The sequence below is a fragment of the Emys orbicularis genome, chromosome 1 (assembly GCF_028017835.1).
Source record: "Emys orbicularis isolate rEmyOrb1 chromosome 1, rEmyOrb1.hap1, whole genome shotgun sequence".
In the NCBI taxonomy this organism is placed as follows: Eukaryota; Metazoa; Chordata; order Testudines; family Emydidae; genus Emys; species Emys orbicularis.
The window spans coordinates 25,091,103-25,235,281 of record NC_088683.1 but is presented as its reverse complement, the minus strand read 5'-3'; the positions used below and the strand labels follow the sequence as shown (position 1 = coordinate 25,235,281).

The 144,179-nt window shown below is 42.8% G+C and overlaps 1 protein-coding gene across 1 annotated transcript; it reads left to right on the top strand.

Annotated features, from left to right (window-relative positions):
- Positions 1 to 53,809: 53,809 nt before the first annotated feature.
- GNAI1 (G protein subunit alpha i1) lies at positions 53,810 to 121,346 on the top strand. Its single transcript, XM_065422845.1, has 9 exons — positions 53,810 to 53,931; positions 86,009 to 86,051; positions 86,134 to 86,275; positions 94,863 to 95,020; positions 101,956 to 102,084; positions 117,290 to 117,419; positions 118,705 to 118,858; positions 120,860 to 121,066; positions 121,188 to 121,346. The coding sequence occupies exons 1-8, from the start codon at positions 53,814 to 53,816 to the stop codon at positions 121,048 to 121,050; spliced, it is 1,065 nt and encodes a 354-aa protein (XP_065278917.1). The 5' UTR covers positions 53,810 to 53,813; the 3' UTR covers positions 121,051 to 121,066; positions 121,188 to 121,346.
- The last annotated feature ends 22,833 nt before the right edge of the window (positions 121,347 to 144,179 follow it).

The window sequence follows — 144,179 nt, the reverse complement described above, 5'->3', positions numbered from 1 at the left end:
CTTCCTGTTTCTTCTGATTGTTACTCTCACATGCCGTGTCTTGCGTCAGTGATCAAGCACAATTTGAACAAGTGAGTGACTTCCAGCCTAGATAACCCTGGAGCAGTGGACTGTGGACAGATGGCTAAGACAGAGCAGTTCTACAAGGGCTGATGCAGTGTGGGACAGACATGAGAGGAGTGTTTTCACCAGTGTAGTTCCAAAGGTAGTGGGATGTGTCCTCCCAGGCACTACACTGATTTAAGGCCCGCATACGAACAGTAATTTCAGTGGGAACTGGAGTAACTTCCATCAATGGGTATCCAGAAAACCATGAATGGGGGGAACAAAAAAACAACTTGTATATGGATGTATGGAAGTTCCCACCAATATAAGGACAGTTCCATTGGGGAAGACACTGTCTGATACTGTGTTCAAGACCTAGTGCAAGCGGGCCCTAATCTTCAGTGCAGCCTCCAAGTTGTACCATAGTACAAATATAAATAAATAAGCCATTTCATAAGCTATATATACAGTCTATAAAACATTGGATGAAAATTAACATTGTGTTATCCCATGTGTTTTATTATAGGAACCAGTGGGAAAATGAGTCTCATGCTTTTAAAAAATGTATATGACTATGTTGTGCCATTTCATAGATAATACTACTAACAGCTGGCAGCACACTACCAGTCATTATTTCAAATACCAATATATTTTTGGATAAACTATTCTAGCTAGATGTGACAGACACAATGCCATTTACAAAAGAGATTGTTATTGTAAATTATTGCACCTGTTGATGTGTCTGTTATGATCAGCAAGGACACAATGGAGCCATCAGTTACCCTGATTATGGTAGATTGCATGCTGAAAGCATCCAGTTTACTGTAAACACAATATACCTTGCAGTTCATGGGGATTCTCCAAATCGCTAACTAAGGTGAATGCACTAGACTAGAGAGAGCTGTTGAAGCATGTTTCAGTGCAACCCTTGTCTTCCTCATCCCATCCCACACAACTGCTGCAGGTCCCTTAGCAAGGGAATTAATGTAGTTCTGTTGTGGACAGGTGGGCAAGGATTTGGGGGCCTGTGCAGGGTGAGTACACTCCATACATGGTGGTGCACAGGGACAAGTCGGGAGAGAACGGGTCCAGGGGCAGGGGTGCTGCTGTACAACCTACAGTTGGAGTGTGTAAGGGATGCAAAAGGTTACTTCATACAATAGGCTCAAGTGACTTTTGTATATCAGGTCTGGTGCTCTCTTCTGTGTCTCTGCCTTGGATGCATCTGTCCAGTTTCCAGCCTAGATACTAGGGCTGGAAGCTACCAGGAGGATTTGGGATATATCATTATTTTTTTAAAATTAAACAGAACTGCTTTGGCTAAGAAAGATGTTCAGTAATAGAGCTGCCTAAACCCAAACTTTTCAAAATGATTGTTGGATAAATGCTATATTAATACATTATTGCACTGTCTGATCAATTCTATAGATGGTCCAACACTATTTCTCAAATAAATTATTTGTGAATATTTTTTCAGTAGTTGACAGTTTATTTACAGGTGTTTGTGTTTTTATTACCTGACCATCTCAACTTATTGAATTCACTTAAGAATATTTTCAGAATGTTAGCTGAAGTGTTCTTTTAATCGAACGTGTCTTTGTTTTTGTTGCATATAAAATCCTACGCAAAAAAACAAAAAGCGAGCAAACAAAAAACCCTCTTAAACTGGAGCTAAGGCTATAACTATCCAGCAATTTTATTGGGGGAAAGGAGGGAAATGAGTTTGCTTTGTAGTCTTATGGCATCCTTTCCCCCCCTTATGTAACCCACACACCTCCTGGGTGTGGTGTGCTGTCCCATTTCATAGAATCATAGAATCATAGAATATCAGGGTTGGAAGGGACCTCAGGAGGTCATCTAGTCCAACCCCTTGCTCAAAGCAGGACCAATTCCCAACTAAATCATCCCAGCCAGGGCTTTGTCAAGCCGGGCCTTAAAAACCTCCAAGGAAGGAGACTCCACCACCTCCCTAGGTAACGCATTCCAGTGCTTCACCACCCTCCAAGTGAAATAGTGTTTCCTAATATCCAACCTAGACCTCCCCCACTGCAACTTGAGACCATTGCTCCTTGTTCTGTCATCTGCCACCAGCCGAGAACAGCCGAGTTCCATCCTCTTTGGAACCCCCCTTCAGGTAGTTGCAGGCTGCTATCAAATCCCCCCTCATTCTTCTCTTCTGGAGACTAAACAATCCCAGTTCCCTCAGCCTCTCCTCATAAGTCATGCACTCCAGACCCCTAATCATTTTTGTTGCCCTCCGCTGGACTCTTTCCAATTTTTCCACATCCTTCTTGTAGTGTGGGGCCCAAAACTGGACACAGTATTCCAGATGAGGCCTCACCAATGTCAAATAAAGGGGAATGATCATGTCCCTCGATCTGCTGGCAATGCCCCTACTTATACAGCCCAAAATGCCGTTAGCCTTCTTGGCAACAAGAGCACACTGTTGACTCATATCCAGCTTCTCGTCCACTGTGACCCCTAGGTCTTTTTCTGCAGAACTGCTACCTAGCCATTCGGTCCCTAGTCTGTAGCTGTGCATGGGATTCTTCCGTCCTAAGTGCAGGACTCTGCACTTGTCCTTGTTGAACCTCATCAGGTTTCTTTTGGCCCAATCCTCTAATTTGTCTAGGTCCCTCTGTATCCGATCCCTACCCTCTAGCGTATCTACCACGCCTCCTAGTTTAGTGTCATCGGCAAACTTGCTGAGAGTGCAGTCCACTCCATCCTCCAGATCGTTAATAAAGATATTAAACAAAACCGGCCCCAGGACCGACCCTTGGGGCACTCCGCTTGAAACCGGCTGCCAACTAGACATGGAGCCATTGATCACTACCCGTTGAGCCCGATGATCTAGCCAGCTTTCTATCCACCTTACAGTCCATTCATCCAGCCCATACTTCTTTAACTTGGCAGCAAGAATACTGTGGGAGACCGTATCAAAAGCTTTGCTAAAGTCAAGGAATAACACATCCACTGCTTTCCCCTCATCCACAGAGCCAGTTATCTCATCATAGAAGGCAATTAGGTTAGTCAGGCACGACTTCCCCTTGGTGAATCCATGCTGACTGTTCCTGATCACTTTCCTCTCCTCTAAGTGTTTCATAATTGATTCCTTGAGGACCTGCTCCATGATTTTTCCAGGGACTGAGGTGAGGCTGACTGGCCTGTAGTTCCCCGGATTCTCCTTCTTCCCTTTTTTAAAGATGGGCACTACATTAGCCTTTTTCCAGTCATCCGGGACCTCCCCCGATCGCCATGAGTTTTCAAAAATAATGGCTAATGGCTCTGCAATCTCATCCGCCAACTCCTTTAGCACCCTCGGATGCAGCGCATCTGGCCCCATGGACTTGTGCACGTCCAGTTTTTCTAAATAGTCCCGAACCACTTCTTTCTCCACAGAGGGCTGGTCACCTTCTCCCCATATTGTGCTGCCCAGTGCAGCAGTCTGGGAGCTGACCTTGTTTGTGAAGACAGAGGCAAAAAAATCATTGAGTACATTAGCTTTTTCCACATCCTCAGTCACTAGGTTGCCTCCCTCATTCAGTAAGGGTCCCACACTTTCCTTGACTTTCTTCTTGTTGCTAACATACCTGAAGAAACCCTTCTTGTTACTCTTAACATCTCTTGCTAGCTGCAACTCCAAGTGTGATTTGGCCTTCCTGATTTCACTCCTGCATGCCTGAGCAATATTTTTATACTCCTCCCTGGTCATTTGTCCAATCTTCCACTTCTTGTAAGCTTCTTTTTTGCGTTTAAGATCAGCAAGGAATTCACTGTTTAGCCAAGCTGGTCGCCTGCCATATTTACTATTCTTTCTACACATCGGGATGGTTTGTTCCTGCAACCGCAATAAGGATTCTTTAAAATACAGCCAGCTCTCCTGGACCCCTTTGCCCTTCATGTTATTCTCCCAGGGGATCCTGCCCATCTGTTCCCTGAGGGAGTCAAAGTCTGCTTTTCTGAAGTCCAGGGTCCGTATTCTGCTGCTCTCCTTTCTTCCTTGTGTCAGGATCCTGAACTCGACCATCTCATGGTCACTGCCTCCCAGGTTCCCATCCACTTTTGCTTCCCCTACTAATTCTTCCCTGTTTGTGAGCAGCAGGTCAAGAAAAGCTCTGCCCCTAGTTGGTTCCTCCAGCACTTGCACCAGGAAATTGTCCCCTACACTTTCCAAAAACTTCCTGGATTGTCTGTGCACCGCTGTATTGCTCTCCCAGCAGATATCAGGGTGATTAAAGTCTCCCATGAGAACCAGGGCCTGCGATCTAGCAACTTCTGCTAGTTGCCAGAAGAAAGCCTCGTCCACCTCATCCCCCTGGTCTGGTGGTCTATAGCAGACTCCGACCACGACATCACCCTTGTTGCTCACACTTCTCAACTTTATCCAGAGACACTCAGGTTTTTCTGCAGTTTCATACCGGAGCTCTGAGCAGTCATACTTCTCTCTTACATACAACGCAACTCCCCCACCTTTTCTGCCCTGCCTGTCCTTCCTGAACAGTTTATATCCATCCACGATAGTACTCCAGTCATGTGAGTTATCCCACCAAGTCTCTGTTATTCCAATCGCATCATAGTTCCCTGACTGTGCCAGGACTTCCAGTTCTCCCTGCTTGTTTCCCAGGCTTCTTGCATTTGTGTATAGGCACTTAAGATAACTCATTGATCGTCCCTCTTTCTCAGTATGAGACAGGAGTCCTCCCCTCTTGCGCTCTCCTGCTTGTGCTTCCTCCCAGGATCCCATTTCCCCACTTACCTCAGGGCTTTGGTCTCCTTCCCCCAGTGAACCTAGTTTAAAGCCCTCCTCACTAGGTTAGCCAGCCTGCTGGCGAAGATGCTCTTCCCTCTCTTCGTTAGGTGGAGCCCGTCCCTGCACAGCACTCCTCCTTCTTGGAACACCATCCCATGGTCGAAGAATCCAAAGCCTTCTCTCCGACACCACCTGCGTAGCCATTCGTTGACTTCCACGATTCGACGGTCTCTACCCAGGCCTTTTCCTTGCACAGGGAGGATGGACGAGAACACCACTTGCGCCTCAAACTCCTTTATCCTTCTTCCCAGAGCCACGTAGTCTGCAGTGATCCGCTCAAGGTCATTCTTGGCAGTATCATTGGTGCCCACGTGGAGAAGCAGGAAGGGGTAGCGATCTGAGGGCTTGATGAGTCTCGGCAGTCTCTCCGTCACATCGTGTATCCTAGCTCCTGGCAAGCAGCAGACCTCTCGGTTTTCCCGGTCGGGGCGGCAGATAGATGACTCAGTCCCCCTGAGGAGGGAGTCCCCGACCACCACCACCCTCCTCCTCCTCTTGGGAGTGGTGGTCGTGGAACCCCCATCCCTAGGACAGTGCATCTTTTGCCTTCCAATCGGTGGAGTCTCCTTCTGCTCCCTTCCCTCAGATGGGTCATCTACTCCACTCTCTGCATTAGTAACTGTAGAGAGAACATGGAAACGATTGCTCACCTGTATCTCCATTGCTGGTACATGGACACTCCTCTTTCTCCTTCTGGAGGTCACATGCTGCCAAACTTCTTCATCATCCGTCTGTCCCTGCTGCGCCTGCTCTGAATCTTCAGAACATTGTGGCCGTAGAAGCATCTCCTGACGTCTGTCCAGGAAATCTTCATTTTCCCTTATGCAACGCAGAGTCGATACTCGTTTCTCCAGACCTCGAACCTTCTCTTCCAATATGGAGACCAGCTTGCACTTTGTACAGACAAAGTCGCTTCTGTCCTGTGGAAGAAAGACAAACATGGCACAACCTGTGCAGGTTACAACAGCTGATCGCTCACCTTCCATATCACCTTCCTCTTAAGAGCTTCCTCAGCTGTTGCAAGAACTACTCAGAGAAACCTGCAGATGAAAGCCTCAGTGAGCTCTCCCCAGGCAAACTCCCTCTGTTAGCCTCTGCTGTTCGCCGCTCAGCTGGTTCGCTGCTGACTGCCCTTATATACCAGTCAGGCCCACTCAAGGCCCACCTGGAACAAAGCACTCCCAATTCACACTTTTCAAACAAACAAGCAAGCAATCAAGCACACGGTCAAACTGACAAACTGTCCCAGCAACAGACACTCAGATACTCACCAACACAGCCCCCCAATGCAGCACTTAGCGTACCTCCTCTCGGACAGCTCCCAGGCAAACTCCCTCTGTTAGTCTCTGCAGTTCGCCGCTCAGCTGGTTCGCTGCTGACTGCCCTTATATACCAGTCAGGCCCACTCAAGGCCCACCTGGAACAAAGCACTCCCAATTCACACTTTTCAAACAAACAAGCAGTCAAGCACACGGTCAAACTGACAAACTGTCCCAGCAACAGACACTCAGATACTCACCAACACAGCCCCCCAATGCAGCACTTAGCGTACCTCCTCTCGGACAGCTCCCAGGCAAACTCCCTCTGTTAGCCTCTGCTGTTCGCCGCTCAGCTGGTTCGCTGATTTAGTGGCATCGAGACCTCGTAGAGAGAGAGACTATGAGTCTGCTCTACAGCCTTAGCTAAGAGGCAGTTGGCTTTTAGCTCATGTGGTAGAGGCTCATGCACTAAGCTCCCGAGGCCCCAGGTTTGGTCCTGCCCGCCAACGACTGGGGTCTATCAGTGTTAAACTTACACACACAAATGTTACAAAGCCTAGAAACTCAAAAAAGAAAATTTAGGAAACCAACAAAAAAGCAAAACCTAAACATTAAGAGTACCAAAATGCACAATTAATAAGCAACCTTAACTGCCCTTCTGCAATTGGCAACCTTCCATTGTGTGTCCCATGTTTGTTTGTATGATGGGGGCATTTTGCTGAAGGAGAATCTGATAAGGACTTTGAGACTTTCACAGGCGGAAACGAGTCATGCTGAATCTATTTTGTTTGCATAGGTTTCAGAGTAGCAGCCGTGTTAGTCTGTATCCGCAAAAATAACAGGAGTACTTGTGGCACCTTAGAGACTAACAAATTTTAACAACTAACAAGTACTCCTGTTATTTTTGCGGATACAGACTAACACGGCTGCTACTCTGAAACCTGTCATTATGCAAGGCACTGCATTTAGCCGTATGGAGTGGAAATCCATCAACTTCATGAAAAAACTCGTAAAATTTGTTAGTCTCTAAGGTGCCACAAGTACTCCTGTTATTTTTGTTTGCATAGTTCACGTGTGGAGTTAACACACTCTGAAATCCAAGACTTCAGTTTTGGGTATATGTGAATATAAAACATAAATGTGATCCATAGCCACCCTGCAACTGCAATGTGTAAGTTACCAAAGTTTTGGTCCACACTTTAAGAGGTTCACAGTTCAGGTATGATATCTATGAACTAGGATGTGCTTTTTGCAACTGGGCCCTGGGCAAGGGGCACTGAAAGGAATTGTGACTTTAAAGGGCAGTCAGTTTCTCCACCCCTTTTTATGGACAAGTTTACATCCCCTTGTGCATTCAGCCCACTGAGCTGGCTGGCAAGCAGTGGGGTGTAATCAAGGCTCCCGCTCCTATTCCTTACACAAATCAGCAGCAGCAGGCAATCAGTCTTTGTTCTCCCTACTGTGACTGGAGTCACAATCTGAGCAGGACCAAGCAGGAGAGCAAGGGCATTCCTACTCTCCTTTGCTCCACTGCATGGCTGAGTAAGGGCAAACACCGATTGTATGGAGTGGGCTTTGCTATAAGCTGCCTCTCTGAGGTACCAGTTGGCATCAATGAGTGGTTTATGACACTCAGGTTGAGGCTCACCAAAAATCTACAGGCAACTATTGTGAGCACCTATGCACCAACACTGAATGCCGATGAGAATGTAAAGGAAGATTTTTATTCTCAGTTGGAAACCATTTTATTGGAGACCCCTACAGAAAACAACATCATCCTTCCGGGGGATTTCAATGCACGTGTGGGATGAGACTCAGACCTGTGGAAGGGAACAACTGGGAAAGAAGGAGTTGGCAAAAGCAATTCAAATGGAATTCTGCTCCTGACCAAGTGTGCTGAACATGAACTTATTATTACGAACACTCTCTTCCAACAAAAGGAAAAGTTCAAAACATCTTGGAGACACCCATGGTCAAAGCACTGGCTTCTCCTTGACTACGTTATAGTTCGTGCCTGAGATCATAGTGACATACTTCTCACAAGAGCAATGACAAGTGCTGAAGACTGTTGGACTGATCATTGCCTTATTCGATCCACAATGAAAATTAAGATTGCTCCCAAATGGAGACTGCAAAAGAAGCAGGTCAGGCGCAAGTTGAAGATTCAAGATTTGAAGGACCCTATTAAGCATGACCACTTCCAAGAAATTGAGGAATACTGGAGCCAGTTGAAAGCAGTAATCATCAATGCCTGTGAGGAAACCATAGGCTACCAAACCAGAAAACATCAGGACTGGTTTAATGAGAATGATGCTGAAATTGAGCAACTCATTAATGAGAAGAGAATGGCATTTCGTGCTTGGCAGAATGACATAAATTGTAATATAAAGAGAGAAGCCCATGCCAAGGCGAGGGTGGAAGTCCAATGTAAAACCAGAGAACTCAAGAACAAATGGTGGACTGAGAAAGTGCAAGAACTCCAACATCTCGCAGACATCCACAATACATGTGATTTCTTTAGTGCCACCAAGGCTGTTTATGGCCCAATTTGCCATGGTATGAATCCTCTTCGCTCTAAGGATGGAACCACACTTCTGAAGGACACCGAAGCCATCAATTCTCACTGGAAAGAACATTTTGAAGATCTCCTTAACCGTAATTCTATGGTTGCAGATGAAGTCCTTGAGCAAATCCCTCAACGACCATTTAGGGATGAGCTCTGAGACCCTCCTAATTTGTATGAGGTACACAATGCCACCAAGCTGATGAAGAACAACAAGGCAGCAGGTCTAGATGGGATCCCCCCTGAAATCTTTAAAGATGGTGGACCAGAGCTAATTCAGTAGCTTTACCTGCTTATCCTTAAAATCTGGATAAAGGAGGAGATACCCAGTAAAATGAGGGATGCCCTGATTGTCACCCTCTTCAAGAAAGGGGATAAAATGGATTGTGGAAATTATCGTGGTATCTCCCTCCTAGCCATTGCAGGCAAAGTTCTGGTGCGGATCCTTGCAACTTGCCTTCTGCCCCTGTCAGAAGAAATTTTACCAGAGTCAGAGTGGTTTCCGACCATGTCGTGGAACTGTGGATATGATCTTCACAGCATGGCAGCTGCAAGAAAAGTGTTGGGAGCAAAACCAACCACTGTACATGGCTTTTATTGATCTAACTAAAGCCTTTGATTCAGTGAATCACCATGCCCTCTGGACTGTACTCTCTAAGATTGGATGTCCTGATAAATACCTCAATGTCCTAAAATTGCTTCATGATAACATGAAAGCAACTGTTCTGAGCAGCACTGGCTCTCAGAGTGAACCTTTCAAACAGGAGTAAAACAGGGCTGTATCATCGCTCCAACCATGTTTGTGGTTTTTATCGCCGTCATTCTTTACCTAGTTGCTGGGAAGTTTACAGCTGGCATTGAAATCATTTACAGAATGGACGGAAAGCTGTTCAGGCTTAGCAGGCTGAAAGCCAAGAGTAAGATCTCCACAACATCTATTGTGGAACTTCAGTATGCTGATGACAACGGAATCTTTGCCCACTCTGAGAAAGATCTTCAAACTATCTTGAATGTGTTTGCGAATGCTTACGCATGTCTTGGTCTCACTCTTAATATCAAGAAGACTAAAATGCTCTATCAGCCCTCTCCAAAAATCAATGGAGTGGTACTGAAGAATGTCGATCATTTCCTCTACCTTGGAAGTCATCTTTCATCCAAGGCAGATATTGATGCAGAAATTCAACATCGCCTGAGCTGTGCCAGTGTAGCTTTTTCTCGTTTACGGCACAGGGTTTTTGAAGATCACCACATTCAAACAGAAACCAAGCTTCTTGTTTATCAAGCCGTTATTCTCCCAACACTGTTGTATTGGTCCAAAACTTGGACAACCTACAGACACCACTTGAAAGTCCTTGAGAGGCACCATCATCGCTGCCTTCGTAAGATTCTGACGATCAAATGGGAAGACAGGTGCACCAATATTAATGTCCTGGAAGAGGCAAAGGCCACCAGTATCGAGGCAATGATCATCCGTCAGCAATTCCGCTGGACTGGTCACGTTGTCCAGATGCCAGACCATCGCCTCCCAAAACAGGTCCTGTTTTCTCAGCTGAAAGAAGGGTACCATAACGTGGGTGGGACAATAGAAGCATTATAAGGACTTACTGAAGAACAACCTAAAAATGTGTAATATTGACATTGACACTTGGGACATACTTGCCCAGGATCACTTAAACTGGAGTGAAGTCCTACATGATGGTCCCCTGCATTTTGAACTTGTTCGCCGACAAGCTGAAGAGGACAAGAGGCGCAGAAGGAAGGAGAGACTGGCTTCCCGTCATGGTCATCAGCCTCCTGCTGAACCTGAAAACATCTGCCCTCATTGCAATAGAACTTGTGGTTCAAGGATTGGCCTTATTAGCCACCTGACGACCCATAACTCCCATGGAAGATGATCATACTCGGTAACCAGTGATCGCCCATCAAGCTGTATTCTGATAGTTCAGAGATCAAAAGAACATCCTAGCATGTAAATGAATTGTAAACATGGGATATCTCGGTATTCATCTCTCTTTGAAATGTACTGTGAATGGTGGAGGAACAAGCAAATTGCCTTATGTTCATTTGTATTGCTAAGTACCGGTGATGGACCTCCTTCAAAGTCATGCTAATTACCTTTTGAACTCCAACTTGTCAAAAAGGACGTGAAATTGTATAAAAGATCCTTTGGTCCTGATCCTGTTCATCTCAGATCTGCTTGAGGCTTCATACAGGGGAAGCTTAGGCAAAAGGACTGAGATCCCAATCCTAAGCTGGAACACCTGCAATGACATTGGACTCTAACCTATGAACTATTTCCGAAAGAACTCTTTGCAACTACAAAGCTCACCATCTCTGCTATGAATCTGAACCTCAATGAATTGAACTTATGTCTGTATGTATATTGATCTTTTAACCATACTCTCTCTCTCTTTTGTTTTTTTAAAAAATGTTAGTTTAGTTAATAAGAATTGGCTGTAGCATGTATTTGGGTAAGATCTGAAACATTCATTAACCTGGGAGGTAATGTGTCCGATCCTTTGGGATTGATAGAACCTTTTCTTTATAAGATGAAATAAGATTTTCAGGAATCTTCATCATCTTTGGGGGGAGGGATAGCTCAGTGGTTTGAGCATTAGCCTGCTAAACCTAGGGTTATAAGTTCAATCCTTAAGGGGGCCACTTAGGGATCTGGGGCAAAATCAGTACTTGGTCCTGCTAGTGAAGGCAGGGGGCTGGACTCAATGACCTTTCAAGGTCCCTTCCAGTTCTAGGAGATAGGATATCTCCATTTATTTATTATTATTTAACTTAGGTACCTGGATGGAGGCCTGAGGCTGGATCATTTTAAGGGAACTGTGTGGTTTGGACTTCTGAGTAACCAGTGAGGTAATTAAGAAGCTGTTTTATGCTGGCTTGGTAAATCTAAGTATTGGAATGTCCACCAGCTTTTTGGGGATTGTCTGCCCCATTCTTTGCAGTTCACCCTAATTGAGTGACCACAGCTGGCCCCCACTGGGACCCGGTCACAACTGTGTTGAGAATTGTATCTAACGGCCTTCTATTTGAACTAGTGTCAGCCACTGCCAGAAGCTACATAGTACACTTCTTGTTTCCAGTAGCTGGTTTATTGTGTTCTCAAAAAAGAGAATGGACAAAAGAAAAAAGATTCAACTGTGTTTCATTTTGGACAGTTATTCCTATACAATTTAAGGATGATTTACTATCCAACTTGGTCAAGGAGATTTTTGTCAATATCTAATACATTCAAAAAATTTCTGCTTTTGGATTAGTCATGAATATCTGTCATACTTATATATTGCAGTGCCATTTATCTCAAAAAGTTCCAACAAAATATATGGGACCAAATTCACAGCTGATGTAAAGCAGTATAGACCCACTTACTTCAATGGAGTGGTGCTGATTTGTATCAGCTGATGATCTGGTCCAGAGAGTGGCTGCCAATAGAAATCAGCATTCATAGTGCAATGATACTTGTGTTTACTAGAAAGTTACCATTATTACTTAGTACTGTAGTTAATACTGCAAAATAGTGTGATAAAGCCAAATATTAGTGCAAGAAGTGCTGAGTTTTCAATGGTAATATAAGGATAATTTCAACCAGTACTTAAATCTAGCTTCCTCTGGGGTTGCAACATGGCATTTTTAACAATGCACTATAACACAACACTGCACAGTCATTTACAGTACTTTATCACAAAAACTTGTAAATCTATATTTTCATTACTGACTTGTCTCCATCGATCCAGTCCCACACTGCTCTCTCTGACATCTCCTCCTCCCAGGTGTCTGACCAGCAGCTCAAACTTAATATGTCCAAAACTGAATTCCTGATTTCACTCCCAAACTCCCACTCCTTCCTGGTTTTTCTGTTACTCTTGACACTACCATTCTTTCTGTCACTCAGGCCCATAGACTGGAAGGGGGTCACTGACTCCTCCTTCTCCCTTGGCACACACATCCCAGCCATGCCCAAATCGTGCCCCTTTCCCCCTCATAACATTTTTAAAAATCAGACTCTCTGTCTTATAGTTAAAACTCACAACACACTCCTTATTTCCTGCCTCGACTACTAGCCCTGTGGCCTCCTCTGACACACATATTGTTCTTACCATTCATTCAGAGTGCAGCTGCTAAGATCAGCCCTGACCATGTTTTCTTCTGTTTGAATCTCTCCATTGTCTCCTCCTTCCCTCCTGCATGAAAATGCAGTTTACTTGCCCTCACTTTCAAGGTCTTTCTCACTATTCTGCCTCCCATCTCTATTTATGGACCCTGGACACTTATCTTGTCAATCCCACCCACGCTGCTCCACCAGTTATGCCAGCCTTTGAATGCCCATTTATGTAAATCTCCCAAACATCTCAGCACTTTCATCCAAGATCCCATTTCGCAGAGTATGTCCTTCCTGAATTAATCAATAAGGACACTACACTTTCCTTCTTAAAATCCATCCTCATGACCCACTATTGCTATGACAGCTAGAGGAAATCAGCCATCAGTTAGCTAACTGAACTGGCAGTCAGGGATACACGTGTAGCCAATTATTTCATTTTATCATTCATTTATTGTGTGATGTTATGATTAACTAACATGTCATGTCATATATAATCATTGTATGCTAAATAGATTTAAGTTGTAGAAGTATAAGATTGATCAGTTGTCAGAACGGATATGTATGTATTAGGTATCTAAGTAAGTAAGGTTAAAACGCAAGGCTTACAGGTTGAGGCCTGTAAGATTTTAGCTTAGCCATACTAGGCCTCAGGCTTGATAAATGCTTGACCTAAGTAAGTGACCAAAGAATGACCCTATGCCATTAGATTGCAGGAAAAGATGTGCCAATGGGTGGTACTGATAAAAATTAACCATAATATACAGTGTATGATTGCAAGACACCCTGTGGTCACATTTTTCTAACACGTGCACTAACGGCAGGGTACATATTGTGTGTAAATGCTAGTGAGAATAAAAGGAACTACAAGCAACCTAAAAAAATATTCTTGAGAGACACAATACAAATAAGGAAAAGGAGGGTTGACATCTTCATGTACATGTGCAGAGTGTTAGGTGTACTCAGAATCATCCCTCTACTGATGATCAATTGGCAAGGCAGACATCAGACCTTAAGAATATCATTAAGGGTGGGAGTATGACTATATTTGTACCTTGTGCATAGGTCTTTATAGAATTTTTATATGCATGGGTAATCATAACCTTAAATGTAACTTTAATAAAACTTGTAAAACAGACTAGAACTTGTACTTGTGAATGTATGTGTGGTCACTATCCTTGGTCTTCTTGTGTTCCTGGAGGCTCTAAATTTGAAGCAGGTATCAGAGGTGACTTTCACTCTGTTGAACTTGAAACTGTAGCCAGAGCCAAAGGTCTTCAGCTCCAGACAGGGGGCCTGTAACCTGAGTCCTGTCACCCAGGGCTGAAGCCCTCGTGCTTTGGCTTTGGCCCTGGGTAGTGAGGCTCGGGCTTCAGCCATGGGCCCCAGCAAGCCTAAGCCAGTGCTGGCGACCCCATTCAAAGGGGGTCGAGACCCACTTTGGGGTCCTGACCCACAGTTTGAGAACTGCTGTTATATAGTTTCTTTTGTTCAAGGGCCTCAGAGCACTTTTCAAACATTAATAAGCGGATCCTTATGGCATTCACAAGCTATTGAAGTAGTTTTATTCTTGTTTTACAGATGAGCAACGTTGGTGCTCACATGAATTCAGAACAATCTTCTGTCCCAGGAAGAGCGACAGCAAAAGTTCATTTCTCCCAAGTTACAGTAGACAGTTCAGAAGGGATTTCCCAACCCCCCTGGGGGGGGGGATGTATACCCCCTTGAACTTCCCCATCACCCCCCCACCCCAGAGGTCAAGCCAACCAAGATGAACATACCAAGAACATACCAACATGTTAACTGAAGGTTCAAGTGGTGTATCTACATCCAAACTGCCCAAAGTACAAATACAGCTACCCACTGAAGAAACAGTGTCACCACAACCTAAAGGCAGTTTCTGATGTTTGTCAGTCAAACTTTTCCCATTTATTGAAGTTACTAAATATGGCTACTGGTGCATCTCTTGCAAAAAAGCTTACGAAGAAAGAAAGCTTTCCACTGGTAAAACTATTTCCCATTGGTAAAGCTGTGTACCAAGGAGCTTGGTTTGCTAGACCGATCAGCAAAGCCTATGCTGACAAACTAAGTGAAAAGGCTGCAAAACACCAAGCCTCTGGACTACATCGACATGCAGAAAGCCTTATAAGCCAGTCACTGTCAAAGCCAATTTTAGAAGCGCTTAATGAGACTGTTAAGAATGCTGGAGGCACAACACAGTTTACACAAACAAACATGGCTGTTGTATCATACTTTCTATTTAAGCAAGAGATACCACACACTACAAACTGGAGGCCAATATTCAGTGCATTGTCACTTGTTAATCCTGAACTTGGACATTGGTTCTGAACAAGACTGGCAAATGTTCGCTATCTTTCAGCAAGAAACTCAACTGACTGGTTAGAAGCATGTGGTGCAACAATGAAAGGCTCAGCAGTTGAAAAAGTGAAGAACTCTCTAACCACACTCAAAAAATGTGCATACATGGCTGATGAATGCACCGATGCAAATGGACATCAAGTATTAAGTCATTGCATACGTTATTTTATGTCAATCATAGGCCAGTAGATGCATTTCTAGATGTTCAGGTTATAGAAGACACATTGGCTGCATCTCTGACAACCCAGAGCTTAGAAGAGTTAAATGCTTGTAAACTGGATGCCAAATAGATGGCTGGTTGTGCATTTGATGGAGCTGCAAACTTCTCTGGAAAACATAGTGGAGTACAAATTTTGCTCAGAGAAAAGTGTAATCCTAATTAGCTCTTGGCCCTTCCAGACCGCCTTCAGCTAGTGGTGTCAGGCCTGCCATCATTGCTGTCTCCACTCTTTGGACTCGCATTGCTCCCCGGACCACAGCGTCCTCTTGTGGGCACGGCCCTCTGGCTGCGCCCCCACTCCGGTAGCTCCCCCCTTCTGGGGGACCGGCAGTCCTTAGTCCTGCCACTTGCCTCAGGGGCCAACTGCAGTCCAAGGTCCAGCCCCTCACCTCAGGGCAAACTGCAGTCTGGATACCGGCCACTCTCCTAATTGGCAAATGGTGTGCAAAGGGGGTGGGGGGCGGGCTTACACCTATACATACTGGAGAGGCCATCTTAACTTTAGTACCCAGAAAGATAATGGAGCAAATAATTAATCAATCAATTTGCAAACACCTAGAAAATAATAAGGTAATAAATAGCGGTCAGTTGATATGGCCTCAGCTGGAGTAATGTGTCCAGTCCTAGGTGCCACATTTCAGGAAAAATGTGGACAAATTGGAGAAAGTCCAGAGGAGAGCAACAAAAAGGATTAAAGATCTAGAAAACATGACCTATGAGGAAAGATTGAACGAATTGGGTTGGTTTAGTCTGGAGAAGAGAAGACGGAGAGGGGACATGATAACAGTTTTCAAGTACATGAAAGGCTGTTACAAGGAGGAGGGAGAAAAATTGTTCTCCTTAACCTCTGAGGATAGAACAGGAAGCAATGGGCCTAAACTGCAGCAAGGGAGGTTTAGATTAGGCATTAGAAAAAACTTCATATCTATCAGGGTAGTTAAGCACTGGAATAAATTGCCTATGGAAGTTGTGGAAACTTGGTCATTGGAGGTTTTTAAGAACAGGTTAGACAATCACCTCTTGGGAATGGTCTAGATAATATTTAGTTCTGCCCTGAGAGCAGGGGACTGGGTTAGAAGACCTCTCAAGGTCCCTTCCAGTCCTATGATTCTATGATTCCATTATCTCAACTAGCACTAGTACGAGCTGCAGACTCTTCAAAAAAACATTCGAAAGCCATACATTTAATGTCTTTGTTATACTCTTTTTTTCATCATGGAAAAAATAGAAGATGCGCTGGGACTGAAGTTCAAATTAGTCCAACCTGGGAAAACCCGCTGGCTTTCTCATGAACTATCCTTGGCTATTATCTTAAAATTACTGCAACCATTATTACTGGCTTCAGCAAATATCTACCAACATGGAACAGACCTAAGTAGTGAGGCTGGTGGACTACTTTTGCTACTACATTTAGAGAAGACAATTGCCATTCTCTCTCTTGTAAGCCTACTGTTGAAACCACTTGGGTCATTAAACAATGCCATCCAAGCATCTGCTACAACAGTAGTAGATCTTTATCCTGCAATAGAAACTACACTTGGATCAATTAGAGAAATATCCATTGAAAACGTACTAGAAGAAGCAAAGACTTCAGTACAGAAGTTGACTAATGAAGACACTTATGTGCCTTAAGTGAAGAGGACAAGAAGGGTTTAAGACAGCTGAAAAAATACACCGACTTGATTCTTACCAATCTACAACAGCAATTTTTGGATTCTACTCAACCTCTACGTAGCTTTTACGGATGCTTGTCTTATAAAACACTGACAGTTGAGTGGAGTGAGGCACTACCAGCAATGGGGTTGCCATGCGATTGGAACAGAATAGAGAATTTGAACACAGAGTGGAATATCATACAACGAATGAATGAAGCTTTGACTTCAACTTCTTTTTTATCATTACTAGTGACTTGACTTGATCTTTGTGCCATGTTTCCTGGGCTGAAAGAAGTAGGAATTCATCTCTTGCTACTCTCAGTCACAAAAGCTACTGTTGAGAGTTCTTTTTTGTCATTGAATAGAATTTTGTGTTCTTAAAGAAGTTGCCTTCTGCCTGATCACATGAATGAACTAATGAGCATATCAGTTGAAGGACTGGAGTACCAGATGCATGAGAAACCTCCAAAGATGAACACACTGCATTCAAGAAGTTCATTAACAGAATTGTGCAAAATTACAAGAAACCAAGAAAGATGTAGATGTAGTGCTTCATAGAAGACTTGAGTAGTCCACTTTAATTTGTGTGATGATTTTAAAACATGAGTTAAATCTAATAAAATGGTCGTGAAATATTTTTCAGTGTTTACTATAGTGCCGTACACGCCCTCACATTTCTGTCTGGGGATTGGTCCTGCTTTGAGCAGGGGGTTGGACTAGATGACCTCCTGAGGTCCCTTCCAACCCTGATATTCTATGATTCTATGATCACCCCTCAGCCCTCACCCCCCTGTAAATTCGAAATCGCCTCACACACCCCCAATTTCAATTCCTGGGGGAAATCCTAATTTAGGATGTTCCCATGCTGATTAGCTATAACGTGAATGATTGATAGATTCTGGAGTCTAGAAAGAGATTTAATCTCTCTCTCCTTCCAGTCTTCAAGGATTGAGACATGACTAATGACAGAAACAAAGCAAGAATCCTGGAAATGAAGAGGAAGAATGGCTAGACAAAGGGAACTATACACAGCCATCTGAGTGAAATGAGGGGAAATCAGGGAACAGAAGAGTTAGCAAACGAACAGTATTTGTAATCTGGTCCTGAAACAGAAGGAGTCAAGTTTGGACAAGTATTAAGTCTGAAGGTGAAGGTTGGAGCTGGAATTTCCCCATCCCATTATGATATTTGTAATGTTTCAATGTTATGTGATATTTTGTAAGCAGCACCTACACTTAAGGAAATTATTGTATCGCTAGGTTGCTTGTACTGGTAGGGGTCAGGGCTCAGCAGCTCTGGAGCTCACTTCTAGTTTATGACTTCTGTTCCTAACAGCTCATGCTTCAGGGTTTCAGCCAGCTACCTGCAGTGGTCAGGAAGGTATTCTCCCTCAGTGTATTCTGGGTATTTTTAACTCCTTCCTTGAAGCATCTGGGTTGGCCATGGCCTGCCATGGGACATTGGGTGGGGTGGGCCAGAGCTCTGAGGTGGCATCGAGCATTCTCTCTCTCTCTCTCTCTCTCTCTCTCTCAGGTGCTTGGCTCTCTCTTTCTCACGTGCTCAGGGTCTAACTGATTGCCATATGTAGGTTGGGAAGGAATTTTCCCCCAGGTCAGATTGACAGTGACGTTGGTGGGTTTTTGCCTTTCTCTGCAATGTGTGCATGCAGGTCACTTGTCAGGATAATCTGGGAATATCTCACTTAATCATTTCCCTGCCATTGGGGCTCGGGAACTGGTGTAACTTGGTCCCTCTTATTCTCTGCCTGTGAACACATGATAGTTTAGCCTCCCATGGGCTATAATGCTTTGGTCTAATTTCAGTTGTTGGGTTTAGTGTGGGGATGCTAGGTAGTGCAGGTGTCCTGTGATATACAGGAGGTGAGACGATGATCTAGTTGTCCCCTTCTGGCCTTAAACTGTATGACTTTATTCCTAATTATAGAGGTTCATGTAGAAAAGGACTTCACTTTTATTATTTTTCACCTTCTAAAAAGAACTGCACCACTGCTCACAATAGGCATTTGTCTAAGACCTCCCAACATTCTGAACAAATAGCACTAGCAAGACTATCTGTAATAGAACTATCTGGTGCCATCCAATAATGTTACGGCAATAGCCACTTTTTTGTATGGTTTCTCTACACTTCTGATGGTCACTATGTAGTGATTGTTTCAGTGAACATAAATCTGGTGCAACTCCCCTAGAGTACATTATTTAATGATCCTTCTCATGTGTATATATATATATATATCTCTTTTACAGACAAACAGGTGTTTCATAAAATAAAGGGATCACATCTATTGGTCTTGGCTTGTCATCCCTAGTCAGTTTCCTGGCCGCTGTCAGGAAAGAAATGAATTGGCTAATTAGGGGAAAGGTATCCACAGCACTCCTAGCAGTTAGTAATCCTTACAGAACTCCACAGTAAATTAGTGCAATGACTTGCCTAAGGCCATAGAATCAGTGGCAGAGTTAGGAATAGTAGAACCCAGAAATTACCTCTCTTAGTTCCCTGCTTTAAACATTAGACCATTCTCTGGAAGGAATTTTCTCCAACAATGCTTTAATGGCGTCATCAGTTTTTATTGACAGTATCTAAATTTACCCTCTACAAATTTCAACATAAAATCAGGAACTCTTTGTGTTAGGCATATTATTATCTATCATTTTTTTAATTGTATCTGTTTACTCCTCCTCCCCTTTTATTCCACCTACCACACTGCCTATTAGCTATCTATTGTCTCCATAGCAATCCATCTCTTTCCTCCATCACAACAGCTCTTGGAGCTGGTTGGCAATCATGTTTTTGGACTGCACGTCTTCATTAGGATTCTTTATAGCATTCAAACAGCAGGTGTTTTATGACATTGATGACACTTTCGGATTGCATCACTATGAACATTATATTTTCCATTAGGCTCAAATTCATCAGGCATTCTCCAACTGTCATTTTATTTGACTTGTTTTGATATCTCTTTTGCATACAAATCAACAACATAGCCTGTTTTATTTAAGTTGCTTTCCTCATGTAATTTACATCTACAGTACAAGTTTTAAGATTCCTTAGTGAATTATCCTCCCCACATTGCAGAGAGAACTTACAAGAGTAAACTCCTCTGCATATCAAGGGGTGAACAGGACTCTTCCTCCCACAAGTCTTGACAATATCCTTTTTGACAACTTGGCTCTTTTACAACCAATCTGTTATTGTTAATAGGAATTGAGAAGAGTTAGTACACACCTCTTCCTTGAATAATTCACAGATTATCCTGGAACTATGAAAAAGAATATATCTGAGATATGTATGATATGGATTTCATCTAGGGGGTAATTGTTTCTGAGTTCTTGTTGAGAAAGACTTTGTACAACAATAACAACTTACATGTATGTATTTGTAGTGCCTCTTACCCTAAAAACTCCCACTGCACTTCATAGGTATATAATGTATGCATTTATCCATGACTGCAATGCAGCTATATCTGAGGTAGAATGTGGCAGTCATTCTGTGCTAGCATATTGCACACAATCCATTTTATTATTATTATTTATTAATATTTATAGAGTGCATTAAGTGTGCATGTTACTTTACAAATACAGCGTGATGTGGACGGTGTCCTGAGTAGTTACAGTCTAATCTGTCTTGTTACAATACAATTACATGAAGAATCATGAGAGTGGGAGCAGACAGATTTGTAGGATAGCAGTGGTGGTAGGCTAAGCCAAAGAAGGATGGTTTAAAGATGTTTAAAGGTGGTTGCTTTGTGCACAGAAAAATAGAAATTCCTAAGCAAAAAATAAGTGGAATATAACTTTTTTTCAACTGGAACTACAGAGGGGATTTTAAATAGGCAAATGTAATTACCCAAATTGGAAATCTGGCCAGGACACTGAGACTGCCTCTTACAAAACACAGCCAATGATTCATTGACAATTAAACACTCAATTTCCTCCACAAATCCTATCTAGGTTAATCCACTCATAAAATAAGCGCTAAATATTCATTTACAATTTAATTTTTTTTCTATGCTTTGAGATACAAACCCTTCATCTGGCCACTTCAGGCACTATGGGCACGATCCAAATCCCATTGAAGTCAGTAGAAAGACTCACTTTAACTTCAATGGGCTATGGATCAGGCCCTTAATATCTGTTTTGTATTGTCTTCTTTCGATTATAAAGTCTTGGGAAGAGATCTTGCCTTCCTCTATGCTTTGTCCAAGCTTGCCTCTGCACAAGAAAAGCTCAGATTCAGACCCCCTGAATTTTGTAAGTGTGGGGGTCGGAAGGGAATCAGAATGAGACTCATGTCTTGGAACTATCTTGAATAATAATAATGAATATATTAAATAGAAAAATTAATTAATACTGATTAGTCTTCCTGAGGTTTTTCAGAGTATACAGGTTTTTATTTTTCCTTGACTTTTCTGAATGCATTTCTGACAATGAAGTGCATCAATACTATTTTCATAGGAGCACACATTTCTTATTATGAAGAAGTTGTCATTCTGAACCCTCCATTGAGAAGTAGAGCTAATCTGCTGATTCACCCTGGAGTCAGGCTCTAGGACCCTTCATAATGATGTAGAGCTATTTTGCTGACTCTCCCTAACTGCCAGACCAAATTTAGGGTCACTCAGAAAAGAGAATGAACTAAAGGAAGGAACAGAGAGAGAAACCTTAGGGAAACAACCATCCTAAAACAAGAAGATCAGATTGAGGCTTATGTTTGCTATTATTTAAATAAACAGTAAAAGGAAACCCCAGGCAGGGGGTAAAAGTTGAGTCCACGGCTAGTGTATTTGAACTGTATTATGAGACATATAGAATGGTTCTCACTTTATATAGTTGAGTTTAATCATGCCTCAAGCTGGATGAACTCATGCACATGTACATGTTAGTATGGACCACATCTATTGTCCAAATTTCTAAAATGTATTTCATTGAGTGCCTCAATGGATCAGATGATTAGTAATAGGATACAGAATAGAGACCTGATCAATAGTAATGGGTATGTTATTTTTTGTCTCTGAAAAGGTTTGCATGCTTTTGGAGGCTGTCAAGTTCTAAATGGATTGAATTTAATCAAATCTGGTTTCCATATGGTAGGTTCCAGTTCACACAGATTTTCCTGGTTCACTAGAAACAGAAGCAGGACTAATGGCCATATTGATTTGTCCCAGGTGATTGTTCCTAGCAAACATTTTTGAAATCCATTGATAAAAAGCAGCTTGAATAAGTTAGCCAATATCCAATTTGGGTGGAGAAAGTTGGTATATGTCTTTGATGGAGTTTGCAGACACAAAAAAACATTTCTAATTAAGCACCACTTGGTCTCAGATGTGGGTAACTTTGAATAGAGGCTAGTTTTTACTATACTCTAGAGTGAAGTTGAATCTTTTGCACAGCTTTAAAATATAAAATCTTTCAACACAAGATTGACAACTTAAATCCAGCACAAAGGTGATTAGCAGCCAAAAAGTGTTGCCATCTGCTGGAGTTTGATGGTGCATATCACACAAGATAGGGGTCTCTGTCCAAGTCTAGTGGAGAGACAGACATAGCAAGAAAAACATTACCAGAATTTAGCACTCAACGAAAATATATAATTTGTACATAATGAACAAAGAAAACTAAAAAGGAAACATATTTAAAAGTTATCAAAAGGAAATACTTTTTTAAAAAACAACTCATCATTAATCTGTGGAACCCCCTACTATAAAGTATTATTGAGGCAAAGAATTCAGAAGGCTCTAAAGAGATTAGACATATGAATTATAACAATAGCATCTTCAGTCACACTAACTAGATTAAAAAAATATTTTAGAGGCATCAACTTTCATGCATCAGGCCATGAGCCAATCGCTTCCTGCCTGGGACTAGAAAAAAGCTTCCCCCTGAGAATGCTGTTGCATGATTGTCCATTACAATACATTACGCACCTTCCTGTGGAATATTTCATGCTGGCTATTCTCAGCAAAAGGACACCATAAAAATGGGCCATCGGATTAAAATGGTGTTGTACTTCCTGTGTTCCATTGACTGGCACCCTTGTGGTCATCTTGGAAGTCAAGGAGAGAATGTACAGGGAGACTGAATTATCCTTTAATACTAGGAGACGTTCCTCCAGGTCATAGTGAAAATATAACAGCAAGCAGTGCAAGGAAGAATGTGCTGCTGCTCTTTAAATTATACCTCTTCTTTGGATAGAAAACTTCACTGGTCACTGTTGTTTATCTAGGGTGACCAGATGAGGGGAAGAAAAGGGGGAGGGTGCCCGCCAGCAGAGCAAAAAAAAAAAAGCCGAGTCCTGCCGTCTGAGGGGGGAAAAAACAAACCCACACACAGTGCTGCCAGCGGATATCGGGACAAAATGGTCACCCTATGTTTATCTATTACCTTTCATTGTACAAGAACTAAATTAATTTAGAAACTATATTTTTAAAGTATTGCAAAATATTCTAAATATAATTTTGTGTATTTTACATATATTAACAACACACGTTATCTCCAGTTATTCATTTCATAAAACATTCACAATGTGCTGCAACATTTCAGAGGTCTTTGCAAAACCAGTTCCATTCACAGGCTGAGTGGCTCCCAAATTTCCTGATACTGCAGTTTTTTCTAGACTTCTGATTTTTATCTGGCTTTCATGACCTAATACTGAATTCTAAGCTTTATTGTCATTAATAACATCAGAAAAGCTTTCACCTTCAATGGATGATGATCAATTTTCTTATCTGACATTACTATTTTTTTTCAACTTCTGCTAAATGTGATTCCATTTATTGCATGAATGAGGAAATATTTCTGTGTTGGCTGATTATGATCCATCTGTATTATGCAACTGTCAAAAGCCTGTTTTGGCCTTGGATCGTGTTGAAAGCAACTATTGTACAGCAGGTCACTTGCCATTTTTATGTAATTGTCCAGAGAATGTCCTAGCTGCTCATTTACATGACGGTATAATACAAAATTTCTCCTAGTTGTTCAATCGGGCTTTTGTCTAGCCCTGAATAGGCACTGCTAAGAAGCAGAGATGTATGAATAGTAAAATACCCACCGCCTGCTTCAGCCCACAAAATTCTTGTGAATAAACAAAATATATACATTTATTAAGAGCCATGTAAGTGGAAGTTAAAATGAACAACTTCAGTATTCAAAATAGAATAATTTTTTATTTTGGTGCAGTCTAGTCTGGCCTGGTTCAGTTACTGCTGCCATACGTACAATCACATTGTTCCTAGTTTGTGGGGTCCTACCACACCAGGAGTGGGTGGAAATGCTAGTGTGATACTTACTGCATTGGCTCCAGTACCCTTGAGAGTCAGGTTATTTGCCCTTTTAGTATGATTTTTGCTGGAGCAGATCATATATTCACTTCACAACTCCTGTTTAATCAGGAACTTCCACCAACTCTTTCCCTAATTCGCTCCACAAATACATGTATCAGTTCCGTACACCATCCCTTTTGAGTATCTTATGGGATGCCCAGGGTATCAGACATCTCATGAGATGCACATGAAAATAATTGTTCCAATTTTTAATTTTTTACTACTGCTCCAGCTTTGTATTTGTTACTGCCATTCAAATTTTCTGTAGTGAAAATAATCAAAATGTTCGTCAGTGTCAGTTACGTATTCCACAAGTGTCTGAGAGTGTCTTGACAAGACACTTTTAGTGTATACTCATATACCTATAATTGTTTTTGCCAGCTCATTGGTGGATTTTCAGCAGTGATATGAATCAGACTTTGAAATTTTAACTACAAAGACTAACTGCAGTCAAGCTTGGAGTCAGATAAGAATGGGTTCAAAGGAAAACAAACGTTTCAAGGTGCATTGATCATCTTTCATTATAAATAAATAAAATCTTTATTATCCAAGTTACAAAACCCTTTATCATGTCTTCTTGTAACAGAAATTACAACTATTATACAAAAAGCCCTGTCCATGCCACAAATTTGATCAGTAGTGATTTTATGTTTACTTCTAGATCAGACGAAAATGTTGAATAACATCAGGCCCAGTACCAATCCCTGTAGAATCCCACTAGAAACACACCTATTCCATGATGATTCCCCTTTGAGGAATATTTTTGGAGATCTGTCAGTTTTCCAGTTCTTAATCCATTTAACATGTGATTTGTTGATATTGTATAGTGCTAATTTGTTAATCAGAAGTCTAAGGCCATGTCGACACTACACAGTTTTGTCGACATAAGGCACCTTACGTTGACCTAACTATGGAGATGTACACACTGCAATGCTCCTCACAAAGCTTTAACTCACCTGCTATGCCAACATAATAAAACCACTTTGACAAGAGGCGTAGACCTTAGGGTGACGTAGTTAGAGCAATGCAGTGTCAGTGTAAACACTGCATTGCTTACGTTGCACTAAGTGGCCTTCAGGAGGTATCCCACAATGCCCACCATGACTGCTCTGGTCACCATTTTGAACTCTGCTGCCCTGAAGCCAGGTACACAGGTGAACGGCTCTCCCCTGTTAAGCCTCAGGGAAGTTTTGAACTTGCTCTTCCTGTTTACTACTCGGTGTGGAGTGCTCCCATAGCAACTGCCCAGCTAAGCATGCTGGCTCCACACAGCAAATGCGCTCCTGCCTGGAGTACATGAGAGATGGTGGATCTCCTGGGTCTCTGGGAAGAGGAGGCTGTGCAGGAACTTGCTCGGGTCATAGAAGGGATAGGGACATGCAACAGTGCTGTGTAAAACTCAAAGAGCTGTGGCAGACATAGGATAAGGCAAGGGATGCAAGTAGTTGCCTCTGGAATGGAGCCACAGACACGCTGCTTCTACAAAAAAGGGGCTGGGGTCAGTGTGGTGGTGAATACCCTCCCCCATTGAGTTCCTCTTATAGTCTTGTGTTCATAATTCACAACACAATACTGAAGAGCAGTGCAGGATCCTGCTTTCTGACACAGATGGCTGGCTCGCAGGTTACCAGGGCAGTTGAAAAGCAGCTGGAAACCTAGTAGGATGCCCATGGCATGATGGAATTGAGAAACCTGCATCATGTGGTACTGATCCTGCCCCCAGCCCCATGAGACATTGCAAATCCTTCCCAAAACACCCTGCAGCCAGTTGCACAGTGGGATAGCTACCCCACAGTGCACTGCTCTCTGTGTCAATACAAATGCTGCTACAGTGAATGTGTTCTGCCGACACGAAGCGTAGCGTGGACTTGCAACAGCAGTTTAATTACAGCAGTGGCTGTACTTTGACGTAACTTAAGTCGACTTAACTTTGTATTGCAGACATAGCCTAAGTATATTACATCTACGCAGTTACTTTCATCAACCAATCCTGTAATCTCAAAGAATAAAATCAGGTTTGTTTGAGATGACCTATTTTCCATAAAACCATGTTGACTGCCATTAATCATATTCCTACCCTTTAAGTCTTTCTTATTTGAATCCTATATCAACTTTTTTATTGTTTTGCCCAGGATGGATGTCAGGCTAACTGACCTATAGTTACCCAGGTCATCCTTTTTTGAATATTAGCAGTATATATATGTAATTTTGCCTTTTTTGAATATTAGCAGTATATATATGTAATTGCAGTATATTCATACTTGCTGTACAACTATTAGTATTGATTAGTAGATATAGCTAACAGATCTCTATCGGACCTCACAATACTGATATAACCATCAAAATACCACTGCTTTTGCCTGACACCAGGACTCCATGTTTCCGTTCAGAGGCCATCATGTAAGGCCAGCTGTTGTGGCATTTTTGGAAATGTAGCATGGCCGAGGGAGAAATGAAGAGTGGATTCAGGTGGTGACTGGATGAGGTGAGAGAAGAAGGAAATGAGGTTGAGAGGGAGTAGAATGAACAGAGAATGAGATTGCTGAGGAGTGGTAGAACTCACTGGGCGAGAGATTTTAAAAGGTAATTTTAGATTATTTTATAACTGTATCAACATGCAATCTGCTCTATTTTAGTTGTAAACTGTCAATTTTGAGTCCCTGCTGAATGTAGCTTTTTACTTCTGCAACACAAAACACAGAAATATCTCATTTATAAGTACCACAGTTTGAGACTGACTGGGCAGCATGTGAGAAGTCATCTGTGAGACAAATTCCAATTACGGAAAAATATTGTAACTTTCAAATTACAACTAAGAATACTGACCTATCTATCTATCTATCTATCTAACATGGTAAGCAGAGACAGCAAACAGCCTTAAAGGGATGGAAGTGGTAAACTTGCATGAAAAAAAGCTAACACTTTAGCCAAGGATAAAAATAGCTGTATGGTGCAACTGTTACTCACATTAGCACGCACTTACTGACGTTTGACTTTAGTGAGACTACTGATGCAAGTGCTTACCAACATGGGTAAAGGTTGTATAATTGAGTCCTAAAAGTTAAATGGTCTGTATCCAGGAAGGGAGAAACCGTTGTACGGGGAAGGCACAAATGGACGCTTAAATACAGCTTAATTAAATATTCAGCTTCTAATGTTAACTAGTTCTAGTAGCTTTTGAGCTAGGACTATGTTAACTTTAGCTCATTGTTCCTCAATGCTACTGACTCCACATGAGAATCTTTCAAGGGCAGATAAAGCCAGCAAGTTTCTGACAGCCTAATTGCAAGGAAGGTCAAGGAAGCAGGGACTCAGGTGAGCATTTTTACAACTTCTCAGCCTAAGCCTCCCTGATAACCTTCTAATTTATGTTTTAATACCTGTGCTGGGCAAGAGTTAACAGGGAAAGCAGATCTTACTAAAACATGATCCCTACTTTAAATAAACTAAGCAAGAATATAGATATAATTTTTTAAAAAGTTCAAATAGGAAAAATCCTGTTTTTTCCCAAATACTCAGTGTACTGACAACTTCTCTGTCGAGGACCTCTTTAATAACATTCAATACAGAACCTTTCCTGTTTAAGCTCCTTGACAATACAAAATGTTCCCTGCTTTTGTTCTTTCTTACAGCTTTCTCAATGCCAGCTTTCCTTATCTGGGGGGTTTTAAAATTGTTTGAGCAAGGGCTCATGACTCACTTTTATAATTGTGCTTCAGTAAGGGGAAACAGCTGGACCTCCCAAGTGCATCCAATAAGGGATGCAGCAAACAGTTTCTTTCCCCCCTAAGAACTTAACCTGGGCTATTATATGGTGATTCTGTCTCACACATGCAAATGGAAGAGTTCTTGAGAAGCTAAAAGGTTCAGTTTATCTTTCTTCTATATGGGTTCTTCCATGTAGGGGAGAAAAGGGCTTAAAGAAAAGGAAATAACCTGTTACAGACACCTGTACTCTACTATTTAACTGAGTACTTGTTTCAACCTCTGTAACTTGAAAATGTTTAACCTCTTTGGGATTACCCAGCTTTCAGACTAGGTAAGCTTTTATACCATTTACCCTTTAATTTGATTTGTCTTGGCATTTTATTAATTAATTAATTACTTACTCTGGCTATTGTTGGGACCATTTTCAGAGACTGGGAGAAACAAACTTCTGACCACTGGTGAAATGCAGAGATAGGGAAAGTATTTTAAAAAACAGGATTTATAAGACTCAGGGCTAATACCTAACTAAATAGCTTATACACATTGCTGTAAGTCTTAGCTGTTGCTGCTTACAGAGTTAGATACTGGTTGTGACATTCCCCTCTGATGTTATCTGGACCAGTGATCTGCTAGGTCACTCCAATCCTTGACTCTGGGAGCCAGCCTTACCCTGCTCTGCTGTGGGAACCCCCACTCCTGGGCTGTTCACGCACAGCCTCTGGCATATAAGCTGCTTCTTGGACTGTGCAACCAAATGATACTAGCCAATATCTCCGATCCCAGACACAACCCTAGGAACCTCCATTTTGTAGTGTCCAGTTATGCCCACTGGATGCTGCAAGCTTATATAAATTCATCAATTTAACAAAGAAATTGATATGTACCAGGCTTGTTATCCCAAGGGGAGTCTCTGACACGCTTCAAACCAAACACACTGCTTCAGGTAGAATAAACAAACAAATGTATTAATCATAAAGATTTTAAGTGATTATAAATCAAAGCATAACAAGTCATATTTGGTCAAATGAAATAAAAGCAAAATGAATTCTAAGCTGATCTTAACACTCTCATTGCCCTTACAAACTTAGATGCTTCTCAGCACAGGCTGGTTGTCCTTCAACCAGGCTCTCCCCTTTGATCAGCGCTTCAGTCACTTGGTGGTGGTATCTGTAGACGTAGGTGGAAGAGAGAGGAAGAGCATGGCAAATGTCTCTCCCTTTTATCATGTCCTTTCTTCCCTCTTGGTTTTGCCCCCATCCCCCCCCCCCCCCCCCGAGTCAGGTGAGCATTACCTCATCGCAGACCCAAATTGACCAAAGGAAGGGGGTGACTCACTCGAAAGTCCAAAAGATTCTTTGTTGTTGCCTAGGCCAGTATCCTTTGTTCCTGTAAGGCTGGGCTGGGTTTGTCCCATACATGCCCTGATGAGGTGTGAACTGCTGCTCTGCTCTTGGAGAGTTTTTTCCTGGGCTTGCTTTAAGCCATGAGGATACCTTTTTAGCTTCATAACTATATACATGAAATTATAACTATAACATTACTGTAACAACAATTACTATAACATCACTATAACAACAATGCTCAGTGCATGATGAGCCTTCCGAAGACACCCAACATGACAAACTTTGCATTGGATACTGCAAAATCATTTTATGAGGATGAACATGGGGGTGCAGGGTGTTTCCACGAGGTACAGAATGTCACACTGGTCCATTTTTAAATTAATGGCAAAATTTCCCTTGACTGCAATGGGATCAGGATGTAACCTATAAATAATCATTTTGAGTCTATTTTGTCTAATAAGCATTAATTCTGTTGCTAACCACCACATCTATAGATTATCAGTGAAAGCTTTTTTCTAAGTAGTTGCATTTTTATGAATACACTAAATTTTCATTGGTTGGAGTTTTAATATCTTAAAGGAGTGAACTTAATCCTGCAACCTTTACTCATATTACACTCATATGCAGTGGGTTTAATTGACTTCAACAGGGCTTCTGACAGTTAAGGTTGAAAGAGTAGACACAACTGTGTATTGGTAATAACAGAGAAGGTCTGCTGTCCAGCAGTACTGACAGGCTTGGTAGTAGTTTTACAACTGGATTGCATTAGTAAAAGAGCAAGACAAACTCCCTAGTTATGGGTTAATTTTTCTGTGAGGCCTAAACAAATCAATTGAGTGCACCAAGGTAGAACTTTCTAGCTTTGAAAGGAAAGATTATCCTTAGAAAGGTAATTTATAATTTCATGACCCCATTAAATATAAATTTATTATTTAGCTAAACACCCTAATGGTATTCCATTTACTGTGGAAACTAAAAATTATGAACTTTGCAAACCATTTTGACTTTCTGTAACAGTTATGGAGAACAATGTACTGTATAAGAAAAAATAAGTCTCTATATTGAAAATACAACCTAATACACACTTTATGTATATTTAACATATAAGCAATAAAATGGTACAGATAACATTATCCAATCAACCTGGACCAGTTTTATTTCAATATAGAAAGGACTGCCTGCTCAAACAAGGAACACTCAAGTTAAACCGACTGAAGGGCTAATTTACTCATTCCCATTTGTAAGTTGAAAATTAATGCATTAAAAGTAACCCATATTTCCTTTAATGAGTCTAATAATTCTTGTTTTCCTTAATACATTATTTACCAAATATAAAACAATATTTATCTACTACTATAGCTCTGATCAACAAGTATCTGAGCAAATTCCTCATATATATCCTCATCCCTCTGAGGCAGGGAAGTATTATACCCCCATCTTACAGAGGTGAAATGAGGAACAGAGAGACTAATAGATTAGTCAAAAGTTACACTGAGGATGAGAATCGAATCCATATCCTCAGATTCCAGCACCTTAACCAAAAGAATATCCTTCTTCCCAAGTAGTTTGGTGTCAGACTGTGGATATAGGATCATCATCATGACTTAAGAAGTCTCAGCTGAGCTATAACAATAACAACTGTACAATATAGCAAGTGTCAGCTTACTCAACAACTTGTTAGTGACACGGGGCTCGATAATGCAAGGTGCTGAGCACCCTGACCCCAGTCCAGAATAGCACCTAACCAACCACATGCTTAACAGCTCTCATTTGGTGAAATCTTGGCCTCATTAAATCAATACAAAATTTCCATTGACTTCAATGCAGACAGGATTTCACCCATTGACTTCAGTGGGATGATTCAAATGCTTAAAACTAAGCATGAGTTTAAGGGCTAGATTTGCAAAAGGACATATGTTCCTAATGGCCTCTTTAGATGCCTGAATCCAACATGTAGATGCCTCTGACATTCACACAGTTATTGCTCAACTGCTAGCTGAGTCTGTAGGCACCTTAGTTTCCACTGGCCAGCATGCACAAAACCACTTAAGTCCTGCTGCTGCTACAAAACTGCTTGGCACTCAGACCCTGGTGGGATTCTCAATCTTGCATTCCCTCACCTGTAGGGCCTGATCCAGTAGGCATGCTCAGAGCACACCTAGCCCTCAGAAAATGCAGGTGAGAGCAAGAATTTAGCTGGCCCTTCGTGTCTTGTTATACCCAGTAGCCCAGTGGTTAGGACACTCACCTGGCATAGAAGAGAGCTGTTTTCAAATCCCTGCTCTGCCAGATTTGGAGCAGAGGCTTGAATCCAGGTCTCTGACATCCCAGCTGCCCAAGCCACCTGCCAGTTGAGCATGGTGGGGTGGGACTATCTCAACTTCTCCTGCTGAAGATATTCTACTGTGTATAATATTCATTGGAGAAGGGACTTAAACTTCACTCCCCCACATCCCTAGTGGGTGTCCTAACCATGGGACTATAGTCTCTCTCTCTCTCTCTCTCTCTCTCTGGCCCAGTGAGTATTTAATTATACAAATTTCAACAGGAAAGACTGAGAGACCCCACCAGAATACCTCCATTGCCTAGTGGTCAGGGCATTCTCCTAGTAGGTGGGAGATCACATTTCTACTTCAAATCAGGCAGAGCAGGGATTGAAAACAGGTCTCCTGTATCCCAGGTGAGGCCCTAACTAATGGGCTATTGTGTATAATAGAGCAGGGGAGTCTCCCTTTTTTAATGAGAAAGGGCTGACCAGGCTGCCGACCTGACGCCAACCTCCAGGAGAGGGTTCACTGCTGAGAATCCCAAGTGGAGGGAAGAACCTTCCTCTGGCACTGGAGTAATGTGCCTAATTACCATTGAGGGGCAGTACTTAGGCCCCATCCCTCTGCTTGGCATTTCCTACTGACTAGTTTAGGCAACTCCCTGGACAGCTTGCTGGCTTCTGCAAATTCCTTTCTTAGGCGCCTCACTCTCCCTATGCACGATGTGGAGAATCTGGGCACCTAACTTGAGGCAGTGAATCCCACTGGGTGGCAGGGCAACTATTAGTTAATGTGTAAGTCTCCTTTGTAAATCTATCCCTAAGTGCTTTACTGGATTAGGGGCAGAGTGTTGAGCATCTTGCAGGATCAAGCCTATGATGAGGGAACATGTTAGCAATATGAGAATGTAAGTAAGCCTTCCCTAGGCTTACTCACTTGCCAGGATTTATTTACAAGAGACACCCAGAACTATGGGCTTGATCCTAGTTGGATTGAAGCCAATGACACAATGCCCATTGAATTCAGTGGCGCAGGATCAGGTTTCAAAACAGTATATGCATATTAGATCAGGGCACAAACCATTCTGCATTGTGCACCAAACAGTAGCAAACTGTTAAGCAATGAATAATTGCACCTAGAAGATGAGTGCTACCACCAGAATTTTGGTCATATTCAACCACATTTACATAAGAACATAAAGAACATAAGAACGGCCGTACCGGGTCAGACCAAAGGTCCATCTAGCTCAGTATCCTGTCTACCAACAGTGGCCAATGCCAGGTGCCCCAGAGGGAGTGGACCAACAGGCAATGATCAAGTGATCTCTCTCCTGCCATCCATCTCCATCCTCTGACAAACAGAGGCTAGGGACACCATTCCTTACCCATCCTGGCTAATAGCCATTAATGGACTTAACCACCATGAATTTATCCAGTTCTCTTTTAAACGCTGTTATATTCCTAGCCTTCACAACCTCCTCAGGTAAGGAGTTCCACAAGTTGATTGTGCGCTGCGTGAAGAAGAACTTCCTTGTATTTGTTTTAAACCTGCTGCCTATTAATTTCATTTGGTGACCCCTAGTTCTTGTATTATGGGAATAAGTAAATAACTTTCCCTTATCCACTTTCTCCACATCACTCATGATTTTATATACCTCTATCATAGCCCCCCTTAGTCTCCTCTTTTCCAAGCTGAAGAGTCCTAGCCTCTTTAATCTCTCCTCATATGGGACCCGTTCCAAACCCCTAATCATTTTAGTTGCCCTTTTCTGAACTTTTCTAGTGCCAGTATATCTTTTTTTAGATGAGGAGACCACATCTGTACACAGTATTCAAGATGTGGGTGTACCATCGATTTATATAAGGGCAATAATATATTCTCAGTCTTATTCTCTATCCCCTTTTTAATGATCCCTAACATCCTGTTTGCTTTTTTGACCGCCTCTGCACACTGCGCGGACATCTTCAGAGAACTATCCACGATGACTCCAAGATCTTTTTCCTGACTTGTTGTAGCTAAATTAGCCCCCATCATATTGTATGTATAGTTGGGGTTATTTTTTCCAATGTGCATTACTTTACATTTATCCACATTAAATTTCATTTGCCATTTTGTTGCCCAATCACTTAGTTTTGTGAGATCTTTTTGAAGTTCTTGAAGTGCTTTGGTCTTAACTATCTTGAGCAGTTTAGTATCATCTGCAAACTTTGCCACCTCACTGTTTACCCCTTTCTCCAGATCATTTATAAATAAGTTGAATAGGATTGGTCCGAGGACTGACCCTTGGGGAACACCACTAGTTACCCTTCTCCATTCTGAGAATTTACCATTAATTCCTACCCTTTGTTCCCGGTCTTGTAACCAGTTCTCAATCCACGAAAGGACCTTCCCTTTTATCCCTTGACAACTTAATTTACGTAAGAGCCTTTGGTGAGGGACCTTGTCAAAGGCTTTCTGGAAATCTAAGTACACTATGTCCACTGGATCCCCCTTGTCCACATGTTTGTTGACCCCTTCAAAGAACTCTAATAGATTAGTAAGACACGATTTCCCTTTACAGAAACCATGTTGACTATTGCTCAACAGTTTGTTTTTCTACGTGTCTGACAATTTTATTCTTAACTATTGTTTCGACTAATTTGCCCGGTATTGACGTTAGACTTACCGGTCTGTAATTGCCGGGATCACCTCTAGAGCCCTTTTTAAATATTGGCGTTACATTAGCTAACTTCCAGTCATTGGGTACCGAAGCCGATTTAAAGGACAGGTTACAAACCTTAGTTAATAGTTCCGCAACTTCACATTTGAGTTCTTTCAGAACTCTTGGGTGAATGCCATCTGGTCCCGGTGACTTGTTAATGTTAAGTTTATCAATTAATTCCAAAACCTCCTCTAGTGACACTTCAATCTGTGACAGTTCCTCAGATTTGTCACCTACAAAAGCCGGCTCAGGTTTGGGAATCTCCCTAACATCCTCAGCCGTGAAGACTGAAGCAAAGAATCCATTTAGTTTCTCTGCAATGACTTTATCGTCTTTAAGCGCTCCTTTTGTATCTCAATCATCAAGGGGCCCCACTGGTTGTTTAGCAGGCTTCCTGCTTCTAATATACTTAAAAAACATTTTGTTATTACCTTTGGAGTTTTTGGCTAGCCGTTTTTCAAACTCCTCTTTGGCTTTTCTTATTACATTCTTGCACTTAATCTGGCAGCGTTTATGCTCCTTTCTATTTGCCTCACTAGGATTTGACTTCCACTTTTTAAAGGAAGTCTTTTTATCGCTCACTGCTTCTTCTACATGGTTGTTAAGCCACGGTGGCTCTTTTTTAGTTCTTTTACTGTGTTTCTTAATACATTGAAGTTGGGCCTCTATTATGGTGTCTTTAAAAAGCACCCATGCAGCTTGCAGGGATTTCACTTTAGTCACTGTACTTCTTAACTTCTGTTTAACTAACCCCCTCATTTTTGCATAGTTCCCCCTTTTGAAATTAAATGCCACAGTGTTGGGCTGTTGAGATGTTCTTCCCACCACAGGGATGTTGAATGCTATTGTATTATGGTCACTATTTCCAAGCGGTCCTGTTATAGTTACCTCTTGGACCAGCTCCTGCGCTCCACTCAAGACTAAATCTAGAGTTGCCTCTCCCCTTGTGGGTTCCCGTACCAGCTGCTCCATGAAGCAGTCATTTAAAGTATCGAGAAATTTTATCTCTGCATTTTGTCCTGAAGTGAAATGTTCCCAGTCAATATGGGGATAATTGAAATCCCCCACTATTATTGGGTTCTTAATTTTGATAGCCTCTCTAATTTCCCTTAGCATTTCATCATCACTATCACTGTCCTGGTCAGGTGGTCTATAATAGATCCCTAATGTTATATTCTTATTAGAGCATGAAATTTCTATCCATAGAGATTCTATGGAACATGTGGATTCACTTAAGATTTTTACTTCATTTGATTCTACATTTTCTTTCACATATAGTGCCACTCCCCCCCCCCCCCCCCCGCACGACCTGTTCTGTCCTTCCTATATATTTTGTACCCCGGAATGATTGTGTCCCATTGATTGCTCTCAGTCCGCCAGGTTTCTGTGATGCCTATTATATCAATATCCTCCTTTATCACGAGGCACTCTAGTTCACCCATCTTATTATTTAGACTTCTAGCATTTGAGTACAAGCACTTTAAAAACTTGTCACTATTTATTTGTCTGCCCTTTTCTGATGTGTCCGATTCTTTATGTGAATGTTTATCATCTGATCTGGCCCTTACATTATCCTCCTCCATCCTCTGCTCCTGACTAGAACCTAGAGAATCTCTATCATTAGACTCTCCCCTAAGAGAAGTCTCTGTCCGATCCACATGCTCCTCTGCAGCAGTCGGCTTTCCCCCATCTCCTAGTTTAAAAACTGCTCTACAACCTTTTTAATGTTTAGTGCCAGCAGTCTGGTTCCACTTTGGTTTAGGTGGAGCCCATCTCTCCTGTATAGGCTCCCCACATCCCAAAAGTTTCCCCAGTTCCTAATGAATGTAAACCCCTCCTCTCTACACCATCGTCTCATCCACGCATTGAGACTCTGAAGCTCTGCCTGCCTACCTGGCCCTGCGCATGGAACTGGGAGCATTTCTGAGAATGCCACCATAGAGGTCCTGGATTTCAGTCTCTTCCCTTGCAGCCTAAATTTGGCCTCCAGGACATCTCTCCTACCCTTCCCTATGTCATTGGTACCTACATGTACCACGATCACCGGCTCCTCCCCAGCACTACACATAAGTCTGTCTAGATGCCTCGAGAGATCTGCAACCTTCGCACCAGGCAAGCAAGTCACCATGCGGTTCTCTCGGTCATCACAAACCCAGCTATCTACGTTTCTAATGATCAAATCTCCCATTACTAACACCTGCCTTTTCCTAGCAACTGGAGTTCCCTCCCCCGGAGAGGCAACCTCAGTGCGAGAGGTAACCCCAGCACCATCTGGAAGGAGGGTCCCAACTATGGGAAGGTTTCCCTCTGCTCCCGTTGACTGCTCTGCTTCCCTGGGCCTTTCATCCTCCTCAACAGCACAGGGGCTGTCTGAACGGAGGTGGGACAATTCTACAATGTCCCGGAAAGCCTCATCAACATACCTCTCTGCCTCCCTTAGCTCCTCCAGTTCCGCTACCCTGGCCTCCAAAGTCCGTACGTGGTCTCTGAGGGCCAGGAGCTCCTTGCACTGAATGCACACATATGCCACCCACCCACAGGGCAGGTAATCATACATGCTGCACTCAGTGCAATAAACTGGATAGCCCCCACTCTGCAGCTGGGCTTCTGCCTGCATTGTCTCCTAGTTAATGAAAGGGTTGTTTAAGCAAAAGGTTTTGAATGTAGTTTGGTTTATAGGTTTTAAGGGGAATAAAGCGACCCCCACTCCCTTCCCAACTCCCTTGCGAAACTCCCTGTTAGCAGCCCCTGGTCGCAAAAGCTCCCTGGTCGCTTGTGTGCTGCTTTATAAAGCCCTGGCCTATGTGAATGCCCCGCCCACTGATTAAGGCTCAGCCACTTACCAGAGGCTTCTAGCTTTCAGACCTTCCTTTGAAGCTCACAGCTTCCAACTGCCAGCCACAGCACACGGTCCTTCAAACAAACAAACAAACAAACAAACAAACAAACAAACACAAGCTCAGCACACAGCAAGTAACCCCCAAACACAAACAAAATCTTTGTAAAAATAAATAATATATATATTGGAAACTGTATTCTTTGCTAGCTTGCAGGTATACATGAAATCGATAGCCTTTTACTGGATATGCAATTCACAATCTAATCCATTAAATAAATAGCCCTTTATTGGTTAGATTATAAATTTATTAGGGCTGTCAAGCGATTAAAAATATTAACTGCAATTAAACATGCAATTAAAAAAATTAATCACACTGTTAATAATAGAATACCATTTATTTAAATATTTTTGTTTTCTACAATTTCAAATATAATGATTTCAATTGCAATGCAGAATACAAAGTGTACAGTGCTCACTTTATATTTATTTTTGATTACAAATATTTGCACTGTAAAAAAACAAAATAAATAGTATTTTTCAATTCACCTAATACACGTACTGTAGTGCAATCTCTTTATCATGAAAGTTGAACTTACAAATGTACAATTATGTACAAAAAATAACTGCATTCAAAAATAAAACAATGTAAAACTTTAAAGCCTACAAGTCCACTCAGTTCTATTTCTTGTTCAGCCAATCACTCAGAAAACAAGCTTGTTTACATTTGCAGAAGATAATGCTACCTGCTTCTTGCTCACAGTGTCACCTGAAAGTGAGAACAGGAGTTTGCATGGCACTGTTTCAGCCGGCGTCGCAAAATATTTACATGCCAGATGCGCTAAAGATTCATATGTCCCTTCATGCTTCATCCACCATTACGGAGGACATGCTGATGACGGGTTCTGTTCAATAACAATCCAAAGCAGTGTGGACTGATACATGTTCATTTTCATCATCTGAGTCAGATGCCACCAGCAGAAGGTTGTTTTTCTCTTTTGGTGGTTTGAGTCTTGTAGTTTCCACACTGGAGTGTTGCTCTTTTAAGACTTCGGAAAGCATGCTCCACACCTTGTCCCTCTCAGATTTTGGAAGGCACTTCAGATTCTTAAACCTTGGGTCGAGTGCTGTAGCTGTCTTTAGAAGTTTCAGATTGGTACCTTCTTTGCCTTTTGTCAAATCTGCAGCGAAAGTGTTCTTAAAATGAACAATATGTGCTGAGTCATCATCCGAGACTACTATAACATGAAATATATGGCAGAATGCAGGTAAAACAGAGCTGGAGACATACAATTCTCTCCCAAGGAGTTCAGTCACAAATTTAATTAACACATTATTCTTTTAACAAGCATCATCAACATGGAAGCATGTCCTCTGAAATTGTGGCCGAAGCATGAAGGGGCATAAGACTGTTAAGCGTATGTGGCCTGTAAATACCTTGCAATGCCAGCTACAAAAGTCCCATGCGAACGCCTGTTCTCACTTTCTGGTGATGCTGTAAATAAGAAGTGGGCAGCAATATCTCCCATAAATGTAAACAAACTTGTTTGTCTTAGCGACTGGTTGAACAAGAAGTAGGACTGAGTGGACTTGTAGGCTCTAAAGTTTTGCAGTGTTTTATTTTTGAATGCAGTTATGTAACAAAAGAAAATCTACATTTGTAAGTTGCACTTTCACGATAAAGAGATTGCAATACAGTACTTGTATGAGGTGAAATGAAAAATATTATTTCTTTTGTTTATCATTTTTACAGAGCTGTGTAATAAAAAATAATTTGATTCCTGAGGGCACTAAAGTGAGCACTGTACACATTGTATTCTGTGTTGTAATTGAAATAAATATATTTGAAAATATAGAAAAACATCCAAAAATATTTAACAACTTTCAATTGGTATTCTATTTTTAACAGTGCAATTAAAACTGCGATTAGTCGCGATTAATTTTTTTAATCACTATTATTTTTTTTTAGTTCACTGCGATTAATCAACACCCCTAAAATTTATAAGATTAATGAAATGGTCCTAAATTGGCTTAATTAATTTGTTTTCCTATCTGCCATTTAAATCACTCAAACCTCCATTTTTCTATACTGTTATTATACAGATGCAGTTTTTAGATACATTTAGCAGCATGCTCATCATGGTGGTTTATTGCAGACTTGCCATGATAGTATGTTAATTTTAATGTGTCTTTAAGGACCCAAAGCTTCATGTGCATTTCCTTTTATATCTGTAACTGGAGAGTTGATCCCCAAAATTATTTGTATTAACTAAAGGCAAGAAAAGATCACACGCTATTTAAAAGGGGACTTTGTCTGAAAATTGAATGTTTTTAAGTTAGTAAAAAAAGATTCAAGTTGGTGATGTACCTTTTATTATCTTACTATTTCAGAGTGTTTGTATATATGTATCAATATCAATAACATTGAGATTATCCCTTCTGACTTAAAAAATAACAAAAAAAATTCTGTAATGACTATTTCAGCTGATCTCCTGGAAGGATCAGGAGGGATTTTTTTCTCCCCAATGTATTCTGGGTTGTTTTTACTCCTTCCTCTGAAGCAGAGATGGAGCTGGCTGGAGATAAGACACTGGATGGTGGTAGCTGGTGCTCTGAAGCAGTATTGAGAATTCTTTCTCAGATGCTTGGCTGGTGGATCTTGCTCACAGGCTCAAGGTCAAACAGATTGCCATTTTCAGGATCTGGAAGGAATTTCCCCCCAGATCAGATTAGCAGGGACCTTAGAGTTTTTTGCCTTCCTCTGCAGCATGGGTTGCTTGATAGGGTCGTGGGCATTGGTACATCTCAGTCCCTCCTATTCTCTGCCTGTGGCATACAATAGTTTAGACTCCTCAGGGCACTAAGACTTTAGATTAATGCAGGTTATTGCCTTCAATGTGGGGGGTAACTGCGTGGAGTTTAGTGACCTGTGATGTGGAGGCCTAGATAAGATGATCTGGTGGTCCATTCTGGCCTTAAATTGTATGACATGATACAGTACAACAGCTAAGCTGTGTCCCTAAGAGCTCCTGGCTGAATTCTTTTAAGGTCTTCTTCCAAAGCACTTTTTTTTTAGCTTCCCAGCTGATCAGACCACAGAAATCACTTTCTAAACATCTGTGGAAACTACTCAAAGATTAACCTGCTCAACTTGATATCACAACTTGCATATTTAGAAGAAATGGGAATGGATCAGGAAGACATTTGAGATGGTGGATCCATTCACACTGAAAAATATAGCTTTTTGGCAACTACAAAAGAAACTACCTTAGAGGTGATCATAGTAATGGACTGTAAGTCTTCAGAAATCCAAATGACTCTGCAATCCACCTTAGACTGATCAACTAAAAGGACAGACAAATTTTAAAATCAACTAACAGCAGTGCAACAAAATGATAATGTTGTCTGAATGAACTCAAACAATAGACACCATTATGCAACACCTGGAAAAAAAAGAGTGAAGTCCTGGCCACACTGAAATCTGTACAAGTTAAGTGGGCCAGGATTTTACCTAAAGTCTCCAGGAGTACGAAGCATGGTTGTAAGAGACAGCCTTCACCCTTAACTATAGTTATCTGCCTTCATAACTTTAAAGACAGAATTTTACAGGTTGCTGTGGAAGAGAGATCTTTACTGATTCAAACAGGAAAATCTGTAATTTTCCATGACTTTTCTCTCCATTTATGGTGGCAGAAATCTGCATTCAATCCCACAAGAAAACTATTGAAAGATCAGCGTATAACATATACTTTACCATTCACCCGGCAACCATTAAGATCTTTAAAGGAACAGAAACTTTTGTTTAAAAAGCCTGAAGTTCTTAAATTTGCAGATTCAAGAGCAGAAAAATTTAACTCTAATAATCTTTCTGGTATTCTTGTGTTAATACTAGTATGTAATTTTTAATTTTACATTTTTAGGTATTTTAGATATATTTGAATGATTTTTCTTATGAATTATATGTGTGTAGTGTCAATGTTTGTTAACTAATAGGGGATATCAGTTGCAATAATTTTATGGCAATTTAACTTTTGATAACATCTTTGACAGCCTTGTGAACGGGGGAAGCAATAGATGTGGTATATCTTGATGTTAGTAAGGCTTTTGATACTGTCTCACATGACCTTCTCATAAACAAATTAGGGAAATGCTACCTAGAGGGAGCTACTATAAGGTGGGAGCATAACTGGTTGGAAAACCATTCCCAGAGAGTAGTTATCAATGGTTCAAAGTCAAGCTGGAAGGGCATATCAAGTGCGGTCCCACAGGGATCAATTCTGGGTCTGGTTCTATTCAATATCTTCATCAATGATTTAGATAATGGCATAGAGAGTACACTTATAAAGTTTGCAGATGAGATCAAGCTGGGAGGGGTTGCTAGTGCTTTGGAGGATAGGATTAAAATCCAAAATGATCTGGAAAAATTGGAGAAATGGTCTGAAGTAAATAGGATGAAATTCAATAAGGACAAATGCAAAGTAATTCAATTAGGAAGGAATAATCAGTTGCACACCTACACAATGGGAAATGACTGCCTAAGAAGGAGTACTGCAGAAAGAGATCTGAGGGTCATAGTGGATCACAAGCTAAATATGAGTCAACAGTGTAGGGTTGCCAATTTTGGATGGATGTATTCCTGGAGATTTCATCACATGACACAATCTTTAATTAAAGATTAATCTTTAATTCCTGGAGATTCCAGGCCAATCCTGGAGGGCTGGCAAGCGTACAACAGTGTAACTCTGTTGCAAAAAAAGCAAATATCATTGTGGAATGCATTAGCAGGAGTGTTGTAAGCAAAACACAAGATAATTCTTCTGCTTTACATCATGTTGATTAGGCCTCAACTCAAGTATTGTGTCCAATTCAGAGTGTCACATTTCAGGAAAGATATGGACAAATTGGAGAAAGTCCAAAGAAGAACAACAAAAATGATTAAAGGTCTAGAAAACATTATCCATAAGGAAAGATTGAAAAAATTGAGTTTGTTTAGTCTGGAGAAGAGACGACTGAGAGGGGACATAACAGTTTTCCAGTACATAAAAGGTTGTTAAAAGGAGGAGGGAGAAAAAATGTTCTCCTTAACCTGTGAGGACAGAACAAGAAGGAATGGGCTTAAATTGCAGCAAGGGCGGTTTTGGTTGAACATTAGGAAAAAGTTCCTAACTGTCAGGGTGGCTAAGCACTGGAATAAATTGCCTAGGGAGGTTGTGAAATCTATATCATTGGAGATTTTTAAGAGCAGGTTAGACAAACACCTGTGAGGGATGGTCTTGATCAGGGGTCGGCAACGTTCGGCACGTGGCTCGCCAGGGTAAGCACCCTAGCGGTCCGGGCCAGTTTATTTACCTGCTGACATGGCAGGTTCGGCCGATCGCGGCCCCCACTGGCCGCGGTTCGCCGTCCCAGGCCAATGGGGGCGGCGAGAAGCAGCGCGGGCGAGCGATGTGCTGGCCGCGGCTTCCCGCCGCCCCCATTGGCCCGGGACGGTGAACCGCGGCTAGTGGGGGCCGCGATCGGCCGAACCTGCCGCGTCAGCAGGTAAATAAACTGGCCCGGCTCGCCAGGGTGCTTACCCTGGCGAGCCGCGTGCCGAACGTTGCCGAACCCTGGTCTAGATAATACTAAGTCCTGCCATGAGTGCAGGGAACTGGACTAGATGACCTCGTGAACTCCCTTCCAGTCCTATGATTCTATAATTCTGATTCAGAGCAGTCTTTGTCTTCCATATATTCTGAAGACTATGTAGAAATAAAGACAAGGTCTGTATGAAATATGATTCTTATCCTTTTTGTTTATATAGACCTTTGATAATTCTTTTTCATTTTCTTTTCCTCTTCTGAACTTCTTTTCTTCCTCATCTTTTCAACACTTCACCTTTTTCCCCGACCAAGACGGCTAAACAAGGCTGAATTCAGGTTTTTACTCTCAAACATACCTTACCTTAAGGTCCAACTGCACAACTCTTATGTTGATGAACATTTACTTACACCAGTTAAATGAAACTGCTTGCATGAATAAGTGTTAACCAACATGAGTAAGGCTTGCACAATCTGGCCTTTACTGATTAATGACTAACATAATTGAATGAAAAGGTTCAAATGGCACAGTCTACATTTAATATTAATAAACATAATATGCAAATTTCAGTGTTTTTAAATTTCAGTAGAAAACCTGACGACTGAGTAAAGGTTATAAAAACTAGGCATTTTTAGTCTTGAGAAAAGAAGACTGAGGGGGGACCTAGTAACAGTCTTCTAATATGTTAAGGGCTGTTATAAAGAAGATGGTGATCAACTGTTCTCCATGTCCACTGAAGGCAGTACGAGAAGTAATAGACTTAATCTGCAGCACAGGAGACTTAGGAATCAGGACAAACTTTCTAACTATAAGGATACTTAGGGACTGGAAAAGGTTACCAAGGGAGGTTGTGGAATCCCCATCATTGGAGATTTTTAAGAACAGGTTAAACAAGCAACTACTAGGGATGGTCTAGGTATACTTTGTCCTGCCTCAGCATGGGGGGATTAGACCTCTCAAGGTCCCTTCCAGCCCTACATTTCGATGAGTTTAATATTAATAAACAGAATACGCAAATTTCAGTGCATCCTCCCTTGGACATTCTCCCATCCTTGTATTATCTTTGGTGAGGTTAACAGGTCACCACTGTTTCCCATCTGAGATGGGATTCAGTGCTGCACCTCTTATAGCTGCAGCACAGAACTTGCAGACAGCAGGGAGAGAGTCCAAACTACCTTTAAGATACCTTTTGCCCTCTTGCTCCTGGGCTGTGTTGGGGACTGAAGTGGCCCCAGGTGTAACTTGGACAGCCTCAGGGACCTGTCTGAGTTATGGTAACCTCCCTGGGTTGCCTTATGATCTGTAATATGCCTGGAATATCTGCAACATACTCCCAACTCACCCCTCCTACCCCAGCTACACCCGATATGCCAGGGCTTAAAAGGGGGTCTTCAAAGGGAAGTCTTTCGGCTGTCTTCCACAGTACCTATGTCGCAGGAATTCTCCCTCAGCTAGAACTGGCAAGTTTAGGGCCCCTTTATACAGCTCCGGCCCTTTTACCAGATGTAAAGAGGCCAGAGCAGGGTGTAAGCGGCTCACCCCTTGTGTCTTTTTGGATTTTAGGATTGCTCTGCCTTCTAGTGTCTTTTGGGAGGAATATCCCATTCACTCTACATATGCCTGGAGAAACAAGGCAAAATGGTTTCTGTGGACAATCTTGAATATATCAAGTAGACTCTGCCAATCAGGAAACCTGAAAAAATGTCATTGTAATTCAATATCTGAAACTGCACCACAAAAAAGTTGCACTGAAAATTTCAAGGGCTTTCAGACAGTGAAAAGAATGTTTTACTCAACTTTGGCAATATTTTTGCTGACAAGAAAAGTTGTTCATGAGTTGTCAAATTCACATCAGATGTGTGTGTCTACTAGGTATTTAAATCTAGTGATGAATGTGATGTTTACTGTGAAGGAAACTCCGTGCCTAAAGGAGAACTTCAAATATGACTAAAAGTGAAATAATCATGATTTGACTTAACACTTAACTAACTTTAAACTTTTTTTTAAAATGCCTAATTCTCCTAGTTGCGGCATCTCATTCCTATTCTGCTGTGATGATCCTGAACGCATAATTATGTGACATCAAGACTGCCATTATATCCCTGCAGAAGCCCAGGTTAGTATTTTTAGATACTTACAAGTTTTTGAGAAGCATTACTTATTAATTTAATTATTTGTTATTTTGTAGGGGCTAAGAAATATCCTATCCCTCTTGCTTACTTGGGGCATTCACGACACCAAATCATGATTATTTCATTATCAGTTCAGGTTGTATGGGAATGGTAGGGAATGGGGCCTTCTTTGGTATGATTTTTCATATTATATCTTAATAAAAAGCCTTTTGAAAACATATGCATTATACTACAAGAAATCCATTTACTAGAGCAGGTATGGCCTGATGCCATAACTTTCTCTAGTAGAGTCTTCATATCTATGACATCTCAGACCATTGCTCGCTGGAGTCGCGATAACTGAGAGCTGACCAGTGTGACTTGTGGGAAACCTGACTTTTTTTCTGAAAGGTTAATTTAAAATAAACTAAGCACCAAATGCCCCTCTATCACTGTTATTTCAGGCATTTAAAAACACTTTAACTGCAAATATTTTGCCAGAAATTATCTGTAAGGATTACTGGATTGCATAGCATGCTCACACAAAACTGATTCTCCTCTCCACTAGTGTAATTAGAACTAATTCCACTGAAGTAAACAGAAGCTGCACTATATATCTGAGGGCAGAATCAAGCCCTACATTATAAGGCATTCTCCCAGCTCCTCTTCTATCCAACATTGTTTCTCTTGTGCAACACATTACATTTTATTTTCACTGAAATCCCCCACGGCACTTATAGTAATTACTTGCATTCATTGCATTCTTATCAGTATATTCAAATTATTATACTGTCCAGTTGCCTGCTCAGCTGGATAATGTTAGGTAGACTATGATACTATAAAATTTACAAACCACATGTTGTTTAGTGCTTTTGGCTGCAACAAAATTCTGGTTTGCATTAAATGTAGACAGGCAAGTTGATGATCTAGATTTGATGAAGTCAGTAGTGGAAAAGACATCCCTACAGAGGTGTTACATTTAACATCTGGATGCTGTTCTTCACCAATGAAATTAATGAACTGGGAAGGACTCTAAACTGGTTTATTATCATCTGAGGCAACTCCTGACTATTTTAGGTTTTTATTAGCTACATTCCTGCACTGGTTATTTTACAAATGTTGGCATGAATTTTAATTTCCAACATGAGTGTAATTTTCTAAGGCATGCAATGCCTTATTGTATAATATTGTCTACTTAAATAGGAGAGTAAATTATTTACGAAGACCTTCAAGACCTACAATTTACCATCTCTTGGTGGGACTCCAACTACAAATATATTACTAGGTGGTGTGCTGAAGGGTATTAGTGGCTTCATGGGTCCAGATACACAAATGGGAGCTAGGTGTTGGACAAAGTGTCACAATACCTAAGTTTTAGGCACCTATAAAATAACAGAAAGAGCACTGCAATCCACAAAGACTGAGTAGGCACCCACGCTCCCTATACAATGAATGGGGAGAGATAGGCTCCTTAGAATGCAATCCACTAAGCCAGCACACTAGGCAGGGAGCTGCCCTAAGCTAGTCAATAGGCGATGCTGGTGAGAGGGGTATGATAAGCCCCACCCATCTCATGGAGTTTGGTGCCTAAGTCTGGGTTCCAGGGAGGCATCTATCTCTGTGTGTGATTCATGAACCAGGAAAAGATAGGCATTTGGCTGCCTAAATTGTGCCTGGGGCCCAATCAGAGGCTATCTAACTTCACATGCTGCTACTACTGACTACCCTATGGAATATGCTAATATTGGTTTCCCTCAGTCTCTCCTGTTGAAGTTTTTTCCAATTTAATTAAATAATTGAATAACTAAATATTAATTGGGTCAGAGAGAGTTAGAATGACACTCTAGCCCAGGGGTTAGGGCACTCACCTTAGAGGTGGCAAATTGTTGTTCAAATCCCTTCCCATCAGGCAGAGAGATTTGCATCAGGGGTCTCCCACTTCCCAGGTGATTAACCTAACCACTGGGCTAAAGATTAGAAAGGATGACTCTCCCCTGTTTTGGGTGGAGTTAGGTGGCCTCAGTGCATGCCTATTGGAGAGGGTCCCACACACAAGTTAAGCAGAGAACACTGATCTTTCCCCTGGTTCATGAATCACTCTGGGGCCTAGGTGGGCGATCGGGGTCTGGGCACCTAGAGGGAGATAGCAGTGCATGTGCTCAGAGGTAGAAACACCGGCACCAAGGAATTTTTACTGCAAAGGTGCAGAGCCACTTTAAGCACCTATGGGGTTAGGCGGCAGCTGCGCAGCAATTTTATGGATTGCAGTCATGCCTAAAAATGGGACTTAGTCCCCTACGTACCTTTGTACTTCCCACCCATATAAGCATATGCTATTGAGAACTGAGGACAACCCATTCTGTCAGGCCCAGAACATCTGTTATATATAACAAATGCCACAAGTCTACCTAAAAGTGAGTTAAAGTCAATATGGAAAATGCTGATTAAAGAAAAACAAAATCTATCATTTATATGTGCTAGTTTGGGGGTCTAGAATGAGGCCCAGTTATGCTCCCATTGGAGTCAATGGAAACTGAACTGGGTCCTCAGTTCTCAGGGCAGGGATTATCTTTTTGTCAGGTGTTTGTACAGGGCATAGCAGTGTGTGGTCCTGGCCTATGATTCGGATCTCTAGACACTATGGTAGTTCAAATAATAAATAATAATGGAGTGTTACAGCTACAAAAATGCCAGGCAATGGAGAACTGGGACCAAAAGTCTCCATCCAGTCAAACTAATTGCATACTCACTAGTAAAACTCAGTGGGGGTGGGGGTGGGGGTTGGTTGGCTAGCTCCCAGTACCAAAAGAAAGGGGACTGAGACTGACAATCCCCAGGAACAATGGGGAGAGGCCAATGCTCCAGGTCAGTCTGATTGACAGGGCGGGCAGGCTAATGAGGGAGTCAGGAGGCCAGGGGGGCTGGAATTGCCTGGGTCAGATAGAGTGGGACCGAGCTAAGGAGAGAGCAGGGGCGCAAGCTCAGCTGGAGAGAAGAGCTGTGCCAGCCAGAGGGGCCAGAAAAGCAGCCCAGGAAGCAGGTCACAGCTGGAAGCAGAGTCACAAACGCAGCCCACAGAGCAGACCTGTCCTGGGAGGAGAGCTGCAGCAACCAAAGCCAGAGGGGCCAGCCCGGCCAGAGAAACAGCCCAGGGAGCTGGAGGCAGAGCAGCAGCAGCAGTGTTAAGGCAGAGTGGAACTGGGGCTGGAGCAGTCCGGAGCCGAGTGCGGTGTGCAGCTGGAGAGAGCGAGGGGGACCCAGGGCAGCAGGCCCAGTGCAGGGAGATGCCTCCAGCCAAGAGGCCATGCAGGCCAAACGTGGAGGGGGTCATAACCCTGACGGGGCAGGGGCGACACTGGGAAGAAGGATCCTGCAACCTAGAGCTTGAGGGCTCTTATTTTCCTTATTTTTAAAAATTGGTTGCTGTTTAATAAATTGTATTTGCTTTGAACTGTATGTAATGATCAGTGGGTCAGGGAAGTGTCCAGTGCGGAGAGAGCACCCCGGAGTGGGGACACCCTAGCCCCTGCCCTAAGTGACAACAAAAAGGTTGGGGGGTCGAGCCCCCCCAGGAATCCTGGGTCCAGCCTTGTTTGTGTTATGAGGACTCTGCCACACAGGAGAGTGGAAGGGGAGCCCTTGAGGTCAGGCAGGCCTCTCGGTAAAGGAAGTGGGAGCGAGGACTCAGATCCTTATACTAGCCCACTTCACTGGGGTAGTGTATAAGCCAGGAAAGTTCCCCACAATAGCGGGACTATTCCCTTGCTTACATAAGGGCTAGATAATGCAACCATTACTCATGTTGGAAACACTTCCATGGGTTTTCCCATGAAATTCAGTGAGACTATTTGGCTGAGTGGTCACCAACAAGAGTATGGGTTGCACAATTTAGCCCTATATAGATATAAAATACGTAGATCATAATATGACCCTTCTCCTAGATGTCATCTGCAGCAACAATGTCTGGATTCAAATAGCTAGGGATGTCTCTTAAAACTAACCAAACACTACAACCTCAAGCCCTCAATCAGAATTTCTGGGATCACTACGTACTTTCCTCTGGTGTCCTTAATAGGCAATAATCCTCCGCTTGCAGGCAGTGAATCTGTGTATTAAATATTTAAAACCTTATTTGGGGAAAAGGAAACAGCATCAATTAGGGAAAACCCAACAACAATATATCAATAATAAAACACTTTCCCATGGCAGTAGTCCATTAATTCTGTTCCCCGCCTGCTGGTGTCAGCATCCAATAGGCAAATGTCCCTTTACCACATCACTTCTCCATCCACTAAACCCCACTTTCTGTTTGGTGTAAGTGGGTAGCGTGGCTCCAGAGTCCTGAGGTGCACTTGATCAGGTCTGTCCCTAGTCCCTCAGGTCTGCCTGGTTGTGTCCTGAGACTCAGTCATCTAACCCAGCTATAGTAGTTTCAGCTTTATTCAGTAGCTGGATAGGAGGGGCCATATTGGAGTTCATTCAGCTCCATCCTCCCTGGGCCTCAAGGAAGGGGGTTCAACCTCTGAAAGCCACAGAATTCCTTTACTACATCCTATGTACCTCATGGCCACTGGCTTCCATGATTCCATCTTATTCCCATGAACTACCCTATTGCCTGCTGCCCCAGTCCCTCCCTCAGGGAGAGGAGAAAGTGGTAAAATAGCTCCGATTTTTAGGGAGGGTATGATACCAAAGAGAGCAGCTGTCCGCTATCTGCTTCCTCTAATCCTTTGCTCCATCTCACTTGCAAAACCCAGGCTTTTGCATATGTGGGAAAGGGGCGGGGGAATGATACTGTGGAGATGAAATTCTTCATTTCTGTACACTTCCACCCCAAATTTTATAACAAATCCCTGTCTCAAGGGGAATGATCTGTCCTATTGTCAAAATTTGGGCCACTGTGATGAACAATACAAACATGCTGTGATTTTTAGCTCAAAAGGAGTAAGTTAAAAGTGATTGAATCAGAATAACTCTTCTTAAATTAGTAGATATGTACAAAGGAACTGGGTTATTTTACAAAAGCTCATCTGCAAGTTCGTACACATCACTTTTGCAAACCTTCAAATAGATAACCTAGTGACCCAAATCCCCCTGATTTTATTTCATGGCCATCATTCCTCCATCCATTTTAATCTACTTTAAGGATCACTGTTGTAGCATTAGTCACCCCCTTCATTCTTGGAAATGAGTAAATTGTGCAGCTGCTCCCAAAAGTCTCTGGTTTGAGAAATGAGACTGACACTAGGTCTCTCACATGGCAGTGCAAAAGCCACAGTAGACCATAGTTTATTTTGATATGTAATAACACTAATAAATAGCAGAGCTAGTAAAAAGTTGTTCATTTTTTTAATGGAAAATAGCTTGGGGAAGAGGGTGGTTGGGGGAAGGTGCCAGAAGTGAACCAAAACTGAGCATGGAAAGCACATGTGGCTGGAAGAGTTGGGAGCTGATTGGGGTGGGAAGAGCAGGGCAGGAAGCAGATTCTTGTGGTGAAGGAGGGAGAATGAGGAGAGATGCATCTTCCCTTTATTCTGCTAATTATACATTTGAGATTTAAGACTTCTGGCCCAGGCAGCTGTTTCCTGCTGCTGGTTAACCAAACCATTTTTCTTCAAATTTGGCTTCATTTTCTTTGCTGAGTGAGGACTTAAATCATACCAAGTTTGAAATGTTATGTTCAGACAGTTTGAGAGTTTAAGATATTTTAATGGAGAATAATTTCATTTACAAATGAAATTTTTTCAACCATAATTTGATACCAAATAAACTCAAACTTAAAAAAACAAACAAGCACACTTCAGTTGAAGTCAGTTGTGGACATTTTCACAGAGGGGATTTTTTTAGAGTGTGAAAATCAGAAGGAACTACAAGTTTCTCATCTTTAACTATACAATACTGCTCACTATTCCCAAGAGAGAACGTGACATCTTCTTCAGTAACAGTGGTTCTTTGAGCTGTGTTGTCCATATCGATTCTGCTTCTAGTGCGTGTGCACCCCATGTGCAGGAGCCCAGGTTCTTTTGGGCAAGCTCAGCTGGCTGGGCCCATGCCCTTGCACCCCATCTGTCCTCCCCTGCACCCAAGGGCCTAAAAGGCAGAGTGGGCCCAGTATGGCTGCAACGGGGTGAGGGCACTGTGATGGCAAGGAAACAGGGGGAGTGCAGTCCAGGGACCGTGAACCACAGTTACTGCTTAGGGTTGCCACCTTTCTAATGGCTAGTAACCGGATCCCAAGGCCCCAACCCTGCTCTGCCTCTTTCCCCCAAGGCCCATCCCTGTTGCTCATACCTCTTCCCCCTCCACTTTCTGAATCATCTAGATATCCCTTCACCCCTCTGCCCCCCAGGGGTCCCTCTGCTCCAGGGCTGGGGCTGGAGCTGTTTCTGCTTGACAAGGAGCCTACCTGCAGGTAGGAGGCAGCCCTGGCTGAGCAGGGACTGGAATGGGTTAATGACCCGGCATCTCCCCCAGCCATGTGGTAACCCAACTTTTGGTGTCCATTCAGTGCATGTGACCAGACACAGCCAGGTCCCCTTTTTGGGCACCGGGCAATCCTAAATGGCAGCTGGACCCAGAACCCCCAAAACGAACTGTCTGGGTAAAAAAGGGTTACAAAGTAGCAGGCGTGTTAGTCTGTATCCACAAAAAGAACAGGAGTACTTGTGGCATCTTAGAGACTAACAAATTTATTTCAGCATAAGCTTTCGTGGGCTGCAACTCACTTCTTCAGATGCATAGAGTGGAACACACAGACAGAAGATATTTATACATACAGAGAACATGAAAAGGTGGAAGTACACATACCAATTGTAAGAGGCCAATCAATTGAGATGAGCTATCAGTAGCAGCAGAAGAAAAAACTTTGAAGTGATAATCAAGATGACCCATAAAAGGTGTGAGGAGAACTTAACATGGGGGGAAAAAATTCAATTAGTGTAATGACCCAACCATTCCCAGTCTCTGTTTAGGCCTAAGTTAATTGTGTCTAATTTGCATATTAATTCGAGTTCAGCAGTCTCTCTTTGGAGTCTGTTTTTGAAGTTTTTTTGTTGCAAAACTGACACCTTTAAGTCTGTCACTGAGTGATCAGAGGCCAACGACAGTCTCTACGCAAAAGAATAAATGGACACAAATCTGACATCAGGAATCATAAGATTCAAAAACCAGTGGGAGAACACTTCAACCTCTCTAATCACTCAGTGACAGACTTGAAGGTGTCAGTTTTGCAACAAAAAACCCTCAAAAACAGACTGCAAAGAGAGACTGCTGAACTCGAATTAATATGCAAATTAGACACAATTAACTTAGGTCTAAACAGAGACTGGGAATGGTTGGGTCGTTACACTAATTGAATTTTTTTCCCCCCATGTCAAGTTCTCCTCACACCTTCTATGGGTCATCTTAATTATCACTTCAAAGTTTTTTCTTCTGCTGCTACTGATAGCTCATCTCAATTGATTGGCCTCTTACAGTTGGTATGTGTACTTCCACCTTTTCATGTTCTCTGTATGTATAAATATCTTCTGTCTGTGTGTTCCACTCTATTCATCTGAAGAAGTGAGCTGTAGCCCACGAAAGCTTAGGCTGAAATAAATTTGTTAGTCTCTAAGGTGACACAAGTACTCCTGTTCTGTCTGGGTAAAAAGCAACAAAGAGTTACAGATCCAGACTAACACGGCTACCCCTCTGATACTTGTCTGGGTGAAACCCAGACGGGTGGCGTGGCAGCCGCATGCAGGGTAAGTCAGTGCTGGGGCCAGCCACTCCTCTGGCCAACTCCTGCCATGGAGAGAAGTTGACTTCTCTCATCATGGCAAAAGTTCCACCCCCCTGGCGAATTTGAGCCCTGATTGGCTGCCTACCCCACTTGTTCCCCCCCCCCCTTCTAGGGCAGAATAACCAATTGGAGCTGCTGAAGCCAAAGCTCCCCATCCCCTCCTGTCAGGAGCCCACGCTCTTCTCACAGGAGAGAAGGGGAGCTACAGGCCCCTCCCTCCTCTCCTTCTGTTAGCAAGGGAGCGACAGGGCGGTTCCTCGCTCCCTTTTAAAAGAGTTTTGATCCCTGGGGGTTACTGGAGGGCTCTTCCACCCTTCCCCCACTGCAGGGAGCTCGGTCGGGGTTGAGTGATGCGCTCCCCTGGCCGGCATAGCCACAGTGAACGGGTGGACGGGGCTTACTTTCCCCAGTCAACTGGGGGACTCCCCCGCTCCTGTTGGTACAGTCTTGAATGGGTGACTCCTCCTTTCAGTAAGGCTGGTAGAGTCCAGTACTGCAACCGTTGAAATTCAAAAACCCCTCAACGGTTCTCTTCTGTTCTCTCCATTAACAGAATTTTTATTAAAAACTGTCGGCCCGGTGACGTCACGCAGACGCAGAGTGGATTGGGAGCGGTGGTGTGCCCCTTCCCCATTTTTCATCCGGGTTTCCTACCCCCCTTCTTTTCCATTCCCCCCGTTTCCCCGCGGGCTTTTTTTAACCCGAGCTGTCCGGCGCACGCGCACTGCCTTCCCCCCGACCTCGAGCGAGAAAGACTGTACGCGAGCGAGCGGCTCGCGCTCCCCCACGCGAGGTGTTGTTTGGAGTGCGCGCGCGCTGCTGAGGAGAGCGAGAGACAGGCGGCGCCTTGGGAGCTGGGGCTGGGCAGCATCACTGAGCTGAGGGAGCTCAGGAAGAGGAGGAGGAGGGCGGCAGCAGCGGCTCCCTGCTCTCGGGGACCGTTGGCTCCACTCACCCCCGGACAGAAACGGCTGAAAAGAAACGACCTTGTCTGTGTAGCGTGTCCCCCCGGTGCGCGTGTGTGGGGTGAGCTCTGTCACCCGGACGCCTAGACGGGGGGTTTTCTGGGGGGGGGGGATCCTTAACCACCTACCGCCCGCAAGATGGGCTGCACGCTGAGCGCGGAGGACAAGGCGGCGGTGGAGCGGAGTAAGATGATCGACAGGAACCTGCGGGAGGATGGCGAGAAGGCGGCCAGGGAGGTCAAGCTGCTTCTCCTAGGTAAGGGACGGGGCTGCTGCCTTTCCCGGCCCGTGGGCCCGGTGCCCCCCGGTCCGCTGCTCTGTGCCTGCCGGGCCTGGGCTCCTCGGGGCAGGGATCCTGCTTCGCCTGTGCGCTGGTGGCAGCCGGTAACTCCCTCCCCAGGGCCTGGCACGGTTCCGGGTAACACTCCTGCGCGCCCGCTGCCGAGGGCGAGACGTGGCGTGTGGCACCAGAGATGTTGTTGCCCTGTATGATGATCACTCGCGAACGGGACCGTGGATGCTCTTGTGGCCTCCATGCCTCTTACAAGTTCTCGGGGAGTGGGGATAGGGAAGGCAGTGTCCCCCCGTAGAGCGGCGCACTTGGCCTCTGCTGGCTTAGAAGAAGAATGTTTGGAAACTGTAATGATCAGTGTTGTAGACAGCACCTGTGGGTTGGGCGATTTTTACTTGAACATTTACGCCCTGTAGACATGCCCATTCATTTCACACGCGCCTTTTGAAACAGCAAACATTAAAGGGACACACAAAAAGGTACTGCTTTTACTCTCCAAATGCTCTGCTTCCACGAGGAACACTTATTTTGCCTACACTTTAAATATTTATTTTTAAATGACCTTTTGTGATTGGGGTTTTTTGCGATGTGTAATTCAATGAATCACTATATATTTGTCTCCTGCCACAAGTGTATGAATGCAGTAGTTTGTTAGTCCTTTCCATGATTATTTGGGGTGGGGTTTTTTGACATATTTTTAGCAGACTTATAAGTGTCTGGGGAATGAGGGGATGTGTAAACCAGAAAGTTTTTAAGAGGTTTCAGAAAATCGGAAGTGAGCATTTTAAACCCTTCACTAAAGTAGATGTGGCATAATCCTTTGTTATAAGCAGAAGATACTTTTAAAAGTAACCCACAAATGAGGGAAGTGAGATTTGCACTACACTATTATTGTGAGGTATTTTCTATTATATATTTTAAAAGTACAAACTGAACAGGAATGTATTAACTCAAATATACAAACTCAATGAACTGCATGGTTTTTCTGACTTTTAGGAGCTGCGCTAGTAGTTGATGGTAATTTCAAAAAGAAAAGTTTTCTGATTTTTTCCAGGAAATGTTGACTGCCAGAATACTACTCTGATATATTTTTTGCACAGGAAACAATTATTCTTCTTTTCTATTCTAACTTCTAAAATGGCACATTGGATATCTATTGCACAGGAAACTTAAGTTCTCTCCTGCATAGATGTAGAGGTGAAACAAACCTTGTATGGAGAAAAACAAATGTAGTCCTACATTGCATTCATGCACTTGACATTTTTCTTATGAAGGAAACAACTGATTTTTTTTTTTTTTCAGTGTCAGGCCTGTTTGGTTAGTGCAGAGCTTCCTCAGCCATTGATTGTTGCATGAAAGGTTAAAAGTATGTGGGGTCAGTGTTAAAAGTGTAGACATATTAGTGTTTCTGTTCTTGAAGGTGATAGAAACTGATCGTTTTATTATTATGGTAGTGCCTACAAGCTCCAACTGAAATTTTTTTTTAAGCATTTCACTATTTTCTGTGGAGTTTTTAACTTGTGCAGTTATAGTATGCACAAACATTTGCATGACATCCATAGAAGCACTTTGAACATACCCTTTAAAAAGCATGATTTTTAAATAATTGTATTTTCACTTTTATATTTCACAAATAATGTCCTCTCAGCAACTGTTTCTCCTTAATTAAAAGTTTCACAAATTCAGCGTTTGTAATATAGGAAAATACATATTCTTCTGTACAGTTTTCATGCAGTCCCAGTGTATATAGCTAATCTGCTCATACCAATACATTTTGAGAATAGCATAACCCAGGAGTTGAAAGCTTGCTTCAATTAAAATGGGCTGTGAAAACCAGAGGGTTAATTTTTATTGGGTCTGGATCCTAAAGTTCTTACGCAGGAAGAACCCATTGAAAATAATTGGACTAAGATTTTACATAATTAAGGACTACATGAACAGGCCCATAATTCAGGGAATACCTCTTGACCTATTTGTGTGGCTCGCCATCTGTCCTGCACCAAAGCTGGTTTATTTCTCCTGGTGTTTTTTCTTGCTAGATAAGAATGGCCATACTGGGTTAGACCAAAGGTCCATCTAGCCCAGTATCCTGTCTTCTGACAGTGGCCAATGATAGGTGCCCCAGAGGGAATTAACAGATCAGGTAATCATCAAGTGATCCATCTCCTGTCGCCCATACCCAGCTTCTGGCAAACAGAGGCTAGGGACAAAATTACTCTAGAGCAGTGGTTCCCAAACTTTTTGGCGTCATGCCCCCTTTTTAATTTTCGAGAACCCCTCACGCCCCCCACCTCTCCTTTACCATCATCCAACCCCCCCTGCTCCTTGTCCCCTAACCGACCCCTCCCGGGACCCCCCTCGATCCATCCCACCCCCCCGCTCCCTGTCTCATGACTGCCCCAACCCCTATCCACCTCCACCCCCTGACAGGCTCCCTGGGACTCCCATGCCTATCCAACCCTCCCCCCCCCCCCCGCTCCCTGTCTCCTGACCATCCCCCCAGAACCTCCACCCCATCCAACCGCTCCCTGTCCCCTGACTGCCCTCTGGGACCTCCTGCCCCTCTCCCCCACCCCCTTACCAGGCTGCTCATAGCAGCAGGACTGGTTTATTGGAAAGCCTGGGAGGTGGGCGGGCGCAAGCCGCGCTGCCCGCGCGGTGGCATAGCTACAGGAGAAGGGCTGGGGGCTAGCCTCCCCGGCCGGGAGCTCAAGGGCCAGGCAGCCTCATGCCCCTCTTGGAATTTCTTCACGCCCCCCAGTTTGGGAACCAATGCTCTAGAATCTACAAAAACTATTTTTATTTTAGTACCCTGACTTTAAGTGTTTCTTGTGGTTCTTGTGCTAACACATATTCAAATGCTAGGTGTTATACATATTGAAAATATTAGTATTTCTAGCTTTTTTTCATTGTATGTTTTATTAAGGGCTTGTATAAGAGCAGTAATTGTACCGGTGAAACTAAAGGTTTGATGTTAAACTGATTTAGGGTAACTTTTTGTGTGGACTGTCTCTCATTGGGTTTGATCCTGATTTATCTTCCCAATGTTAAATAACAATTGAGTTTAAATGTTGTCTAAACAAAAAGTTGCACTGGTTTAGCTAAATCAGTTTAACATCACACTTTTAGTCAAGCCAGTGCAACTAAGCTAGGCCTTAGAAAGTGGTCCCCAAACTTTTTATGTTGTGCCCCACCCCTTACCTGTAATGGAATCTGTCCACGCCCTGGGGAGCTGGGAGGGAAGCTGCTGCTAGGTCAGGGCTGGAGTTGAGGCTGGGAGCAGAGCTGGGACTTGGAGTAGGGCCGTGCTGTGGTTGGGGGCCGGTCTGGGAGCGGAGTGGGGTTGGGTGGTGCTCAGGGCCTTGCTGTGCCCTAAGGGGGCATGCCCCGCACTTTGGAGACCGCTGCCTGAGGCCAGGTCTACACTACCGCGGTAGTTCGACGGCTGGCAATCGAAGTTCCGGGTTCGATTTATCGCGTCTGGTCTGGACGCGATAAATCGATCCCGGAAGCGCTCGCCGTCGACTCCGGTACTCCAGCTCGGCGAGAGGAGTACCGCGGAGTCGACGGGGAGCCTGCCTGCCGCGTGTGGACCGCGTCTGAACCGCGGTAAGTTCGAACTAAGGTATGTCGACTTCAGCTACGTTATTCACGTAGCTGAAGTTGCGTACCTTAGTTCGAATTTGGGGGTTAGTGTAGACCAGGCCTTAGAGACTGTAGGTTGTGGTGATTTATTCTTGATTTTTTTTTTATCTTTTTGAGTCAAAATATCCCACATTCTTAGGGGTGATCTTCTAACAATCAGAGATCTTTAGGGTATACAATCTCTCTGGTGTATATTTTGTAAAATTTATTACTGAATTGTAGTAAATAAAGCTGGCAAATGCCCATTGTTTTCTTGAGGAAACTTCAAAATTAAAAATTACTATGAATTTTTTTGTTTTTCATACAAGAGGTAAAAAAGATTCAGTTTCTGACAATTGAAAACTTCTAACAGTTTTTGTTGTTGTCTACTTTTTGGTTGAAAAAACAGACGTTCACTTTGATCAAAAAACTTTTTTCAATAAAAAAAGCCTAGTGAATCAGCATAGAGCGGCTACATGGGATACTTTACAGCAGTGCAACTTAGGTCTCTAGTGTAGACATAACCTAAGTGTTCTTCCAAACTTTCTAATCTTCAGAACTTTATAGGATTTTTTTTTTAAAAAGTGTCTGACAGAAGCGTATGAAGTTGTTGTTTAGCAGGGTTGGATGTTAACTTTAGTACACTTTTAACTTTCTTTTAACCTTAATTTAAGTTACTTTATCTTACTGTTGGAGTGACAAGGTGTGTGAGATAATATATTTTATTGAACCAACTTCTGTTGGTGAGAGACAGACTTCAAGCTTACACAGAGCTCTTCTTCAGGTCTGGGTTTAATGTTAATGTTACCTCACCCACCTTGTCTCTCTAATCTCTTGGGACCAACACAGCTGGGGCAAAACTGTATACAGTCTTAATGTTTAGCACACAGTGGTGTAACGGCTTTCCATCAGAAGAGTGTAGAGAACTTAATTGATAGCCTGGAGACCCGATGTTGTCATCAAGAAAGTTTTGTCCCTGGACTTTTCAGTATTTACCGTAAGGCTTTGTTTAGACTAACCTTATTACAACAAGACCAAAGATATCAGTTGGCCCTGTGTTGAACTGTGACCAGGAATAAGCACTTGTGGTGGTGGGGAACAGTAAATGAGATCAAGTCAGAAATGTAGACAAGTGTTGAATAATGTAAGGTCTTGAAAGTGAGGACAAGAATTTTGAATTTATTACACAGGCAAATCGGAAGTCAGTGAAATGACTCAAAATAAGGGTGACATGGTTGAGCTGAAAAATAATTAGGGCATGGACAAGCAATTTGGCTAGTGGGACAGAGGAAAATAATTTTTTTTCATGCTGAGACAGTCTTGTGCCTCAGGAATCTGTGTTCTTGACACAAGAAGATTTGGACTCAGCTCTTTGTCTCTGAGGTGCAAAGAGACATCTTGTGCCTCTCACCCATTGATTGGGGTTGGGATGGTGTGTGAAGTTTCCTGGGGAGGAAAAGGAAGAAGCAGCTTATTTCCATGTCTTCTCCTTCCCAAGCTTGCTGTCTCTTGTCCCAAACCCAGTTGCTATGTAGCTCTGGGCATGGAAAGTGGGATGCCAGAGGTGGTGGGTTTATCTGCAAAATCTCTGGAGGCACTGCTTCCCTGAGGTTGAGTGCTGTGTAAGTGGTGGAGAGAAGCATCTCAATCAGCATGCTGTTTCCCAACACACAAAATGATATAAAAACCATCCTGTGATCCCGCTTCCACATCTCTACAATCACAAAGGATTATGGGTATGGTCAGTTGTGAGTCAATTTTGGCCATTTCTCTGGGTCATAGACCCAGTATGATTGAGAACCATTGACTCAACATAGCAGTGATATTTTTACCATACTTGTATAAAGTCAGATCTATTAATAGCCAATATTGATATTGCTTCTAATAGGAAAAGCACATCTTTACATGTCTGTTGCATTTATTTTAGTTTAGCTGTTATGGTTTAAAGTATTCGTCCTCTTAGAACTTAATACTGTTCCTTACAATTCTGCCATCTAATCAGTTGATTGGCTTATCAGGCTTAAAAATGAACAGAAGATGCTTCTCAGAACCATAGCACAGTGTTAACTGTGGTGGGAAAACAGATTGCTTTTCTCCCCTAGATTCAGGGGTAACTGACAGGACATTAGAAATTCCAGTTATTTGGAAGCTGCAATCTGTCGGTGCTGATGTTATACAAGTACAATCTTTTTCCTTAAAAAAGGGATATTGAAATAAGATAATAAGGTGTTAATGGGAAAAATGTGAGCTACCTGCCTTTTATAAAGATGATATTTTCAAGGAATTTTACTAGCAAATATTGCAGTTCACTGGAATAATAGATGGATTTTTGAAGTCAAATGGTAGTGTGTAATAATCCTGTTTTATATAATTTTTAAAGACACATGTATTGTACTTGACATCAATATACCTAGCAAAGGCACCTAATTAAATATTTAGTAGGAGCTTACAGGAACTAGGCAACAGAAAAACAGTGAAAAAAATCTCTGCAATCAGCTCTAAACGGGCTGCCTTTATAGAAGCATGCAGTACGCAGTAATGAAGATATTTCATGTTGGAACTGTTGAAATGTGCTTATCATTGGTGAAACAATGATTAAGAAAAGTGTCTATTTTTTTTGTTTTTGTTTTAAACCTCCATGGGGTTGTGTGTGATGTAGCTATTGGAAATCTAATGGCTAAATGTAGACTTAAAATGGAATATTCTTAGGCCCTTGTCCTACATACACTTAGCACATGATTAACTTTTTTCACATGGATAACTCCATTGGAGTCATTGGGGCTGCTCACATGAGTAAAGTTAAGTACTTACTTACATAAGAGCTTGCAGGAGCTTTCTGAACCGTTAACTAATTTTTCTTCCTTGTTAATAAACTATTGGTCCTTTAATGATAATGAGCTTTACAAACTCTTGTTTCAGATGAGATGCAGCTCTTAAATTTAACAGTTCTGAGATGTTTGTGTTTGAGAATCCAGTTTTGAAACTGAAATAACTTTTCTAGGATTCCTGCATTAGGCAAAATGGGACCCATAAACCACTTTGTTACTACTGGTGGAGCGGTACCCATGATAAATAACTGATCTTAACTTTTCTAGTGTCGACGAGGCCTTTGTTGTATGAGCCTGTTTGTGGTAACTGTCTTCCTATCACTATATGTTGCAATACTTTCACCAGAAGTGGTCTGAGTCGTAGGACGGAGGAGTTTTATGTAGAAGTGTTTTGCTGTCTTATAGAACAGGAAGTAAAATAGATATTAACACATGGATTGAAACATTTCTGATCTATGGTCAAAAAGCAGGACTTGTGTTGAGGAAGCGAGCCATTTTGAAAGCATTTGAATGATCCATGTTCCCCCCGTTTCCCTCCCCCCAGGATTTCTACATCTCAGTCTGCATCCACATTAGGAAAATTGGAACCCAGAAACATTTAGCATTAGAAAGTTGAGAAACTGGTCTTCTGAATATTGCTGATCATGCAAGTGACTATCTTAAATTTCCTCAAATGTCAGTTATGACAAGACTTTAGCAGCAAATAGTTTGTGAACTGCTGGAGATGAATGCTTCATTCTGGTTTTCAATTTCTAGTTATATTATTGTTTATGTTCACATAGAGTCCTATTGTGAATTTCTGCATAAACATGCAATAAAGAGAGTCTCTTTCTTAGTTTACAGTCTAGATAGCTCTACCACTTTTTAAGATAGCAGCTGTTAAAATTATATATGAATTTCTGTGACTGATAGCAAGATAGTAACTGAACGATGTACACAGTTTTAAGGTCTGAACTTAGGATCTGCTAGTACTAGAAACGCCCTACAGTAGCGAGAAGCTGGATATAAACAAGTCAATAGGATTAGGCATTTGTAGCTTTAATGGTTAATGAGATGTCTGATGCTAATAGTCACTGATGAATTCACCATTGCTTTCTTGCAACTAGTGATGGACTGAATATGAAGTCCCAAAGCTTGGACCAGTGTCCTCTTTATTCCCTGACGTTATATATTTATCTTAGAAGTGGATTTGTCAGCTATATGGTGGTTCACTTAGGGCTGGTCTACACTAAGGGTACGTCTTCACTTACATACGGGTCCGGATGTAAGCAATCGATTTTCTGAGTTCGATTTATCGCGTCTGGTTAAGACGCGATAAATCGATCCCGGATCGATCCCGGAAGTGCCCCGGATCGATCCCGGAAGTGCTCGCCTTCGACGCTGGTACTCCAGCTCGGCGAGCGGAGTACGCAGCATCGACGGGGGAGCCTTCCTGCCGCGTCTGGACCGCGGTAACTTCGGACTAAGGTACTTCGAATTCAGCTACGTTATTAACGTAGCTGAATTTGCGTACCTTAGTCCGAAGTGGGGGGGTTAGTGTAGACCAGCCCTAACCCCCCCACTTCGGACTAAGGTACGCAAATTCAGCTACGTTAATAACGTAGCTGAATTCGAAGTACCTTAGTCCGAAGTTACCGCGGTCCAGACGCGGCAGGAAGGCTCCCCCGTCGATGCTGCGTACTCCGCTCGCCGAGCTGGAGTACCAGCGTCGAAGGCGAGCACTTCCGGGATCGATCCGGGATCGATTTATCGCGTCTTAACCAGACGCGATAAATCGAACTCAGAAAATCGATTGCTTACATCCGGACCCGGATGTAAGTGAAGACGTACCCTTACTGATCCCTGACAAATCCAGTAAACTCATAGCAAAACCATTATTTGCTGCTAAAGCTCTTAAGGTCATTGCCTGGGATTCCCAACTAATATGATTTAACACCTCAGACCTTGTTAGTAGCGGTGGTGTTTTGCCTCTGCCCTGGATTCTACAATAGTTGAATTTTGTCTTTCTGTGCTGTTCAGTGGCGTTTTTGTGGGTGTGTCAAACTAGATTTAGCCTTAATAATATCCTCAGAAAACCAGCAAGTCACTTCTATTAAGGTATCTACCTTTATGGATTTAAACCAAAATTTTCACACTTGTGGGTGCCTGCTGGTTTTTGCATACTACAAACATAAATTTTAATGTGTTGAAGCCTTAATGAAGCCAACTGGTTAGCCATAGTGAAGGGGGGGGTAGGGGTATGGCTCTGTTTTTAAAGGAGAACCACTCCTCTGCAGAAGCAGGGGAGACTGATAGAGCAAATTATTTGAAACTGTTGGAGGACATGAACCTCTGCTCGGGTAATTTGAATCTTTGCTGTATTTCAAAGCTCTGTCAAGCAATTAAATATTTTATATTTAACCTGTTTAAAAATAAATTGGGAAAATAATTACAATCAGTGTTTTTTGTGATGTGTGTGTATAATTTATCACAAACATTCTTTTATGTGAAACATACATTCGCATGTGCAATCACATTTTGCATATATAACTTAGAACTTGAGTTTTGAAAATAGGGCCCTATATCAGAGTTCCTTAATAGTTTGCTTTGGAACATTGGTTAGAGTTTTAGGCTCGTACCTAAGCTCTTCATTCAAGAAGGTTAAAGATTAAAGGTTTGGCTACATTAGGGATTTTTGTACTGCTGGTACTATGCCAGTGCAACACATCCAGTGTTGATGCACTGCTCCGATGTAAAGCAGCGCCCTAGGGCAAGCCCGGTTTTCTTCTTCCAGGGCCTCAGCGTAGTCCCACTTGTAGGATATGGCTCCCCAGTTACCAGGCTGCGGAACTGCCTTGAAAAGCCATGTCAGTTGAAGGGTTCTTGAGGGATCTTTTGTGAGGGTGATGTTATTGCTCTTCTGTCTAAGGGAATGCACTGCAATCGCCTTAGAGTTCCTTCTCCCTGACTGCCAAATTGTGGTGATATGTAGAACTTTGACGTAGAAGTGAAGGTGGGCCAATATGGTGAATACACACAGCCCTTCTTTGAGCAACTGTTATTAATAAGTGACTTTTCTTCTTTGAGGGCCTCCCATAAGCGGTACTCCACCAAGATGATGGTGGGCTAGGAGTTTTTAGCTAAATATGGACAATAGCACCGCTCTCCTAAACTGGTCATTGTAGTGCCATGCTAAATCCAAGGAGTAGCAAGCATCTGGTGAAATGGTGAACTGAACTCCAAGTTTCTGCTTTGCTTATCTCCACCAGAGGAACCTGCCTAAGAGATGCCACTGATAATGTGGGAGCTCTTGGTGAGGTTTAAACCATGGATTACTGGTTTTAAAGATAAGATATACTGGTAATGTTCTATACATCTAATCCAGTGAGAGTCTGTTTCATAATGGATTATCCCTGACATCTCTCCCCATATGCTATAAACAATCTATTTGATTTTCTAAAGATTTTTTTTCCCCAAGTAAAAACAGAGAAGCTCTTTACATCTAGGAAATGGAGATGAGCTTCTTGAGTGGGAATGGAATCTGGGTAAGAACATGGGGAGGGAAATATATTGAGAGAGGTGGAAATCTGAATCCATTTGAGGTGTGAAGCTTGGATGGGGTCTCCTAGGAACCACAGTGTGAAGTGGAATGGGCTACAAAGTACTAACTCACTCACACTTCTAGAAAATGTAATTGGTATGAGCATGCCATTTTGATGTTAAGAGAAGTTTGTGCCAGAGGCTTATAATGAGAGGTCCATCAGCTTTGATAGGACAGTATTTAGGCCCTGTGAAACCATGGGCTCCCTAATAAAGGTAAACAATTTCACTGTGCCATTAAGGAATTTGAAGATTGTAGGATGAGAGACGACATAATTGTCATGAGCAGATATTGCTGCTATGTAGACCTTTAGGAAGGTTATGCCTTCAGACTTCAGTTGTAGAGGGTGAAAACATTAGTACTCTAGGACTGCAGAGACCCCAGCTCGAGATGGAGCAAGTCCTTCACCAGTGGCACAGATAGTAAACCGTTTCCTTTTTGAGGGGTGGAGGGGACAGACAACATTTTAGGGAGGAATCCTTCTTGGATTGTAAGAGGATGGCTTGAGAGGTTTCTGCCTCTGAGAGCAGACATGGTCAACATTAGTCAGCATATTATCCTCAACACTACAAACTGGAGTGTGTCTAGGCTGGGATGCAGAATCCTCCTTTTCTGTTGAGACAGGAGATCTGGGAACAAAAGCAGTGGATATGGTGGTTCTCTGGCCACCTGCAGGAGATCTGGATACCAGTGCAGACGAGGCCACAGTGGGGCTGTTAATATGAGTTTGTTCTGTCCATTCTTACGACTCTGACCATACATTTACCCTGGAATAAAAGACCTGTGGCTGACCCAATCTCGTGGGGTCCCAGAGCTTGGGCTCCAGTTCAAGCCCAAACATCTGCACAGCAATTTTTAGTCCCACAGCCCAAACCCCAGGAAGCCAGAGTCATCTGACCCAGGCCAATCGCAGGTATACGTTGAGTGTCAGGGGAATGAAAGGGAAGTCATATAGGAGATGATGACTCCAGTCCAGCAGAAAGTTCATCTGAAAGAGGTTTTGTTTCTATACACCTTTATGCAATACACTTAACACTTGGTGTTTTTGCTCAATCACAGACTTGTTACCAGGTGGCCCACTCTGCAAAATAGTACTGGTTTCATGGACCACTGATGCTGATCCTGAGACCTCCTGCTTAGTGAGTCTTACTTCATATTCTCTTCCCCAGAGAAGGGAAGTGAAGAGCTATGGAGTAAATTTGTTCTGGATGTGTCACAGCAGAAGTCTAGGCACTCCTTGTATTCAGCGGAGGTCAGGTTCTGGAGCAGAGGTAGACTTGCAGTTACACAGAACATTATACTTTCTGACAGACAATAGCTGGACTGGTGGTCAGTAGGAAATACTGATGCTAGGAATATTCCTTGTTTCAAATAAAAAAAATTACTTCTGGCTTGGCTTTGTCATATGGCTAACTATAGCTGTGCATTCCTATCCTTGTCTTCCCTTCTATTTCCTTTAATTTCTTAAAGCCACTTGTGTGTTTGTCGTAATCTGCTTCAGCAGGACTGCTTATATGAGGAAAGTTGCTAACATGTGAAACTGAGCAAGATCAGAGCATAGAACAATATGTTCTTTAGGGCCAGAGTGTTTTTTTTAATATGTATTTGCATAGCACCCAACATAATGGGTCTGGTGAGTGCTATTATAATGTTAATACTAATATTTCCTATATAAACAATTACTGTGTTCAGAGATTTTATTTGGTGTGGGTGCCAAGGGGGAAGTGAGGTGATCTTTGCATTTGCAAATGGGAGGGAAGGTGGCCAACTAGTCAGACTCTTAAGATATGGTGAACATATTGGAAAAAACTTGAAACCTGGGAAAATACTTCTCCCCAACCCATGGTCTGTTTGTTTGGGCTGTGTTTTGGGTCCAGGATTTGGCCCTTGGGTAATTTGCTACATTCTGCTTTTAGAGTGTCAGTAGATGTAGGAAGAAAAAATGCATCATTTTATATTTGGAATGTTCTTTTGAAACTGATGGGTAAGCACTTTATTTGACACAGTGATGTGTGAATGTGTTTAAGCCTTAATATGGAAAGAATTGGGGATGATCTGAAGATATCCTGTTAAATTTAACTTAAATTTCAGGTCAGGAATCCAGAGATAAATACGGGTTTAAAGGTTTGTCTTTTTAAGTTTGATAAAAGTGGAAATTATGGAGGGTGAATGCTATTCTTAGGGTTATTTTTAAATTCCAATTTTCTTGTGAAACATTGGACTACTTATAACGTACTCTTGTAGAAATAATGGTCTAAATGAAAAATCCTGAATTACCTTCTCTTACTTTTTCTTGCTTGCTCCAGGCCTGATGAATCTAGGTATAATAATCTAGGTATTCAAGTTCAATTTGACTACTTTAAACAAACCAAAACAAACTAACAGAGGCCTATTTGTGGTAAATCATTATATTCTACATACTTAAATGAATTGTTGCATAATTACCCTAGATGATAGGGGTGTAAATAAAATGCAAGTAACCTTAAGTAGTACGTATTCTTTGTAATCAGCTAAATGAGTTATTGTTGTGAGAGACTGACTCTAAGGATTTGTCTAGAGCAATAAAGACCTATCGAGGAAGAAATAAAGCAGCATTAATTCCTTAGTTTTCCAGAGTGCTTACCAAAAGTGAGAGTGCATTGAAAGTTTGGCATACACATGGTTTCTGTTTCTACCTAATATCTGAACACTGGCTGATTTCTAGATCTTGAATTATCTCAAATCTTCTGTCCAACAAATCAGTGTCATTATCACTTCAAATTCTGTCATGTTATTCTTGTGGCTTCTAATAGTGATGTTCTGATCTTTATTTCATGCTTCATTACTTCCTGGGTGAGTTACTGTAATATTTTATTTTCTGTAGTCTGTAGGTACTATGTAGACAACTTTCTTCTTAAGTCCTTCAAGCGTCTCTCAAATGATTGCATTTCAAGTAATTTGTAAATTCCAAAACAAAAAAAAGGTAAGAGCAGTTCAAGAGAAGACATAACATTAAAAACATCAACATGTTAAACAGGGTGGATTTGATTTAAATCACTAGTCGGGAAGACTCGATTTAATCATGGATTTCTACATAAAAGTACATTCTTGTTGGTTGTTATAACCTTAATACATATGCTTCACAACTCAGAGATAGATGTAGGTTTCATTTTTAGAAGGTACACACTATACATTTTTAAAGTGATTTATTTTGAAAACTTTTCAGATTAGTTTTACAGCTATATCAGAAAATGAATGATTGGTTATTTCATTTACCAAAGGTAATTGAAGTGCAGATATTTATGAAGTCTTTGGGAGGTGAACTATCTCCAATTCAATAGGATAATCATTAATATTTGGAGGATTTTCTTGCCATTTTGTTTTAGGAGGAGAACATCACCAGACAGACATTTACATTGTTTTATTTAACTAAAACAACAACATTATGTATTCTGGGTTTTTTTTCTTCAACAGCAAACATAATATTTTAACAAAACAAGCATATTAATTTTTGAATTTAGTTAAACATTCAAGTTTTTTAAAATCAGGTTTGTTTTTGTTAAAATTGTTTAAAATAGTTAAATGAAATATTAAAAAAAAAAAATCGACTGTCAGCCAGGTCAATACGAGAAACTTAAAATATTGGCTTCTGCAGCTAACTCTGTCATCTTCGCCTTCATTTTCCTATTTGTTCATAATCTGGAAAAGAAAAACAAGCTTTCCTGCTTTTTCAGGTCCCAAATGATTTCTCAATTTGGAATGACTTAGTCCAAAGCAGAGGTGGCCAACCTGTGGCTCCGGAGCCACATGCGGCTCTTCAGAAGTTAATATGCGGCTCCTTGTATAGGCACCGACTCCGTGGCTGGAGCTACAGACGCCAACTTTCCAGTGTGCTGGGGGGTGCTCACTGCTCAACCCCTGGCTCTGCCACAGGCCCTGCCCCCATTCCACCCCTTCCCGCACCCTCCCCTGAGCCTGCTGTGCCCTTGCTCCTCCCTCCTCCCCCCCCAGAGCCTCCTGCACACCACAAAACAGCTGATCGGGAGGTACGGGGAAGGAGGGGGAGGCACTGATCGGTGGGGCTGCCGGTGGGTTGGAGGCGGGAGCTGATGGGGGACTGCTGACGTATTACTGTGGCTCTTTGGCAATGTACATTGATAAATTCTGGCTCCTTCTCAGGCTCAGGTTTGCCACCCCTGGTCCAAAGGAAGAAAATATTCTTTCTACACCGGCAGAAGTTACTGCTGTTAAAAGTGAGATTATCACTTCAACAGTCTCTGAATCCAAGTGAAACTTAAGTGACTTCCACCAGTTCATTGGTGTGACTTTCTTTAAAACATCATCAGCAATACAGAAGCTCCTGGAACCCCATAAGATTGGGGCCCTAATCCGTGAACTATTGGAACTTATTTACAAAACTTTCCTTAAACATGACATGAATATATTGTCTCATACTATAGAATTAGAATTTATAATCCCTATTCCATGATAAGATACATTATAGCTCAAAGATATCTTAATTAAAACTATCTTTAGATTGCTTTTTAAGGAAAAAACCTTTTTATAAAAAAAAATCCAATTTATAAATAAAAAAAAATCTTTTTTTTTTTTTTTTTTTTTTTTTTTAAATCATTGATTTTTATTCACCCTGGTATTAAAATAAAATAAAACAAAAAAACTCAGGGCATGTCTATGCTTAAAATGCTGCAGCGAAGATTCTGCCTATGCTGACAGGAGGGCTTCTCCTGTCAGGCTAGGTAGTCCATCTCTCCAAGAGGGCGGTAGCTAGGTTGACAGTAGAATTCTTCTATTGCCCTGGCGCTGTCTACACCGAGGGTTAGGTGGGTTTAATTGTGGCATTCAGGAGTGTGGATTTTTCACACCCCAAGCAAAAGTTATGCTGACCAAATTTCCTATTGTAGACCAGGGCTTAGTCACCAACATCTACATAACCTTAACCCTTCCCCTGTTTAAAAAACAAACAAACACTTGCAAGGGCAGAGTTAAGGTGATTTGGATGCTGGTGATTGAGAATGTTTCTATTCTATGGTCTGTATGTGCATAGGGTGTTTAGCCTATTTCCATAATTTTTAATGTTTATAGGTTGGCTTTTAACACAGATGTGTTCATTGATACTTCACAATGGTGCTTTGCAACCTTAACTGTAACTTAGTTTTGTTTTGGAATTTCCTGTCCTTTTGTTTCTGATTTAATACAGTGACAGACTTCTATTGTTTCACCTGAAAAGCTGAGCGCTGTCTGAATCTTAGAGTATCAGGGTTGGAAGGGACCTCAGGAGGTCATCTAGTCCAACCCCCTGCTCAAAGCAGGACCAGTCCCCAAGTTTGTGTCAGTTAAAATTTTCTCTGCCCTGCTTGCAACCTGTTTTCCTGGAGCAAATAAGATTGTTTTATTAACTCCCTGGCTCTATTCCTGAGCCAGATTGAATTGGAAATGCAGAACCAGCTCTGTTCCAGCTTCCTCTTAACCCCATCCTCAATTCACAATCATTCCTCTTTTAATGTTTGCAAAAGGAGATCTCTGTGCTTAGACCTTAGTATATCCCAGTCATATCCCTAAGGTGCCAGCGTAATATAGCTTGGGGCTTCCCTTCTGTGCTCCCTTATGACCCACCCAAATCTGTCACCTTCCAACTCATGGCAGATTGGAATGCAGTTAAGTTCTTAGCACTCAAAACTTTAGTTATTCATATAAGGAAACTTTAATTGATAAGCAACTGATGATCTGTTTCATCGGTGCAGCTGCACCACTGTAAACTCTCTAATGTAGCTATGCCCTTTAACTGTTGCAATGAGACATAAAACCAGTGTCTATTGAGTCCATAATTTTAGTGTCTAGCAAAGTTATGAATTTAAGTTCCCAGGCACATCTTTTGAAGGTGTTTTGCAGGTTTCCTTTGAGGATGAGGACAGAGAGATCAGATATGGAATGATCATTTTGTGAAAAGTGTTTGCCCTTGAGTTGATAGGGTGTTTTTGTTTGTGGAAGTTTATTCAAGAGTGTAGTGATTCTCTGGTTTCACCCACATTTGTTTTTGCGGTATTTGATGCATGTTGTGATAGACATGTATAAGACCCAGGGATCTTGACGGGTGTATTGTGGGGGGGTGTTGATCATCATACCAGTGGAGATATGTCTGCATGTTTTGCATCTGTTATGCCAGGGTGCCATTTTGAGTTGGACTGTCCTCTTATGTGGGGAACTTGTTTCTGATGATGACAAGGATGGGGGGATTGTTTCAAGGCCAGAAGAGGGTATTCAGGAAAAATTTCTTTCAGGGTGTGGTCTCCATCAAGTATGGGTGGCAATTTTAGTGTGAAATTCCACACTATATACTCAATCATAAGCTGGTTTGTTTATAAGCCGACCCCCCCTAAGATGGATAAGTAAAAATGGAATATTTTTTTATGACCTGTTCATAAGCCGACCCTATAATTCAGGGGTCAGCAAACTTTGGCTCCAAGGCCATCATGGTTTGTTTACCTCGAGTGTCTGCAGGCACGGATGTAAATCTAAGTAAACAAAGTGTCCCGGCGCGCCAGCTGTTTACCCTGATGGGCCGGGACAGCAACTGGTGGGGAAGTTTTTTGGGGGGGAGAAGCTGGGGGTCAGGGGAGTGATCCCTGTGACCACCCCCCACATGACCCCACCCCTAGCCCGGGACCCCCACATTCTCCCCATCCCATCCCTTCCCACCTTATCTGGGGAGGGCCAGGGGAGGATGTCTCCGGCCTGGCTGGAGTTGCTCCGGCGGGCCGGGCGGCACGGCTGCAGCCTGCCAGCCCCGGAACTGCAGCTGCTTCAGAGGCTGGGGGGAGAGCAGCATGGCCAGAAGCAGAGACTCTGGCCCCGCCTCTTCCCTTCTGGCTCTGCTGGCTGTGCTGCCTCTTCTTGCTCCCTCTGTTGGGGGGGAGGGGCTGTGTCCCACCTCTCCGTCTCTATACCCGTTCATAAGCCGACCCCTTTCTCTGGTTGTCATAACTATAAAGGGAAGGGTGACAGCTCTCCTGTGTACAGTGCTATGGAATCCCTCCTAGCCAGAGACTCCAAATCCTTTTACCTGTAAAGGGTTAAGAAGCTCGGGTAACCTGGCTGACACCTGACCCCAAGGACCAATAAGGGGACAAGATACTTTCAAAGCTTGGGGGGGAAAGGCTTTTGTGTGTGTCCTTTGTTTAAGGTGTTGTTCGCTCTTGGGACTGAGAGGGACCAGACATCAATCCAGGTTCTCCCCATCTTTCTAAACAAGTCTCTCTTATTTCAAAATTGTAAGTAAAAGCCAGGCAAGGCGTCTTAGATTTACTTTGTTTTCTCAACTTGTAAATGTACCTTTTACCAGAGTGTTTATTTTTGTTTGCTGTACTTTGAACCTAAGACAGAAGAGGGGGGTCCTCTGAGCTCTTTAAGTTTGATTACCCTGTAAAGTTATTTTCCATACTGATTTTACAGAGATGATTTTTACCTTTTTCTTTAATTAAAAGCCTTCTTTTTAAGAACCTGATTGATTTCTCCTTGTTTTAAGATCCAAAGGGGGTTTGGATCTGTATTCACCAGGAGTTGGTGAAAGGAAGGAGGGGGGAAGGGTCAATTTCTCCTTATTTAAGATCCAAGGAGTTTGGATCTGTATTCACCAGGGAATTGGTGAAGGTCTCTCAAGGCTACCCAGGAAAGGGAATTAGCTTTGGGATGGTGGCAGCGGACCAGAACTAAGCTGGTAGTTAAGCTTAGAAGTCTTCATGCAGGCCCCTACATTTGTACCCTAAAGTTCAAAGTAGGGATACAGCCTTGACATGGTGGCACAGCGGTGGGATCGTTTTAAACCCAAAAGCCAGTAAGAGATTTTTTTTTCCTTCTAGCTGCTTGGAGAGCAGAGCTGAAGGTAGATGCATATCTTATCTCTCCTTGCCTGAAGGCAGAGGTGTTAAGTTTTTTTTAACAAGGTCCTTTGTTAAGAGAAGTGTTCAAATAAGTGAGCAAACTTTGATCTGCTAAAGGTAATTTACAAGCTGGTTTTTTTTTTTTCTTTTTACATCCTCGGAAGTAGCTAGTTAGAAAGTCTCTGTTAACTCAGCAGCACTCAGCAGGAGCCTAAGCTAAATACATCCCAGTTTCAGTCAACTGCAGAGGGTGAGACCCAGCACAAGAAAACCAGGAAAATGACTACCAAAGAAGAAAAAGCTAAAGAGGAGGCCCACAAGAGAGCTATGGAGCTGAAAGAAAAAGAGATAGAGCTGAGAGACAGAGAAGAGAAAGCCAAAGAGGGGGCCCACAAGAGAGAGATGGAGCTGGAGAAAGAAAAAGAGATGGAACTGGAAGCAGCAAGGACTAGGCAGGGTGCATCAGACCATCCTAACAACTCCTCTCCAGGTACCACTTCCCATCCCAAAACTGTAACCGAGGCGGGGGAGATTGGAGCCAAATGGGTGGAGGTGACAGAAAAGAAAAAAGCTAGTAGCAGTTGGAGTGAATATCAGAAGGGGCAAGCCGAAACAAAACCTTATCACCGGGGACAACCCAAGGCCCCACCCACATCCCAAGGGAAACCCCAGACGCCTTCTCACCCCACCACACCAGTCTCCATGAACATAAGAACATAAGAAAGGCCATACTGGGTCAGACCAAAGGTCCATCTAGCCCAGTATCTGTCTACCGACAGTGGCCAATGCCAGGTGCCCCAGAGGGAGTGAACCTAACAGGCAGTGATCAAGTGATCTCTCTCCTGCCATCCATCTCCATCCTCTGACGAACAGAGGCTAGGGACACCATTCTTACCCATCCTGGCTAATAGCCATTTATGGACTTAGCCACCATGAATTTATCCAGTCCCCTTTTAAACATTGTTATAGTCCTAGCCTTCACAACCTCCTCAGGTAAGGAGTTCCACAAGTTGACTGTGTGCTGCGTGAAGAAGAACTTCCTTTTATTTGTTTTAAACCTGCTGCCTATTAATTTCATTTGGTGACCCCTAGTTCTTGTATTATGGGAATAAGTAAATAACTTTTCCTTATCCACTTTCTCAACATCACTCATGATTTTATATACCTCTATCATGTCCCCCCTTAGTCTTCTCTTTTCCAAACTGAAGAGTCCTAGCCTCTAATCTTTCCTCATATGGGACCCTCTCTAAACCCTTAATCATTTTAGTTGCTCTTTTCTGAACCTTTTCTAGTGCTAGAATATCTTTTTTGAGGTGAGGAGACCACATCTGTACACAGTATTCGAGATGTGGGCGAACCATGGATTTATATAAGGGCAATAATATATTCTCAGTCTTATTCTCTATCCCCTTTTTAATGATTCCTAACATCCTGTTTGCTTTTTTGACCGCCTCTGCACACTGCGTGGACATCTTTAGAGAACTATCCACGATGACGCCAAGATCTTTTTCCTGACTCGTTGTAGCTAAATTAGCCCCCATCATGTTGTATGTATAGTTGGGGTTATTTTTTTCCAATGTGCATTACTTTACATTTATCCACATTAAATTTCATTTGCCATTTTGTTGCCCAATCACTTAGTTTTGTGAGATCTTTTTGAAGTTCTTCACAATCTGCTTTGGTCTTAACTATCTTGAGTAGTTTAGTATCATCTGCAAACTTTGCCACCTCACTGTTTACCCCTTTCTCCAGATCATTTATGAATAAACTGAATAGGATAGGTCCTAGGACTGACCCTTGGGGAACACCACTAGTTACCCCTCTCCATTCTGAGAATTTACCATTAATTCCTACCCTTTGTTCCCTGTCCTTTAACCAGTTCTCAATCCATGAAAGGACCTTCCCTTTTATCCCATGACAGCTTAATTTACGTAAGAGCCTTTGGTGAGGGACCTTGTCAAAGGCTTTCTGGAAATCTAAGTACACTATGTCCACCGGATCCCCCTTGTCCACATGTTTGTTGACCCCTTCAAAGAACTCTAATAGATTAGTAAGACACGATTTCCCTTTACAGAAACCATGTTGACTATTGCTCAAGAGTTTATGTTTTTCTATGTGTCTGACAATTTTGTTCTTTACTATTGTTTCAACTAATTTGCCCGGTACCGACGTTAGACTTACCGGTCTGTAATTGCCGGGATCACCCCTAGAGCCCTTTTTAAATATTGGCGTTACATTAGCTAACTTCCAGTCATTGGGTACCGAAGCCGATTTAAAGGACAGGTTACAAACCTTAGTTAATAGTTCCGCAACTTCACATTTGAGTTCTTTCAGAACTCTTGGGTGAATGCCATCTGGTCCCGGTGACTTGTTAATGTTGAGTTTATCAATTAATTCCAAAACCTCCTCTAGTGATACTTCAATCTGTGACAGTTCCTCAGATTTGTCACCTACAAAAGCCAGCTCAGGTTTGGGAATCTCCCTAACATCCTCAGCCGTGAAGACTGAAGCAAAGAATCCATTTAGTTTCTCCGCAATGACTTTATCATCTTTAAGCGCTCCTTTTGTATTTTCATCGTCAAGGGGCCCCACTGGTTGTTTAGCAGGCTTCCTGCTTCTGATGTACTTAAAAAACATTTTGTTATTACCTTTGGAGTTTTTGGCTAGCCGTTCTTCAAACTCCTCTTTGGCTTTTCTTATTACACTCTTGCACTTAAGTTGGCAGTGTTTGTGCTCCTTTCTATTTGCCTCACTAGGATTTGACTTCCACTTTTTAAAGGAAGTCTTTTTATCTCTCACTGCTTCTTTTACATGGTTGTTAAGCCACGGTGGCTCTTTTTTAGTTCTTTTACTGTTTTTCTTAATTTGGGGTATACATTGAAGTTGAGCCTCTATTATGGTGTCTTTAAAAAGGGCCCATGCAACTTGCAGGGATTTCACTTTAGTCACTGTACCTTTTAACTTTTGTCTAACTAACCCCCTCATTTTTGTATAGTTCCCCCTTTTGAAATTAAAGGCCACAGTGTTGGGCAGTTGAGGTGTTCTTCCCACCACAGGGATGTTGAATGCTATTGTATTATGGTCACTATTTCCAAGCAGTCCCGCTATAGTTACCTCTTGGACCAGCTCCTGCGCTCCACTCAGGATTAAATCTAGAGTCGCCTCTCCCCTTGTGGGTTCCCGTACCAGCTGCTCCATAAAGCAGTCATTTAAAGTATCGAGAAATTTTATCTCTGCATTTCGTCCTGAAGTGAAATGTTCCCAGTCAATATGGGGATAATTGAAATCCCCCACTATTATTGGGTTCTTAATTTTGATAGCCTCTCTAATTTCCCTTAGCATTTCATCATCACTATTACTGTCCTGGTCAGGTGGTCGATAATAGATCCCTAATGTTATATTTTTACTAGAGCATGAAATTTCTATCCATAGAGACTCTATGGAACCTGTGGATTCGCTTAAGATTTTTACTTCATTTGAATCTACACTTTCTTTAACATATAGTGCCACTCCTCCCCCTGCACGGCCTGTTCTGTCCTTCCGATATATTTTGTACCCCGGAATGATTGTGTCCCATTGATTGCTCTCAGTCCACCAGGTTTCTGTGATGCCTATTATATCTATATCCTCCTTTATCACAAGGCACTCTAGTTCACCCATCTTATTATTTAGACTTCTGGCATTTGTGTACAAGCACTTTAAAAACTTGTCCCTGTTTATTAGCCTGCCTTTTTCTGATGTGCCAGATTCTTTTTTATGTGGCTGTTTATCATCTGATCCGGCCCTTACATTATACTTTTCAGTCCTCTGCTCCTGACTATAACCTGGAGATTCTCTATCATCAGACTCTCCCCTAAGAGAAGTCTGTGTCCGATCCACACGCTCCTCTGCAGCAGTCGGCTTTCCCCCATCTCCTAGTTTAAAAACTGCTCTACAACCTTTTTAATGTTTAGTGCCAGCAGTCTGGTTCCACTTTGGTTTAGGTGGAGCCCATCTCTCCTGTATAGGCTCCTCCCATCCCAGAAGTTTCCCCAGTTCCTAATGAACGTGAACCCCTCCTCTCTACACCATCGTCTCATCCACGCATTGAGACTCTGAAGCTCTGCCTGCCTACCTGGCCCTGCGCGTGGAACTGGGAGCATTTCTGAAAATGCCACCATAGAGGTCCTGGATTTCAGTCTCTTCCCTAGCAGCCTAAATTTGGCTTCCAGGACATCTCTCCTACCCTTCCCTATGTCATTGGTACCTACATGTACCACGACCACCGGCTCCTCCCCAGCACTACACATAAGTCTATCTAGATGCCTCGAGAGATCCGCAACCTTCGCACCAGGCAGGCAAGTCACCATACGGTTCTCCCGGTCATCACAGACCCAGCTATCTACATTTCTAATAATCGAATCTCCCATTACTAACACCTGCCTTTTCCTAGAAACTGGAGTTCCCTCCCCCGGAGAGGCAACCTCAGTGCGAGAGGCAACCCCAGAACCATCTGGAAGGAGGGTCCCAACTACGGGAAAGTTTCCCTCTGCTCCCATTGACTGCTCTACTTCCCTGGGCCCTTCTTCCTCCTTAACAGCACAGGTGCTGTCTAAGCGGAGGTGGGACAATTCTACAGTGTCCTGGAAAGCCTCATCAACATACCTCTCTGCCTCTCTCAGCTCCTCCAGTTCCGCCACCCTGGCCTCCAAAGTCCGTACATGGTCTCTGAGGGCCAGGAGCTCCTTGCTCCCGGTGATACCTTAGCAGGGCGATGTTTTAAATGTAATAAACTGGGGCATATAAAGGCTCACTGCCCCAAGAATCCCAACCGATTACAGTTCATTACACCCCAATCACACCAAGGAACCCCAGACCCAGATGCCTCTCTCATACCCTCGGAGCGAAGGGAAACCTTGAGAGTGGGCGAAAAGAAGGTTATCGCTTGGAGAGACACTGGAGCACAAGTGTCAACTATTCACCAATCCCTAGTGGACCCCAAACTCATCAACCCGGAGGCTACAGTGACAATTCAACCCTTCGTGTCACAGTCTGTAACCTTGCCTACAGCCAAGTTGCATGTCCAGTACAAGGGCTGGTCAGGAATGTGGACTTTTGCAGTCTATGACAATTATCCCATTCCCATGCTACTGGGGGAAGACTTGGCCAACCATGTGAAGCTAGCCAAGAGGGTGGGAATAGTCACCCGCAGCCAGGCTAAGCAAGCTTCCACCCCCATCCCTGTTCCTGAGCCATCCACCAGGACCCCGTCTGTGTTACCAGAAACCCAAACAAAGGTGGTGGACCCGGATCCCCTGCCAACGACTGCAACAGCCGTAGTGGATCCAATCCCAGAGACCCAGCCAAAGCCAGTCCCAGAACCGGAACTGGCAACGCAACCAGCACCAGAACCATTGTCAGCACTGTGTCCAGCGCTTGCAAGCCCGTCTACAACTCCAATGCCAGAGGACACCAGCGAGCCTAAACTGGCGGAAGCAGCAGATAACCTTACACAAGAGGCTCAGCCAGAGCCTGAGATACCACATAGTGCACCAGCGAACAGCGGTTCACAGTCAATGGAAACAGCCCCAGCACCTGCATCGCTTCCAGAGGGACCAAGCCCCAGTCCACGGTCCATGGAGGAACTGATGTCTCCAGCATCAAGGGAACAGTTCCAGGCCGAGCAGGAAGCAGATGACAGCCTTCAGATAGCTTGGGAGGCGGCGCGGAGCACCCCACCACCTCTCAGCTCTTCCAGCCGATCCCGGTTTGTTGTAGAACAAGGACTTTTATACAAGGAGACTCTTTCTGGTGGGCACCAGGAAGATTGGCATCCTCAAAGACAGTTGGTAGTTCCCACTAAGTATCGGGTAAAGCTCTTGAGCTTAGCCCATGATCATCCCAGTGGCCATTCTGGGGTGAACAGAACCAAAGACCGGTTGGGGAAGTCCTTCCACTGGGAGGGAATGGGCAAGGACGTTACTAATTATGTCCGGTCTTGTGAGGTGTGCCAACGAGTGGGAAAGCCCCAAGACCAGGTTAAAGCCCCTCTCCAGCCACTACCCATAATTGAGGTCCCATTTCAGCGAGTAGCTGTGGATATTCTGGGTCCTTTCCCAAAGAAGACACCCAGAGGAAAGCAGTACGTACTGACTTTCATGGATTTTGCTACCCGATGGCCGGAAGCTGTACCCTTAAGCAACACCAAGGCTAAAAGTGTGTGCCAGGCATTAGCAGACATTTTTGCCAGGGTAGGTTGGCCCTCCGACATCCTTACAGATTCGGGAACTAATTTCCTGGCAGGGAACATGAAAAACCTGTGGGAAGCTCATGGGGTGAGTCACTTGGTTGCCACCCCTCATCACCATCAAACCAATGGTCTGGTGGAGAGGTTTAATGGAACTTTGGGGGCCATGATACGTAAATTCGTAAATGAACACTCCAATGATTGCGACCTAGTGTTGCAGCAGTTGCTTTTTGCCTACAGGGCTGTACCACATCCCAGTTTAGGGTTTTCACCATTTGAACTTGTGTATGGCCGCGAGGTTAAGGGGCCATTACAGTTGGTGAAGCAGCAATGGGAGGGGTTTACGCCTTCTCCAGGAACTAACATTCTAGACTTTGTAAGCAACCTACAAAACACCCTCCGACACTCTTTAGCCCTTGCTAAAGAAAACCTAAAGGATGCTCAGGAAGAGCAAAAGGCCTGGTATGATAAACATTCCAGAGAACGGTCCTTCAAAGTAGGAGACTAAGTCATGGTCTTAAAGGCGCTCCAGGCCCATAAAATGGAAGCGTCGTGGGAAGGGCCATTCACGGTCCAGGAGCGCCTAGGAGCTGTTAACTATCTCATAGCCTCCCCCACCTCCAACATAAAGCCTAAGGTATACCATGTTAATTCTCTTAAGCCCTTTTATTCTAGAGAATTAAACGTTTGCCAGTTTACAGCCCAGGAAACTGATGACGCGGAGTGGCCTGCAGGTGTCTACTATGAAGGAAAAAGGAATGGTGGCGTGGAAGAGGTGAACCTCTCCACGACCCTGGGACGTCTGCAGCGACAGCAGATAAAGGAGCTGTGCACAAGCTTTGCACCGATTTTCTCAGCCACTCCAGGACGGACCGAACGGGCATACCACTCCATTGACACAGGTAATGCTCACCCAATTAGAACCCCACCCTACCGGGAGTCACCTCATGCCCAAGCGGCTATACAAAGGGAGATCCAGGACATGCTACAGATGGGTATAATCCGCCCCTCTAGCAGTGCATGGGCATCTCCAGTGGTTCTAGTTCCCAAACCAGATGGGGAAATACGCTTTTGCGTGGACTACCGTAAGCTAAATGCTGTAACTCGTCCTGACAACTATCCAATGCCACGCACAGATGAGCTATTGGAGAAATTGGGACATGCCCAATTCATCTCTACTTTAGACTTAACCAAGGGGTACTGGCAAGTACCACTAAATGAACCCGCTAAGAAAAGGTCTGCCTTCGTCACCCAGGCAGGGGTGTATGAATTCAATGTACTCCCTTTCGGGTTGCGAAATGCACCCGCCACCTTCCAAAGACTTGTAGATGGTCTCTTAGCGGGATTGGGAGAATCTGCCGTTGCCTATCTTGATAATGTGGCCATTTTTTCTGATTCATGGACAGAACACCTGGAGCACCTGAAAAAAGTCTTCGAGCGCATCCGGCAGGCAGAACTAACTGTTAAGGCTAAAAAGTGTCAAATAGGCCAAAACAGAGTGGCGTACCTGGGACACCAGGTGGGTCAAGGAACTATAAATCCCCTACAGGCCAAAGTGGATGCTATCCAAAAGTGGCCGGTTCCAAAGTCAAAGAAACAGGTCCAATCCTTCTTAGGCTTGGCCGGATATTATAGGCGATTTGTACCACACTACAGCCAAATCGCCGCCCCGCTGACGGACCTAACCAGAAAAAAACAGCCAAATGCAGTTCAGTGAACTGATAAGTGTCAAAAGGCCTTTAACCAGCTTAAGGCAACACTCATGTCTGACCCTGTGCTAAGGGCCCCAGACTTTGACAAACCGTTCCTAGTAACCACAGATGCGTCCGAGCGAGGCGTGGGAGCAGTTTTAATGCAGGAAGGACCGGATCAAGAATTCCATCCTGTCGTGTTTCTCAGCAAGAAACTGAGAGGGAAAGCCACTGGTCAATCAGCGAAAAGGAATGCTACGCCATTGTGTACGCGCTGGAAAAGCTACGCCCATATGTTTGGGGACGGCGGTTCCAACTACAAACAGACCATGCTGCGCTACAGTGGCTTCATACCGCCAAGGGAAATAACAAAAAACTTCTTCGGTGGAGTTTAGCTCTCCAAAATTTTGATTTTGAAATACAACACATTTCGGGAGCTTCTAACAAAGTGGCTGATGCACTCTCCCGGGAAAGTTTCCCAGAGTTAACTGGTTAACAATTGTTCTTGAAATAAAACATATTGTTAGTTTTTATATAATCAGTAGTATGTCTAAAGGTACATGTGTTTTATTAACTCTGTTTTCTCCTAAAGCTCCAGGAAGAAATCACAGCCAGTGTGGAACCGGACGTCCAACACTATCTGTGATTTGGGGGGCGTGTCATAACTATAAAGGGAAGGGTGACAGCTCTCCTGTGTACAGTGCTATGGAATCCCTCCTAGCCAGAGACTCCAAATCCTTTTACCTGTAAAGGGTTAAGAAGCTCGGGTAACCTGGCTGACACCTGACCCCAAGGACCAATAAGGGGACAAGATACTTTCAAATCTTGGGGGGGGGGAAAGGCTTTTGTGTGTGTCCTTTGTTTAAGGTGTTGTTCGCTCTTGGGACTGAGAGGGACCAGACATCAATCCAGGTTCTCCCCATCTTTCTAAACAAGTCTCTCTTATTTCAAAATTGTAAGTAAAAGCCAGGCAAGGCGTCTTAGATTTACTTTGTTTTCTCAACTTGTAAATGTACCTTTTACCAGAGTGTTTATTTTTGTTTGCTGTACTTTGAACCTAAGACAGAAGAGGGGGGTCCTCTGAGCTCTTTAAGTTTGATTACCCTGTAAAGTTATTTTCCATACTGATTTTACAGAGATGATTTTTACCTTTTTCTTTAATTAAAAGCCTTCTTTTTAAGAACCTGATTGATTTCTCCTTGTTTTAAGATCCAAAGGGGGTTTGGATCTGTATTCACCAGGAGTTGGTGAAAGGAAGGAGGGGGGAAGGGTCAATTTCTCCTTATTTAAGATCCAAGGAGTTTGGATCTGTATTCACCAGGGAATTGGTGAAGGTCTCTCAAGGCTACCCAGGAAAGGGAATTAGCTTTGGGATGGTGGCAGCGGACCAGAACTAAGCTGGTAGTTAAGCTTAGAAGTCTTCATGCAGGCCCCTACATTTGTACCCTAAAGTTCAAAGTAGGGATACAGCCTTGACACTGGTGCTTTCCTTTTTTACTAAAAAAAAAAATTCAGCTTATGAACGAGTATATACGGTAGTTATTTTAACTTGTGAACGACTGAATTTGAAGAAATTAGTGCAACTGAAGATAGAAAGATAAAAATAGAGCCCATCTAATCTTCTGTAGTTTGGGATTTTGACACAAACAGACTGTTTGTTTTTATCCATTCCATCATTTCTAATTTCTTTACAGTCTACTCATCATTAATATACAATGCTACTCCACCATCTTTACCTTTATTTCTGTCTTTCCTGAAGAGCACATACCCTTCAATACCTTAACTCCAGTTATAACCACTGTTCTACCATGTTTCTGCTATCCCTATAATATCTGTTTCCCCTTGCACCAGTTATTCTAGTACCTCCATTTTTTTACCCAGGCTCCTTGCATTTGGTGTACAAACATCTTAGTTGTTTCTGCTTGGCTTTGCACAGATTCCTCACCTGATTAGGTACAGTCATTCTACTGCTAGTATTGCTTACTTGACTGGTGGTGTCATTTGTTTGTGTTGAGCAGGTGGAGACCATTGTCTCTACCAAGTTTCTGCTAGAAGTAAGAAATAGGCCTTTGAGGACTTAAGCAACTCCTGTTACACACTTTGTTGTCCATCTGCCCTAGCAGCACACTTGACACACTGACAGGCTGTGGCCCACAGTTCATATATACTGAATTTCCCCTTAATAGGTGGCCAGTGTAACTGACCATAACCAGGTCCAATGCCAGGCACTAGCTAAGTCTAGCATGCCTTACCTGACTGAAGTGCGGAGGTGGCTCAGATTTAGTTTAAGCAGAGAAGCGTCTCTCCTCCTGAAGAGAGGAGGAAATTAGGAAGGCCTATTAAAAAAAACACCCCAATACCTTAGGACTTGGTCCCTTTAAGGTGGCAAGGGGTGCTCAGACATCCCTTCAACCAGCTGCCTACCCGTTTACTCAGGCAGTCCCTTTCACAACACCAGCTATGCCACCCAGGGTAAGGAAGAGTTAAGGAAAAGAGGGTACAGGTCCAGTGTATGCTTAGCCCTCGTGCTTCCCCTGTCTAAGGGCTTGGCTACACTTAAAATGCAACAGTGGTGCAGCAGCAGCGTTTCAGTGAACACTCTGCCTACACCAATGGGAGAAATTCCCTCATCAGCGTATGTGCTCCCCTCCCTGAGTAGCTAAGTAGCTAAGTCAATGTGAGAAGTTTCCCTTCGACCTAGTGCTGTCTACCCCTGGGGTTAGGTCAATTTAACTGTGTCGCTCAGGGGTGTGGATTTTTCATATCCCTTTCCAATGTTGTTATACTGACCTAATATCCTAATGTAGACCAGGCCTTATCCTTCTCCAGGAAAAAGGATGGGCCTGTGTTGGGGGGGAAAAGTACAGGTTCTGCCTTTGCTTGGAAAAAGTCTGAGCTCCCATGCTGAGAAAGGATAGTGGTTTTAGCAAAGAACTTAGGGAGGTCTGGAGAAGCCCCCCATAAGCTTCTGGAAATACCTCTGGTATAATCTGTCTCTCAAGGCCAAGGAGGGCCACACTTCCTGCTTTCCTGGAGGCAGGAGCAGTTCTAACAGCAGCGGCTCCTGCAGAAAGATTCACCCTCCTTCATCAGGGAGCAGGAATCAAACACAGGAACTGGTCAAGCATCAGCAACCCTAGAAATTGGCTCCTTCACATACCTAGCTCCTAGGAAAGTGGTCAGGGGGAAACTAGCAGGGACTTGGGGGATAATTTATAAGCTGTAGTTCTTCTGCCTGCAGATGCACTCCAAGCTGTCAGCACAGAGCTCTTGGTTTTGATGAGGGGCAGAAAGGTGACTGGGGGCAAAGATCCTGGACAGGGAGAATAAAGGAAAGGTTTCCTCCTCCACTGATAAAAGACTAGCTCAAGCTCCATTGGACCCCTCTTCTTATTCTTGTAGCGAACAGTACAGTAGTGGAGAAACCAAACCAGCAGCCACTAGTGGCAGGGCTTCTCCTGTTCTTGCAGGTGTGTGCCCTCTGCAGATAGTTACAGGAACTATATAGTCAGAGTGTATGGAGTTCTTGAACTGTGCCTTCCAAAGTGAAAGCAAGCAGAAAGAGAGGAAGCTGGGGCATGATGCCTCATGATCCCCTTCTATCCCAAACGGAAATCAGAGTATTGTTCACTGAAGCTCTGCAGTCCTGTGGGGATTGCTAAGTGTCTACCTCCCTTTCTCCTTGTAAGGATGGAGGACACTTCTTAATCTCAGACCAATATGATTCAGATGATATGGAATGTTAGGTAGAAATTGTTCCTTCCACCTTGGAATATAGCACATGCCAACAATAAGCTCTTGCTCACCACCTAAAAAAGCTAATGATCAGATGCAAAAAGGGCAAATATCTTATTCTCAGTCTGGGTTCCCTGGAGAAAATTGTGGTTTGGGGATTGTTTAATTTGGGGAGAGAGAGGTGGATTAACAAGGCTGCCTTTAAAATATAGTAGCCCCACAAGGCAAAGCTATTGTTCAGTATCTAAAACTTCTCCCCCTCATCCATTCTTGGTACGGGGAGACCCCCTGATCTCAGTAGATAGAACTGTTGACCGGAATGATTTTGTAGATGGAAAATTCCCTCAAGAAAAGTTTCAAGTCCTCCTCCATAGCCCTGTGTTTCCATGGCACACTTGGTTCTGACATAGTGGGTATATTTTTTCTTTGGTTGTTTTTATTTATTTATTTTTAGTGACGTAGCTGCACTCATGCAAACCTCTAGTGTTAGTTGCATTAGTACAACTTGCCCCAGTTTGTCATTTTTTACATGAGTACAGTGGAGGATTGCACAAGTGCAGCTATGCTGGTGTAGACCAGCCCTGAGGGTAGGATGGAATTATGGGATGGGGAAGAAAGATTGTTCTCCTTTCCAATGTATGGTAGGCAGGAGGCACCAACTTTATTAGACATACTTACTAGAGGTTGATACTAAAGTTGGAGGACTTATGTAGTCAATCCTCTCTCCCTTCCTGTCAGTTGAGGTGGGGAAATATTTGTCCCTAGAGCTCGGTGGTGGTGTTGGGGAACCCTTCTCTCCCTTCCTTTACTTATCATGTCTATCTGTGACTGTATGGAATGTGATTATGTGGTACCATATAAGGGTTCTATCAATAGGAGTTTGGGATGGCTGCATTATTCATGAGTAGTGAAGCTACAAGTGAGTTATGAAGGTCATCCCATATGAGTCTTGAGAAGAACCTCTGAGAATATGTATGTAGTGTGTGTATGTGCGCGTATGTGCGTACACACACACACACACTCTCTCTCTCTCTCTCTCTCTCTCTCTTTTCAGATTGTGGTAAAATGTATCATCCCAGGCACAGAATTTATGGCCATTTTTTACTATGATGAAGTGATAAATAAAAAACCAAAATCTACTTACATATGGAGGAGAGGGAATCATTCATTGCTGTATATTTCATATGAATAACAAATTACTTACACAAATGATTTTCATAACTTTTTAAAAGTATAAATTGTTTTTAGACTGAATCTCATACAACTTTTAGCCCAAGTCAAGCTGAAAGACGTGTTAAGTGCCAGAAGCTGACTAATGAAATGATTGACATAGTGTACTAAACGGTGTACTTAGTTTTTGTTAATGCGGTCCCATTGTGTCTTTCAGTTCGTCTACGTGGGGCAGCTCCGGTAAACACTTCAGTGTGCTTTGCAACTCACACACTCATAGCCTGCGTTGCGGGGCCCCATAGACAAGCCTTTAGATGTCACACTAATGACATTTTGATTACACTGTCTTTCAGGGGAGGTATTGTGAAAACATATGAGGGAAAAGGTTTTCAACTTGTTGATGTTTAGTTCTGGGGTGGGCAAACTTTTTGGCCCGAGGGCCACTTCTGGGTATGGAAATTGTATGGCGGGCCATGAATGCTCACTAAATTGGGGGTTGAGGTGTAGGAGGGGGTGAGGGCTCCGGCTGTGGGTGTGGGCTCTGGGGTGGGGCTGGGACCGAGGGGTTCAGAGGGTGGGAGGGGGATCGGGGTGGGGCAGGGGGTTGGGACATGGGAGGGGGTCAAGGGTGAAGGCTCTGGGGAGCACTTACCTCAAGCAGCTCCTAGAAGCAGCGGTATGTCCCCCCCTCCGGCTCCTAAGCAGAGGCGCATCCAGGTGGTTCTGCGCGCTGCCCCGTCCACAGGCGCCACCCCTGCAGCTCCCATTGGCCATGGTTCCCATCCAATTGGAGCTGTGGGGGCAGTGTGTGGAGCCCCTTGACTGCCCATATTCGTTGGAGCCGGATAAGAGATGGGGAAAGTCCCCAGCCCCGGACCCCACTCCCTGATGGGAGCTTGAGGGCCGGATTAAAACATCTGGAGGGCTGGATGTGGCCCCCGGGCCATAGATTGCCCACTCCTGGTTTAGTTAGTGGATTCTACACATGTATTTGGCCATTTGTTTGCATTAGAAATTCCTGCAGTTTTTTTAAATGAGAAGATTGTGTGGCTTGATGGAGTATAGCTATGAATATAAAGGCATTTGAGATCTCCTCCTATTGTAAGTGTCAAAAGCAAGACATTGTAATTTAAACTTCCTGCCTGGTGTTAAAAGGTAACTTGTAACAATTGTGTTTTAAAATTCTTCAGTAATATATCAGTTGTTAAGGAATTCTTGAAATGTGAAAACTGACTTTTTAACTGCTAGCTTTGGAAACGAAGGGAAGTCAAGAAGGATGTCTTTTAATAATTTTTACACTTATTTTTCAGGAGCTGGAGAATCAGGGAAAAGCACAATTGTAAAGCAAATGAAGTAAGTATGGTTAAAAGATATACCTGAAATGATTTACTTGCTTGCATTTGAATAGAAGACTTAATATTATTTTCCTCCATAGGATTATCCATGAAGCTGGTTATTCAGAAGAAGAATGTAAACAATACAAAGCTGTTGTCTACAGTAATACCATTCAGTCCATTATTGCTATCATTAGAGCAATGGGGAGATTGAAGATAGACTTTTGTGATCCAACCAGGGCTGTGAGTATTGAAGTACATACAAATATACATACAAACAGATATGCAGCTAATATGCCATATGTCATAACATCATTTTCTGTCCATTGTTACTTCATGGTAAAGATATTAGAATTTTTTCCCCCCATCCACACTCCAAAAGAGAAGAGAAAAAACCAAAACTCCTTAGAGTGAGAAAAATACTTTTCAGAATAACACAGAATCTAAAGTTTCAGAGTAGCAGCCATGTAAGTCTGTATCCGTAAAAAGAACAGGAGTACTTTTGGCACCTTAGAGACTAACAGAGGTGTGAGGATACTTAACATGGGGAAATAGATAGTATCCTCTCACCTCTTGACAGCTGTCTGAAATGGGCCATCTTGATTATCACTACAAAAGTTTTTTGTTTTTTCTCCTGCTGATAATTGCTCATCTTAATTAATTAGCCTCTTAGAGTTGATATGGCTACTTCCACCTTTTCATGTTCTGTATGTATATATATCTCCTTACTATATGTTCCATTCTATGCATCTGAAGAAGTGGGCTGTAGCCCACGAAAGCTTATGCTCAAATAAATTTATTAGTCTCTAAGGTGCCACAGGTACTCCTGTTCTTTTTACAGACTCTAAAGAACTTTGGCAACATTTATACAAACCTACCTTGTCTTACCTAATGGGTGCAGACAAACAAAAATATTAATAGTCCACTTTTAACATTCCAAATAAATGACAGACAATTTTCCTTTGCAGGAGGTTTGATTCATAGAGCACCGTAAATGGCATTACACTTTACATGATATATGGCTATTTCAAATTGTCCTTCTGCCTCATGTGGAGAAGGGATTTGAACTTATTTCCTACCTCCCAAGTGAATGCCCTAACTGCTACTCTGCACAGTCATTCTGCTCCTCTGTCCGAATGCATAATTATTTATTCATTTATAGACATTGGAACAGTTTCAACAGGGAAAATTGAGACTCTGCACCAGAATATCCCATAGCACAGTGCTTCGGGCACTCACCTGAGAGATGGGAAATTTGTTTTCAGATTGCTTCTACACATCAGACATGGGAGAATTGTACCTTGGGAGAATTGCGTGAGTTTAGGCATGCCCTGAGCACACCTGCCAGATCAGGCCCTGCAGGTGAGTTTGGTGGGGAAATGCCTAGTTTGAAGGCTAAAGCATAAAAGAGGTACCCACGCACCTAGACTGAGGCATCTGTGTGCATACACACTTGCAGAAATTTGGGTCTCTAGGGACTGTTAACAGAGAATACTCAAGCACCCAGGGATTTCAAGTGTCTACAGAATTAGGCATTGGGTAAGAAGGGGTTTTGAGGACCTCAGTAATACCCAGATGTTGGACTTAACACCTAAAGTGGCAGTCCGTACCCTGGAATGCATAAAAAGTTATTGCACTCAATGGAGGTCAAGGTCAGTGTGTGGAATATTCATTGGCTGCAACAGCTGAAGCAGGAAGTAGCCCCAGTATGGGCTAGTCTTCGCAGAAGGGACATAGAGGAAGGGGAGAGAGTCTGCAGATCATGTACTGAAAGAAACTTGTAAAGTATTTATTTGTATTACATGTTTTATTTATTATTTAGTACTTTAGGGTCTTGTGCCATATTTACTTTTTCCTCACAAGTCAAGATTGCAAGTTTGAATGACAGAAAGGGGGTGGGTAGGAACAAAGAACAAGGGGAAGAAAAATGGTTTTATCAGGAAAGCAGCACCATTTTATATGTTGACGCTTTGCATTTTTATGCCTCTTTTATGTAAGTCTCAAAAACACTTTTTTCTAACATTGACTATAGCCACAATGCCCCTATGAAGTAGCCATTATCATAATTTTGCAGGGAAGAGTGTGAACAGAGATTTTCAGCTGTCTAAGGCCACCAAGTCAGTGGCAAAGCTGGGAGTAGAACCCAGATCTTCAGATTCCAGTCCTATATTCAGATTACTAGATAATGTTGCTTTGCTTTTGACATTGAGTTTATAGTGATGGGTAAGACAGAAATGATAATGGTTTGGCTAATAGGAGTTACTAGATCATATAAATTTTCTTGTTTCATATCTAACAAGAAAACTAATATATAATAATGTGCTCAGAACCTGCCAATTATGCACACAGCTAGTCTATATGACCTTGTTTCTCTCACTGTTACCCTCATTTTCCTCACCTGTTGCTCAGTTTGTTCTCCAACTGGTTGTGTCTTGCCTTTTGTAATCTCCCTAGGACAGGGATTGTCTCATGCTGTGTGTTTGTACAGCACCAGTTCAATGGAGCCCTGACTCTGATTGAAGCTTCTAGGTGGTAATATAGTAGAAAATAATTCAGTAGCATTAGAAGAGACCAATGTTTACTCCCGGGGGAATTCTGCAACAAAAAATTAAAAATTCTGGGCACAATATTTTAAAATTTTGCAAAATTGTACGTATTTTATTTATCAAAATAACACAATATAATCATGCCAGTTTCAATTATTTTGGTAATTTATTTCAAAATACCTGTCAAAAAGTATGTCTGTAACAATACAGACCAAAAAAAAAGATTCTCGTAATTTTTTTTTGACAAATAGATTCCTTAATAGGCATATTAATACAGAACTTTGAGTAGTTCATTTAAATTACACTACAGAACTGTATTTCCTGCACCCATCTGAAGCAGTGCAAAGGCTTGGGGGAGTCAGGGGTAACAGAGGGGCTGAGGGAGAGGGAAAGAGCCTGGAGCGAACCTGGAGGGTTGTTGGGTGTGGGTGAGAGAAGTATGGAACAGGATTTGGTGGGGGTGGGATTGTTAGGTAGTTGGGGAGCCTCCCCTATGGAGACCCTGGCTGACAAGAAGCCTCTCCCATTCAGTCACATATCTGCCCCTGTCCCCGCACACCCTTCCCCATCCGTCCCTGCAGCTTCCTCCCCATATGGCCTTGCACCCCCACTCCCATTCAGCCCCTGGCTCAATGCTGTCACCCCATTAGCCCCTGAGCCCATGCCCAGTCTCTCCCCCCCCCCCCCCACTAGCCATTCTGAATCCCAGTCTGTGACCCCCTCCCAGCAACACCATGTGCCCCACTCTGTGTGGCTTAACCTGGCTCCATGGGTAGGGTGCTGTGATGATCTTCTGCTCCTGGGGGAATTATGCACCACTGCACATGCACAGAATTTTTTTTCCCAACAGAAAATCATTCTGCCCCAGAATTCTGCAGTTCTACCTTTTGCCCATCAGAGGCTGCGGTGGCGCCAGAACAGGTGGCTGGGTTCATGCTGCTGGCTGTTCTGGCGCCACAGTGGCCTCGTGGGTGAAAGTGGAACGGCAGCAATTCTTGGGAAGAATGTATTTCCTGCACGGGGGAAAAATTATGCACTAGACATGAATTTTGCAGTGGCGCAGAATTCCCCCAGGTGTAAATGTTGAACTGACAGCTTTTGGGTGGGTGGAGACTCTTTATTGTGATGGTATTCAAAAGTAATTACTATATTAATAGTGGTAACAAGAAGGAGATGGAGAGATAAATTTGTGACTCCTAAGGAGGAGATGACTAAGTTTTGTGACATTTTTTTCTTTGTGTAATGCATAAATTTACAGTCAGGTCACTTGTTTCCTGGCTGTAGGAACAGGACAAACTCAATGCTATTTATTTTGTAAAATATTACAATAGTCCAGAGTTCTGGGTGCATATATACAATTTCACTATATAATTATATATATGGAAATTAAGTTGATACTATTGCTCTGAATTCTTGCTGCAGTGCAAATTTACTTTTTGACTCTGAGAAAAATAAGTCATTTAAGTAGCTCTGTGGACTTGGTTTATCACTAATTGGCGTGCTTGATGGGGGACTAAACCTTCAGCATATATAGCTCTGTAGTATCAACATTCACTTTGTTTAAACCCTTCAGCACTTCAGCAAGCAGAGAAAGGGTGTGTGTGTGTGTGCGCGCGTGCGCACACACACAGTAACTCTTCACTTAACGTCCCCTGCTTAACGTTGTTTCAAAGTTGCATCGCTGCTCCATTAGGGAACATGCTCATTTAAAGTTGTGCAATGCTCCCTTATAACGTCGTTTGGCTGCCTGCTCTGTCCATTGCTTGTAAGATTCTGTGGAAGAGAAGCAACTTTACGAGGGAGCATTGCACAAGTTCCTCTTCTCCGCCTCCTCCCCCTCCCTCCCAGCGCTTCCCTTGGTGGCGCTTAGGACTTTCTGGGAGGGATGGGGAGGAGGCGGAAGTTCTGCGTCCCCGCTCCTCTCCCTCCCTCCCAGAAAGTCCTAAGCGCTGCCAAACAGCTGTTTGACAGCAGGGAAGCGCTGAGAGGGAGGGGGAGGAGCGGGGACGCAGCGTATTCTGGAGAGGAGGTGGAGTGGGGGTGGGAAGAGGTGGGCCTGGAGTGGAATAGGGCCAGGAAGAGGCGGGCCTGGAGTATCCCCTGGCAAAGTCGGCGTCTGTTCTTCTGTGGGGAAGCTGCCGCTGTGCAAGGTGCTTCCTAGCATCCTTGCCTGCAGCAGGTTGTGCCTGTGTGGGGTAAGCCAGGGGCACCTCCCAACCACAGTACAGTACTGTACAGTATATAATGCCTTTTGTCTGCCCCCCAAAAATTTCCTTGGAACGTAACCCCCGCATTTACATTAAATCTTATGGGAAAATTGGATTCGTTTAACATCATTTCACTTAGTTTCATTTTTCAGGACCATAACTACAACGTTAAGTGAGGAGTTAGAAAATATATAATATATTTTCCTGAAAGTGACTTTGGTCCAGCTAAATCTATTAGTGTAGTCTTGGTATGGAAAATAGGAAATCGGGGGAAGTGTGTTTTGAGGCTTTTTCTTTCTGCTTTATTGTTGTTAGTTAGTTACATACCCTCTCCTCCCACTACACCATCACCCAACAGGCCAGAGATGATGCCAAGTTTGGAAGAGTACTGTTGCAATCTGCATGTCTATAAACTCTAAACCCACCTCCTTGGGTACCGCTTGTGAGTCATCTAAAGTGGAATGGACATGACCAAGTTCTTGAAGAAGAAAAAATGGTTACTAACGTTTCCGTCACTATTGTTCTTCAAAATGTGTGGTTCGTGTCCATTCCACGACCCACCCTCCTGCCCCTCTGTCAGAGTTAGTCAGCAAGAGGGAACTGAGAGGGTGAGGGGCCAGCCAGGCCCTTTATACCAGCACATGAGCGCATGGCACCAGAGGGCGCTAGAGCCAGCCTGCCAGATACCACTGAGGGACATGAGCAACACATCACAAAGAACAGTAGTTACGGAAAAGTTAGTAACTGTTTTTTCCTGAAGGGATGCCCCTCTATTCCAGACTACAAAAACAAGAAGTTACTCCCTGCTCTCCATGTGTCAGTATATAATGCCTGCATCTGTAACTTTCACTCTATGCATCTGAAGAAGTGAGGTTTTTACCCACGAAAGCTTATGCCCAAATAAATCTGTTAGTCTTTAAGGTGCCACCAGACTTCTTGTTGTTTTTGTAGATACAGACTAACACAGCTACCCCCTGATACTCTATTCCAGACTGTTTGTGAAGGATGGAAGAAACCCCACATTACTTAACTTCATAAAAAGAAGAGTTGATCCTAATGTCCCCTAATACAGCCACACTTGGTGTGTCTACTGTTTCTGTAAAGGGAAATGTGGCACTGAAGGATAACAAAAAGTAGATTTGTTGATGGAATTGGAGGTGGGATGAAGAGATGCAGGTGATTGCTAGCTTCATAAATAGTTCTGTGCTCTATAAATTGTGCCCTGCATCATGCAGCCCCTACTTGCATTTCTAACCTGGTTACCTTTTGAATCCAAGGTCTCCTATCTCTTTCCATTCCACCAAAGATACCAGTCTAATTGAGACCTACTTTCCATCTTCTGCAGCAGGAGCTGTTTCTGTGTCTCCTGCCATGCTCCCCTTTGCTTATAGTATGTTTCTCAGTTCTCTTGTCAAGGCTCCACTGTTTTATTCAAATCATTCCAGAGAAATCACCTCTGCCACTCTCAAAAAAGTGTGCTTATACTTCAAAACAAAACAAATATTTCAACTACTCATGTATATATTCATAAAGAGAATATCTGTGTATTTAACAAATGTCCTTTCTTGGTGTCTGTTACTACTTCAGTTGTTTATGTAATCCATTGTTGAGATTGTCTGCTCCTTGGGGCAGGGTTTTTTCATCTCTGTATTGGTAAGTGTGTAGAACAGCTGTGGTCAAATTCTGCCCTCAGTTACACCTGCCAGTCTAATTGTCCTTCAGTGAAAGTTTCGCTCTTGAAAATGCAGTTCAAATTTTGCCTTCAATCTCTTTTCTGGAGAACTGGGACCCATATTTGAGTTGGCGACAAACAAGCAAGCCTTGCCTGTGAGAGAATCAGAGCAAAAAGAGAATGACATACAATTCTCGTGATGTTGGGAGATGCCATTCCTGTACTATCATTTCAAACAGATCTGAAAATTAAGCTGTAAGGAAGGGGTTTTTTTTTCTTGTGGTTAGACTTGTGTGTATTGAAGGTCAGAGCAGCATATGTGTAAGATAAGAATTTTTTAACTAGTGATACTATGATATGACTTATGAATTCCACAGTGTTCTAATATGATAACATAATGGTTAATCCCCCTCAAAACAAGAACTGCTCTTCATTCTCACCATATCTAGAAATGGGAGGAGAAATAAAATGCAATAATACAATACATGTATATCAAAAATTACTCATGGTTGAACAGTTTTCTATATCCTGCTTTTTATTCAACAATTTAGCTTTTAAACCCCCCATATTTGTTCTATTAAAAACTATTAGCTGCTCGATGTTGGCCAGCATTGAGAGAGAATGGATTCTTGCTGGGTAAAATAGGCTTGCAGGTTAATACCTCTAGTATTTTTGGAAAAAATGAAGAAAACATTTTCTAGTATATTGAGGCGATTGGTTACCTGATGCATCTGCTGACAGAAGAGGAGGAATGCTTTGAGGAGAGCTAGCAATTTATGGCTTCTACTCAGAGCTGATTTTTTTTTTTTTTGTAGGTCTTTAAAAAATAGTGTACTACAAATTCAGAATTCACGTAAATGTATCTGTAAAAATTTGAGTGTAAATATAACTGTATCCAGTTGGTTTTGAGGACTAAAATGAGATTGGAGTTTGGCTTCAACTTGAAATATGCTGGTTCCACTTATTTTTCTTGTTGAAATCTTACAAATTTCCTTATCAATAAAATTTTGTGTCTTCACGCAGATATTTGATTTACTACCAGTGTGTCGATATATAAAAACTTCAATTAACAATAGGCTTTTATTTTCTACAGTTGGATGGACAGACTCAGACTTGTGCTACTGTCCTAAAAATAGATGTGTAGCTGTTGCAGCTTGGGCTTAGAAGCCTAGGCACAGGGGTGGGCTTTAGAGCCCGAGCTCCAGCCTGAGTTCCAACTTCAAAGTGCTGTCTACACTGCTATTTTTAGTGTGGTAGTGTAACCTTTGGGTGGGCTAGAGTTCACTTCATTGCCCTTCTCCAGTGCCTTAAAACCCCCAGCTCCCATAGAAAAGCAGCAAGAGACCAGGATTCAGTCTCTACAGATTTTTCAGCAAGGATTGTACAGGGTCAACCTCCCCACACTCAAGTCCCAAAAAGAACAAAAGGAGTAAACTTAATTAAGTACCAACTTTATAAAATCTTATGATAAAGAAACATATGTTGTAAAAAATATATTATTAACTAACATGGCTACTTTATAATCCACATACGTTATCTTCACAGTTTGTACGTAAGCATAAATAAAGAAAACAAATTAAATCTAAACAGGTCAGTCCCCACAGAAACCCAGTTAAAAGAAATTGAGTTCCCAAAAGCTTAGGTTGAGTTCACCTGAGTCTCTATTAGTCTTTGATCACGAAATTTATATAGTCTGCTGAGTTAAAAGCAACATCTTCCCACCACTTGCTTGTAGAAATCTTTAGTTGGAATCCATGAAGACCCTTCCTCCTGCTCTGCTGAAATGAACTCAGTTAGCTAGTTAGCTAAACAATTAATCAACCACTTAGTTCAGTATATATATTAAAAAAAAAAAAAAAAAATCTAAACTGCTGCAAAATGCTTTAGAGTTAGGGAAAACAGTCTGCTTTCTGCTCCAGGAGCTCAACTTCTCCCAAACTACATAGGGCATATGGCCTTTTGTAAAGTAGCTGCCCTGACTACTTGCCCTCATGGAGTCTGAGTTCAGCAACAGGGAACCTATTTAGCATTCCCAAAACTGCCACACCCAAGTCCAGAAACTTCTGAGTGTGGAGATCTAATTGTGCATCTGCCTAGCAATAAGGACCCAGACACAACTTATTCCTACCCCACCCCTATAGATCTCTTAAAGAGATCTCCCTATTAGGCATGTGGGTTACAGTAGCATGAGCTCCGTGAGACCTAGTCTGCCAGCCTGGGTCGGGAGGTCACTGTCATGGGCTGTGTAGACATACTCATTTCCTTAGTCTACTAATTCATCCATTTGCTGTGGACTGGGCTGATGCTTTTAAGTCCTTCTATTAACTTAAAGGAATGGTATGGATTTCTGCTCTAGTTTTTTTTTTTTTTCCCCCTCAAGTTTTCTGTTTCCATGTTTCTTACAGGATGATGCCCGACAACTCTTTGTACTAGCTGGAGCAGCAGAGGAAGGATTTATGACCACGGAACTTGCAGGAGTTATCAAGAGATTGTGGAAAGATAGTGGAGTTCAAGCCTGTTTTAATAGATCCAGAGAATACCAGCTTAATGACTCTGCAGCATAGTAAGTGTAGAACTGATACTATGTTGATGGGAGTCTTAGAAGTACCTAGATAGAGGTGTCCTTTTCTGGGATCAGACAGTTACAGCAGTCCTGAAGTAGAAGTCTGAACTCGAAGAAAAGGAGTTGGGTGGGGAACCTAAGTGTTGTGCTGGAATTAACAGGTCAAATCTGTGAACAGTACCCAGAGCAGTTAATGTGAGAAATAAAAACTAACAGGTACTCTCAAGTGCTTTATATGGCCAGTTGTTATATTTCTGCCCATATGGTGGGGGTGGGGTGAGTTGTTGTGGTCTCAAGGCTACTTGTTCTGTATACGGAAACCTTTCATGACTGTTGGCTCTGAATCAGCATTGTCAATTGAACTTTGCTTCACTTCCATTACATTAATATTGTGGTAGCACCCAAAAATACCAATCAGGATTTGTCTTTGTTGTGCTAGGCACTGTACAAATGCATAGATAGATATAGTTCTTGCCCTAATGAGTTTAAAACTAATTAAGACTAGATGCAGCAAGAGAGGAAAAACAGATGGAAAATAGGGTAGAAGGAGGATGATTATAGTAATAAGATGATGCAATTACAGGCTTGTGATATGTAAATCATGATTCTGAATTATCTGAAAGTATACTAAGTTTAATAAATCTTCTGTTCCTGAGGGCTCTTCAAATTTGCTGCTACTAGTTTTTTTTGCAGTAGAAAGGAAAAGGATCGGGGCAGAGTGGCTGAAGCATATCTAAAGCATGAATTACCAATACTGAGCGGTACACAGGCTAAATGATTGGTTTAATTTTCAAAAATATAACAAAGTGACCCATTCAAATCCATATATAATGAACAAAAACAGGATGCCATTAGTGCATTGAGATACTATAGATCAGTGTTTCTCAACCTTTTTGATACTAGGGACTGGCTTGCTGCCTTCCTAAACTGTGTCAGGGAGATCTCGGGGACCAGCATTGGTCTACGGATCAGTTGTTGAAAAACACTGCTGTAGAGATCTCCAGCCTGCTTTTATCTGCTCTGAACCTGAAGGACAACTGGAACTTTCTAGACTCTTCAAGCCATCGAGAATAGGGACAAACAGGATGAAACTCAAGGTAGCAAATAACTTAATAGAAAGATAAGCCTGAAGAAAGCACATCCATGACAAAAAGAATTGGAAAGTCACTTTTGTGGGTCATTTTCCTACTTCTAATAAGATCCCTCAAAGTCTCTATGGCTTCAGTATTTTAGGTAACTAGCTTTATTGGGGAAACAGTCATTCCTTTTTGAGTGATGGTCCCTATTATATTCCACATGCGCCTGGAGCCGAAGCTTTTCAAAGTAGTTTTGCTCAGTGGTCCGCGTATTTGCCCTTGTATTGCCTTGTGGTTTCGCCTGAGTGATAAGAGGCTGCACCACTTGCCGGATCTGCCGGTCCCGGTGCCAGATCTGCGTACCCCTCCTGCTTTGGTCGGTGGCATCCCAGATACCTTTACCAGTTCCGGGTACTATTGACTTTGGGGAAACTCGGAAGCACTCTCAGCCCTCACGAACTGTTCACCCTGGAGGGAGCTATGTCACCACGTGTTCTGATGCATTCACCTCTGTAGAGAGCTCCATCTCATGCGTTACATCTACCACCTGCTGGCCATACCCCTCTAACACCTCCCATTCCATCGGCACTGGCATTCATGCAAGACTGCGACTTTTCTGAATCTGACAATCTGGACGTTCAGCATGGTCTGCCGCTTCCATTCAGGAAACACGACTACCAGAGGGTTCCAACAGCTCCATAGCAGTTTCCACCTTACCAGCTTCTTGGGTAAGGCTATCTGTCTCCTTGGGCACAAGCATAACAGCAGCAGGATCAACTGGGTTGGCCATATTGGAGCTCATGGCTCCAATATATTCCTCCAGAATAGTCTTGTTCGGCTCAGGAGAACTCCCCTGTTTCACCGTCCCACCCTTTGTCCGGCAGAGGTTCAGAAATGGGGTTAGATGAGGCACCTATCAGGCCGGCTCCAATGGTACTGGCGGATCGGGAGAGATTCCCTTTGTCATCTCCAGACGCAGCTGTGTCATCAACACCTTCCTCCCCACCAGATGACTATCGTCAATTTTAAGAACTCCTATGGAGATAGCCATTGTCCTTGAGATCCCACGGGAAGAGGTGTGGGACAGTCAGCACTAGTTACTAGATATTCTGCACACATTAGTACTGGCAAGGATGGCCTTACCAATCAATAATGCTATTCTTCAACCAGCACGCACTGTGTGGCACATCCTGGACATGTGTGTACCAACCCCAAAGGGGGCTGCAAAAAGGTACTACGCCTCTCTTCCCCTCTCCCCCACCCCCATGACCAGAACTTTTATTTTCACACCCTCCACCTAAGTTCTTGATAATACAGGCTGCATTAGAGCAGAACAAACAACAATACCCACGCTCCATCTCGGCAGACAGGGAGGGTAAGAGACCTGACCTCATGGGTTGAACGGTCTTCTCCTCAATTGGACTGCAGTTCCAGACCTCTAATTACTTGGCACTGATGGCCAAGAATGGCTTTATGAACTATGGCTGGATGGAGGAATTTGCAGATAAGTTACCTCATCAGGATTGTACTTGATTCCCAGCAATCGTACAGGAAGGCAAGTTTGTCACCAAGTTCTTACTTCAGGCTGCAGTTGGTTCAGCGGACATGTCCTTGCGTGTATTGGTGACTGGAATTGTCATGAGGAAGGAATCCTGGTTACACTCCTTAGGTTTCCCTAGAGAGGTGCAGAACACTATTGAGGACCTTTCCTTCAATGAATCACACCTCTTCAACCAGAAAACTGATGATTCCTTACACTAACTAAAAAACTCTAGAGCAGTGGTGGGCAACCTGCAGCCCATGGTTGGACAGGCCGCCGCTTCCCGCAGCTCTCATTGGCCGGGAACGGTGAACTGCGTCCACTGGGAGCTGCGGGGGGGGGGGGGGGCGTGCCTGCAGATGCTTAACGTCCGCAAAATGTCTGGCAGCCCGCAATCAGATTATCCTGATGGGCCGCATGCAGCCCACAGGCTACAGGTTGCTCACCACTGCTCTAGAGTCATCTTACGATCCTTGGGCATAGATACACCAGCACCAAGGAGGAAATTTTATCGCCCACCATCAGCCCAACAATACAGAACTCCACGCTTCTGCCACCAGTGGGCCTACGAACCTCTTCAGAAGTGCCCTAAGGTACTCAGAGCATGTCTGCCTGTTCCGGCAACGCAGACCTCTGCACAACACTCTGTCATCATGAAAGTGGTCTTTTAGTGCACCTAGAGAGCTATCAGTCACTCTGCACACCAGTGCTCCTACCCTCCACCCCTTTAGAGGGTTGTTTCAAACTCTTTTTCTACCAGCTTGAGAGTTATATAACAATGGGCATAGGGGTCTTGGATGTCATTCGATGTGGCTGCACCATAGAGTTTGATGACGCCTCCTCCACATCCCCTTCCTGCCCCCCTCCTCATGACCATATTCTTACCCTAAAGGTGGACTTCGTCCTGCAGAGAGGAGCAGGGGAGCCAGTCCTGGCAGCCTTTTGTGGCACAGGGTTCTATTCCAACTATTTCCTGGTATCCAAGAAGAAAGCAGGATGGAGACCAATCTTGGATCTCTGACACCTCAACCATTCGATTTGCAAGTTGAAATTCCATATGGTCACGCTTGTGGCCATCATTCCCTCACTGGAAAAAGGCATGTGGCTCTCAACATGCAAGATGCATACTTCCATATTGACATACATATGACCTACAGAAGGTTCCTGAGGTTCAAAGTGGGGCAACAACACTTCCAATACAGGGTTCTCCCATTCAGATTCACCGCTGCCCCATGAGTTTTTACAAAGGTTTTCTCTGTGGTAGCGGCTCACCTATGATGTCAGGGAATCCTTGTCTTCCCCTATCTGGACAACTGGCTGTTGGCAGTATGGTCCAAAGAGGAAGCTCAAGCATTGATATCCCAGCTTCTTCTACTTCTCCCTAAGAGTGAACATCAATGTCAAAAAATCAACTTTGTGCCCTCCTTAGTCCCTGGAATTCATAGGAGCTCACAGTGATGTGATCTCTGCATGAGCTTATATGCCACAGGTCAGATTCCAAAGCCTACTGAACCAAATAGCCCTGATAATCTCCAACTCTTTGGTCTCTGCCAAGACCTGCCTTTCCATTCTAGGGCACATGGCGGTGTGCACATACATCACGCCCTTCACCCGCCTGCATCTTCACTGTCTACAGCTATGGCTGCAAAGAATCTATTCTCCTATGCACCAATCTATGCGCACCCTACTTAACATTCCACCCAGTGTCATCTCTTCTCTTTGGTGGCGGACAGACCCGCTACAAGTCTGCTCCGGGATGCCCTTCCTCCCGTCCTTGCCAACTGTGATATTCATATTGGGTGTGTCACTCACAGGCTGGTGCAGTGTGTCTCAACCTTTCCAGACTATTGTACCCTTTTCAGGAGTCCGATTTGTCTTGCGTACCCCAGGTTTCACCTCACTTAAAAACTAGTTGCTTACAAAATCAGACATAAAAATACAAGTGTGACAGCACAGTTACTGAAAAATTGCTTACTTTCTCATTTTTACCATATACTTATAAAATAAATCAATTGGAATATAAATATTGTACTTACATTTCAGTGTATTGTATATAGAGCAGTATAAACAAGTCATTGTATGAAATTTGTTTGTGCTGACTTTGCTAGTGCTTTTTATGTAGCCGTTGTAGAAATAGGCAAATACCTAGAGGAGTTGATGTGCCCCCTGTAAGACCTCTGCATACCCCCAGGGGTACGTGTATTCCTGGTTGAGAACCACTGGGCTGGGACACTTACATTGGAGATCACATGACACAAGGCATCTGGACCCATGTGAGAGTCCAGGATGCACATAAACGTACTCGAACTTTGAGCAGTACACAAAGATAGTGTTCTTACCAGCTATCTGCTATTGCCACGTCCTCGTCATGTCAGACACCACCACAGTATACTACATAAACAAAGTGGCACAAGTCCCCAGCGCTGTGTATGGAGGCAGTTCACCTCTGGGAATGGTGCATTGCACATCATATCCTTTTGTCAGCAGCCTACCTGCCTGGCACCCAGAATGTGATCACAGATTCTCTCAGCAAGAACTTTGCAACCGACCACAAATGGGAGTTGCACGAAATGATAATCACAGACAACTTTGGTCATTGGGGTACACTAATCAGAGACCTTTTTGCACCAACACCAAGTATTGCTCCAGGAGAAGACTCGGTGCTCACTCACTGATCAACGCTCTGGTCGTCGATTGGTCAGACTGGACAAACTATGGTGTCCCTCCTCCTCCCCTTTCACCACATTAGATAAGGACAAGGTCTCACTGTGACTGCATCCCAAGTTTCTGCCAAAAGTGGTTTCCCAATGGTTCTCAACCAACCCATACATCTGCCTACCTCCCTTCCAAAACCACACGCCTCTAATGAGCAACAGTGGCTTCATTCCCTCGATGTGTGTAGGGCCCTAGCCTTTTACCTACAAAGGACGAAGCCATTCTCAAAGTCTCCCAGGCTATTTGTTGCCATAGCTGAGAGAACTAAAGGACACACCATTTTCACCCAGAGAATCTCTCAGTGGGTCTCGGTTCATTAAGTGTCGCTATCAATTGTCAGGGAACTCCCCACCAGATTGGATACAAGCCCATTCCATGAGAGCACAAGCATCAACCAGAGCCATGTTCCACGATAGATCCCTTGCGGACATATGTAAGGCAGCCACGTTCAGTTCAGTACACACCTTTTCCTCTCACTAGCCTCTAGTACGTGATGCTGTGACGGATGCTTCATTCGGTGCAGTGGTCCTCGGTTCTACGGTTCCACCATCTTCCTTGCACCCTCTTGTCAATCGCCCTCCGTGGAATACAATCGGTACTAATACAATCGATCGAAACCACAAGGCAATACAAAGGTGCCTGTGCGGACAGTCAAGCAATATTACTTTGAAAAGCTCCAGCACATGTGCATAACCCTCAGTGGAATACATATAGGGAGCACACATCTCGAAGAACCTCCAGTAACCTCCTCTTTTCTTTCCTGCAATTTTATAATGACAGCACAGTTTACTTAACACCCCTAATTATATCCCTGAAGTTGATAATTTAATTTCTGATCACATAGGTAGCCGTTCCTTTTTTCTGTTCCTTTTCAAAGTGAATGCAAATAAAAATCACATATGTACTGTATTTAAAGCACTGAATTGATGGCATGCATCTCAAGAATTTCAGAAAGTAAAACACAAGGCTTTGTTTTCAAGACTATCTGATTAGAAGGAAAGTTACTGTGTTACAGTGTGCCAAACCAGCCACCTAGTCAATAAACAGAATCATAGAGCATTAAGTCACATGAACATCTGTTGATTCAGTATTTTGGTTGGAACATTCTTCATACATTTAATAATTCCCATTAAGGGACAGCATATTAAAATACTTTAATTCTGTAGACAGGTGTAAAGATAATATGTATTCTCTGTTTACATGTTTTCCTACTTTATAATTGTTTGCACCAACTGGAAGAAAACCACACGTGTTCTGAGACTTAGAAGGAAGAATTATTTAAGATGGAATGAATTGCTTAAATGTTTTTTCTTTCTTAATATTTTTCAGTATGCATTTTTTTAAACTAGTAAAGGCTTGCCAAATTCTATTTTTAAACTGGTAAATAACCTGGACTACGTGAATGTAGTATGCAGGTTCTCTGTTTTTACCCCAAAGAATACTGTCCCTGCAAATGTGTCTGATGAGCGCTAAACTGAATGTGCTGAATAGATGTGAGGATTTTTAGATGTTAACTTTTATAACAGATAAAATACCTTTATCTGTGCAAATCTCTTATCTTTTTTTTTTTAAATAATTAAAAGCGGTGTTTATTTTATCTTTAGTTACTTGAATGATTTGGACAGGATAGCACAAACCAGTTACATCCCGACTCAACAGGATGTTCTCAGGACTAGAGTGAAAACTACAGGAATAGTGGAAACTCATTTTACTTTCAAAGATCTTCATTTTAAGTGAGTATTCAAGCTGTACACATAACCCTGTGATATGTTTTATTCAAAGTTTTAAATGTTGATTAACAACTTTGACTTATTTTTGTCACAACTTATTTCTTGGCATTTGGAACTATTTTCAGAGAAGATGGGGTGTCAGCAGGGAGGGAAGGGATTGGGGAAATGACTTTCATAGTGAGACCAAGTACAATGAAATAACACAACTTCTTGGAGGCATATTTAATATTGAATTGCAGCACCAGGAAAGCCTATTTAATTCCCGTGTAAGCTTACATGTTTACATGAATAATGTGCACATATAAACTCCTTTCAAATAATCCCTTTTGTGTAATGTTGAAGAACTAGTGATTGAAAAATCAGCTTTTCTTCTACTTGAAAATCAGTTGAAGAGCTGACGGACTATGAACATTCACTATTTGTGAAGTGAAACCACCAAAATATCTTTTCTAGTAAAGCTAAATGCTGATTTCTATCCAAGTTTGCAACATGATGCTTTGTTTACTGACTACTTTTTCAAATCTATTTTTTTTCTTCATGAAGAAAAAATGAGACTTTGTAAAGAGAGTTCAGGAAACTTCTAAGGCGCAGACGTCTCTGCATCAAGTCTTACTAAGAGATGTTATCTCTCTTTGCATTAGGTGTTTTGAAACTAAACATTTTGGAATCTCCTCCACTTCTCTCAGCAAAGCAAATGCATGAAAAGGATACAGGGGAAGAGTTATATGTACGTCTGTGTAGTATGTAAATCAACATGGGTTTATGGCAAATAGATCCTGTCAAACTTGATATCTTTTTCCATAAGATTACAAGTTTGGTTGATGAAAGTAATAGTGTTGATGTAATATGCTTAGGCTTTGTGAAGTGTTTGACTTGGTACCACACTATATTTTGATTAAAAAACTAGAGCAATATAAAATTAACATGGCACATATTAAATGGATTTAAAATGGGCTAACTGATAGGTCTCAAACTGTAGTTGTAAATTGGAAATTCTCGAGTGGGTCTCTTTCCAGTGGGGTCCTGCAGGAATCGGTTCTTGTCCCTACACTATTTACCATTTTTATCAGTGACCTGGAAGAAAACATAAACTCATCACTGATAAAGTTTGCAGATGACACAAAAATTGGAGGAGTGGTAAATAATGAAGAAGACACGTCACTCAGAGCAATTGGGATCGCTTGGTAAACTGGGCACAAGCAAACAATGTGCATTTTAATGTGGCTGAATGTAAACAAAGAATATAGGCCACAATTACAGGATGGGGGACTCTTTCCTGGAAAGCAGAGACTCTCTGAAAAAGATTTGGTGCTGGTGGTGGATAATCAGCTGAACGTGAGCTCCCAGTGTGATGCTGTGGCCAAAAGATCTTGGTGTAGGCAGCGTGCCGACCCTTGTTGGAGCTGAGCTGGTCGACTTGGCACTGAGTACTTCGGTGTTGGTGTGGAGTGCTTCTCCCACTGTGAGAGTCTCTTGGCACCATTTCCCATCACCTATGCCGAAGAAAAAACATAAGCAGGTGGCTGAGAGAAGGTGTTCCCCGACTCTGAAGAAAGCCAAGCATGGAGAGCACAGCGGAGTGTGACCTGAGTGTGGCCACTCCTCTGCCCCCACTCCCAGGGCTCGTTGACTCTGTCCTATACGCAAGCTCTGTTGAGTCCGGTCCCGGATCAACCTTCTGCACTGGAGGGACATTGTTGCACCAGCAGAGTTGTGGTGCCATCAACCCTGGAGGCGTTTGTTGCAGCCAGGGACTTGCTGGTACTTTCGGTACCACTGTCGCTGGCAGTACAAGAATCGGCGATGTTGGTGCCAGTGAGCAGAAGGCAGCATGTTGCCCGAAGCTTCTGTTCGGTACCGTCAAGAGGGAAACTGTCCCTGCTGGTCTCGACTCAGGTCTCCCCGCCTCAGCACCGTTCCCTGGCACCGAATGGTACTGCTCCTCTGTGGGCCCTGGAGGAAGGCTCGTCATTTGACTCGGAAGTGGAATTGTATTCCCAGCCAAGGAACTTTTCCCAGTACCACCCCAGTCAGCCTTATCAGGTTGTGGATCCAGGTGTAGGACTACCCCCAAGTGCTTGGCACAGTAGGCACTGGCCTATGTAGATGCAATGGCCATTTTCGAACCTGGGGGATTTTCCCCTGACTCCAGGCGCTCATGCTCAGTGGTCTCAGAGAGGAAAGCACTTCCATCCCATCGAGCAACACCCAATCTGGACTCCAGTACCAAGCCTAGTACCGATCTCAGAACCTAGACCCTCAGGATCGGATCGGTGCAGAAGGAGAAGAGGAGGACCCCCTGCTGGTGCAGGCCTACTCATCGTCCTCCCTGGATGAGGCAGTGTTGGGTGGGTGTGTCACCTCCCCACTATGACTTCAAAGCTCAGCAGGAGCTGTTGAAGAGTGGTCTCGAACCTTGGGCTGAAAGTGGAGATAGTCCTCCAACAACCTGGCTGATATTTTGAGCGCGGCAGCTCCATTGAAGGAGGCATTCCCTCTCAGTGAGGCCATCACGGAACCAGTTAAAGCCCTGTGGCAAACCCCATCCTCCCTGCTTCCCACCTCAGAGCCGAAAAGAAGTATTTTGTTCCCACTCAAGGGTATGATTATTTGTACTCCCATCCCCCTCCCAGGTCCTTGGTGGTCTCGGCAGCCGACGAGAGAGATGGACAAGGGAGACAAGCAGCAACCCCTGAAGTGAAAGACTCAGAGACTAGACCTTTTGGTACAAAGGTTTATTCTACGGAGGTCTGCAGCTCCAACCAGCAGGTGTTGCTGGGAAGATATGACTTTAACGTTTGTGACTAGATGTTAAAATTCAAGGACTCAATTCCCCAGGAGTTCAGGCAGGAGTTCTCTGCTCTGGTAGAGGAGTGTAAGTATGTAGCCAGGACTTCCCTGCAGGTTCCCCTGGACGCAAAAGACTGGGCGGCTAGATCCATGGCTTCTACAGTGGTCATGCGCAGATGCTCTTGGCTCCAATGGAGGTCGAGCAGTCCATTCAGACCTTCTGTTTGAAGGCGCTTCGCTCTTCTCAGAGCAAACAGATGCAAAGCTCCATGGTCTGAAAGACTCCAAAGCCACCCTCAAGTCTCTGGGTCTTTATGGTGCCTTTGGTGCCCAGGGTGCCTTTGAGGAAACACTTCAGGCCCCAGCACTCCACCTGTTTCTCAGCTCCATCGCCCCATCAGGACCTGAAAAGAAATGAAGCAGGGGTTTTAGATGCAGGCAGCTGCCCCCATCCGCCTCAGCATCCCTACCTGGGCTGCCCAGGCGGGGGCCAGCCAAACAGAACTTTTGATGGGATTCCTTAGGGCATTATACCAGTTCCCATGCCACTAGATCACATCCACCTTTAGTTTTCAGACCGCCTGCCCCCCTTCAACACCTCAGACCACTGTGTGCTGAGCTCTGTGGAAAGGGGTTATATGCTTACATTTATTTCTACCACCACCTCCCACATGCTTTCCTTCTCATGAGCAACTTCTGGCTCAGGAGATGCAAGCCTTCCTCTGAGTGGAAGCCAGAGAAGTTCTTCGTGACTTAAGAGGGAAGGGGTTTTACTCCAGTATTTCCTAATTCCACAGGCCAAGGAGGGTCTCCGACTCATTTTAGACCTGCGCCATCTTAGCGGCTACCTCCAAAAAGCTGAAGTTCCACCTGGTCTCCCTGACCGCCATTATCCACTCCCTGGATCCGGGGGACTGGTACACCATCCTCGACTTGAGAGATGATTATTTCCACGTCTTGATTTTCCAAGTCCACAGAAGGTTTCTCAGGTTCACGGTAAACCAGACTCAATACCAATTCTTCCTTCCGCCACCCCCCCATGTCAGGAAACTATTTGCTTGTGGGAGTTCTGCATAACACACGCAATCCATCTCAAAGCTTCTCACCTTCCGAGAGCCCGGAACAAGCTGGCAGATCACCTCAGCAGTTCTTTTTCCAATCACCATGAGTGGTCCCTATTGCTCTGACCTAGTAAAGATCATTTTCTATCAGTGGGGGACTCCCCAGGTAGACCTGTTTTCAACCAGGCAGAATAGGAAATGTCACCCATTCTGCTCCCTGTGAGGCCACAGCCAGGGCTCACTCATGGACGCTTTCCTGCTCTCTTGGACTGGACACTTATTCTATGCCTTTCCCCCCCAATTCTTCTAGTACACAAGGTCCTATTGTAGATCAAGCAAGACAGAGAGCGGGTCATTCTTGTAGCCCCAGCCTAGCCCTGCGAACACTGGTTTGCCATGCTGTTGGGCCTTTTAGTAGCGACTCTGATGCTGCTCTCTCCTCCCAGACCTGATATAGTAGGACCACAGTCGAATGCTCCACCCAAACCTCAACTTCCTTCACTTGACAGCTTGGAAGCTCTATGGCTAAATCCTGAGGAACTGGCCTGTTTGGAGCAAGTCCACCAGATTCTGCTAGGTAGCAGGAAGCTCTCTACCAGAGCTACATACCTCGCCAAATGGAAGTGTTTTTCCATTTGCTCTTCCCAGCAAGGTCTCTCGCCCACGTGGTCATCTCTGCAGGCCGTTCTGGAGTATTTGCTACATCTGAAACAGCAAGGTCTGGCAATTTCAGCAGTTAAAGTACACCTGGCAGCGATTTCTGCATTCCACACCCCGGTGGATGGTAGATCAGTTTTCTCGCTTGAGATGACTGTTTGTTTTCTCAAGAGCCTGGAAAGACTATACCCTCAGATTTGGGAGCCCATTCTCCTGTGGGTTCTGAACCTGATCTTGTCAAAACTCATGGACCCCCTGTTCAAGCTGCTGGCAACATGCCCCTTGTCAAACTTTTCCTGGAAGGTGGCCTTTTTGGTGGCTATGACTTTAGCCAGGAGATCAGGGCCCTGTACAGTCTTCTTTAAGGACAAGGGACAGCTTTGCCCTCACCCTGCATTCCTCCGAAAGGTGGTTTCACAATTTCACCGTAATCAGGCTATTTTTCTGCTAGTTTTCTTCCCAAAACTGCACACAAACAGGGAGGTGCAACGTCACCGCACATTGGACGTTAGATGTACTGTGGCATTCTACATTGAGAGGACAAAAAGTTCTGTAGATCCACACAGTTGTTTGTGGCAGTAGCGGACAGGATGAAAGGCCTTCCTATTTCGGCTCAGAGGATCTCCTCCTGGATCACATCATGCATTCACACATGCTACGAGCAGGCAGAGTTCCCACCACTGGCTATAGTGATGGCCTATTCTAAAAGGACGCAAGCTTCCTCAGCAGCATTCTTGGCCCAGGTGCCAATCCAGGACATCTGCAGAATGGTGACTTGGTTATTGGTACATATGTTTTCTTGCCACTATGCCATCACCCAGCAAGCTAGCGATGACTCCAGGTTTGGTCGAGCTGTGTTGCGGTCAGCATGTCCATGAACTCCGATCCCACCTCCTATGGTACTGCTTGGGAGTCACCTAACGTGGAATGGACATATGCAAGCACTCGAAGAAAAACAGTTCCTAACCTTTCCATAACTTGCTCTTAGAGATGTGTTGCATATGGTCCTGATTTGAGCAGGGCGTTGGACTAGATGACCTCCCGAGGTCTCTTCCAACCCTAATCTTCTATGATTCTATGTCCATTTCACGACCCCCTAACCCTCTGTCAGAGTTGGCTGGCAAAAAAGGAACTGAGGGTGCAGGGTTGGCTGGGCCCCTTATACTGGCACATGAGCACGCAACACCAGAGGGAGCTAGAGTCAACTCAGTGGGGATCACTGAGGGAAAAATTTCTGGTGACTTCACAGCACGCACACACCTAATGTGGAATGGACAAGTGCAACACATCTCGAAGAACAGTAGTTCCAGAAAGGTTAGTAACGCTTTTTTTCAGACAGGTGGTAACAGATGCTTATCTCCCTGTCTGGTCATATGTGTATTAGGTATTGTCTGCCTCACAGCGTATGCCTGTTTGCATATTGAGCCTGGTGCTAATCAAGAGATTGCGAAATCATAAGAGGAAAGCCAAGAAGAAACAGTAAGCAGGGGATGTCCTGTTTATGAATAAGGATAAATGATTGTCTTGATACTTGTATCTAGAGGTACCAGGAGACACTCTGGATCATAGAATTATAAAAGATTAGGATTGGAAGAGACCTCAGGAGGTCATCTAGTCCAACCTCCTGCTCAAAGCAGGACCACCCCCAACTAAATCATCCCAACCAGGGCTTTGTCAAGCCGGGCCTTAAAAACCTCTAAGGATGGATCCTTCACTGAGGAGGCAAGCTAACATAAGAACAGCCATACTGGGTCAGACCAAAGGTCCATCTAGCCCAGTGTTCCGTCTTCCAACAGTGTCCAATGCCAGGTGCCCCAGAGGGAGTGAACAGAACAGGTAATCATCAAGTGATCCATCCACTGTCTCCCATTCCCAGTTTCTGGCTAACAGATGCTAGGGACACTATCCCTGCCCATTCTGGCTAATAGCCACTGATGGACCTATCCTCCATGAATTTATCTAGTTCTTTTTTGAACCCTATTATAGTCCTGGCCTTCACAACATCCTCTTGCAAGGAGTTCCACAGGTTGACTGTGCGTTGCATGAAAGAAAAATACTTCCTTTTGATTGTTTTAAACCTGCTGCCTATTAATTTCACTTGGTGACCCCTAGTTCTTGTGTTATGAGACAGCGTAAATAACACTTCCTTATTTACTTTCTCCACACAGTCATGATTTTATAAACCTCTGTCATATCCCCCCTTAGTCGTCTCTTTTTCAAGCTGAAAAGTCCCAGTCTTATTAATCTCTCCTCATATGGAAGCCGTTCCATACCCCATTTTTGTCGTCCTTTTCTGAACCTTTTCCAATTCCAATACATCTTTTTTTTTGGGCGACCACATCTGCATACAGTGTTTAAGATATGGGCATACCATGGATTTATATAGAAGCAATATATTTTCTTATTTCTATCCCTTTCTTAATGATTCCCAACATTCCGTTCACTTTTTTGACTGCCACTGCATATTGAGTGGATGTTTTCAGAGAACTATCCACAATGACTCCAGGATCTGTTTCTTGAGTGGTAACAGCTAATTTAGACCCCATCAAGCTGACAGTGTTGTGCCTCATGAAAAGAGGTATCTGGTAAAGCGCTGCTAAGCACTATGCTAGACATGAGACTATTTTGTTAATGTACATTTTAGAGCCTAGAGATAATTATTTTATTTTGTATATAACCAGGTTTCCAGTATTTCTATTTGCTATCACTTGAATCGCTATTCTTTGTTAAATAAACTTTTATTTGATTTTTCTGTAAATATATCTAAAGGTTAAGCACAGAGATGATCTGAGGTGCAACTGTAAGCTGGGGGAAATACTGTTTCTTTGGAAGCAGCGGATCTGTGAATATTGAGTGTCCAATGGAATGGGCTGGACACTCTCTGGGGAGATGTTTGGGGGTTGGTGTGTGCCTTTGGCTAACCTGTAGAGAGAGAGAGTAGTTTCTGCGTAGATCTAGAGAGGAGTGCGTGTTGCCTAGATCAGTGCAGTTGGGGAACTGACTCTGGCAGGCACAGACAGGGTTTCCTCACACTAAGGGCAGGTGGTAGCAAGGTGACTCACAACCCTGGGTTCCCTGGGAAGCATCACAGGAAGTCACCCACAGCAAATACCCATAGGGACCAGCACTCAAAGAAGAAATGTATAGTAACTGGAGTTCTTTGAGTGCTTGATCATGTCTATTCCAATGTAGGTGTGCATGCACCGTCACCAGAAGTTTTTCCCCTAGTGGTATCCGTCGGCTTGACTCTGGTGCCCCCTGCAGTGGCACCTTCATACTGCAGTATATAGGTATGTGACATCCTGTCACCCCTTCAGTTCCTTCTTACCGCCTGTGACGGTTGCTGGAAAGCTGTTTGTCTCTTGCTTTGCAAGTGATTCTCCTGAGTGGTTTTCTTTATCCTGTAAATAGATTTTAAATGGCATGTAAATAGTTAGGATTAGAATAAATTAACAAGTAGTTAGATCGCTTAGGGTACTTAGGAATAGCCTACACTGGCAATGCTTTAACGTGCCTTGTGTGGTCGCGGTGCAGCACTGTGAGAGAGCTCTCCCAGCGCTCTAAAAAAACCACCTCCACAAGGGGCATAGCTCCCAGTGCTGAGAGCTTGGCTTCCAGCGCTTGGGGCACTGTTTACACTGGCGCTTTATAGCGCTGCAACGTGCTGCACTCGGGGGTGTTCTTTCACACCCCTGAGTGAGAGAGTTGCAGCGTTTTTAATTGCCAGTGTAGACAAGCCCTTAGTAGGTTCCTGCCCTGCAGGACTAGTCCTCCTGGGACACTGGAGCATGCCTCGGTCCCATGGCTTCAAACAATGCGTGGCGTGCCACAAGCCCATGCCAGTTAGTGACCTGCATGAAAGCTGAGAGAATGTCATATTCAGGAATGGTGCTGGATTTGTAAAAACTTTAAGCCCAGGACAAAGGAGGAGAGAGAAAACAGACTCAAAATCCTTCTCATGGAGGCAGCACTTCGCCCCTCATCATAGCGGCAGCCCAATTTGGCAACGAGTACTTCCTCGGTCAGGAGGGAGCAGACATCGAGTTGACCATGGGCATTCCACAGCCGTGGCACAAGGGCTCATCCCATCAGCCTGGCCACTGACCTATGGCAAATGCCACTCCTGTGGCCGATGTGGACCCCTTGGACGGTTCAACCATTCCAAGGTTCTCACGCAGGGTGATCCCACTCAGCGCCCTCAAAAGTGAGAGCTCCCCCACTATTCCCCTCAGAAAGGGGTTTGGTTCTGGGTGCCGAGGTGGCTGAAGCACAGGATACCCCTGTGGAGGACCCACCAACAAGAAAGGACATGCAAGGCCTGGTGTCAGTCCAAGCCTCATTGTCGTCTTCCCCCGATAAGGCAGTGGTGGGGATGACCATAGCACCCACTCAAGATGATTAAAAGGCTCACCAAGAACTTCTGCGTCATGTAGCCCAGAACCTGGGGATACAGTTAGAGGAGATCGCAGAGTCAGCCCCTGCCCTGGTGTACATATTAGCACTTTCAGGATCGGCAAAAGTGGCCCTGTCCTTGAATGAGGCCATCTTGCAATTTATGAGGGCTCTGTGGCCACCCCCCGCATCCCTCCAGCTCACAGCAAAGCAGGTGGAAAGAAAGTACTTTTTACCCCCCAAGGGGTATGAGTATCTATACACCCATCCCCCTCCAGGTTTCCTAGTCATTGCTGCTGCGAATGAACGAGAGAGACGAGGGCAGCAAGGCCCATCACCCAAACTGAAAGAGGCCGGGAAACGGGGTTTATTGGGCAGGAAGGAATATTCCACAGAGGGCCTCCTGCTGAGGATATCAAACCACCAGGGCATAGGCTGCTGTGATTTTAATTCCTGGTCAGTGATGATAACATTTAAGGAACTCTTATCTGAATTCGTGGCCCTTATAGAGGAGAGTAAGGCTGTGGTCAAAGCATCCCATAAGGAGGCCTTGGATGCGGCAGCTAGAACTATGTCCACAAAGATGGTCATGAGATGGAGCTCTTGGCTTAAGATCTCTGGACTGCCCCACGAGGTCCAACAAACAATTCAGGACCTTCCATTTGAGGGGAATTCCCTCTTTTCCAAACAAACTGACGCTTGGCTTCACAACCTTAAAAAAGGGCCACTCTAAAGTCGTTGGGCCTTCACAACCTCAGTCCCAATGCGCAAACAGTACAAGTCCCAACCTATGGCCGATTTTACCTGCTGCAATACCAGCAGAGGCAGGACTTCGGCCGGCAGAGGAACAAGGGCTTCAGGAGGAAGCATGTGCCGCACACCTCCGCAGCCTCTACGTCTGGGCCTGTGAAACAATTGACGGGTTCTAAGCAGACCTTTTGAGGGTATGCCCGAGGACGGCGTGCCAGACCAGAGCCTGAATCTTACCCCATGGCAAACTGTATCCTCAAAAGCAGTGATTCCGAAGAGTGTTTAAGGGCTGTGGTGGGTACCTGGTTGTATAAGCTGGGAAACATTGAGCAGGAATAGAGAGGTAGTATTACCTCTAAACAGCATTGGTGAAATCATTATTGGAATGTGTGTCCAGTTCTGGTGTCCACACTTTAAAAAGGATATTGAAAAATTGGAAAGGGTTCAGAAGAGAGCTGCAAAAATGAGTCAAGGTGTGGAAAACTCACCATTCAGTGAAAGATTTAGGAAGCTCAATCTATTTAATTTATCAAAGGGAAGGTTAAGAGGTGACTTGATCACTTGTTAGTACCTGTAAAGGGCTCTTTATTCTAGCAGAGAAGACCAGAGGCTGCCTAAGAAACCTAAAATAGATTAATTCAGGCTATAGATAAACCACACATTTTTAAGTTTGGGTACTTAACAATTGGAACAGCTTATCAAGGGTTGTGGCTTCTCCATCACCTGAAGTCTTAAGTCAAAACTAGATGTCTTTGTAAAATAATATACTTCAGCTCAAACACTGGGTATTGACGTGGAGGAATTTCTGGATGAAATTCTTGGCTTGGTCAGATTAGATGGTTAAAATCATCACTTCTTTGCTTTAATGAATCTGTTCTTATGAGGGGACACAGATGCCCCTTCAATGTTTCTCACCTGGCTTTGAGGTGTTTGATGTGTTTCTCTTTCCCTTCTTTCCTTTTCCCTCCCATATGCTTTAGGTGGATTGAGGGAAGAGCCAAATATACCTTACCCCCCCCCCCCCCCCGCCCCGCCTTTCACTCTTCCCAACCCCAGGTCTCGTGAAGCTTCTGCTGCTCTTTGAAGAAACTGGCTGCTTTTGCTGCTCTAAGGCTCCTATGGTAATACAAATAAATAGGCACTTTGGCTGCTCCATCTGCCTCACTCCTTGCTGACATACAAACATACCTTAGTAGGAATATGTGGCTTCCTTCCAGTGTAAATGTGGGGGGAAAGAAATGGTCAAATCCAGAATTACAGTTTTGACGACCAGAATTGGGCTCTTATTCACTCTTGATGTGTTAGTAAAAAATATTTTTAAAAGAATGGAGTCCAGCTGCACTTTAACTTAATACCTAACAAACATTTTTTAAATCCTTGCTAGGCCAGCCAGTCTTTTGAAAATGAGGATGCTGTTTATTAGTGACTTATCACTAACAATTTTGTCCTTGGATAAATGATTGCAATTTCCATTGAATTCAGTGAAGTTATTCTACGTGTATCTGAAGGTAGAAATAGACCTTGAACATCAATTTTTAATTGGTCTGGATGATTGTGACTTTGCTAAGGTCACATGCAAATCTTATTAATTGGATGGCTTACCAAAGCATTGTAACTTTTCATTTAAAGTCTGTGGTAGAGTTCTTAGATCAATTTTAACTTACATTTTTAAAATAGTTTAGATTTTGTTTTACAAGTAGATTACTAACCGTGCTCCTAATTCCAGCCTGTAAACTCTTGTGGTTTTACAGTCACACTTTTTTTTTTTAAAGTGTTTCTCTCCTCTGTTGCTATATGAAAAGCTCACACAAATAAGGGGGAAATATGACTAGCTACCTGACTCTGCAGAGGAAACAAACTGACTAGACTACTGTCAAAGGCACACAATAAAGTGTAATGAAATAAATAAATCTGCCATGTGATCTTAGGTGTTAATTGAAGCAATAGTAAATACAATATGTTGGCAGAAGTGTGGGGGTTTTGTTTTTAAGTTGACTTTCCTCTTAAAATAGTATGTTCTATTTAGTTTCCATTTTTGGACTTTGAAAAAGAAATCATAGATCAGTTCTTTCAGTCTGCTTTAAAGCTTATAAGTTGTTTTGGAACTGGAGATAAGTGTTTTTCTTGCTTTATGTACACTGAATTGGCTTGTAATGAGAAGAGCAACAAACTTAGTAGTATTGATTCACTATAGAGTAGCATTTGTTACAAAAATATATTTACTAGATAATTGTGATTCTTGTACACTAGCTGCACTTCTGTTCTAAATATCTAAACCGTTGTGTCTGTTCCCACTTTAAAAAAAACCCTTCAGTATTTATATTGATAGAAATGCATGGTATGATTTGACAAATCCAAGTTTTAAGACGTTACTACATTGGAAATTTATTTCATTTCTGTACTTTAGAAGTACAGGTTTAAGTATATTGAATTGTTTTTGTTCAGTCATGAAAAAATGTAGCTGTTGCGGCAGATGGAAATGAATCCTCTCCCCTCTGTCTCCCGAATTCTGTGTGAAATTTACTTTTCCAGTGGTAAAATTAAAAAAGCCACACTATTGAATATCTAGCCCAGGGGTAGGCAACTTATGGCACACGTGCCAAAGGTGGCAAGCAAGCTGTTTTTCAGTGGCACTCACACTACCCGGGTCCTGGTCACTGATCTGGGAGGCTCTGCATTTTAATTTAATTTTAAATGAAGCTTCTTAAACATTTTAAAAACCTTATTTACTTTACATACAACAACAGTTTAGTTATATATTATAGACTTATAGAAAGAAACCTTCTAAAAACGTTAAAATGTATTACTGGCGTGTGAAACGTTAAATTAGAGTGAATGAATGAATACTCGGCATACGACTTCTGAAAGGTTGCTGACCCCTGATCTAGCCTCAGGTGTAGAGTGATCTGCAAACTGATTAGCAAAGCCAGGGAATTTGAAACCCCTGGGAGTGACAGTAGTACAAATTGTGAGTTATTGACCCCTAGTTAACAGTTCTGTTTGTTCCTCAGGAAGGTGAAGATCTGGCTTTCAAATTTCTGACATCTTGTTAGATTACTTATTCATACTTTTTGTAGATTTTTTTTAACTTGTTTTTTCTCTTCTTGACCTTTACTTTGGATGTAAATGTGTCATCCAGCTAGGCTGTGCCTAATTGGTTGCCTGATTGCTTCCTTTTTAAAAAAAGGCTAGAACTCCATAAAATTTAGAGTTTGTGGGCAGAACATCACAAGGGTTAAACTGTAGTAGTTAAAAAGGAGTGCGGGAAGTCATTAGGATTTTTTTGGGGGGGGGGGTTAAACAAGCAGTAGTGGATTTATAGACGTGAGGAATCAGTAAAAATAACTTGCTTCTGAGCAGAATTTTTTTAGATGCAAATGGACAGGGACAAGTTTTGAAGAGAGACATATTTTAATATATCAGGGTTCATAAATAATTTAAATAACCACATAACATTGTAGACTTCTAGCTTATCGTTCACTTTATCCTTCCATCCCTCCTGGTTTTGTCATGTCTACATTTTAAAAAAAGGTTCTCTGAGGTAGGGCAACATTTCTTCGTTGTCTGTAAAGCACCTAACATGCTTCTGAGCACTGAATAAATCTAAAATAGTAGCAGCAAGTTTTTTATCCACTTTTGATAAGCTGTATCTCAGAAGTTAAGCTGGTTCTTTTTGGATTTTATTTATCGTATCTGTTTAAAACCTTAAATTTTAATTTTGCAGAAATACAGCAAAGCAATTTTCTTTCTATGCAGTTTTCGATAGGTCTTTTATAATTTCTCAACAAACTTGATTGTGAAGCTTTGTTTTGGTGCAAATAACTCCATGTATATCAAACATGGCAAAGACAATTTCCAAAGTAAAGATTAAATTGTAATGATGAATATTTAAATTGCAGTGTTGAATACTTTCAGGGCCTTTAGAGCAGTGGTTCTTAACCATGGGACCAGGACCCCCTTGGGGGCCACGAGCAGGTTTGTTGGGGGCCTCCAAGAAGGACCAGCATTAGACTCGCTGGGGCCCAGGGCAAAAAGCCGAAGCCCCACCGCATCGGGCTGAAGCCCAGGTCCCAGAGCCCCGCCACCTGGGGCTGAAGCCTGAGCAATGTAGCTTTGTGGGGGCCCCTGTGGCATGGCACCCCAGGCAATTGCCCTGCTTGCTACCCCCCAATGCTGGCCCTGGCTTTTATATGCAGAAAACCAGATATCGTGGCACAGGTGGGCCATGGAGTTTTTATAGCATGTTGCGGGGGGGCTCAGAAAGAAAAAGGTTGAGAACCTCTGCTTTAGAGCATGTTTACACAGCCCACGACATCCAGAGCCTTCCATGCTAGGTCAATAGACTTAGGTAGTGGGGCTTGCACTAGTGGTCTAAAAATAGCTATGTAGATAGCGCTTTGAAGTTGCAGCTTGGGCTTTGAAGTCCACTCCACTCTAGGCTTCAGAGCCCAAGATCCAGCCTGAGCTGCAACTTCAGATTGCTTTTAGGAGTCCTCAGCTAACACAAGCTTTGAATTGTGAGGAAACTGAGGGAGAGTTGTGGCCACTTTGCCCTTTATGCCTTGTACAGTGGTATCAGGAGGCCCCAGGCCTTGATGCATGATCTCAAAGAACAGTGCTATTCAAAAACTCAGATCTCCCACTCATAAAGGTGCATGCCCACCAACAGAGGAATCCACGCTGACTAAAACATCTCGAACATCTCTTGGGTACTGAAATGCTTACCTCAGCTTATATATTAGAGTTCTTTAAAGATCAACCCGATCAGCTATAGGAAAGAGAACTGGATTTTTCTGTTTTAAACACTAGCAACTGACGTGTTTGCCAAACCCCAGCTGTATGTCTGTGCACGAGTCAAAATCCAACTTGATTTCTAGGCTGAATTTGAAAAGCTGAAAGTTAGAAAAATTATAGTTTGAGTGATAAACTGTGTGACTTGGATTTAGAAATGTTGAAACAGTGAAAATAAAAACCGGAAATGTAACTTTTACTCAATTTTCAGAGTATTCTCCAAGTGTTTTTATAAAACTTCCCCCCCAAAGCAGTGAAACACATAATTACTCTGTGCTCCTGAATGTACAGGATTTTGCACCCTAGCTCAGAGAGTATTTGTCTAAGAAAACACATTTTTTCATGGTCTATTGTATTTTTAGTGATCGCATTTTTTTCACTAAGCCAAATAAGTTGACACGCTCTTCATTCAAGTACATGTATAATAAAACTAAATCCAGGTGCATATTTTGCAGTGTTTTGACATCTTGCAGCCATAAACAGTTGCAGAGAAACTGTGTAGTACAGACCACGTTTACTTCTGCAGGGCATTCTTTTTGCTTTAGTTTCAAAGTAATTTTTGCTAGAAAGTAATGCAAATTATTGTATTGAAGAGATTTTTAAGGCTTTATTAAAATTAATTTTCAACACTAGGCTATTACTCTAAAACTTTAATGCCCTTTCGCCATAAAATTGTGTGATCAGACTAGTACAGTCTGCTCTTTAATTTTATGTATAGTATTCAGAAGGCTGGAATTTTAACACTATTTTATTTTTCTGTTTTGCAGAATGTTTGATGTGGGAGGCCAGAGATCAGAGCGGAAGAAGTGGATTCATTGCTTTGAGGGAGTTACAGCAATAATCTTTTGTGTAGCGCTCAGTGATTATGACTTGGTCCTAGCAGAAGATGAGGAAATGGCAAGTAAACTAATCTTGAAGGAAGGGGGAGAAGAGGAAATGAAATAAAAATTAAATGATCTTGAAAGAAGTTAAACCCTTTATGAAAAGTGTGTGTCTGGTGAAGAAAATGCCATCTCTTTGAATATCACTGGCATAAGAAAATATCTAGAAAGAAATTCTTACTGAATACTTTTGTTTACAGGTAGCTCTTTTCCATGAAAGACATTCTATTTTTAAATTAGGTAACAGAGGTGAACACTTGTTTTAAATTGCATAGTAGGGGGTTAATAAGACAAATTTTGGTGATTCAGACAATTTTTAGTGGAAAACCATATGGCTTATTTAGACCATCGCTTTGTCTTTTCCCTGTGTTTTCTTTCTTTTTTTTACCTAGTTTCCAGTCCTTCAATCTTCCTTTCTATATGTCTCTTTCTCTGATAATTTTCCCTGCATTTGCTGGTCTCCTCTAGCTATGTCTTCGTTTCTTTGGTTTTTCTTTCCAGCAACTCTTCTTTTCTCTTCTTTCAGGATCAGACTCCCCTAGCGAAAACAGACACAAACTAGCACCACTCTTTATTCATGGAGCTGAAAAGAGTGATCCTAATCTGTGTTGCTCTCTAGCTGGCTTAATAAGTAAAGTACTTCTGTGGTGCTGACTCTCCTGTAGACTGTAATTTGGGGGGTAAGGAAGTAGCCTTCAAGTCAAGCCTAGGCAAATTGTGTCCTGGGTGGGTGGTAATCTACTGGTGTAAACAGTTAAAAGCATGGCAGAGGCTATATGCATGACTGGAAAATGTTTGTGAGTAAAGCACTTTTTCATTTGATCTCCTGGTAACACTGGAGTACTTGACTATCTGGCAGGGCTGCCATATTTGATTTTTTTTAACTTCTTTAAGAGGAGTTATACAGTAATCAATTTCCACTTAAAGGTCACTGGCTTCCCTGGAATTCTTTTTCTTTATGACATTTTCAGTTATATACGGAAGAGTGACACTAAACTCTGCAATTGTTAGACATTCAATATTCAAAACTATAGTCATAAGTAAATGAAAAAATAAATAATTTACTCACCTGAACGCCGCCACAATTATTATAGGAAATTGTGCTTTGATTATTTTGTTCTCTGTTTCATACAGCATTAGGGTAGGGTTCTGGGATTCAATATACAAAAAGACTTTTACAGGAGATTTTATTACTCGATTAGAAGAGTTTCACTATATCAAACAGGTATATGTTTCCTGATTTCATTACTATTGAAAAGGATAATGGAGGGTAGGCTGAAGTATCTTCTTTTCAATTGCAGAATCGGATGCATGAAAGCATGAAATTGTTTGACAGCATCTGCAACAATAAATGGTTTACAGACACTTCTATTATTCTTTTCCTAAACAAGAAGGATCTCTTTGAAGAAAAAATCAAAAGGAGTCCCCTCACTATTTGCTACCCTGAATATGCAGGTATTCTGCTACTTACGTGGGAAGTCAAGTCACTTCAGTTTTGGAATCTTATTACTGGTTTTATGATGCATGAACCAGTAAGAAACAGTTTAATCTGGAATCAAAGTTGCGTCTGTAGCTAGCAGTTAGGGGAGATCGTTTTTTAGTTGTAAACTGAGCCAATTTCATATGGAAGTTGAGTAACAAAAACATGAAACTTCACTATGCCACTTTTAGTCACTTTAAAGTATGTGCCAAATCCTGCTCTCCTTACTTACATGAGTAGTCCCAGCTGAGTCAATAGAACAATGAATATGAGTAAGGCTAAGAGAATTTAGCCTTATAACTGCTCATTGTAGAGCAGGAATGCTCCTGTTAGACCAGTACTCACTATCTCTGGGCTGCGAGCATTGACAGCCTGAAAAATCACAACCAGGTCTAAACATATTCCAAAATATAGTTAACTGAAGCTCAAAGATACGAAAAACTGTACATATAAGGGGAGAAAACTGTCCCAAACTTGTAACCGCTTACAAAATGGCAACTCTGATAGTCTTTCCAACATAGATGTATTGTAAGATGATGGTTTGAGGACATAGTTGAACAATTACTAACATTAAACAAGAATTTAAAATATTTAACTGTAATCAAAAGTATTGTTACATTCATGGTTTATTGAAAGCTGATGTCAAACATCTTTTCAAATACATGGAATGTTTGGAAACACTGGGGGAGAATCCACACAAATATTTGGTTCATTGTTCAGTATTTAAAGTGTTTAAACGTTCTTCGTGGTGAGATCCTTTCCAATTTATTCTGCTTAGGCTCTTCCTGTACTCCATTTTGCTCCAAATCGTAGGATTTTCTCCTAAAGAGGTTTAGGGCATTTAGATTCTTTTAAACACATTGGAAGGAAAAACATGGTATGCAAGAATTCTTTAGGAAGAGAAGATGATGTAATTCTGCAGTGGTCTGTTTTTAGATTTCTACTACCTATTGGTAGATTTATATAATTATATGAAATTCTATCATTCTGTTGTGCAGAGAATACTTACTTGAAAAAATGTAATTAAAACTGGGAGAAAAGAGGGAATAGGCCAAATACAAATTTAGGCAGGTGGAGATGGAAGAAAGCTCCATGAAAAAGAAAAGTGAGTGTAAACAAAAATAGATGGAATGGGGGAAGGTTTTTTTAGTTTTGTTTTGCTTTGCTTCCCTCAGTATTTATTTTCCTTAGTGTTTAATCTGAAAACATGAACAAACAATTCCATGGAAACAAAACATCATTTCTATTTGCAGAGCAGTTATAGCTCTTTAATAACCTGATCGACCTCCCATTGAAGTCAAGGGTAAAACTTCCAAGTAAGTGGGAGTTGGATTGAGTCCATAGCCTTCTATATATATATATATATATCTATAGATATAGATATAGATATAGGTAGATAGATATAGAGATATAGATAGATATATAAAACTTAAAGCATTAATAATCCAGTATGTTTTACCACCAGCAAGTTTTATACTTAAAACAGTAGTTGTGAGGTTACTTAAAACTGCATACAATTCTTCCATTTTTTAAAGAAACTGTCCAGCAGTTTATATATATAAAAAAAAAAAAGCTTATAAAAAAAAAAATAGTTCATGGCTTCCTTCAAAGTGTATAGTATTCATTGCTGCTTAAGCCTTGTCTACACTACAGGGGGAGATCGATCTAAGTTACGCAACTTCAGCTACGCGAATAACATAGCTGAAGTCGACGTATTTAGATCTACTTACCGCAGGGTCCACACTATGTGATGTTGACTGGAGACGCTTTCCCATTGACTCCCCTTACGCTTCTCGTTCAGGTGGAGTACAGGAGTCGACGGAAGAGCGATCGACGGTCAATTTAGCGGGTCTTCACTAGACCCACTAAATCAACCGCCAATGCATCAGTCGTCGCATGTCGAACGCCCGGTAAGTGTAGACAAGCCCTTAGTCTGAAATTTAGTGTTTATTGATCAACTTTTTCCCTTCCTTCAGGATCCAACACTTATGAAGAGGCAGCTGCATACATCCAGTGTCAATTTGAAGATCTGAACAAGAGAAAGGACACAAAGGAAATCTATACTCACTTCACATGTGCCACAGATACCAAGAACGTGCAGTTTGTTTTTGATGCTGTAACTGACGTCATCATAAAAAATAATCTAAAAGACTGTGGCCTCTTCTAAGGCTTTGCATTCAATGGTAATTGTGTTCCTTGACCAGAATGGGAAATAGAACTTTTCATCATTTTGTATGTGTCTGGGTAATATAAAGCATTTGTACATGTACATAGGAATCTAATTCTCTTGATCTTTATTTTTAGATTTGAAGAATGACTTCACAAACTCCTAACCTGATGGGGTTTCAAGAAGAAAGAAGTACAAAACAATTTGTGCTGAATAACAGACCAGTACTGTACTTGCCTGTTTTAACAGCTTTATTTATGTTTGTCTTGTAAATTTAAGTAATTAAATATTAGGTAACAATGAAAAGTATCTTGATTGTATGTATGCTTGTAATTGTAGGAATGTTATTTGTATGAACTTTGAACAGAATAGTTTAATAACTTGATTTGTGTTCCAAAGTTTTCACGTTTTATGAGAATGCTCTTAAGGAGGGTAAATTTTTTTTATTTTTTATTTTTTGCCTTTAGATTATTTGAACATCTTATACAATTTAATTTTTGTTTTGTCTTAAATATGCATGCTGACTTATTAGGTTTTGTTTGCATAACCAAGTGTTACAGGCTTCTTGGTAGTCTAAAATAATCTTATGCTTGTTCAGCTTTAAAGGGACACTGTGAATTCAAGTTTGTCCCTAACCTTTAGGTTTTGAAAAAGCTCTTAAAAATTTCAAGGCTAATGAAAGTTTTCTTTGATTTATTAGAATTCCAGTGGAAACAATTGATTACAAATAAACTTTTGCTTGCAATCTTTTCAGCCCAAACATTACAACACCGAGAAACTGAAACTGGATTAGTTAATTTTCATTGCCAAGCTGATGGAAATGTAAAAAGAAATTATTAGGATCAATAACAGAGATTAAATTTTTAAAATGTATTTTGTCTATTTATCTTCTTTCTCCTGTGAGTGACAAAACTCTGCTTGCTCTTGTAAAAGCCAGTGGCAAAACTTGAGAACAAGAAGACTTGTTTTCTTTTCATTCCATGGATTTAGAATCAGGCTCCTAATGTGTTGCTATTAATTGTAGGTAAGAAAACTAGTTCTACAAATTGATAGTCATGAAAACATCAGACACTACCAAAAAGCCATGCACAGTGATATTAAAGATAGTACAGATATTTTCTGTTGCAAATATAAAGAAAATCTTCACTATCTCTGATCTCCGTATGAGGTAATTATTTGCTAATGTTGACTTTTAATGGTGTACACTTGTGTGATTTTTTTTAAATTGACAGTGTCCCTTTAAATAATATTGCATAGAATTTCTTTTCAGTTAATTTTACCTTTCATTGTATTATTTACTATGTTAGGGGTATATTGTGCATTGCCTTATGGGTAGTGCCAAAACTGATTTTTATACATTTGAAACTGAAATAAGCTTTTATTTTGTAAATAAGTTCTTAGATGGTTGTCCTGAGCATTTTGGTCACCTAAGAAATGTAATCACAACAAATTTAGAAATATTACTTTCTACAATTGTTGGAACATTGTTTGTAACTACCGTACTACTTTGTCCAAGACGAGAACACCTCTGAAACTGTTGCTAGTTTTCCATATTTTCTTACAGATTCATATGCTTAGAAGTGTTCATTCTAAATGTCTAACTAGAGTTATTTTAAAGCATTAACTCATTTTTGGTTGTGTGTATTCTTGGTTTAAGGCTGTCGAATGGCCTTGAAATAGTTCTTATCTCAGCTCTTTTCATTCTTGGAATTTTCCATTATTTGCTATGGAATTTCTAAATGTTTTCAAATGAGAAGTTAAAACAAAGGAGCAGTAATATTAATTTATTAATGATGGAGGTTGTTGAAAATGTTCACACAGAACAAGCTCTTTTATTTAGTAATTATGGTAAACAGTTTACATCTTGGACTGCTTTGATTTGTGCATTATGCTGCAGTCACAACTGATTTTATGTAACATTGAAATATTTTGTGACTATTTAACTTGTTGTCTTTGTACTTAATGTAAAAAAAAATTGGGATTAATCAAAAATTACTGAAAATTTGTCTAAATTCTTTGTGCCTTGCCTAAGAGAAATATTTTTCATTAAATTTACTGATGGAAGACGTGCTGCATCCACTTTGTGAAGATAGTGAATAAAAATGAAAAGAAATGAAATTGTGAGTAAGTTCACATGAGTGTATGTAAGTAAAATAAAAATGAGCACACATTGATGACCATTACCGGTGGATTCCTGAATTTTATCCTGTATAATTTACTAACATCCTAATAAAATTGAGATTTTTTTTTTAAAAGATGAAGTATAATTCTTTCCTGAAATATGTACACTGGTTTTTGTCCTGTGCTAAACAAGTGCATTGAAAATATATCTGCTCATGAGCTCTTCCATTCCAGACTGATGGACTTTCCTCTTTTGACTTGAGGTGGCAGCTGGACAAATTTCCATGAAGACTCTCCTTGCCGCCGCCGCCTCCCCCTCGTCCCCCCTGCCCTCTCCTGGAACTGATATTGGTTCTATGGTGGGAATCTCACAGGTCTGTCTTACATTTATGGAATGGTGTATACAAAATAAGCTGTTCTTTTTCATACATTTTAAGGCCTAAAGGGACTGTTATGAAGATCTAGCCTGATCTGTATAGCACAAGCCATGGTATTTCACCAATAATTACTACATCAAGTTCATAACTTCTGGTTGATCTAGAGCATATCTTTTAGAAAGTCATCCAATCTGAAAGACTTCAAATGATGGAGAATCCTCCAATCCCATGAGCTTTATCTTCCAGCCTATTGGAGGGTGTTATGCCTTGTCAAATATAAAGAACTATCTACTAACAAATTGTCTCCCTATAATCTCATTAATGCTATATATACAGGTCATGTCACCTCACTTCTTGGTATTTCCCTACTCATACATCCAAAGACAGTGCTAGCCCTCGTAGCCATAGCATCATGCGGGAAGCGTGTATGCAGATAGTTAATTATCATGACATCAGTCACTTTATAAGAACATAAGAACGGCCATACTGGGTCAGATCAAAGGTCCATCTAGCCCAGTAGCCTGTCTTCTGACAGTGGCCAATGCCAGGTGCCCCAGAGGGAATGAACAGAACAGGTAATCAAGTGGTCCATTCCCAGCTTCTGGCAAACAGGCTAGGGACACTTTCAGAGTTGCTGCTTTCCAGAATAGAGTCAAAATTACACCAACTTGTGACACCAACACCAAAATGTCTGTGAGCCACCAAAATGACATCAACTTGTGATACCAACACCTTTGACAACTGAAATTGTAGCTTCCCTCTAATACGGAACAAAGAACTTCATTAGATCAGAAAAGTGGTATTCTTGAAGTTACTGGATCTGTCTGCCTTTTTCTCTCTGCTTCACTGTAACGCTACAGCCTAGAACCTTCCTCAGTCCACCTCTTATCCAGCTCCCTGCGACAGTTTTAAAGAAACAACACACCTCTTCTCCGTCTTGTGTGTGTTTTACATTTCACCATAAATGACCAATTTATTAAGATTTTTAATGGAACCAGAGACATGCCTAGTGATACTAAGGGTACTCTATCCCAACATTAACTACCTCTTATGTGAGGTTGTTTGCATGTGTATGATTTATCAATTATGGCTATAGCCCCTAGAAATAAATTAATCTAGCCAATTTAAAATCTACAAGGATACTGAGATAAGGTCTTTGTGCTTTTGAAATGTTCAGCATCTTTTGCTAAGAGTACAAAGGATCACAGAGATAAACTTGCAAGGTGTGAATCTGTTGGCTCCACACCAGATAAAAGCCTATCATTTATGACTTGGAAGTATCTTCTTTGAGCATTTGTCCACATGGATATCACTGTAGGTGTGTGAGCCAAGAATCTTTTAGCCAGAAGTGTCCATTGGGGCTATGCATGCATCCTGCTTACCCTCACACCCCCTACAGCAAGGGTAAAAAGGACAGAGCAGCCTCAACCACCAGGTCCTTTTCATTGCCCATGCTAGCGAGTCAGAGCCCAGGGTGGCCTCCAGCTTCCCCATAGTTCTTAGATTCAGAATTAGTTTTGATAAGTTTTATTTTTTTTCTTTTGAATATCAGTCTGATGGCTGAGAATAGGTTTCTGGGCTTTAAAATATGCCCTGCCTGCAAGATATCTATGCTTGCCAATGATGCACATACAAAATGTTTTGTTTAGGGGAGTCTATCTCTGAGTGTGCCATTTGTAATTTTTTCTGAGCTCCCACAAAGGGGTCATCATGCCCATTAACGTTATTTCTAATGGAAAGTTCATTGTGTAGTGTAGATTCTGAGGTTCCCCCTCAAAAGCAGTCTGCTCCGGCTTCAAAAGCAGTTTCAAAGTGTCGTCTATCTTTCGTGACTGGCATTACTTCCTTGGCATCATTGGCATTGGTACCACATCCTGATAAGAATTCTGAGACCTCAGTATTGGTACCACTGTCACAATTCCATCACCATCAGTACTGTTTCCTATGTCCACCAAGGCTGCTTTTATATACCATTACTCTGGAACCAGAATCCACTTTTCTGGATGTCTCTCCTGTATCTGTGCTATCCAAGTCTCTGATACCAGAGCCCTGAGTACCGAAGATGAAAATTTCTCTACATCCAACCTCTACAGTACTGTGATGGGGTATACTTGCCCCACACGGGAGATGAAGGGGTTAAACCAGTACTCTTGGCAGCGGAAGCCATGCCCCCCCTCACCCCTACTGGGTATGCTCCAACTGCTGCAGTATAAAAGGGAGCAACTCAGCTCAGTCTGGGCTGACTGTTGAGGAGGAGGGATGCACCTCTTCGGCTCCAGCAGAGAAGCAGCCGGAAGCCCAGGCCGCAAGAGTGGGGGACGCTGAGACCTAGACGGGCACCTGGGTACTGGCAGACGTCCCAGGGAGATTGCAGCTGCCAAGGGCTGTGCCACCCAAGGGGCCTGGAGAGTCTGAGAACACCCAGACTTCCATTGCAGGAGTCAAGGTAGGAAGTAGCCCAGGGAGGGACTAGCCAGTGTCCCTGCAGCAGTCTGTGTGTTGTGGGCAGATTCCCCACCGTCCACTACCAGGGCCCCCTACCCAGCCACCCCCCTTCTATTGACTCTGGCCATTAGGCCACACTTCCCTGCAGCAAAGGGAAGTCCCACTGATTTTGGCCATAGGGCAGTGATTCCCTGCCGCCAAGGGGAGCCCTATTGACTCTGGACATTAGGCCACACAACACTTTCCCACAGACGAGGGGAGCCCTATTGGTGCCAGTCATTGGGCCATGGAGCCCTGAGGCTGAGCTCAGCCATATTGACTTAACCACAGGGCTACTGCCCTTGCCCCACCCCGAGGGTGCCTTGTGACAAGTACCAATGCCTCCTCATGCTATGAGTCTCTTTCTGTTCCTATGCCTCAGGAACTAGCTCCTCTAGAAGGATTCTGTTAAACTGCATCACCTTCACATGGCAGCAGGAGCCCTTCACCTATGAGATCTCCTTTGCCTAGATTGATTCCTGAGTGTAGCCTTGGAAAGGAGCCCCTCTCATCACAGATCCCATGCTTCAGTGTGCTCTCATGTTCTGGTTTCCACTTATGGGAAATCATTTGCCCTTCCTTTGAGACTCAGTCCTGACCCTATTGGCCTCTGTGGAATCCTTGGCCTCACCCTCTCTGCTTTGTATTCAGCTGCATCAAGATCCAGTGTAAGGTTGCCTCCTAAAGAATCATCTACAAGTGCCACAGTCATCTTACCATGAACTCCTTCAGAGTTCAAGCAAGAACCTCATAGCAAGGAAAAATACCTCATTGAGAAATATGAGGATCAGCCTATTCACCTGACCATATGATCTTTGTCACCTGACAAAGTTGTGGCTCCATCTAATACATCCACAATAGACTATTTCAAGGCCTTCCATGATTTCCTTAAAAGAATGGCAGACATCTTAAAGATTCCATGCCTACTAATGAAGGCATTCTTGAGCCTGCCAAGGACCTGTGGCAAACCCTGGAATCTGTCTTGGCCACATCTAAGAGGGGAGATTGCAGGTACCAAGTTCGCCCTAAGGGGTTTTGAGTACTTTTTACTCATCCAATCCCTGAAACTTTGATTGTGACAGTGGCGCGTGAAAATTCTGAGCTGCTTGGGCCACCTAAATCTATGCCCAGGGATAAAGAGCCCAAGAAGATGGATGTTCTGGGGAGAAAAGTTTACTCCTTTGCAAGTTTTCAGGTTCATATAGACAACTAGCAAGTCTTGTGAGTGAAGTACAATTTCCTGCATTGTTACAGTTAATGGGTAAGCTTCCTCAAGAGACCAGAGAGTAACTGAAGGCAGTGGCTATGGAAGGTCAGTTAGTGATGCTAGAGCATGGTCAATGGCCACTGCAGTCTCTGTGCAGACAACACTATGGCTGCAGTTGTCAGGCATTCCAAATGAGGTTCAAGCCACAATTGAGGACCTTCCTTTTGAGGGTTTTTTAAGTCAAGAACTGACAAAGTGCTTCACTTTCTGAAGGATTCTGAGTCTTTTGGTCTTTACAATTGCAGAAGAGGAAGTAAATCAGATCTCTTATTCTCCAGATAGAGGCCTCCATCTTTCTTATTTCAGCACCAACAAAAGGATCCTAATTTTTCTAGAAAAAGGCCTCTCTTCTGAAAGAGAAGAGGCCCAACTATTATGACAGCATGCTTTTTATAAGGCTGGAGGTGGCATGTTTTATGCTGAGTTCAAAGAAACTTGGATTTGTTGTAGAGAATCTTTACCCCTTCTTTCCTTTCTCTGGCAATCTCCTTATTTTATGGATACATGGGCTGCAATTACCATCAACCTTTGGGTCTCCACCTGGACCCAGCATGTCTACATCTAACAGCTTGGAGGCTTGTTGGCTTAGTTCTGTGGACAGAAGCTGGATAGGATGTTTTGGCCCAGAGCAGAAAAGACTCTCCTATAAGGGCATACCATGCTAAGTGGAAATATTTTTTGTCCATTCAGAGACACATGGAGCTCTTGGACTGTTTTGGAATATTTGTCTTTGAAACACTCAGGGCTGTCTATAGCTATGTTAGAGTTAATTTCGCTGCTACATCTGTGAAAAAATAATTTGATTTGGTCCCATCCAGCAGTGTTTTTAGGCTTTTGAGGGCAGCCACTCCAAACAATATTTTGCTTTGTTCCCCCCTCACCCCATAAAGACAGGATTACTCTCAGGCCACATCCAAAATTTTTACCAAAGATGGTTTTGGATTTTCATATAAATCAACTTATCCACTTACAGGTATCTTTCCCCCCCCCCTAAAGCTCAACTTTCCTGTAGAGGCGAAATTCTATACACTATATGTCTCATGGCTATATCTGCTTATCAGACCAGAACAAAGCCATTTCATAAATCATCCAGTCTGTGGTTTTTGGTGATAAATCCAATGGGCAGGCTGCTTCCTCTCACTCTCTAAATGAGTTAGACTGCATTAACATTTTCTACTTAGTAAGCTACCTCTTCTCTTTTGAGTTAGAGCAGTCAGATGACATCATCAGCTTGCTTTAGGAGAGTCCCTATTTCTGAGATCTGAAGGACAGCTACTTGCAGTTCGGTTCATACATTTATAAATTGCTACTCCATTGTGGCAGCTTTTAGATCAGATACCCAGTTTGGAAGGGCTGTCCTAAAGTTTAGATAGGACTCCTCTCACTCACCTTAAGTAGTGACTGCTAGCCACCTATAGTGGGATCAGTGTGGACAAATGCTCAAAGAAGAAAGTGAGGTTACTTACCTTATAGTAACTGGAATTCTTCAAGATGCTTTTGAATTCGCACCAATCTCACAACCTGCACTCCTCCTCTACTGATATGGAGTCCTTTACCTGGATTATGTGTTAGTAAAGAAACTGAGTGGCAGTGGGGCTGCTCTGCCCTTTATAACTTCACTGAGGACCGGGGCATAAGGATGTGAAGGGCACATGCATAGCCTCAAAGGACCCTGCTGGTTAAAATATTTTGGTCTTATGTGCATGGGGTGCACACTTCTACAGTGGGACCCATGCAGAAGATCATATCTCAAAGAATGTTCCTGTAAATTAAGTAATCTGTCAGGTTGGAACAGACCAAACCACATATCTTTGCTCATTAGTGAGATTGACCTGCTGTCTTTCAATATAGGTATTTAATATGAATTATTTGTATCTGTAACTACTGAAAAGGTCAACAAATTAAGCAGAAAAACTTCCTTGACAATCTGTGTATTCTGAATTCATGATGTGTGTAATAACATGAACCATTTTCATAATGTTCCTCATACTTCTCTCTTCCTGTTCTGACATACTTGCTATGTTGTTAGTAGTATTTTAGAATCACTTCTGTGCATTATTGTTCTTGAACTATGTCTGTACAGGTGAGTTTATTTCTTTAAACCCACTGAGTGCTGTGACACTTTTCAAGTTACCATGGGAGCACATTCTGCAGGTTGATTACTTGTACACACAGTATAAATGTTGCAAGAATTTGGTGTCCTGTTGAGATCTTTCAAAAAAATAAGTTCATAGCTGTGCACTAATAACCTGCAGTAGATTAAGATTCAACTCAGTTGCTGAATTTGTTTCTGCAGTGTCTTGATGTGGCCTCTAATATTTGTTCATGCTGGGAATGTACTTTTGCCTTTGCCATGAATGGTACAAAGAATTTCTCCCAGGAGTAGAAATGAATCCAGTTTTTTGAGAAGACAAATTTGGATCACAGACTTCCTGAAATGTTTACCTGTTTCCCCCTTCCATACTTCCACCACATTTCTTTTTTATTAGAAACTTAATTTTAAATGTACAAAATTTAGTATGCACTCTTATACAGACACACATGCTCATCTACCTAATTTAGGACATAGTTGTGGCCCCCATGATGTGCCAACACAGAGGAGTAAAAATGTGTAAGTCACTAATTTAATTCTCGGTGTGGTCTATACCCATGTCACAATTCAGGGTGGAGAGCAGCCTCTAAAGGGCTTCTGCCCTACCTCCCCTACAAAGATGTGGCAGTCAGCACATTTGAACCAATGCAGAGAGGAAAGTAATCTGCACAAGGTATAGGACTGGCATAAGTTATTTCCCCAAATGCAAAATGTGACCAGACACCAGATTGTGACTTAGGGCTTGTTCTACATAGGGAAATTGGCTGGAATAGCCATTGCGGGATAAATTATTCTGCAATAGCTCTCTGTGGATATTCTTCTTCCAGAATCAGTGTGTCCATACAGGGAACTATTCCAGAATAGCTTATTCCGCAATAACAATTCTGGTCAATTTTCCCATGTAGACGAGTCTTGTTGCTTGGTCCACTCTTCGGGCAGAGTAATTATGTCCTGACCTGTACTTAGGACTTCTGATAAAAATACAATTCAGCCCTTAGATTGTAAACTATGTGGAATAAGAAGCCATTTTTCCCTTTGGAGCACAGTGCATGCCAGTAGTATGATATAAATATTTAATCTTTTCCTTACTAAAATAGCTTGAATAAAACATTCATTTGTTGTATTATATCAGCCCATTTTCTCCCTCCCCCTAGATATTGTAACAGGGCTGTAAAGCTTCACACTGAGTTGAAAAATATGAATTCAGACCAATAAAGTGAAGTATGGAGGAGCAAATTCGTTAATCCAAATACAGTGACACAACTAGAATGAAGTGTGGGAACAGGTGGTATTAAATAAAGTTGAGACAAAATTGAAAGTGAAAGTTGGTTGTGCCTTTTTTTATCCATAATCTATGGGCTGGGCCTTCTTTTTTCAATCTGCACCCCACCTCCCTGAGCAAAACCTTTAATGTTGTTGTGACCCTAGGCATCTCTGTATTCACATCCTACACACTACTGTAATAAGATTTGTTTAAATATGCCTTGTGAGTTATCATGTGAAAGCTAAAAACACTGGTTATTAATATTGTAAAATGCATGTATGTGAAGTTGTTACTTCCCTTTGCATGATGTTACTAAAACATGTTTAAGACAAGACAGCCTAGTCTAGGTAAAGGTAGTAAACAGGTCTGTCCTGGACAAAGGAATGTGGGTTTGCCTCATTTTACATGTTAGCAGTAAACAAAGCCATCAAGCTAAACCAGAGGGGGTTATCCTGATCCTTAACTTGAGAGAGAATTAACAAGGCTCCTGCACCCCAGAGAGACAAAGGAGACTTCTAAGAAAAAAACAACCCCTTTGGGGATATAAGGAACAGAGAGGGGCTCTGTTTTCATCCTTCACCTCAGGAGACAAAGAAACCAAGCAATTTGATCTCTGTGAGGGGTCCTGGCCAGACCAGCCAGTAAAAGGCTGGCGAGGAGACTGTGAGAAACCATCTTGAACAAAGACTGTATCTTGCTATATTGTTTTGGACTTTTAAATGCATGCTGCCACTTGTATTTGCTTGTATGTCTCAACAACTCTTTTTGTAACAGGCTGAATATTAAGGGTATGTCTGCACAGCAGCTGGGAGTTGTGATTGCCAGCATGTGCAGACGTATATGTATTAGCTCTGCTTGAGCTAGTGTTAGAGATATCCGTGTGGTGGCAGTACCTCAGGCTAGCCACTCGAGTACAATTCTGGGATGTCTAGCCTGTGCTGCACCCATGCCATTGTAGCCACACTGCTATTTTTAACACACTAGATCTGCTTCAGGTAGTGTGTGTATGTCTACTTGAGCTGAGAGAATCACACTTCCCAGCTGCTGTGTAGACACACCCAAAGTCTTTCTGTTGTAATGATGATACTGATTTCTTTGATACAATTGTTTCTAGTGCAGTCAGTTACTATGTAGATGGAACATAGCCAGTATTTTCGGTCACCTGTGACTTTATAGTGCTGGCAATTCGAAAGGGCAGTACTCCCACTAAAGTACTGGAGTAGCAATGCTGTTTCAATACAGCTACTTCGATTCACCTATGCTAAAATATCACTTTCAGAAATAGTGCTTTCTGGAGGAGGTCTTCATCTGGAAGCAATTAGCTAATCAAGATGACTTGCAGAAAGGAGTGCACCTTGCATTGTGGACATCTTATCACTCGATGGTTTCTTTGATTTATATTGCTTCAAGTTTTGACAGGCTTTTGCACTGCAAAATTTACACTGCAAAAAACCTAGTTTCAATCCCATAACTTTAGGAATGTTCTTTGAGTGGGTGCAGATGTGTATTACACTCAGGTGTGTGCACATCCTGTGCATCAAAGCTGGAGAATTTTGCCTGGCAGTACCATAGGGGCAGCACTTGAGTCCTGTGGCTCTAGCCCCTCCCCAGGCTATTTAAAGGCAGTGCCACCCCGACTTTCCTCACTGCCCGTGGCTAGAGTTGGAGCTTTCTGTGTGGTGATTTACCTCACGCTGTTTTTCTCAATTTCTCTGCAAATTTGTTGTATATAGGTCATGGTTAGTGTAGCTGAGTAGAACCCTGAGGTTTAGTGAGGATGGATAGTTAGTTGGCCTGGATGATGCCCTCACCAGGGTTTAAATATTGTCTGTTGTGTGGGGTGGCTAAACCCAGTAGCGACCCACACACAGTGTTTGTTGTGCCTGGAAGAAGGACACATTAAAAAAAGTCATTTAAGAGGAGGATACAGGTGGTGAGAGATTTTGTGTCTGAAACAGTACCTCTTGGAGCAGGCCACAAAGCCTACTTCGGCATTGGGGACCTCTTCAGGTTGTCTGGTCCTGCGCTCTCCTTTGGAGCTAACACAGTGTGGCTACTGGCTCGATATCCAGTGCTTCCCCTAACAGGAAGAGGGATATCGGGAGGAAACACAAAGAGGAGGGTGCAATAGGGGAGGCCTCCTGATTCATACTGAGAAAGTAGGGCAATCGGCTAGTTATCTTAGCTGCCTGTACATGAACACAAGAAGCCTGGGAAACAAGCAGGAAGAATTGGAAGTCCTGGCACAGTCAAGGAACTATGATGTGATTGGAATAACAGAGACTTGGTGGGATAACTCACATGACTGGAGCACTGTCATGGATGGGTATAAACTGTTCAGGAAGGACAGGTGGGAGAGAAAAGGTGGAGGAGTTACACTGTATGTAAGGGAGCAGTATGATTGCTCAGAGTTCCAATATGAAACTGGAGAAAAGCTGTTGAAAATCGTTGGGTTAAGTTTAGAGGCGAGAGCAACACAGGTGATGTCGTGGTGGGCGTCTGCTATAGACCACCGGACCAGGAGGATGAGGTAGGTGAGGCTTTCTTCGGACAACTAACAGAAGTTTCCAGATCACAGGCCCTGGTTCTCATGGGGGACTTCAATCACCCTGACATCTGCTGGGACAGCAATACAGCAATGCACAGACAATCCAGGAAGTTTTTGGAGAGTGTTGGGGACAACTTCCTGGTGCAAGTGCTGGAGTAACCAACTAGGGGCTGTTCTCCTCTTGACCTGCTGCTTACAAACAGGGAAGAATTTGTAGGGAAGTAGAAGTGGGTGGCAACCGGGGCAGCAGGGGCCATGAAATGGTTGAGTTCAGGATCCTGACAAAAGGAAGAGAGGAGAGCAGCAGAATATGGACCCTGGACTTCAGAAAAGCAGACTTTGACTCCCTGAGGGAACTGATGGGCAGGATCCCCTGGGAGGCTAATATGAAGGGGAAAGGAGTCCAGGAGAGCTGGTTGTATTTTAAAGAAGCTTTATTGAGGGCGCAGGAACAAACCTTCCCGATGTGCAGAAAGAATAGCAAGTAGGGCAGGTGACCAGCTTGGCTTAACCGAGAAATCTTCAGTGAGCTTAAATGCAAAAAGGAAGCTTACAAGAAGTGGAAACTTGGACAGATGACTAGGGAGGAGTATAAAAATATTGCTCAAGCATGCAGGGGTGTAATCGGGAAGGCCAAAGCACAATTGGGAGTTGCAGCTAGCAACGGATGTGAAGGGTAACCAGAAGGGTTTCTACAGGTATGTTAGCAACAAGAAGAAGGTCAGGGAAAGTGTGGGACCCTTACTGAATGGGGAAAGTAACCTAGTGACAAATGATATGGAAAAAGCTGAAGTACTCAATGCTTTTTTTGCCTCAGTCTTCACAGACAAGGTCAGCTCCCAGACTGCTGCACTAGGGAGCACAGAATGGGGAGGAGGTGAGCATCCCTCAGTGGTGAAAGAACAGGTTAAGGACTATTTAGAAAAGCTGGACATGCACAAGTCCATGGGGCTGGATCTAATGCATCTGAGGGTGCTGAGGGAGTTGGCTGATGTGCTTGCAGAGCCATTGACCATTATCTTTGAAAACTTGTGGCTATCAGAGAAGGTCCCGGATGATTGGGAAAAAGGCAAATATAGTTCCCAGCTTTTAAAAAGGGAAGAAGGAGAATCCGGGAACTACAAACTGGTCAGCCTTACCCTGGAAAAATCATGGAGCAGGTCCTCAAGGAATCCATTTTGAAGCACTTGGAGGAGAGGACGGTGACTCCAGTCAACATGGATTCACCAAGGGCAAGTCATGCCTGACCAACCTGATTGCTTTCTATGATGAGATAACTGGCTCTGTGGATATGAGGAAAGCAGTGGACGTGATATATCTTGACTTTAGCATAGATTTTGATATAGTCTCCCCCAGTATTTTTGCCAACAAGTTAAAAAAGTATGGATTGGATGAATGGACTATAAGGTCAATAGAAAGCTGGCTAGACCGTCGGGCTCAATGGGTAGTGATCAATGGCTCGACGTGTAGTTGGCAGCCAGTATCAAGTGGAGTGCCCCAGGGGTCTGTCCTGGGGCCGGTTTTGTTCAACATCTTCATTAATGATCTGGATGATGGAATGGTTTGCATCCTCAGCAAGTTTGCAGATGACACTAAGCTGTGGGCAGAGGTAGATACACTGGTGGGTAGGCATAGGGTCCAGAGTGACCTAGACAAATTGGAGTATTAGGCTAAAAGAAATCTGATGAGGTTCAACAGGAACAAGTGCAGAGTCCTGCACTTAGGATGGAAGAATCCCATGCACCGCTACAGGCTGGGGACCGACTGGCTAAGCGGCAGTTCTGCAGAAAAGGACCTAGGGATTACAGTGGGCGGGTAGCTGGATATGAGTCAACAGTGTGCCCTTGTTGCCAAGAAGGCTAATAGCATATTGGGCTGCATTAGTAGGAGCATTGCCAGCAGATTGAGGGAAGTGATTATTCCCCCCTATTTGGCCACATCTGGAGTATTGCGTCCAGTTTTGGGCCCTCCCACTACAGAAAGGATGTGGACAAATTGGAGAGAGTCCAGCAGAGGGCAATAAAAATGATTAGGGGGCTGGGGCATATGACTTATGAGGAGAGGCTGAGGGAACTGGGCTTATTTAGTCTGTAGAAGAGAAGAGTGAGGGGGGATTTGATAGCAGTCTTCAACTATCTGAAGGGGGGTTCCAAAGAGGATGGAGCTCGGTTGTTATCAATGGTGGCAGATGACAGAACAAGGAGCAATGGTCTCAAGTTGCAGTGGGGGAGGTCTAGGTTGGATATTAGGAAAAACTATTTCACTAGGAGGGTGGTAAAGCACTGGAATGGGTTACGTGGGAAGTGGTGGAATCTCCATCCTTAGAGGTTTTTAAGGCCCGGCTTGATAAAGCCCTGGCTGGGATGATTTAATTAGGGTTGGTCCTGCTTTGAGCAGGGGGTTGGATTGGTGACCTCCTGAGGTTTCTTCCAACTCTAATCTTCTAGGATCCTATGATCGTTCTTTCTTTGGGTTCTCCAAGGAAGAGCCTTCCATAAGACCAACTGGGACTGTTCCAGGACTCAGAGGGACTCTTCTTCATCATCCTCTAAGAGGACTACTGACTGGCACTGAGTCCTTCAGTATACGCGATGGAGCTGGCCATCTAATCACTCCACGGTACCATACCGAGATCAGTTGGACTCTATTGTCAACTCCAGTACTGGCCATGGGCTGGCTGTCTGAGCCCAGTACCGATGACTACAGCATTGGCATGGACTCTATCCACACCACTGGGATGATGTCAGACCTGCTTTGCCTTTCTGGTCAAGATTCCCTGGTAGTTCAGGGGCTGTCAGCTGCTGTGGCTTCTACCTCATCTTCTTCTGCTGTGGCATTGGTGCTGTCTCAATTGGGTTGCGGAGCTGTCTCGCTTGTTGGCACTGCATTCCTCACCATCTGGGGTAGAGTCACAGAGACATCCTTAGCATCTGTGTCAATGAACTCCTTGGTACTGCAATCTTTGTCACTGTGTCCTTACTACAGACACATTCCTTGGGTTTGGCACCGACATCCGTCTTGGCTCAGTCGTTTGCTTTGATGCCGATTAGACGTGCAATGCATCTTTTGGTACTGATGGTGTTGACCTCCCATTCAGCCTCAGCACTGATGCCTTCTTCAAATTGGGTTCTGGATGAGGCTGACCATTTGTTTGCTCCCTTGGGGTGCCTTCTCCATTCCCACTAGATGACTTCCAGTGCTCCTGGAGATCTGGTTCAGGGATTTCCTCCTTTCCCCCCGGCCTTTGAAGTACTATTCTTGATCCTTGGGTTACCGTCAGTACCGGGATTGGCACCATTCCCGCAGTAGGGATAGGGGCCACTGGCCTCTTGGCCACAAATGCCTTACTCCTATTCACAGTGGCCTCCTTGAATCCTTGGGATGTGCCTCAGTCTTGGAAATCCCATTCTTTGATGCAGTCTGGGGCAAAACTGCAGATTCCCACTGTGGTCTCTATTCCTGAGCCACCTCTATTACTGGTGCAGTCTGAAGTTATTCTTCCTGAGCCAGTCCAGACTGACTGTCTCCTGCAAGAACATGCTCCCCCCGCCTTCCCTCCCAGCAGCCTCCATTGGCCCCTCACCCTTCTTCTTCCAGATGACTATGCTATAGCAGACTCTTCCTCTCCAGTGCCTGAGGACTTTAGGTCATACTGGGATCTTAGGCATATACCTTCCTCCTTGGGGATCCAGGCCGAAATCGTGAAGGAGAACATTCATAAGTTGCTGGATAGCCTCCAGTCCTGACCTCCAGGGAGAGTGGCTCTCCTGATAAATGAAGCCCTTTGGAGTATTGCAAAGGGATTCAAGCAGGCTCCAAAATTCATTACCGCCTACAGATAAGTGTTCTGAAAAGCAGTAGTATGTCCCCATGCAGGACTTTGAGTGTTTTTACTCCTATCCAGCTCCTAACTCTCTTGTGGTGACTGTAGTAAATGACAGGTCATGACAGGGGAGATATAAGTCCACCCCTAAGGACAAAGAGTCCGAGACTGGACTTGATGTGGAGGATAATTTATCTAACTTCATCATGGCAGATGCACATTGCAAATCAGCAGGTGTTATTATCCAAATATGACTTTAATTGGGATGCAGTGTCCAAATTCACAAAGAGATTGCCAGAAGCTTCCAGGGAGTTTAAGGCTTTCATTGCAGCGGGCCATCTGGTAGCCAACACTTTATTGCAGTCTGGACATGGTGGATGCTTCATCCAGAATGATGGCATCAGCTGTGACCATAAGGAAGGCCTCATGGCTGCAGAATTTTGGCATAGCTCCTGATGTTCAGCAGGACAGAGGACTTACCTTTTGACTGTCACTTTTTGTTTTCAGAAAAGACTGATGAAACTTTACATTCCGTTAAGGTGTAGCATACACTTTGAAAAACTCTGGTTACAGCTGATTAATCTTCATTTTTTGTAGAAACTGAATGTTGTCTGGCTATATAAATACAAATGGGCCTTATGTTGAACACATTCAGGATCAGCGGCTTCACTAGACTTTTCTCGGTGGGGGGGCTGTGATGTTCTAGACAGATAATTGGGGGGTGGAGGGGCTGCCCTCTGCTTCCCCTCTGGTAAGTGCTGGCCCTGTCACCTCCTCTTCCTCCCCCTTAAGTCCCTGGCCAGGTTGGGGGGGGAGTGACTGCTACACTGGCTGGTGCCATGGTGCAGGCAGAAGGGGTGCTCCCCCATCTCCTCCTGCTGCTGATGGGGCCCCAGGGTTGCTCCTCAGCTCCCTGCCGCCCTTCAACTGTTCACAGCTGGTAACAGCCGCTTGGGCACGGGGACCTGGCTCTGGGGCCAGCAGAGCCCTCAGGGAGCACTGACCGGGGGGGCAGGGTCCAGGAACCCAGGCCAGAGAGGTGCAGTCTGGGCTGATGTGGGGAGCCCTGGACCCTCCACCTGCCCTGGGCTTACTCCTGCCTTGCTGCTTGTTGTGGCGCTGCCTTTAGAACTGGGCACCCAACCAGCAGCTGCCACTCTCCACTCTGCCTTCAGATCTGGGCGGCCAGAGACCGGCCATTGCTACAGGTGTCTGAGGCAAATTTTGGGGTGGCTATAGCCTCCACAGCCTGCCCCCCCACCCAGTGGTGCCCCTGTTCAGGTCCTAAGATGATCAACAGATGAGTTCACAGAAATACATTTGTTTCAGTGCCTTTCATTGAAGCCTCTGCCTTTGGCCACAGTCAGAGTGACCACTAGTCTGTTCCAGAATGGCAATTCTTTTGTAAAGCCATAGATTAAAAACAGAAGAAAAGTGAAAAGTATTTTGGGATTTTATGGTGCCTCTACCCAGGAAAACATAATCATAAAAACACAAGCCAAAACTTACTCAGCAATTTGGACTGATAAATATTGTATTATATTCCATAAAAGTTTAATAGGAAACAACCCATAAAATGTATTACAGGATATTCTATATAGATTAAAATGAAAGTACAGCTATTCCAATTAAAATGTGTGGCTGCTACCGAATTGAAATAAGAGAATGCTCGCATCTAACATTTAAGGGCTTTGTGCTTAAATAAAAAGTATTATTCAGGATGATTTTGCAGTTAAGGAAAATACACTATTAATTTTCAATTTGTGGAAATAAAGTTGGTGATTTCAATTTATATTCAGTGCTGGATTTAATTTAAAATGAATTTAATGTATAACATTTAAAGTGTGTGCAATGTTGACAAACAGCAATAACTAGATGATTTTACAAATCTTTTTGAATAATTTACATATGAAAGAACATATTTATTGCAATACAGATCTTGTGACAAATTATTGTTCTATATTTAATATCTGCATGGGATAGATTTGTATAGGCACCACACCTAGTTAGGCAACCAACTCCCACTGCAAATCTCCCCAGCTTATTACAGTCCTAAATAAAATTACACTGTTTTTAATCATTAACAGGAGAATGTTATTTTCTAGATTCCGTGTCAGTGGCTCTTACAGTTCTTTTGGATATTGTACTTTTCTGGCTCACTCACATTTGTTGTCACTTGCCTTCATTTAGTGGGGCAAAAGCGACAAAATCCAGGATGATTTGTGCCAGTGAGGCAAATAAGAGATTCTAATGAAGCAGAGAGAGAGAGAGAAACTTTAGAAAAAATAGTGGTTGGTTATCCTAATAGTGTTCCTTGTCCAATGTTGGAAGACGGTGACTTTTTGTGAGACTTTACTATAGTCACATAATGAGGAAAAAGCCATGTCCCTTCCCATTACCTGCAGGGTCACTAAACCCACAATCAGTAACGTGCACATGTATGTGTTGGCAAACACCATGGTTGCCTGAAGCTCTCAGGGTATGTCTACACTCAAGTAAAGGTGTGCTTGTAGGATAGGTTGGCATATCCCTGCATGGCATGGTTTAATCTACTTTAATCTACCTGGCCTGGGTAGCAATAGTAGTGTAGATTCTAAGGCCAGAGGGGATCATTGTGATAATCTTGTCTCACCTCCTGAATAATACAGGCCATAGAACTTCCCCCCCAAAAAATTCCGAGAGCAGATCTTTTAGAAAAAAGCTTCCATTCTTTATTTAAAAATTGTCACTGTTGGAGAATCTACTGTTCCAATGATTGATTACTCTTTCCATTAAAAAAAATTGTCTGAATTTGTCTAGCTTCAACTTCCAGCCATTGGATCATGTTATACCTTTTTCTGCTAGACTGAAGAATCCATTATTAAATATTTGCTCCCCATAAAAGTACTTACAGACTGTAATCAAGTCACTGCTTAATCTTTTCTTTAAGCTAAATAGAACAGAGCTCCTTGAATCTATCACCATGAGACATGTTATCTAATCCTTTGATCATTCTTGTGGCTCTTCTCTGAACCCTCTCCCATTTATCAACAATTCAAGACGGTTGTTGATGGCACCAGAACCGGACCCAATATCCCAACAGTAGTTGCACCAGTGCCAAATACAGAGGTAAAATAACCTCCCTACTCTTACTTGAGATTCCCCTATTTATGCATCCAAGGATAGCATTAGCCTTTTTGGCCACAGTATCACACTGGGAGCTTATGTTCAGCTGAATATTCACCATGACCCCCATATCTTTTTTTAGTCACTGCTTGCTGGGATAGAGTCCCTCATTCTGTAAGTATGGCCTACATTCTTTGTCCCAGATGTGTACATTTACATTTAGCTGTATTAAAACACACATTGTTTTCTTGAGCCCATATTACCAAGAGATCCTGATTGCTCTATACCAGTGACCTGTCCTCCTCATTATTTATCGTTCCTCTAATTAATTATTGTGTCATCTGCAAACTTTTTCAGTGATAATTTTGTGTTTTCTTCCTGGTCATTGATAAAAATATTAAATTGTAGAGCCACTGTGGGACCCCACTAGAATTACATCTGGTCAGTAATCATTCCCTGTTTACAATTACATTTTTGGACCCATCAGTTACCCAACTTTTAATGCACATCATGTGTGGCATGTTGATTTTATATCTTTCTAGATTTTTAATCAAAATGTCCTGTGGTACCAAGTCAAACACCTTACAAAAGTGTAAGTATATTACTAAACATGATTACCTATATCAAAAAACTTGTAATCTCATTTAAAAAAAAATATCCAATTAGTCCGATGGGTTTATGGCAAATATAGCCTATGTTGATTGGCATTAATTGTATTTTCCTCCTTTAATTATTTATTAATCGAGTCCCGTATCAGATGCTTAGATTTCCAACAGTAATCTATACATAATTAAGCAATAATCATCTGTAGACTTCAAAATGCGTTTTCAAGGTAATTATCATTCTCCTTGCTTCACAGATGGGGAAACTGAGCCACAGAGGTGACAAATGAGATACAAAATGAATCACTGGCAAAGCTAGGAATACAACCTAGGTCCCCTGATTCCTACTCTAGGTCCCAATCCACTGGACCATGCTGCCCCACTTTTGTAAAAACAATAAATAGTTGAAGAAAATGCATAACTTTTAAATACCTAAAATAGTTAACTATATACATATTGCATGCCGCTGTGGAGAATGCAGGCAGTGTTTCTTTTTGAATCCAGATGCATATTCTCAATACATACCTATTTTCGTTTAACACTGTCAGTATTCCTAAGAGAGAGAAGAGAGGATTCACTTTAGATGTGACTTCCTTTGAACCATGATCTGTGAATTTTTACTTAAAGTGCTGGTTATTTCTGCTTTTGATCTCCTCTAGAAAATTGAAATATATATTGCAATGATTTGCACAAGTTTTACTTGAAAAGACCTTTCTAAATTCATATTTTTAATCTGAATCAAAGTTTTAAAAGACTTTTGAAAAGTACTAATAAGGAACAGCGCTGATGTGCTGTCAAAAGTCCCTAGTATAGATGCAGTTATATTGGCAAAATTGTGCCTTTGCTGGTATAGCTTATTTTGTCTGGGGGCGAGGCTGGAATCAGCTATGCTGGCAAAAATGCTCACCTGTGCGTGTCTGGGGGCATAGCCCATGATTCTTCATGCTGAGACACTCTAGGATTCTTTCCCAGTAAACTGAGGGAGAACTTGACTGTCCTTCAGGGGGAATTGTGGGAAGGGCATTAGAGGACTATCAGCATTCAAGTGATTTTACCTGCCTCCTCACTGCAAAGTGGGTGTGTTCCAACATAAATTAAAATGGAGCCTGGACTTTAACCCATGCTCCCAGCCAGCTCAGTTAGCCCAGGCTTAAAGCACCTCCAAATCCAGATCAGATGGTGGGGGGTTAGGCTAAAACCTGGGTAAGGTGGGGTTAACTCTGCAATGAAGACATACTCATTATTACACAGGAAGACAGAAAGAGGGACATAAATTAGGGTAAAATATTGATAGAACACTTTTGGAAGGGCTTGTCTACATACAAAAGCTGTACAGCTTTAAATACACCAGTATAGTTAAAATAGTACAACCCCTTAGTGTGGCTGCAGCTATTCTGGTATGAATGTTCTTATACCAGCATAGCATAGGCCAGTGTTTTTCAACGTATAGGTTGCGACCCAGTACTGGGTTGCAGAATGTCAGGCACTGGGTCGCCTTGCTGATTCAAATTATAACGACCCTTGCCATGCAGCAGCTCTCAAGGGCTGCACAGCAGGGACCTGGAGAGGAGAGAGGTAGGTGGTGGGCGGGAGCTGGGGAGGGGAGCAAGTTGGGGCTTTCAGTGCTGCGGCGGGCCTCTTCCCCCAGCCCCACAGCTCGCTGCTGCTGGCGAGGAGAGAGGGACCCTTCCCACGGAGCTTTGTGCAGAGGGAGAGAGAGGCCATTCCCCCAGTGCTCTGTGCTGCCTGCTAGCAGCGGGAGAGAAGAGCCCCTTGTCCTGGAGCTAGGTGCTGCCGGTGGGGAGAGGGCTGGGGGGAGTCCTCTGGCCCCAGCCCTGGGGCAGCCTGCCTGCACCCCAAACTCCTCATCCCTGGCCCCACCCCAGAGCCCACGGCCCCTACCAGAGCCCTCACCACCCTGCATCCCAACCCTCTGCCCCAGCTCTGAGCCCCCTCCTGCACCTTGAACCCCTCATCTGCAGCTCCACCCTAGAGCCCTCAGCCCTGCACCCCACCTTATGCCCTACCCTGAGCCACCTCCCACACTCCTTACCATAGGCTTACTAAGGCTAGTGTCTAGTGTTAGTTATGTTAAGTGGGTTAAGCTGGAATGTATTGCAATATTATGATTTTATGAAAACTCTAGTCAAAAGATATAATTATGTTGGGTCACGGGCATCAACAATTTTCTTCAACTGGGTCACAAGGAAAAAAGTTTGAAAACCACTGGCATAGGTCATGTCTACACTACAGGTGAGTGCAGAAACAGGGAGAACATAGTAATGCAGGGAGGGCTTTGCTGTGGGGACTCTCAGACCTAGGCTAGACTAATCCAGGTACTCAGAGCTAGGTGCCAGTCATCCAGATTAATTGTGCAGTGAAGACATACCCAATGCATTGTATTTAAATAGAGCCTTTGATTTCAAAACACTTTATGAACATTCGTTGATTTCAATGAAACTATTCATGGAGCTCAACATGAGTAAGGCTGGCAAAATTTGTCCCCAAGTGATTTTTTTTTTAATAAGGCTGAGTGACACACAGGAAAGAACATGACAGAACAACTGGGACAGCATATATGTGTCTATGTAGGGGTGTACGTGTGTGTATGCGCACACACATTTAGAGTCAAGAGAAACAAAATCAGCAAAATATAGTTTTATCAAACAAAATCTTATTTACTCTTTAGACACATTTGATTAAATACTTCCAAATAGTCTGTTCTATTTTCTAGACTGGCTAGATCATTTAGTCCTGCTCAGTGATGGTAATGTGTTTTGAGTCCCAATTTTGTAGAATTAACTTGTTTGCAATTAGACTTGGTTCTCAAAAAAAATGAGTTTTGCTCCTTGTTAACTATTTGTTTGAATACAAACACTCCAGGACAAAGATCTTTCCCCAGATTTTACAGAATAAACATATTTTATATGGCCTTGCCTCTAGGGAAAGAACTGTGTGCCACAGTTCCCGATGAGTTTAAATAATAAAACACACCAGGAGTAGAGGGGAAACACAATTTGCATCCTGCCAAAGCATGTTCTATGTCAGCTAAGAGGAAAGACATCATTACTGAGGACAGTTTGACCTAAATAGTGTATAGGGACTGAACTGACAACTGACTAAATGCAATATCATAATTGGAATGTTACTCATAAATAATTAATCTGAATGTCTTTTCCCAATATCTTCTGGCCTTGTTGTCATGGGTGGTTTTACTCTGATTTAATTGCTTACAGACTATAGCACTGTAAATGAGCTTTTATAAGGCAATGTCCCTGTCCTGAAGAGCATGTAGAGTAAACTGGGCAAATACAACCCATGGGACAAGAGTTGGAGGTGTGAAGTTGCTATTAGTGAGGCGCTGATGATTGCAGGAAGGCCTGGTGGCTTTGATATTGATTTGGGGCATTTGGACACTACCATAATATAAAGGTTTAATAGTAATA

Bases quoted from the DNA above. Each gene is read 5' to 3' on its own strand.
- GNAI1 (XM_065422845.1), top strand. From the start codon at position 53,814: ATGGGCTGCACGCTGAGCGCGGAGGACAAGGCGGCGGTGGAGCGGAGT. The intron at 117,420-118,704 runs GCAAGTAAACTA...TTTCAATTGCAG, and splicing joins TAGCAGAAGATGAGGAAATG to AATCGGATGCATGAAAGCAT. The intron at 118,859-120,859 runs GTATTCTGCTAC...CCCTTCCTTCAG, and splicing joins TTGCTACCCTGAATATGCAG to GATCCAACACTTATGAAGAG.